The 144,179-nt window shown below is 45.3% G+C and overlaps 3 protein-coding genes and 1 long non-coding RNA gene across 4 annotated transcripts; 3 read left to right on the top strand and 1 right to left on the bottom strand.

Annotated features, from left to right (window-relative positions):
- Window positions 1–16,848: 16,848 nt before the first annotated feature.
- rbm7 (RNA binding motif protein 7) lies at window positions 16,849–19,305 on the top strand. The gene is made up of 5 exons (XM_047035728.1): window positions 16,849–17,040; window positions 17,341–17,503; window positions 17,674–17,749; window positions 18,016–18,118; window positions 18,236–19,305. Exons 1-5 carry the CDS (start codon window positions 16,948–16,950, stop codon window positions 18,599–18,601), a joined length of 801 nt encoding a protein of 266 aa, XP_046891684.1. The 5' UTR covers window positions 16,849–16,947; the 3' UTR covers window positions 18,602–19,305.
- A 3,481-nt stretch (window positions 19,306–22,786) lies between these two features.
- barx2 (BARX homeobox 2) lies at window positions 22,787–34,439 on the top strand. The gene is made up of 4 exons (XM_047036230.1): window positions 22,787–23,361; window positions 29,013–29,328; window positions 32,183–32,267; window positions 32,589–34,439. The coding sequence occupies exons 1-4, from the start codon at window positions 23,175–23,177 to the stop codon at window positions 32,874–32,876; spliced, it is 876 nt and encodes a 291-aa protein (XP_046892186.1). The 5' UTR covers window positions 22,787–23,174; the 3' UTR covers window positions 32,877–34,439.
- A 53,040-nt stretch (window positions 34,440–87,479) lies between these two features.
- On the top strand, window positions 87,480–126,656 carry LOC124478335. Its single transcript, XR_006957224.1, has 3 exons — window positions 87,480–87,774; window positions 89,955–90,130; window positions 126,577–126,656. It is a non-coding gene; the product is annotated as an uncharacterized LOC124478335 (long non-coding RNA).
- On the bottom strand, window positions 94,250–143,059 carry kirrel3b (kirre like nephrin family adhesion molecule 3b). The gene is given in 16 exon segments (XM_047036588.1): window positions 94,250–94,765; window positions 97,300–97,386; window positions 98,167–98,276; window positions 98,986–99,093; window positions 100,330–100,528; window positions 101,688–101,788; window positions 106,344–106,470; window positions 107,115–107,242; window positions 107,380–107,528; window positions 113,469–113,574; window positions 120,817–120,967; window positions 126,667–126,824; window positions 137,481–137,630; window positions 142,919–142,994; window positions 142,996–143,031; window positions 143,033–143,059. Coding segments are annotated over 16 exon segments (2,184 nt in total). The 3' UTR covers window positions 94,250–94,294.
- Window positions 143,060–144,179: the final 1,120 nt, after the last annotated feature.

Here is a 144,179-nt window from a genome sequence, read left to right as displayed (position 1 = left end):
GCGTTGTGCATCCTGCACCGGGAGAGAGAAGAAAAAAAAGAAGATATCTGGTAACTGACAACCTGTCTTTCTCTGTTTGTCTGTCTCTGAATTATTAATGGGCACACAATTTCCCCGGAGCCGGCGTACTGACATGTTCTCCTGTTTTAATGGTCCATCTATTTCACCAAGGCCTATATTCATGGTGAAGAGGTGACGGAAAGAATCCTCCGGAATTTTACATTCTTGGGACAAAGCTATGGAATGAATTATCGATATCCACAGCTTTGCTCATCGTGGCTCCCCACTGTCAGCCAGTTGTGTGTGTGTGTGTGTGTGTCTCAGAGCCATTACAGGGAGACTTATAGGACGAACGATTGCTATTACCCCCTAAAAATGGGATCAGTGCTTTCGTTTATTTGTATTTTTTTGGCCACCTCTTCGCCAAGATGGCTGGCATGTCTCCGAGTGAAACACTCTCCACCAGAGCGTGGCCACAGCAGAACATATGACATCCTCTCCAAGAGAGAGAGAGAGCGAGAGAGAGAGAGAGAGAGAGAGAATTACAGAGAAAAAGAGAGAGATAAAAAAGAGAGGGAGAGGACAGAGGGGCAAGAATGACTGCCAGAATGAGCTCTGCTCCGCAGCATGTGACCCAATCCCTTTTGATAACATCGACGAGTCAACTACTCCAGTATGTGCTGCAGTTGAAGAAAAAAACATTTGGTGTAAGGCCTTCCATAGGAGCTTTGTATAATGTCATTATACAATGACAATAGATTTTATTTTTACAACAACAATGAGTAGAATTGACAAGCACCAGAGAGAGAACATGTACCAGATGAACATCCGGCCTAAAGTGGTTTTAATCACATGAAATGTACTCCCTTGATCTAGACAATGGAAGTAGTCTAGTCTTAAGAAGCAGCCACACAAACACACACGCAGCCACACACTCAGTATCAATGCACAGTACTCCTGCATCTCTCCACCTAAGCCTGACTCAAAGGGCAAATGCCATCTCATGGTAGCAAATTGCTCCCTGCTCTGTTTGTGGGGCTGTGAGTTAATGAGCTGGCTTGGGGGGTCTCTGCCTGTCCGTTTGTCTTCTGTCTTTGATAAAGAAGCCGGACATCCAGCTGTCTCCAGGGACTTTTGTTTACATATTGTCTCATGGGCCACGGTTCATTTCTGATACCCATCCAATGGTGTTACTCACAGAGGGCAAACTACCCCGCAGCCCTGGCCTTACGTAAGCTCCCGTTGTGGTTCACTGTGCGAGACGCAAGCAGGGGCGCGAGGTCTACCCTCTCTCACGATGCCCGGACACCAGCTCATTTCCCTTTTGCGCTTTTTGCCATTCGGCATTCTGACGATCAGCAAAACGGTGACACGCCCAAACGTTCCCTTCCGTTGCGGTTTTTCATTGGCGTGTGAAATCACCACCCATGCCTTTTATCTGTTGATCAAAACATGCAAATGGATTGATTTATCTCTCCGCCCGCACGGCGGGCTAAGCTCCCCGTAGCATCCCCGTTTTCCGCCGCTGCATCAATCATGCTTACTTCCCATAATGCAATCACAACCTTAATGGCGGACACGGCCCGCTGGCACAATGCTGATGTCGGCCATTTTTCTTGCTGCCATAAGTGTACATGTAAATAAATGCGTTCGGCTGAGAATGGAGCAGCGCAGTTCTCTGGGGGGTCCGACGCGTGCGCACGTCCGCTCCCTATCGATCGCTGCGTAGCGACAACCACACTGCTGCTGTGACAGGTGTCCTTGTCTGCCTAATTCTTTTGGCGCTGCTCTCCGTTTTTTTCCCCCTGTCGTTTTTTTCTTTCTTTTTTCGGCGCAGGCTTGAAAGGGGGACTCGAGGAAGTCGTTCCAGTGACTGGCGTCCCAGTCGATATTCAAGGTGCAGAGAACGGCGGAGACGAAAGACACCTGCTTCTGTGCCAACATAGCGATTTAGGGGATCTCTAGACACACACACTGAACATACAGATACACACACAAACAGGCTGTGGCATGCTATGACACACCACACACACACCAAACTCACAAATGTGACACTCACACAGTCCGAGGCGGGCTGTGATTCACACAAACACACAGTCACACACAGGCTGTGGGTCACTGTGAGACCTCCCCCCCCCTCCCCGCACACACACCTTCCTAGACCGCTCTGAGGTAAGCAGCAGGGCTGTCGTGAGCAAGGAGTAGTCCTGTAGGACTCTGCGGTTGGGTGGAAGAGAGGTAATTACCATGCACACCACACGACTCTTTATTACTGGGATACGCTGCAATGATGCAACTCACTCTAGCATGAAATTGAAGAACTGACATACTATGTTTTCATCTGCTTTTTTTATTTGTCAGCTTTGCTGAGTTCAATAACAAGTTTCAGTCTGTCGCTGAAAGTAAAGGAACAGAGTATGTTGACGTTTTTGGTTATTGTCACAGACAAGTCCCTGTCCGAATGGAAACCTTTGAAGACGAACACACTCCACTCTTCTATTTCTTCATTTTTTGTAGGTTTGGGGAGGTGGTCTGTTTTGTGTTTGGGGGCGATAAATGTGTGTCCAGGAAATGAAGTGCAAACTTGGGTTTTTGGGGCAGACTGTCAGTAAAAATAACTCTCAGCGGTAGTTGAGACTACGCAGCCCAACAGCTCTTCGTGTCCCAGCGGTTATTCCGGCCGACAACTCTCTCGGAACGCCTTTCAACACAACTCCATTGGAGGAACGACGCTTTCACATGAATCGCTAATGTTGTGTTTGAGGGCACAAACCAGATGCGAGGCCTCTGTGAAGAAAGATGGCCGTGTTGATCGCGTCTCGACATTTCATGCTCAATGTTTCATGTAGGAATCATAAAGGCGTGCTCGACTTCGCTGCCCCCATTTGCATAGAAGATAAGGCTCCGAGTGCAAGATTTTGGTCCATCCACTGAAGGCTGTGACAAACTCGACAGAGTCAGCCATATGGAAGGCTGGATGGCTCATATGACGAAGAAACAAAGTTGCTGATGGAAAAGAGGGGGCACTGGCAGTGTGCATCAGGGAAAAATCCCACAGGGCAATACTCACAACACTACTTTCCGCATTTGTGACATCCTCTTATACCCAGAAGGCACTGTGAAATTCACCGCAGTGTGGCTATTGTAAGTCTGAAATCTGATTCTCTCAAGCTGGTCATCCAAAGTTAGATTCCAACAGACATCTTAAAGTGAGGCTGAAAGTATTGGAACAAGAACAAACTGTTAAGTCTAAGCTTTCTCCCTGCCATCAGTAACCATGGGCATTTTGCCAATACTGCGTGTGCAACTGCATGTTCACACGGTCCTCTCATAAAACGGTGAAAACTCGTGTCCCTAGTCCTTCTTTTCCCACGCATGCCAATAAAAAAAAACAATTGAGTACGCTATTATCCTACAAACTACCCTTTGTTCAGTGAAAGTTAAGGATTCCAGAGGTCTCTGATGGACCTGCAGCAACAGAAGCCTTTCAAGTTATCAATGCGGTGGCTTCGGTACAGATGCACATTCAGGTGTTATTGATTCCACTGCCGCCAGCCTAAGGGCTGCGCGTTTGATGTCTCTCTCCCCCCATTATTGTCCTGCGGTGTTGTCTCCTTCCTAATGGAAGAAAGTCTGATATGGCTTTGTTGTTGCTGCTGGCTCAGTGACACACTTTGAGGAGCTTTTAAGACTTTCCCCTGCCTCACTTTCTCTCGTTCTTGTCTTTCCTTTTCTCTTTGTCTCTCTTTTCTTCCACTTTGTCATTTCCCATTAGGCTTCTCGTCCCTGGCTTGCACTCCCAACAGCACGCCTGTCCTGCTCTTACAAAGCATTTTCCGTCCCTCAGTTGTTCCATTCAGCATGAAGTCCCTCCAGTTTGTTGGATGAGCCCGTTTTGATGTATTTCATGAACCTTTTTCCTTATTTTTCATTCTTTTTTATGACCTTCTTGTACAAATAATATGCACATTTAGCTTCTTTGCAGAGGAACCCAGCGATTGCTTTAGGATTCAGTATATAGGATATACATTTACATATAGATAAAACAAATCACTTCTGCAGGTTATGGTGTGTTTGTTTACCACATTCTGAAGTATGTCCTATGTTGAGGGCATTCAAACTTGTGGATGTTTAAATTGACAGATTGTCCTTTCACTGCCAAACATGAAGGCGGGTTAGAGATAAGTCTTTTTTTTTTTCATAGAAAAGACACAATGACTTGGGGTGGCATCAACCATCTTCAGAGAGAGGAGGTGAGGAAAGAGAGTGGAGGAGGGGGGATGGGGGGGGGGAGTGTGTGCATAACAATGCATGTCTGCGGTGCTAGGGTTGGGTGTATGAAATATGAAAGGCCCTCACGCTGTTATCGCTGACTGTCTGCGCGTGTGAGATGCGATGTGACAGTTGAGCAAGGGGCTGTGGGGGCAAAGATGAATTCGCAAATGGTAGCTCCAGGGACCCGCGGGTTTGGGGGGGAGGTGGGAAAAGTGGGAGGTTGGGAGCGAGGGAGGGAATGACGAAGAGAGGAAGAGGTTGAGCGGACTGGAGGAAGGCAACAGAGTCCACATTGACGGACTTGAGTGTTCTTATTTCTTTCTCTCTCGCTAACTCTCGTGTCTTTCTCTTGCTTCCTCACCACCAGGCAGAGAAAGTTGACCCATCTGGCCTTATAATAAGGGGACACTCAATGGGGCCCAATTCTCCTGTCTACATGTGATGGATATCTGAGGACTTTCTAAATATCCAAAGATGTCTGAGGATACCAAAGCTGTCCACAATGTGCTCAAAAGACGGGGGGGAGCAACCCATTTTTAGACAGTTACAAATATTTACTCTCATCAAGTACAGGGGCAAAGTCACCCGATGCTGTCATTGTCAAGTGATTTACGGGTAGTGGATGCCCGTCGTGCTCGCCGCATTCTCTCTCTGCCCCCATGATGCCAGCCCTCTTCCTCTCTCTCCACTCCCAGTCTGCGGGCCAGCTTTAATCACCACCCTGACACCAGATTGCAGATGACATTAGATATCAATCTATCAATCTGCTCCGACACCCCCTCCTCCTCCCCCCAATCCTATAGGAACCGCCAACCGTCTCTAGAAGCACAGGCAAAATGAATCACAGATGCCACAGGCGACAGAGAGACAGAGAGAGAGAGAGAGAGAGAGAGAGAGAGAGAGAGAGAGAGAGAGAGAGAGAGAGAGAGAGAGAGAGAGAAATAGGCAGAGAGAGAGAGCGAAGGCCTGGAAAAATAGAGAAAGGGGAAAAAGCCCCCAAAACCATTTAGCATTTTAAATAGCTGTACCGTCCGCTAGTCAGACCATGCCCCATTAATTAAAAGACATGGGCCGTTGCAGCCTGACTGAAATCTTACTCTTATTCTCCAGAGGACGGTGACAGGGAGAATGGTCTTTTTTCTCCCCTCCCACCACGGTGAAGCACGTAATCTGGGCTACAGACTTGATCATAATTGGATGGGGATGATTTATGCTGGGCAGCGAGAGAGGGATGATGGGAAGGGGGAACCCCACCAAGCCTCTCTCGCTCACTCACATAGGTCCCACCAATCCTCACACGCCACCCGTCCCTCAAACTGAATCACAATTTATTTTGATTGACATTTTCATTCCGGAGGGAGATTTATTGAAATATAAAATTTGGCATGTTGGCGTAAGGAGAGTTTAATTTGCGTGCTATTTATCTAGTGGGCGCTGAACTTGGAACCAGTTGTGAAGGAGAAGATGATGATTGTGTGTCATGACTGATTACCCTCGCAAATGGCATACTCCATCTAAAGTTCCAAAGTACATGATTTGCAAACTTATCCGTACAGTTACAGTGTCTTTATTTGATAAATGAACACATATTATACACTGTGTGGGTGCAAACTCCTGTTGCTTGCTAGTTTCTGCCTTGGGCAATCTATTTCCATTCCCCAGCTACCTTTCCTTCCTCCCCCTAATACTACTCCCCCAAGGCTTCTCCTGTATTGTTTGTACAAAACTTTCCATGGTGTCTTGACTGTTAGTTGTAATAGAACCTAGCATTTTGGCCTGGACGGACTATGGCGGAGATAACTCAGGGGGAGAAACGAGGTGAAAAGATGAGAAGCGGAGAGAAACGGAGAGGTTTTAAAAATACATAGTCAAAGGGCTTTTAACAGCTCTTGCAGCAGTAGTGGAGCAACCGCTCCCAATTCACAAGCTTTCTTACAAAAAGTGACAGCACCTGTATATTGTAAACGCTAGTGGTAATCTATTATTTACCGACGTTGTTTCATACTGTATGTAACCGTTTGTAGCACTCACAGGGCATGACAGAGGGAGGATCTTATACAGGAACACAAATATTGCACTTAAAGCCGACTTGTGAATATAAATCTACTTTTCCAAATCAATGAGTGGAAAATGTCAATGTCCTTAGACCTAGCCCCAATTTCCTATTGGGTGGGAGCCAGCAAAAAGGATAACTTTGCTATATTTTTCATCCGCCGCTTGTTAACCGTTATCGGAGAAAAATATAATGAAATATGTAATGAAATGCTGGAGAGGAGCCTTCCTGGTGATAACGTTCCCCACCATGTTTTGGGAGGATGCGTAGCTAATGAAATGGACCACACAGGGGACATGCTGCTGATACAGGAGTAATTACCAACTGCTGCTGCACTGCTGCCTCGGTCACGGGTGCCTTTCCCCTAGCCCCAGGCATGGCTTTGGCATAGCTGACAACACCCACATAGGCCTCCGTTATTAAACATCCCCTTCCTCTCTTCTCATTTCATATCAATACCTGATAGTGATGGGAAGTTCGGTTCTTTTTACTGATTCGGTTCTTTGAATCTCGTTCAGTAAAATGAACGAATCTTTTTTCGAGTCATTTGTTCATTTCAGGAGGGGGGGGGGGGGGGGGGGTTGGGGGCTATACGTCCACTGCAAAGGACGTATAGCCCCTATACGTCCACTGTAGGTTAGTGCATGACATGTGCACCAGCAAATACTATTTCAAAATAAATTTCTGCATTAAAATAATGTATCATGAGTTTGTATGATTTGGTCATGTATTATCACACTAGCATTTAATTATCACGTCAAACAATTACACTGCACTAAACTGTAAGTGTAAATGTAAAGTGAAAATAACAAAACCAGTCAGTATGATGACTTCAGCGAATATAATTCATTCACGTCTTACTAAAACAGCGGCCACGCGAAAGGGAATAAGGAAACTGTTTCCTCTACTAAAAAATACAATGCGGGTCACGTGAAAAAAGGATCCAAAGACTCGTAGAAAGACCGAGTCGGGGAAGGAACTAATCATTCGTTTCCTCTAGCTACAGAGCCTATGCAGGTCACGTGAAAAATGATCCAAAGACTTGTAGAAAGACCGAGTCGGGAAAGGAACTAATCATTCGTTTCCTCTAGCTACAGAGCCTATGCAGGTCACGTGAAAAATGATCCAAAGACTCGTAGAAAGACCGAGTCGGGAAAGGAACGAATCGTTCGTTTCCTCTTGCTACAGCCTATACAGGTCACGTGAAAAATGATCCAAAGACTCGTAGAAAGACCGAGTCGGGAAAGGAACGAATCGTTCGTTTCCTCTAGCTACAGAGCCTATGCAGGTCACGTGAAAAATGATCCAAAGACTCGTAGAAAGACCGAGTCGGGAAATGAACGAATCACTCGTTGAGAGGACTCGTTACTCCCGAGTCCTTATAAGGATTCGTTCAAAATGAACGAATCGTTCACGAACGACACATCACTAATACCTGACAGTGGAGTTGCGGTCTCGACTCCAGCGCAGCCTCCGAACTCAGCACTGCGACAGGTGGAAGTGGTGGATTTACGAGGCGGTGACGGCGGAGTTCCACCCTGAGGCGATTTAATCACGAGTGGGCGTAGCACCACACTGCGGAGAAAGAGGCCGTACATCCTGACGAACGTTCATAATCGTCACCCCACCCGTGGGGGCGAAGGCGAACGCAGCCTCCTCGTCCCGGTGCAATTAGCATACGCTAATAGGGCTGTATAGGTGGAAAGCTGTAGAGTAATTAAAGTGTCGTCTCACAGATGGGTTTGCAAGAATAGGATGAAGCTCATCGATTAAGGCAAGCCACTGACTTAAAATGGATCCAAGTACATACACATCTCCTTAGTACGGCTATAAACTCCCTTAGAACATAGAACGAGCTGTATTGTGTGTAGTAATAGGCTACTGTTAAAATATCATATGGAGTTCAAGTTCAAGTCTTTTATTGTCAGGTACACAGAACAACACAAGGTTAGACTGGGCACTGAAATTCTTAAGACAAGACAACGCAAGCACCTGGCATAACATAACATATAAGTACACGGAACACAATTTACATCAATGCTGAGCTTAAATAAGTGAAACTTCCTACATATACAGATAGCAATAAATATCGACTATACTAACCCTAATACTAAAACGTCCTAAATTACAGATAACAATAGATAGTACACTATACTATTGTTATCTGTACAGTCTTGAGTCAAGTTGAGATAACAAACACAAGCCAAATGAAAGTCAGTGGGTCAGTGTATATGGTTACCATATGGCACATTAGGTGAATATGATGAACAACATTTACATTAAGTTCCCCCATCTCCATGACTGGAATTTTAACCCCTGCCAAGCTCCTTAAAGCTAATTTGGGACAAATCCTTTGAGTGAGACACTAACTCAGTGTAAACGACACAAAGAACTCAATTAACATTTAACCAATGGGTAAAGTAGAATAACACAAACAAGTGCACCTCTGGGCACATTTGAAATAGGCACTCATTAGAAGGATGTTAATTATAAAAATGAGTTTATATGAAATCTCTCCCCAACGCAAGTCTGTGTGTAGAGGGACAAAAAACATGCACCATTTGCTTTTAGTTGTCAAAGCCCCCAAATTATATTATTTCCATCAAAAGGCTGAAAGCAGCGTATAGGCCTATTTTCTTGCTAGCATCATACCTTGTGGTATGGTCCAAAAATCAAGTCAACTGAAACCTCATTCTTCATCTGAAAAAAACTACTGACGTATCATACGGTGTATGACACCATAAATCAAATACATTTGGAAGGCAACGCACGTCTAAATTGTTGCTAGGCCTGAAAGTGACCGTATTCTGACTTCTTTAGATCTGCTTAAAATCGGTTGTTTGCCAAATCCCATTGCCAAAGCCTAATGCTCATGCTAACATTAATACTGTATGATATCAGGATTTATTCCATTATACCAAATGACTGCTTTCTACCTCTTATCCTTTCATTTCAATATCCCAGTGACTATGTAGATTATTACATTGATTCATGGTGATATTTGACCTAGACTTGTTGTAGTATACCTGCTCCAGGCATGGTCATGAAATAAAGCAGAAAGTAAGAACCTGAGAACTAGCAGAGAATTGATCTTTTTCACACATGATATTCTGATGAAATGCGCTGACATTCTTGGAGTGTGCAGACTGTTACAGTCTTGTAGCTGGGTTTAGAAACTCCAAAAAGCCATACTCGCATGGATCCCCCCCCCCCCCCACCGTCTTTGAGCTCTGTCACCAACCTTCAGAGATCCCCCCCCCCCCCCCCCCCCCCCCCGGTTCATGATTCCGTCGTCGTAAGCCTCTAATGATATTAGAGTAAGCCTAATCCTAGCCCCAAACACACGTTAAAAGCATAACCGTAATGTCATTGTTATTGTGGCACAACTTCGGAACATTTAAATCAACACATTTTCATCATAGGTATACAAATTGGTTCATTTAAGTTCACTAAATGGTGATTAGACAAAAATGCCTACCTGGACAGATCTCTGAACATTTTACATGATAATTGGCTGCTTATAGGCGACATCTTACAATATGTCTCTGTCCAGGCTGTTTTTTTTACACAGGGAAAAAGTAATAAATCAACAATTTGCGTGTCCTCCCAAGCAATAATGTGCTGACATCATCATTCATTTTACTATTTGCTGGGCCTTGAGTATAGTGCTACACTATGCAGAAAGCCCATGTGATGCCATTGGATCCACACACTAGGTTGTACAATCTAGGGATATGATTAATGAAACACTAGCATCATCCCTCCATTCCACTTTCTTACCCGCCGCTATAATTATACTCAACGGCATTTTTCTTGCACTTGCTGCGCAGATTGATGTGCATAATTTATTTACTTTCAGACAGTTTTGAAATAAGAAAGCACCAAAGCACCAAACCACGGCATAACCTTGGTGTGCCTCCCACGTACGGCTACATCGCTGTCACTTTGGGGAAATGCAAATCTTGTGTCTTTTATAAACATCGGCAAAGGCTACAGTGCACATCGGGCACTTCTTCTTCTGTTATTCTTTCTGAGTCCAGTGCATAGGAGACCGGGGACAGTATACTCTCTCTCTCTGAAATTGCTTTTACGGCTAATATTAAAGTTAATGGGACGTGTGTCGAGTAGTATTCAGTATTGGGGAAACTTCATCAGAAGATAGACATCAAATCAAAGGAGTGCCCTGAGGATCTCAACATCTGGCACAGGTAGTGAATTGGGCCCTTAATGTGACGTCCACAATCCTCTCAGTGGTTTGCGTGCAGGATTTAGGCAATAACAAGCAGTTTTCATCAATATGTGCCCTACTATTCTGTTCCCTGTCAACGTTAACTTCCATGGGTTAATGTGTGAGCCAGGGTTGCCAGAGGGAACTGTTTTGCCTCCCACATCTAGGAATACAAGCCAGAGAATATAAAATTAATATTTTATAGTGCTCCAACGCCCGTCAGACAAATTTGTGTGGACATCCCGTCAATAAATGGCTGAAAGATTGATGGAATATGATGTCCCCGGGCAGAGCATGAACCAGCTTGTGGGAGTGTTGATACACAAGCTATTTTTGGAGGATTCCTAGTTCTGTCTCTTCTGAGCTTGTGGGGGCCAACCGACGCATCGGTGCACGCGTCACTGTGGTGTGGGAAATGGAAAGCAACAGCCGTAATGTCACAATAACCTCTCATTTTTCTGTCGCTCCCAGTAAAATCAAGGGCTCCTCATAGTCATTTAATTGACATTGTGAATTCAGTGAGCGAACCGCATTCTCCTAGTTCAGTTGATAGTCATTATTTGTGTGGGAAAGAACCGACTCACATGCATTGAAGAAAAAAATAAATTTTCTTCAGGAAATTAGTTTAGCTTCCACTCTGGTTAATGGTTTTCACAATGAAGTAAATGTCATTGTGTACATTCATTTACCAGTTGGAAATATTTCAAAAGAAAGTCCATTAGTTTCTTTTCACTAGTTAAATGTGCACTTGGCTAAACGCGACAAAAGAAAAATGAACTTTCATTATAAAGGACTCAAAGACATTTGTGTTCTACAATTAGGCCTTAAATGCTTTGCGTCTATCATACAAATGAAGTAGATTGAAGGATAAGGGGGGAAATGTGTAATAATCGGGACTGCCTCAAGGCAGTAGTTACCCCATTGTACCTCTACATACACTCTCCACCACATTAAATGGACACATTAATGCAGTCAAAAGCTGATTAATATCTACGACCAGTTTTTCATATTTCATCACACACTTCATTTGGTATGTGTCCCTTATTTTATTATGTGTCCAGTTCTTTACGAGATCATAAAACAACTATCATTGGAGAACACGAGGCCGTACAGTGAACAATGACAGTGGAAGGAGCAGAAAACCTGGAAATAGCTCCAACCATCAAGCTATCGGCTGTGACAATGACAGATAGGAGCCGTGTCAGTAGGTTTGACATGGTCCCATCTTGTGAAGCCTGTCAAACTACTCCTAAATTTGTATTTCTATTATTTGAGTGGAAAGCACGTACAGCCCAGCAGTGCTCCTGCATTGGAGTTTGAAGCAATGTGCTTCATCCTGACAGAGAAGATTAAGGGGTTGGAGGTGAGGTTGGAAAAAAACATTGAGGTCTCCAGAGAGCTCACCGTTTTCTGAAGGTTGTTTTTGCAGTTTTATGCCGATATAAGGCTGGTAGTCTATTCAATTATTCCATAAAGCCTCCACCAGCAATTAATTTACGCACGGAGCGTTACCAACAAGATTGAAGATTCTTTGACCTTCTTATGCACTCCATAAATGCCCCAGCTATACAAATAGCTTCTCCATGAAATTACATGGCTAAATGCACTCCTATTTCACTCCTGCAATTGCATCACTGACATCAGAGGTGGCAATTTGGCCTCAAGGCTAAACCAGGGTAGTTAAGCATCCTGTAAATGTGTCTACCAGTCATATACAGCACCAGCCCAGTTCATGGTGGTTGACTTCAAAATGCATGCTTGCTCTCCACCCACTGAAAATCCTTACATAATCCCACTTGGGGGCATATACTTTGAACTGAACTTCCACATTTGGTTCATCATTTTCTTATATGTAATGTACACTTTTGAAAGGTTGTTTAACCATATATGTAAACACTTGTCTTTATGTGGATATAAGAGGTATTGATGGGTCCCTTTCTGTAGCATTTGTTTGAGGCAAATTTAAAATACTGTCAAATACTGGCTGGTCGACAGTATCTGATTACAGGAATAGTGGAAGTAAGAAGAGTAAGAAGAGGCTCTCTTGGGTCCACCTTCCATTGATTCCAATGTTGTACCAATACCCAGTGTCATCAATAGAGCCACATGCAGAGGCTCACATTAGTAATTGTGTCATGAAATAGAATTTAAATTAGCAATGTCTCAATTCAATTATAATTGATCAGCCTGTATACTATGAACAGTAAATAGTGTATTATGTTGTCACATACACTTTCATCATACATGACATCGTCGGCCTAACCGTAATCATCTGTGAACCAAATGGATGTCTTCATACAAAACATTTTAGTAGTCGATTTGACTGCTCCCTGCACTTTTTACGTACAAAGCAGATTGCCAAGGGCATGCTCGCTTCAGCAGCTGAAATGTGGAACACCACACTGTTTATTATGACAATAAAACTATCTCTTTTGACAGAGCTCATTATCTTCTCCAAAGTCATTTGAGGCTTTTCAAAAAGCAGCGGGAGACAGGTGGAAGAGGAGTAGAGAGAGCTACAGTCTCCAGAGTGGCTGGAGATGCAAGATGCGATTCACTAGAATCGTCTGGATAACCATCCGTTTCCCCAATTTTTCCTGCAATCCCATCAGGATCCCAACTACTCTCTTGCCTTGCCATGAAGTACCTTCCATATGGCACCTTTGGCAGAGGGCATTATTTAGTCTCAACAGGCGTCCAGGGGAAGAGAAGGGGGCAGGGATTTGCAGAGCGTGGAAAATGTGCTGACGACTCACTCCTTGAAAAAGCAGAGACAAGGGAGGAGGTGGTGCGTGTGTTTGTGTGTCAGGTGCGGGGGTAGGGGTGGGGGGCTGCAGTGGTGGTGTGGGTTAGGATTCAATGGAGGGGGGCGGGGGTGGGATCGGGGGAACTGTCACAAAAATCCAGCCGCCACCCCACCCCCCCATACCGATACACTTGACGACCAGTGCTCTTAATTAATAATGCTCATTTAAGGTAATTAAACACCTCCTGGGACCACAGAGGGGCCCCTCTCAGACGTAAGCTGTGTGAGGTGGGACATTCATTGCCGTGCCGCAGTCGGTGGTGAGGTGCTGGTGCCAAGCATTTTTCTCTCATAGCACTGCAGCACTACTATGGCAACAGGGTGGCACCCCTCCGTCTGCACCAGACTTCTGTGCAGACTTTGAAGCGAAGACCAGCGGAGTCTGTCAGCTCGTCGGCTACGAGCAGGAGGGATTTTCGAAATGACGGCCGAGTGGCTAAAGAAATGGACTGCAATGGATCGTGTCGTTCGGACAACTCGGCATCCGTTTGAAGCCTTTTCTTAGGTGTTGCAGAGTCGACCAGTGTCCTGATCAGCCAATCAGACGTTTGAATTGAGATGAGACGACTTTCACATCCTGTGCAGATAGGGTTAGACTCTGAAGCAGTCGCTGTACATACACTGCATACCTATCTGAAATTGACCAATCGCAAACACTCTAGAACCATGAATAATTACAGACATTTGCATAGATTGGACAGAAATTGCAGACCTTTGCTGCTCTAGTGAATTAAGTGTGACTGATACACACTCTCTTAAGTGGCACCGAGAGCCATTCGGAGACCGTCTCCTCAGATTTGGGTGGGCCAAGCGCAGTGCAGGAGGTGTAAAATAGGAGTGTGGGCAGAGGAGCTGGAGCGCCGGGATAAGCGCCTAGTTGCACTTATAAAGGTACAGGCCATTAAACCAGGGCTGGGCTCACTGAACAGGAAGCCCTTCAATGACATCACGCGTCAGAGAGGGATGGCTTAATTAAAGTTCCATTCGACAAATATTCATGCGCATTTAATGATCCCGAATCACTTCATTCCGCACGAGTTCTGAATCTGAATGAATGGGAGTGTGGGGGTTGGGGAGGGGCCAGAGGCTGATGAGGCCAGCCACCAGTGGATCGCCACACGGCCAAGTCGGTAGCCCTGGAGGGGGTTACGAGGGCTAATGTGGCCAGCTAGAGAGCACACGTGACAGACGGGCGGGTGGCCTACATGCAGCCTGGGCCACTGCCGACCGCACGTCTCTGTTCTTTGAACGCTCGTCCACTTCCTTCGTCTCGCCTGGAGCGCCACTCTACCCCCCCTTTTGTCACATCTTCTCTTCAATCAAAATGCCAACAAGTTTACAGGCCCCCCTATGGCAAGGCAAAAGCTCCCATGTTAATCATGCTAAGTGAAGCGGTAGATATTATGGTTCCATGACATCCATGCAATTCAGCCATTTCAATCTTGCATTTAATAAACTTAAGTGTCTCTCTTTGATGGTGAAGAGTGCAAAGGTTATTGGCATCATGCTACATCGCTTTGTTGAATGTTTATAGCATAAAGTTGAAGTAGCAGCATCTAAGGCCAACTTTCCAATCATCACGTCAAAGGAAGAGGTCCGACTTAGCTGTGGGTGTACATTTGTAAGGATGATTGCACATTGTCGGCAAAGTAAAACAATGTTACGGAATATCTAGATTTGATAGGACTTATTGCATTTAGTTACATACGGAGTGACGTCAATATGTGAATAATTGGATGCACATTTTAATCGAAAATCAATGTCACTGCATTTAAAATCACATTGGTGCAAAGTTCATCGCCTTCTGCTACTTATGTTTTCACAACACTTAGTGCTCAGTACATTGTAATCACACATGTTCCTGTATGCTGTGAGAGGACCTGCAGAAATACACAAAGCTGCAGTGAGAGAGAGAAACATCAAAAGCACATTTGCCACTGTTTTCTTCGCACATTGCTCTTCTCAGTTTGTTGTTTTACAAGAGCTCCATGTTGAGTCCTTATGTTTCCAAAGGAAAACAGAATGTTATTCACTGGTTTGTGCTGGTGCCTCTCTGCAATGAAGGATTCACTGGGTCAACACTGCCATCTACTGGAGATAAACCGACTCCTCCAAGTGGGGAGTGTACCACCAAAGCCATGGTATTCCACCAATGGTATACCACCGACATTTAGTATAGATATTCAATATTAAGAATTTGGAAAAACTGTATCTACAGATTTCATTTTAATCTCACATTCCATGTCCTGATGTGTATTTGAATTCTAAAAAGGACATTTGGGCACAATTCCGTTGTGCTGTGCTGTGAATGAATGTGTTTGCCTGTCAGTCTCACTCAGAGCAGGCTCAGCTGGTCTGCCTGGTCTGTTTGTTACTTTCTCCCATTTTCCGCATCCTTTCCCCTGTATTCGCTGTGAGTACTTTCGTTTTGTGAAACTGCTGTTTCTTAATGCGCTCCTGAATTCCATCCAATGGTTGTAAAAAAAAGGGAAGGGCATCGGGCATCTCTATGGACAAGAGGCAGTTCTAGGGGAAAAATAGAACCAAGTTCCTTAGTCATCAGGGACTATAAAACATGCTGTTTTAAGCTGTGTGTTTTTTTATTGCTGCCAAAGAATGAAACCTTGCAGCATTGTAAACCATAAACATTTACTGTGAACGTCTGTGCCGATCCATCAACTGTCAACTGCCATATATCATGTACAAGTCATAAACCATATAGCCAACATGTCAACAATTAATATTTATATTATTTTGCACAAAAAAACAACTAAAATAACTCAAGTTAAATGATAACTAACATATACCACAGAATAATCATTTACCATATAGCTTGCAACATTTTCACAAGGTGTATTTTCATTTCCATTCATCCATCACTTTGCACCATTGCAAAAGATTGATTTGAATAAGCAGGCCTGTGTCTTATCTGAGCTGAACGGTGGGCGTTCTTTTTGCTGCTCAGAAAGGATAACCTTCAAAGAGGGAGCCTATTGAGCCTCACTGTTATCTCAAGGGTTAGGGCCATGACACACGTAGATGTTCTACAAACACAAATGAAACACATTCTATTACATAGAATCAATTTCATTAATACAACAGGCAGGTTCTGAGTGCCATCTGATTAGGAAGAAAGTCGACATTTTCTGGCAGCACGTTTGACCCCAGCACAATCATAACTTGAGTCTACCAGGGCAAGTTCTTTTCCAGGAAATTATTATCTATGCATTAAGTTATGTAGCTGCAGTTGGCCTATGTATACACAAAAAAGCCAATAAAACAATTAAGCCATAAACAACAATACATTTGCAAACACCCAATTTACATCAATGTTACTTATAATGTAATGTCAATTATAAAAGTTATATCTGCAAATACCTAATTGTATGCAGAATGTGTTGGTTATGATTCCCTAGTGAAGTTTGCACCATTCTGTGTTGAAACAAACGTAACTTTCGAATTACGGCAACGAATCACTTTACGACAATCTTCCCCCTTATAAAACCGTAGCATTTGCCTGTTTACAATCAGGTTAGCTAGTTATCTAGGGGCAGTGCTTACACTTTTACAGTCCATTTAAATACAATGGGTATAGCAGATGAAACTGACAGGACTCTGTTTGTTGGAAATTTGGATCAAAAAGTGACGGAGGAACTCTTGTTCGAGTTGTTTTTACAGGTAACAATAGAAGAGCTTGCTAGTGCTACTGTAGCACTAGCTAGCGTTAGCTATCTATCTAGCTAAACGCTTGCTAGCTCCCTCGTCTAGGTTAGCTAATTCAGCTAGCTAACGTACACAGCCAATTTCTAGAGCTTGCAAGCTAACATTCGCTACAGAGCTAACCTTTGATGCTAGTGATATTCAAGCAACTAACGAGCTCACTAAAGTTACTACACTATCCTACCCAACCTTAGTGTATGTTAGTTAGGATAGCCTAATGTGATCTATGCAGGTCGACATAACGTTCTCTGTGAGCAGGCTGGACCGCTTATCAAAGTGAAGATACCAAAGGACAACGATGGAAAACAGAAGTCCTTCGGGTTTGCCGTCTTCAAGCACGAAGAATCTGCACCATATGGCATGAACCTACTCAACGGAACCTCGCTTTTCGGAAGAACTCTAAAAGTACAATTCAGAGCAGGTAATTGTATAGATTGTATAGCAAAACTGACATTGAAGTTGGTAGAAATACATCAAGCTAAGTGTGCACTGACAAGATCTTATCCATAGCCTGCTTGATTATCTGCCTTATGTAGCTAGATGGCTACTCAATTTAATATTTAATTTTAATTTTGTGGACATTATTCACAGGGAGCACACATATTAACAGTCCTGAGAACTCGCAAAATTCAAGCCCAGTCAACACTCTCAATCCGCATGGTGCCAGGTGAGATTTCTTTCCTGCTGTGGTGTATCAAATCATACTATCTTTACTTATGATTCACTCTTCATGCTAGGCAATAGAAAAATAGGGTGTAACTGTAGTATTTGTTCATTTGGTGACATTGAAACCACTTAGTACCAGCAGAGGAGGACCTACTGGTGTGCATTAATTTTGAACATACTGATGCAAGTAATTCATGTCAACATTCTGGATATGGTGGGTGAGAACATTGTTGGTGCAGAAACAAATTATTTGGTCTATGTTATCAGGTACAACAAGTCTCCTGACCAGATGGGATCTCCGCTGTTTTCACCCCCTCAACACCAGCAGAGATCATTCTCTTCTCCTGAAAGTCTGCAGAGACACGTCATGGTAAACTGTCCATTTGGACTACCATTTACACTTTAGCACAGTAACATTAGCTGGCAGGATTTGTGTGGTGTACGTGCAGGACGGCCTGTCAACCCAGGAGTCACATGTCCTCCACAGATGAACAACATGTGGCAGCTCCAGATGCAGCAGCTCCAGCAGCTGAATGGAGGCTTCCCCGGTCTTCTGCCCCAGCCTTCCCCGCAGCAGCATGGAAGTCGTGGTGGGAATGGAGGTGTCTCACGGCAGCAGGACGACCCAGCCCAGAGGGGCCACAGGCAGTCTTACCAGCAGAACAGTGGCAGCCACAGCAGCAGAGACCAGCACTATCCAGGATCTGAAGATTCTGGAGCGGGCTCCAACCGCCACCACCGCACCCAGCGCAACGACCATTACCAGCACGATGAGCGGGGTGGCAACCGCAGCAGAAACCACCAGGACAGGAGGAAGGAAGAGTCCAGGGACGGTCGTTGGAGACGATACTAAAGCATTGTGGGATTTATTTTTATTTTTTAAAGAATATTTTAAAATATTTTTTTAATACATTATTTGCCTCCATGGCACACACCTTTTTAGAAACACTGCTATGGATACTGGGGAAATGAAATTCAATGAAATTCTCAGGAGGAAGAAACATACACACAATCTTTTAATTGGTTGTACAATTTTGTATAATACTTTCATTGTAAAAGTGTACGTGGGATTGTGTTCAATTTATAAAAAAAACAAGACAGGTGGAATTTGATAATGGACGGTTCATATTGACTTGTTCTTCTTTGATATGAAAAAGGTTTTAGACTATTTGAGGGAAAGTAATTACTCTTATGCATTTATTGGGAATGTACTTTTTATTTCTAGTAGTTTTTGTAATTGCAAACAAAAAAAAGACTGTAGTCTGTAGTAGAATATTGTGTATAATTCATTTGCCATTGAATGGTGCTCCAATGTTCTTCCTCAGGAATTAGAAAGTAAGATATGTAATAACTAATTTACACCAGCAACCCTTCCTGTGGCAATAGGCTGAAGTAATTGAAACAATGAAATTATCAAATTCTCTCTTTTTTTTCTAAATGTTTCAAATCAAATGTTTTTAAAGTAATGCCATGTACTTTTTCATTTTTAGTATATTCTACAACTGCAAAATTCCTTCAGTCATTGAACATCTGGAATAAAATATTCCTTAATCCTAATTGTAACTTGATTGTGTTCAAAGTAAATAACTATATTACAGGTCACAATTGCTGTTTAATGCTGGACAAGCTCTAAAATCAGGACCAACTCCACAACTGTAGTATGTTTAAGCTACAAACATGCATGCCCAGTCTGTCTTTGCTAAAAATTGACCAGGTGAAACCAATATGCTTGAAGAGTGGGGTTATGCAGTAATCTGCAGGTGGCGCCACACACACCACTTTATTGAATCAATTAACATGACATATATAACCAGGCCACTCCATGATCAAGGGCCACTTAAATGTATTTACATTTCCTATGAATAATGAATGTGCAGTTGAGTTCTTCACAATGGTTCACATCACGCAAGCTGCAAGTTGTCCAGGTTGCAGGCGTGTTGAACATCTTGCCGAAGACTACAATTGCCCAGTAACCAAGTGTGTATTTGACATGAATGTTTCGGATGTGACTGAAACTTATTGTCCATGTGACAGATTTAGTTCAAACCTGGTCAGCTTTCCTATTGAGGCTTTGAATATCATGTTACAATTAGAGAGCTCTGCTGTGATGCCCCCGTAGCTCGTGGACGCAGGGTCGCGTACAACAGAGCAACTGACAAAACCCTTTAACGTCCAAGATGAGGTCATAATCTACCCTTCCGAAAGTGCTTAGGCTGCTAACAACGGTTCTCGGTGTGCATCAACATGTACAATCCCCAATGATGCTCCCGGGTCCAAAAGTAGAGATGTATTTGCACCCACTGCACTAAGCTCTTTGTCATACCTATAATTTGACGTGTGTCAGATTCCACCCTGGTGCTCAAGAGCTTCTAATGAAGAGTATCCTCGATGTGGTGTCCCTGAGCCGCTGTACTGGGAAGGCCATTACAGCCTGCGCTGGCTGTGGCATAACTGTTTTAATTGGTTGATCTGCTTGGCGTCTCCAGCTCCAAGAGCAGGCGGATTAGAAGGGCCACTCGGTGGTCCGCTCCCGTGTGGACTTATATAGAAGCGGCAGCCACAGAATGAGCCACCGAACACCCAAGCTAGCCCCCCCACTCCCCTCCCACCTCACTCCCACACCACCCCACACCCTTTTCCCACTCCCCAGTCCCTTTCCCTCTGCCGGTTTCCACCACCGCACTGTCCCTCCACCTCTCAAGCATGCTTCCATTGCCCTCCCCAGATCCTTGCACTCAGGTTGCAGGGTTCATCGGTGCCAGAGTGCCCACCCCCCCCCCCCAACCCTTTCACGTCGATGTCCCCCCCCCTCCCCTCCCCAGCCCTGTTAAGAGACAGAAGTGACAGCAGGCCCTCATGTGCAGTTGTTCTCATCTTCTCTTTGATCAAGCCATCAAACCCAAAAGAGCTTGAGCTTTCCCATGCAGAGCTCCATATTTCCTCCCCCATAATCCTTTGTACTTTGAACGTGGCGGCCGCAATCTCCCACCAAAGTTATATTTACCTCCACAGCTTCTGAGGATGATAATCATTTCTTCACAGGCCGCCATTTCAAAGTTTACATTTGACACTGTCCTCTTTGAGGTTACCAACTGTGGTCCAGACAGAAACAACCCTTCTGAAATGAACAGCAAGTGATTGTTTAGTTCATAAATGATTTGCTGTACTGTATTAAGTACAATATAATTGCATTTTCCTTTTGTTGTTTATTCTTATACTTTCAATTACTTTGAAGATTAAGATTATGTCAAACTGTAAAAAAAGTTTTGTAAAACATAAAAATCGTTTATGTTCCCGTATTTAAGATAAATAAAGTGCTTTAAGGCAGTAATTTAAATGTGATTCCCCTAAGAATTCATTTTAAAAAGTCTGAAAGGACGATGACATCCTTTGGTAAAGACAGTATTAGGCTACGAAATATGAAGTTGAACAATCGATGTTTGTGTATGCCTAGAACATGAAGTATTTTTGCATCACGAAATTTGACACAGCATGGCAAAATCTGTTTATTTATTTTTTACAAATTCCGTTCCCACAAATTATTCATTTTCAAATCGAATTCTTAATTTGTAGTCTGTCCAATAATCAAGGAGCGAGGTTTCTAACATGAAGGTGGACAAAAATATTTAATCACCTTTTATGCTCTGCCGCAAATTATTGTTTAAGACGTTTCAAGGTTCTCTTTGGTACACGGACAGCCGTCTGTTCGCCCCTAAACCCAAACCTACGCCTATGCCAATTCTGTTAAATTAAAGTCTAAAGGAAGTCCATTATAGGCTACCAAAATTAGAGCAATTGTTCCAATTTATAAAAGGAAGATAGTTTGTTATCCCTACATTTCACAAAGAAATAAAACGTAGGTCTATTATAAACTTGATAAGGCTTGAAGCATTCCATTAAACCCACACAGCCTTTCAGTTTCATTTCGAAATAGAGATTTATTGTAAATTCCGACAGTAACCTAGATTTTACGAAAGCATTTACCAGGTACCTAATTTTAAGAATTGTGAACAATTTGTATTGGTCTTATAGGCTTAATGAAAAGAGAAATGATATTGGTCTTAATGATAACAAACTTGTGAATTAGCCTCTACTCTGATGAAAAATAGTTTGTTTCTCAATTTGTCAAAAAGAAAGAAAGAAAAGAAAGAGAAAAGGTTTAATTCGTTGTATGACTTGATTTTCACCAGAAAGCCGGTTCAGGCTAAAATACACAAATTAATGTAATACATTATCGTGTAAATAACAACAATAACAATAGGCCTAATATAATTTCTAACAACAGGAACAACAACCTAATGCTTATAGCATATACTAATTAGGCTATTGTAAGATTGCCTATAGGCCTACTTCTTCTATTTCTAATAATCTCGTGTCAATACAATTTATAAAATACCGTATTATTTGGCTTCATGATCATAATTCTCAATCCGAATCAGTCATATTCACGCCAATTAGCCTATCCATGCATAGGCTAGGCTTCTTTTGCAGTTTTTGAATAGCCTAATTGGCGTTCTTTCTCTATGACCCAGTACGTTCTCGGTTCCAACAGACGAACTTAGCCTAAGTCAAATTACTTTTTGGAGAAATAGACCTATATTGGCACCACTGTTTATTGGTGAATATGTAGGCCAATACGAAATAATTGTTAACAAATTTTCTTATTCTCCTCAAACCTCAATAAAACCAGTAGTAGCCTGTCTTTCGAGTTTAATATATCGTCCCGTAATGGTTATGAATTAATATAATTCAAAATTAAATAACGTCTACCGTTTTCATTTTAAAGCCTTTTATTTACAGCCTATATTCTGAAACAAAGTTACACAGCAAGATCATAGTTCAATTGTTGTAATTCTGCATAAGAGTTGTAAACTTTTTGAACTCCTTGTGCAAGCTACTGTAAGCTTTTTCAGCTCCCTGTACACCCAATTAGGAAGGACACTGGAGAGAGACCGGTTCGGGTAGAAAAGGGGTGGGGTGGGAGGCGGGTGGATGAGAAGGTGTGTGTGTGTGTGTTTTTGAGTGAGTGAGTGAGAGAGAGACAGACAGAGACAGAGAGCGAGAGAAAGAGAGAGAGAGACTTTGATTGACATGTGGAGTGTTCTGGGATGGACCGAGTAAGATGTGTATGAGGAGATCGTTTATATAGCGGTGGGTGCGGGCACATTGTAGTCTTTTCATTAATAGCCTCTCTCCGAGCACTCCGTAGTAGCACGGCTACTTTGAAGGGCTACAGCTTTTTTTGAATAAATTCGTTCTGAAAAACGGAAGAGCAAGATTATTTACAAAAAGATGCAAATTTAAGACGATTGTGCTTCTGTGTCTTCTTCTGAAGTAGAACCCGGTTTCGTATTTTTCCATACCATTGGCCTATATTTGGCGGCTTTTTAACTTGGCGAGAGAAAAAAAAACACTCAGCAGATATCATGCACTGTCAAGCCGAGTTGAGACTGTCCTCCTCCGGCCAGCTGAAAGCAGCCAGACGGCGCTACAAGACGTTCATGATTGACGAAATACTTTCCAAGGAAACTTGTGATTATTTTGAGAAGCTTTCTCTGTACTCCGTATGCCCGTCTCTGATCGTGCGGCCAAAACCTCTACATTCGTGTTCGGGTAAGTGGATGATATAGATTAAGTGTTTCAAAGAAACTTTGGCAATAGCTGTAGACCTGCAGTGTGCTGTTCTTCAACGATAAAATAATAAGCCTATGACTTATCTAAGCTTGTGCATTTAATACTTTGCATTTCGAAGTTGTTGCAGGCTAAAACGTTTAGATTGAGAACAAACTGCTTAAAAAATCACTTCCTAAGAAACCTAACCTGTATGCTAATACCACTAACGTGCCCAATCGTTAAAGAAAATGTCGCCTATAAACTAGGTATGGTTGGTCAGCCTATACATACAAGGACAGGTGTTTTTATCAATGCAATTTCTCTTCAAATAGGTTTTCAATTCAGTAATGACATGGTAGATTGAATAGGCCTGTTGTAGGTAATGGACCACGTGCGTCCATTATGTCCTGCTGACAATATTTAGGCTCAACTGCAAAGTCGAAATTTCGAAGGTGTAACTTCTTTAGGAAATTAATTATGATCTTTTATAATATATTTGGAATTGTAAAATAGGCCTAAATTAATTTCCCAAAGCATTACAGTTATTGTTTGGATTATAATACATTTGGTTCATGTGAAGAATGAACTGCGTTTGCATAGTTTGTAGTCAGGTGTCAAGACTGCGGCATTCTTCATCAACAACAGACCGTTACATCCTTCCCAGATAGTCATCTTAAGCCAAACTCAAATATGCCTATACAATTTTGAAACACTTAAAAGATACAATTAGAAAATACTTCCAACAAGTTCACATTTCCATGTGCTTAAATGCGCATCAGCTTCACCTGCCTTCCCATTCAAATGAACTTTTGTGCTCAAATGCAAGACCCATAAATGACCTGTTCAAGGATACTGCACCAAAGCAGCCTTGTGTGCTAAGGAACATTTCCTCATCAACCACAAGCCATGTCAAATAACAGACTTCCATAGAAGACAAGACACTATCTCAGGAACACTTTTGCTTTACAGCACCAGTTGTGATCACTTCAAACAGTTGACCTTAAACATAATGTAGTTCAAAAATTCTTCCTAGCCGTAACCCGTAACCAGGAGTCCACTTGTTCTCATTCATAAGGATTAATGTGAACGTTGTGCTAAACCCATAGGCTTTCACTAATGAGTTTGGCCGCTACTGCCCTATATTAGCAGCAGCATGAGTAATGCACTCTGGTAGGTCACTCACTCTCACTTCTGGTTTGTAAGAAGGACAAGGTTCAGTGAAGGGCAAAGGTCGGCTAATGCCATCATTGATTAGCATATCCGTGGGTGGTTCATCCATTAAACCCGTGGGTGAAGAACAGCAATGTATTCTTTGGGAAAAACATAAAACACCAAATCAAACCGATTGTTTCAGTAGCATCACAGAATGTTCTAGGCTAACTCCATGGTAGATTTTTCTGTATAATTGATCAGTTTTTAGTCTTAAACAAATGGTTACGACTCACTGATTCATTTTTCTTATTTGCAGCCCATTGTTAGAGGCTATAAAGTCAACGACAAAATGACTTGCTGATGAGCTCTAATTACAGGAAAACAACAACGTAATTTCCCGATAAAACCAGTTGGCGTGACATGTTTCTCTCCCTCAAACGAAAGATTCTTAATGGATTCTTAATTGGATATCCAAACATTGAGACGGTGACACACTCAAGTAATCATTATGATAATTGCTCCGAACTGAAATAATAGTCGCCGCGATCTGATGATGACAGCGATAGAGGGATGAAAATAGAGGGACGGATCTTCTCATCTATCTGATGCTGGAGGGGGGATTTTGGCAGCCCCTTGTCGCATGGATAGAGTAACCGCCCCACATATCACGACCCCGCGCCCCCGACTTATTTGTAGCTGAGGGGGTGTGAGACATTGTATAGTCCAGAACTTCAATAGCTCGTAACACTCAATATAGAAGCTGGCAGACGTATAGGCCCAGGGCCAGGGAAAGGCCATTGGCCCCTGTGGTCCCCATCAGCAGTGAAAGTTGAGTCTGTTCTCTCACAGTGGAACTGCCATAGCTGAGCTTCACCAGTAGAGGTAGCTGTAAGACAATGGTGCCAGGCTGGATGTGGGCACTTGGAAATGCCAAGCGGTCTGTTTGTTTTCCGGTAAGGGGGACTTTAAACATCTGGAAGTAAAGTGTGGTGTCATTCATCCGGCGGCATCGCCGTCACGATCTTCTCTCCCACCAATCCTTCGGTGTTACTTTCCACCCCGTTTGGTTTTTCTGATGGACCATTTACCCGGGCAAAACCAAATACCCTGATGACAGACACATTGTATGCAGTAAAACCGGTAGATGAGCGAGGAGTTTATTCCCATATCTTTCTTCCTCCTCACCTTATTAGAAATATGATGGCGTTCAACAGGCGCAGTCAGACCTGACCTGGAGCACATCATTACCTTGCTGTTGGGAGCCAGTGAACAGTGTAATGGCAGGTTACAATATTTCATTTGGAGCCTCGTCTCTCAGCGGAACCCAGGGCAAGGCTTTTAGTGGCATTTCGGGAAGGAGGTGAGAGAGATAAAGATCAACTGTGGCGTAATCTCACATGACAGGCCGATGATAAACGGCCAAATAGGGGGGTGTGCGCCCCCAAGGGCCCTGAGGCACTACAGCCCACGGTTTGTGCCTCGGCTGAGGGCCTGGAGAGGAAAGATCCAGGAGAAGAAGGCTTTTTATCCCATCTGTAGGGTCCATTCACTGCCGACAATAAGACCTGCCTCCAAGTATGGGGCTAGGAGTGCCCTTGTGTCTGTGTCAGCATGCACGATACATGGGTAACACGCGCGCACACACGCATACACACGCATACACACGCACAGACACAGACAGTTGCACACATCCATCTGCAGGCACACACACACGTACACGTATGCACACACACACGTACACGTATGCACACAAATACACCAGCACACATCGACACGCACATAGAAACATACACATGCACACAGGCATGCACAAACACATGCACACCTTCTCAGTCTGTCCATGCTATCAACCATCATAGTCTTGTTCTTTGCAGTCTACAGATCAGACTTATAGTACATTTAGCCTTGGGCTGTTTCCGAAGAGCAATGGAACGTTCACAAGATCATGTTTCATGTTTAAATACTTAGAAAACGTTTACAGTACAGGTAATGTAATGCCTTCTGATAGACATACGGGTACAGGTTGCCAGTGAGCATGGGAAAATTGTACTACAACACAACAACAGAGCATTCCTGAAGACCCAGTAAAATGAATGTAATCCGAACTGAGAATACTCAGCGTTTAACTGCTTCAATCTTTCGAGAAATGGTGAATGACTCCAATTAAAGGAGGGAACGTTAAGGCCAACTATGAAGCATTATACTGTGTTGCCATTCCCACCCCTGAAGTGCAGCTATGCAGGTACTGTATGGCTTGATGATTGTTGAGTGAAAAAAACGTTACCTCACTAATTGAACACTTCTAAACCTGTCAACACAGGATATACCCAAAACACAATGTAGATGAATTCACTCATTGGCTGCCAAGTTTTGAATAATAATGCTTAGAATACAAGTGGACTTTCAGAAAATTCTAAAAGGTGTATTTGTAAAGAATTCCAGATGACAGTAAACAGCTCATGGCTGAATGTATTTACGAGTTGGTGAGTGTTTTAAAATACGAAAAAGTCCATTCCAAACTTTTGCGTGTCACTGATAATCACATGATCAATACCATTGGCTTCAAATGGAAATAATTAAATAAATAAATAATTGAATGGAACGTGGAACAAATGCTAACAGCCCATTCTTGATCTATTCTTAGCGAGAGCTCTTCTGTAATGACTACCGTAGGCACTCGCATCGGTCCGAGCATTCCGATAGGACGTGTCAACAGTATCAGTGTGCTTTAGCATGGGGTTGGGTATGCCCTCTGCGCTCTCTCAGCTACCCAAATGGTTTATTTGTAGACTATTGAGAGGGACATTGGCGCTTGGCAACAATGTGTCTGATCTTAACTCAGGAAGCCGTCTCAGTTGTCAGCGGAGTGGAAAGTCACCGGCGGTTCTGATGTCTCCCGTCTGACTAGCATCCAAAACCCCGGCTGTTTCTAGACCTCCAGAGAGCGTTTCTCAGCTCCGCCAATCACAGAAGGTTTTCCGGAGAATGTCAGGGAAACTGAGCTGTCTTTTCGCTTGATCGGTCTCTTGAGAAAATGAGACAAGAGGAATTGTTTACTTGCCGTCCTAATGTTGCTATATCCTGTATCCTATTTACTATATCCTTCCCACTAGCTATCGCTTGAAGGGAAAAATGTCAAACATTTCTACAAGAATCACAACATAAGCAGCACGACAGGGATAAACACACAGTCAAAAATGGATGAGGACTGAAAGAGAAAGCTGTCAATGATATCCCAAAATGAAAACCTATATATAAATGTACATGTTTTCAATTGATAAAGAGGGAACAGTGAAGAGAGGAAGAGAGCAGCGAGGAGGAAGAGGCTGTCATGTTCAGACTTGTCGTTGCAACAGCCAGAGGTGGAAGATTAGTGATGAGCTCAGCACCTTGAGATGATGTCATTCACTCTGAACGAGCAGCCCACGGCTGTCTTGCAGAGAAACGGGTGGCAAGGGTCTGAATCTGTCTCGTTTGCACCCTCCTCCCTTCCCCCACCACAGACCCCCACCCCACACACACACACTTTTTATGTTCCACTATCCCCCCTCCCCATTTAATCAACTGGCTGAACCTGAGCAAACTGACATGAGACTTCTCTCCTGAACACCACGGAAACCTGCCATCCGGATGTTTGCCTGGTCATCCTCTCCGTTTGTGTGTATGTGCTGTACAGTATGCGAGGGCTTTCAGTCCTTCACCCCTTTTCTGGCTCGACGGTTAAGAGACGTTCGACTGGTCGACCTGTCTGAGGAACACACACGGTGCTCTTCGCTTGCACTGTGACAGCCTCATGTTTCCTATCTCTCTCTGGATCTCTCAACCTCTTTTCTAGTCCTCTACAGCACCGACTTCACTCCCCTGATCCTTATCAGACAGAGCCTGGTTTCTGTGTCATTCCCAGTTCACTCGTAAATCATGGTATGGCATTGATTTTATATTTGAAGGCGTAAGGAGTTTTCAGGGCGATATAATGTTCACGTCGGAGGTTTCTGCTTGTCGTTGTCTCCAGTGTGTCCCTCCCTCCCATCCCCACCGCTCAGACAAGTGTTGCATTTTATTGATTCTGGCGTCTTGCTGCTTCTGTCTGCCTTGAGAAAGAGAGAATGAGAGAGAGAGATAGAGAGCGATAGAAAATGAGTGTGCGTGTGTGTGTGGTTTGTGTGCGAGTCAGAGACATCGTTTATCCACCCCAGAAAAAATAATTATTCAATTGTAAGGTTCAGGGGAGCCTTGTAAAACACACATTGCGTCATGTGGGTCATGACCAGCTACATGAGAGAGGTCAAAAGGAAAACACTTTTCATTCTAAAAACAGAGCAATTAAAAAAGCCCATGTCCAAGAACATTATAAGGAGATAGATAAATTCACCATAGTACAGCTTAGCTGAAAACATAGAGAAGAACATTAATCCATATCACAAGTTGTACAATTGTATTTGTTGCCGTTTGAACCTACTGACATTCTTTCTTTCTCCCTCTTTCTCTTTCGCTCTCAGGCTCCTCTTCCCTGCGTGCCTACCCCCTTCTGTCCGTCATCACACGGCAACCTGCCAACCTGCCGCCTCACCTCTCCCAGCCCACCTCCCCGGGCACCCGGGTGCCCCACTTGCCCCTGCACTCCCCCCAGCACCCCCGCACCTCCGAACCCTCGCCCAGCCAGACCCCCGTCAGCATCAGCAGCGAGTCGGAGACGGAGCACAACGCCCCCCGCCTGAAGAAGCCTCGCCGCAGTCGCACCATTTTCACCGAGCTGCAGCTCATGGGCCTGGAGAAAAAGTTTCAGAAGCAGAAGTACCTCTCCACTCCTGATAGGTCAGTACGTCTCAACTCCTGCTTGGTCAGTACCTCGCCACTCCTGATCGGTCAGCACTGGCGAGATCTCACTTTGGATTTGTTAAATCCTGAAAGCCTCTCAGACAGTGATTAGACTCGGTGGATACTCTGATACTTTATAACGTTTTCGGACTTCACAGTCAAGTTAGTGCATGTGCAACATTCTGTCAAATTAGCAGAAAATTAAAACACTGAGAAACATATGCACACTTTAACTTTGTATCATGCTTTTGATTTATGTTCTGGGGGAATGTCTAATGTGAAGCCGTCAAAGCCAAGGCATTACCTCAACATTCTAGTCGAGACAAGAATAACTTTTTAACCCTCAGTTCTCGAACAGCAAAACGCCTCAACAAAGAAACACAGCCCTATTCAAGAAACCAGGGAGGAATGCCAACACAAGCAAACAGCAATGTATTACATTGATTTACTGCCAATCATTTAATATATGTGCAGGTGTATATAAAATATATTTTGCTTTGTACAATGAGATGAGGTAATATCCATGTTAATACCCATGTCTTAGGTTCCAGTCCCTAGGTCATATTTGGGACCTGACACATGGCCATAACACATTTTCCATTTTATTCCACGTTTAGATTTGGCCGACCAGCCATATTTCCATTATAACCCAAATTAATATTGAGTTGTAAACCTTAAACTTTCCCTTCCTTTCAAGCTACATGGATCCCTGTATACCTTACCAACAAATACAGACCCAAAGTCATGTTGTTCTATTATAGGCACAAAATAATTTGTTACAGGAAAACTTTGTCATTTTCCTAAGGGATTTTGAATAACATAGTCAAAATAAGGTTTGTGTTTGATGTAGTCTTCAAACAGCTTGCACATCTTGTTGCATAGATTACTCTCTTTCTCCGTGTTGTTGTTGTTGTAGTTTGCAGCTGGTTTACTTTTATCCCGGAACATTCCACGTGTCTGCTAGCTTTCCTCAACCCTGAGTTGATTCCGGTGCAATAGAAGAAAAACGAGTTTGTTGTCAGCTTTGTCTCTGCACATCCCAGCCAGGGGAAAACCTCTGAGGCACAATGCAACAGTTCCTCACAACACTGTGGCTCAGGCTCTAGCCAATCACAAGCCTGGTCTGCTTTCTGTGTTCAGTGCCTACGGCACAATACAACAGAGGTGATAAGGACAACCTCCAACTCCCCCCACCCCCCCGACCCCCTCCCCCCCAGCCCTCTTCGGGCCTCGGCACCAAAAACTTAATCAGTCAAACGTCAGATTTCGGCACTCTGTACAGAACTAATTAAATCCCTAGCTGAAAATAAAAAACACAAACAAAGAAAATCCCCTTTCAGACCCCACATCAGACGTGCGGCATGCTGCGCTGTTTGGTTTGTTATGATCCAAAGATAACTCCTGATGGTTTTTTTTTCTTGCTTTCTTTCTTGTTGGCTCTGAGACTCTGTGGTCTACAGCTAAAGACAGGCTTTGTAGGTTAGAGCGACGGGACACAGAAAAGTCCCCGGAAAAACCGCACCTCAGACTACAGAGATGTAAATCATGTTAATCATTAAGAGGTAATGATTTGATGCACCCGTGATTATTGCAATCAGTGTCATGATAATCATGTCATTAGAAAACAAGATGCACCCCCTTTTTCTGGTGCACGTTCGAGAGCTGAACAGCAGGGCATAAGCAGTTGGAGAGTTCGTCTCTCCCCCACGGCTGACAGTGTAAGTGTGTGGTTTCCCTTCATAGAAGACTAATGACCATAAATAGCTGGGGTGCTTTCCTCAGCTGCAATTACTTTCCTCGACTCCAGTCCTTTGCGCTGGGCGGTTTTGACAAAGGTGATGGACAACTTGATTGCTTTGGCCAGTATTTTTGTTTAAATATATTTGATTTTTTTTTCACTTTTTTTCACACAGGTTCACAAACACACACACTTGATCTTTGCTGTAGCCATGCTGCTGTATAGTATTGACTCCCATCACTTTGTGGTGGAGAGAGAGGAGAGAATGCATGATGGGAAAAGTAAGAGATCAGAGATTAAGCTGGTGGCTCGGCGGTAATCTGGTCATTTCTATCAGATCTCTCTTTCGGTCTACATCAAATGGACAGCACAACCCCACTGGGTGGCTGCAGGGAGGGAGGTAGGAAATCCACCCTGTCTGACTGGAAAGATCTTTGAAGGGGAAGATGTGGTGGAAATCCTATTTCAAAAGCCTGATAAACCCACCTACCCCTCCTCTTCTCCCTCCCCTTTCCTTATACGGCCCCTATCCCTCTAAATCGAACGCCCCCACCCTTCCAACCCCCCAAACCCCACTCGCTTCTTCCTGCAATATCCCGTTACACACGCCAACCAATAGCCTGATTAGTCACGGAGGGGTGCACATGTGCTGGAAGTGTCCAGGATTCTGCTTAGCCCCTCAGAACCTACTGCACATCTACAGAGGATACGTGTGCATAACTGACCTCATTGCAGATGTCCACTGAGACCTGCCTTTAGAGGCAGTGGGCATTGTGGTCCTGAGCGTTCTGTCCATGTCACTGCTTTGAAGCACCACCCCAGTTACAGGTTATGGTTGCCTGTGACACATGCGCTTGAGAAGTATTATCACAGTATGTTCTTGGCAGGTAGTTCAGACACTGTATGTGGTTGAGCAATTATCAACCGGTAATGACTTGCGCAAGCGGATGTGCCTTGTCATTCTGGTTTGGTTTCATAGTGCTGCAAAACAACTTAACAATGGATTGTCAATGTTTGTGTAGTGTATACTCTATTGTACTGTTTGCTAAAAGGGATGAAAGTGACAACACTATAAATGCTAAACCGGTTTTTCTTGTCTTGGATTTCCTCTAGACTGGATCTGGCCCAGTCCCTTGGCCTCACACAGCTTCAGGTGAAGACCTGGTACCAAAACAGACGCATGAAGTGGAAGAAAATGGTGAGAGGAAGCCTGAGTTCCCTAAAGCTACGTAACCCCAGCAGGGTCACACTGGGGGGCGGGGCCGGTCAGGGTTTGACTGATGTCTAGGGAGAGGAGACACCCAACGCTGGTGTTAGTGGGGTCAGCAGCTTAGAGAACACAAAAAAAAAGATCTTTCAAATCGTTAACTCTGGAGATTCATGAGTGCACACGGAGCACCAAAGACACTTCTGTCTTCCCTTAATGACTGTAATAACCGGGCTTTCCTTTGACCGCTAACGGCATTCATCACTGCCGAGTCCACAGACTGACTGTCACTGTGTGGGTTTGTTCTCCCAGGTGCTGAAAGGAGGCCACGAGGCCCCAACCAAGCCTAAGGGAAGGCCCAAAAAGAACTCCATCCCCACGACGGAGGAGATCGAAGCCGAGGAGCGGCTAGCCAGGCTGGCGGAGGAGGACCGAATGAGGAGGGCGGCGGAGGAAGCGCCGACCCACAGGGAAGCCCCTCAGTCAGAGCCCCAGGACCTCAGCTCCATCGGCAGGCACACAGAGCTTGACAGCCGGAGCGAGGGAGGCCCACGGGACCAGCCCCAACCGATGCAGGCAGACTCCCACGCTGCCAGCTAGATGAGACAGGTGCTGGAACAGCCAAAGACTAATGTCACATGGAGAACAGAAGCGCTTAGTGCCTCAGGATCACTGAAAAAAAACTACAAAAAACCTGGCAGGGGTTATAAAGGTAGTCATGTTTGGACTTTGACTGGAATAGGTGACTTTATTCAAAAGCAGTAGCTCAAATGGTTAAGTCGTATAACATTTGACGTGTTGGAAACTGTCGGAGACACAGCGCAGGCATTTACTTTAGAAATACACACAGACAATACCTAGACTAGTGTTCTTCTGTTGAGAACTGTGTTCGCTGTGTGCTTTGTTTTGTGACTACACTTTTACACTGTGCTCTCACTTAGAATTCCCTCATGTTCAATGATATCCAGTCTGCCTTATGTATTAATCTGTCGCTGTATATGTAAGTAAATATTGTGCCTATGAATACACATACACATGTATCTGTATATTCAAACATGAAATGACCACACTGGTCATGGTGCCTTGTTGTTTCCATGGACAAAGACTAAAGCTAATTTAATATGCAAACACTTATCTAAAGTATTTGACACGTTTCTCACTGAAGAGCTTTGTTTTGGATTCGTAAGTGTGATATAGCTTGGTAAATAATTATGGAGAGCACTGAGATAAAGTATGTGTGGAGGTATAGCTGCTCTAGATATGTTTTTGGTGGTTAATACCAACATGTTTCAATATGTTTTCATTAGCAACATTTCCAAAAAGATATGTTTCCATTATTTGAGGTGGATTGCCATATGTATGTGTGTGTGTCAAACTAATGTACTGTAATATAATGTAGAAATATTCTGTATAGTGAAATGTTAGATATAGGTATATCATGTAGTGTTCTATTTTCATTTTGGAAAAGAAATTGATTATATCTACAGTAATCCTTTCTATCTGTCTGTTCATGGGGTGGGCTGCTTTTAAGGCTATGAGGGAAGCTTCTTAAGCTGTCAGAGTCTCTGGGAATGAATAAATCACAGCCTTTGCCAAATATATAGGGAAACTGCCAAACATTTAAAATCTTTTAGAGATGTTTTTAGCCCGCAGGCCTTTCATGAGTAACTCATGCCTAAAAGCTGACTTACTCACATAAAACTGTCTTCAACCTCATGTCAATTTATTTTCTCTACGCTGTGCAAGCCAGTGGTGTCCTTTAAAACTTTTTCTATTTGTGAGTTGTTTTTCTAAGAATATATGAATCTATTTTTTTGTCGTAAACAATATTGCAGTATTTTTCTGATGTACAGAATGCTTGTTTACATAAGCTACGGAATTTACTTTGGAGTGGAAAACACAAAGGTTGCTGGTTGCTGTTCAGTTTAAAGTTTCACATATACTGTAGATTTTCCCATATACTGTAAATGCGTGTGTTTTTGTGTATTTAAATACATTTAATGCAATGTCAATCATTTACTAATTAAAATATTTCACATATCCAGATTTATACATAGATCAATTTAATGTTATCAAAGGCTCATTTTAATCTTAGACATAGAAGTGACATTACAAGGAACATGATAAAAATGCTTTCTTAGTTAAATAGAAAAACCTCAGCATAACCTAGAATAAATGGCTTAAATGTTATATAATCGATCATTCAGTTTCTTAAAAGGCCACAGGCCTAGAACAAAGTCTTGAACAGATTATCATAAATCATGCTGAAACAACAAAGCATTTTACGAACACGCAACCAATCGTGACATTTATCATTGCTGTTTTGTCAGCAAAAACTTGTTCTGTAGTGTGCCTAAAGACCCCTCTGTGACCCCAAGCTAGCTAGTTAGCTACACTGTCGAGTGTATTTTTAGTGCCTGACAGTAGACATGGATGAATTCAAAATCTAACAGTATAGGTAAGCCCTGAGTGAGGAGCAATGCACTCTGTAACGCCTTGTGTCAACATTCTGAGGATGGTTTGCATGAGTAGAGTACACAGAAGTACAAGCCACAGGGATTTTCCTTGGACTCTCAGAAAAGCCTCGAGGACAGGAAACAGTTTAAGAGGGGGCGCGATTTAGAAATTGCACAGGTCTGAGCGAGGTCAAGAGGGAGCTGATTGCTTTTGGGCTGTCTAATTTGATTAGGCCTTGTGTTGGCACTGCATAGAATTAGCCTAGCATTAGCTTAGCATTAAGTCTAGCATAGCCTAGTCACTCATCAGTAACGTTAGCGCAAGAAAAGGCCTATGAAAGACAATTCAGTGCTAGTACTTGACAATATAAAGCTGTAGGGCTGGATTAGGGGGCAACTAATTCAATGGGCCACAGGATACCCAGACTGTATCCTCTTCCATATGCTGATATGGGATAGGGGAGAATTCCTTCTCCCCTGTTGGAGCAATTGAACTTGACAGTCCTCTTCACATTGTTTGACCCACACCCTAGAACACATTGAGCTAGTCAGATCAAAATGGCAATTAACCTTTTTATAAAAATAGTCTTTTGAACTAGGAAAGAAGTTAGGCCACTGAGTTACTCTGTTCCTTTTGCACACTTTGATTGTGGTTAAAATCCAAAGTGTTAGTATCAGTTGAACACCTGTTTGGTGAACACACTTGCATTGAGATCAGTTTCCATATCAAACACGGAAACTGTTCTCGCCCAAGACGTCACTGATTGTTTAGCGCTGTAGAAAACAGCACATTTCAAAGTTGGAGTCAGATATTATCAGCAAGTTCATTCCCTGGAAACCTATCAAACAGTCATCCTCTCGTCACAAACAACCCCAACTGTCTTTTGTGTCTGACAGCATATGAATACATTTCTAAATGTGTATCTTACATTATAGCAATTTTGCACAAAAAAATAAAAAATTGAAGGGCATAAGATGGACAACACGCTTAAGAAAGATTGTCACAACATCATCTCAATTCATATGCATTTGTTTTGGAAGGAACATAGTGACTAATTAAAGGAATGTTTAAGAGGCCGGCAATGTGTTCACAGTCCCTGTCTGCAACACCTTTTGTTACTTCTAGAAGGTCTGAGAAACAGAGTATTTATTCAAACATACTTTTGAATAACTTCTCATTATCTCATAGCACATGACCCAAAAGTTTTGATTGAGTTCATATGAAAAGTTTAATATATTGACTACATTGCATAACAGTAATTTGTTTTGGCATGTGTCTGTCTTTGATTGTTTAAAATTGGGCATGCCGGCTTGCCAGGTTTTTTTATTTTATTAAATGACTCAACCAACACACCTGGTTAAATTAAGGGAAGGAAAGAGAGAACCATTGTAGCGGGTAGGCTGAAGTGTAGCTGCTTTAATTTTAGGACTTAGGGCAAACATCTCTCTCTGAAAACAGAGGTTCTGGTTCAGCTGGCAGGCCTGTTGACTGTGTGAGGCAGGCCCCCACAGGCCCCAAGCTCCTCAGGGTAATTGTTGTGTGCGAGGTAAGGACGGCTTGGAGAAACAGCCGGCAGTGAAACACCAGCAGCCTAATTGGAAAGTCTGTAATTTTCTTTCAGGTCCAAGTTCAGATGCGGGTCACGAAAGAGGAGCCGTGTCAAATCACAAAACCGCCCCCCCCCTCCACTCACACACACACACACCCCACCCAGTAAGACAGACATCCATCGTGCACCCTCATCTGTCAGCTTAGCTCACGCTCCAGCAATTAGCCAGGGCCGATGTGAGTGTGTGTGTGTGTGTTTAAGGGGGGGGGGGAGGGGGGGATCTGCTTGTTGCATTTGACTCCTTATTCTCTGTTTTGACAAGGGAAGCAATTTCTCAATACCGAGTATAGGATGGCAACTGCATGCTCACTCAAGTCAATAATGAGAGATCCTCCCTGCAGCATGCACAATGACCTTGTTGTTTTCCACCACAGGGGAATGGCCATTTGTATGGATGACGCTGTTTAATGCTTCTTGGTCTGAAATGTCCGTCTGCAATTGAAATATTCATGAAACCCACCAGTGCTCATGATGCGGAAGTCAGATATTGACGAACTGTGTCACACTAAATGCAACGCAGTAAAACTGTATTTGTGGTGCAGAGAACTGAAATTTTAGCTTCCATCCTGCAGTTGTGTTCTGATAATGCTCGTTTGACTGGTTTCCAGGTGGAGATTTACGTTGGCTGATGGTCTTCCGTCATTATAAGCGTTTCTGAGTTAAGAAGATCCAATTAATTTCATTGGTTCCCTTTGACTTCATCCCTTCCTGTGATTAACCAATCAGCTCCTCTGATCCCTGGGAGACCAGCTACTTTGCGCCAACACCTTGGCAATGACCAATAATAATGATCTAATATCCAAGCATTCTGATAGCCAAAGTCTTTGAAGTTCTCTAGATTAGCTCATGTATTTAGCACGCTAATTGCAGTCCTGTCTGCCTCTCTGTCGCCGCACGCTAGCTAATGTTACTTAATGCTAGATAATGCTCCGGTCAACATGGCTCACTGTCTGACGAGACAACTCTGCCTCCCACTTCCAGGCTCTCGGGCTCGTAAATCAGCTTTCAAAGGACTTGTTAGGGAAGTCCACGATCACCGGTTCTGTAATAGACCTGTCGGCTTTGTTTTAGCCAGAAGCTACAGACTGTAGCTTCCCCCCTGTCTGTGGAAGACTGCACCGGCAGAAGCGTCTCTGCCCGTCCCTGTGTCTGCCCCCCCCCCCTCTCCCCCCGGGCCTTACTTAAACAGACGGTGACCTCCAACATGTAAATAAGCGGTCTAGGGCGAGTAGTTAATTTAAAACAACACTAAAAGGAGACAGAGGCATGGTGCTGTTGCGGTATTTTTTTTTTTATTGGACACCCTGGTCGTAACTCTTTCTCAGGCACAGCTGAGCAGGATGAAATATTGCATACAAAATCCAGCAGGGCTTGTGTTCTTGTGTGTTTTTTCCCCCTTAGCTACCATGGCCTGGTCTGGCCTTTTGAGGATTATGCCCTTACGGGCTGATTTAGACGTGGGACCTAATAATGTTATTCCTGACAGACTTTGCATACTTCCAACCAAAGCCCTGTCTAAAAGTGAAGCAGGGTTCGCATTCAGCTTTCATGGCAACGTTTAACTGCAGGTAGAGGGGCTGTGCATGTGAGACATTGCCAACATCCACTGACTGCAGGGGCATTCACTGTACTCACAATGACTACTGATTCCTCTTTTTCCCCTCTGCCAGTCACCTCACTCACCCCGCCAGCCCTTCACTCAGGGTTTCCCCTCATAATAAAACACAGCTCCTAATGCACTTCATTTAGGTTACATGAAAAAGTAGGCTCAATAGCCTTGTAATCCAGATTTAACACAGGGTCTTGGGTGTATAAAGGAAGCCCCATTCAAAGCCAAGGAAATGTCTCAGCGAGAGGGGAAAGAGTGCAATGTCGCCGTCTGTGTAATGCGGGATCAACTGAGTGGCAGGATTGCTGAGCAATTACGTATTTGTTGAGAGGCTGTTTCATTGGGTCCTGAGTCCAATAAGAATTAAATGTTTCGATGGTAAATGTGTGTGTGTGTGTCGCTGGTTTAATAATCGACCTTCAAACAGTTTGCTTTCGCTATCTCGAAAGACTACACCAAATAACCTGTTTCCTATTTGTCAAAGTGCCTTTGAACAAGGCTGTTCTTTTTATCTTGTGCTCGGACCATTTCCTGTGTTGACAGAATAGATTTGTCCCGATTCGCGGTGGGCACTTGTAAACTCTTCAACGGGAATGATGTGTGTATAGAAGGACTTAATGTCAGTTCACGTGTGTCGTGATTTGAATGAGCCTATTTGAGCGACGTCTTCGCTTGATAATTCCAGTGGAAAGAAGAGAAAAAGAGGGGTTTGGAAGTAACTGACAGGCCTGTGAGGACCTTTTGTTTTCTCAGTGCATTTGAGCCTCTCCTCTGTTGACTGCTCTGAGGCGAGGAGCATGTCAAAGCTGTCTTTCGCGAGCTCCTGCTCCACGCCACCTGAGCTGATGTCACAGGGCAGCCAGGGGTCAGCGATGAGCCACGGGGGCGGGGCTTGTCAGGTGATTGACAGCTCCCTAGCAGGCAGGCAGAGGGTGTTGAGTTGATGGGCTGGCAAAGGAAATGACAGCGCACCAACCGTCGATTCTGTGGAGTTGGAAGTGTGAGAAGTGAGACTGCATTACTTTTACAAAGGAGGGATGCACACAGCACTTCTTTATGTCACAAACAAAAGCCCTGCATGCAACACTTAGCACAGCAACAACAGAGGGTTAACCGCAAATTCCAAAGCTAACACAAGCTTCTGCAGGTGAGCCAAAGTGCACAAATTATTAATCGGCATATGGCGGAAAGAAATGTGGTTCTTATAGTTGCCATAAATGACTCACCAATGAGGATGGTAGATCTATGCTTTACACATTCAATGTTTTATATATATATACATATATATATATTAAAAACATTGAATGTTTTTAGGTTATATATTAAAAAAATATATATATACAGTATATATATATATTGTACTCCTGATCACCACAATTGTCCGCCTCATATACTTTTAGAAGGCCTCTTGGCTTATGAGGTGGATGCTGTGGCACCATCAATAAAAATACACGCTCATGTTTTTAACGAGTCCAGGGGCAGGAGTAATTCAAACTGCCATGTTCCAGTATGAGAAAAGTAGAGGCCAAAAAAAAAAAAAAAAAACATTAAAACACAATTTTGTTTTACAAGAATTTGTTAGATTTAAAAAACATGGCCAGCTTTGCTGCACCTGCAGCTGCTTTGAGTTAGTTTAAGGAAAATGAAAGCGAATATATTTCACAGGAAAAGAAAGGTTCGAAATTCTTTGGTTTATTTAAGACAACGACCTCAAGATTTGCAGAGCCGATCAACGTGTCAACAGTATCGAAACACAGGCGCTTGTTGTCAGAGATTGCAGTTCAGAAAAGAGTGATGTGCCGCACTCCATCTCAACACATATGGTGTTTGTTCTTCTCAGGCTTCCTCCCTGCAAATAAAACCACCCTTCCCTTGCGGTGCGAGGCTCACTCAGGTGAGTCAGATGTTCTCAAGTGTAGCTGTCACAACCATCAGAAACCTCCATCCTGTGAACCGAGAGGTGCTGGCAACCCGCCTCTCCATGCCCCCAGCCCTCTCTGCCCTGTTTGGGTCCTGGTTGCTATAAACATCTGAGCAATTTGGATTCAGTATGCGATACTGTAATGTTTCCTTCAAGATGTTATCTGCCTGGTTCTGGCACCAAGCCCTGTATTCAGGGCAAAAGCAGGTAAGAAGGGAGGGAGGGAGGGGAGGGAAGGCAGCAAAGGAGGTGGCTGGAATATCACGTGTCCTCGTTCCTGAGAAGGTGAGCACTCCTTGCCTGGAGGTAGAAGGCAGCACACTGGCAGCATTTCTGGCTGGTGATGTGGAAGGCAAAGGCTGTAAAGCCTTCGGTGAAGGTGGATGATTTCATAAGCACTTAAAAGTGATGAAACACACAAGCAGATGGCAGGGAGATAAACGTTTGTGTTTTCATCCAAGAGGGCGTGTGTGTGCGTGTCACGTGTTTAACTGATTAAACTGACTTACCCATAGGTGCGAAGACGATCCGATTCACAACGGAGAGAAACCCGCAGTCTCGGAAATACAAAGATTTCATTTGAGAAATCGCAAAGGGGAGGTCCAGACAATGTGTCAGTGGTTAAAATGTCTGATGCACTTGCGTGAACCCAAGATAAAAGCATTAACGTTAGCCCCCGCATGAGGACCACCGCTGTGGACGCAGTTGCAAAGTACATTACAGGCTGAGGATGCTTTTGTTTCCTGTGGTGTGGGTGGTAATGATTTGATTTCCCTGATACACAGGGAAGAGGTGCTTCCTGATTAGTCTGCAGGGAGAAAACAAATGGCGAGCACAGTGTCCGCCCTGGGACGTTTGGGAACGATCAAAGGGTGATTGAAGGAGGGAATCACTCCTGCTACATTGCGGCATCTCAACGACCACATGGAAAAGGAAAGAGTTTTCTTTCCACCACAGGGAGGAACAGTCCCTCCAGGGGATTTTCGTGAAGGGCTAGGGGGGAGGGGGTTGGGGGGGAGGGAAGGAGGGGGGGGGGGGGTTACTTGAACTGGATCTGCTGTTGACTGAAAAGAGAAGGCCCAACATCGCCACTCTTTATAACTCGATCTCAGTGACAGATGGGACACTCATCTGAGAGGACGCTTTCCTCTAATCCTCTGCCCTCTCAAGTACAATGGAATTCTGGGATATCTGGAATGAAATAAGGAGTACTGGGGAGTCCTCCCCCCAGCCACACCCCAACCCTCCATCCCCCCTTGCCCGTCTCAATCACCCCTACGTTGGTTCTAAGACACTTGGAGCACTGATGCCTGGACCCCCTGATGTCATGGTGCACAGAGAGGAGACAACCGGAGGTGAAAACTTGTGTTTGTTTAGTTTTAGTCCTCATCCAAGCGTTGAGCAGCGAGGTGTAGAGGGTCAGAGGTCACGGAGACAGAAGTGATCTCTCCAGCCCTGGTTTTGACCCCTCCATCACCTCAGACAGGGTCGAGTTACAGCCTGCAAAGCAACTGCATATGCGCTTTATTCAAAGTTGTATACGTGCTGAAGGAGCTGAAGATACATGCTCAACCTCTACATGTTTAGCACCAAAAGGTTTATGCCATTCCAATTCTCTACAACCATCATCTCACGTACATCAGGAGTTTGAAGTATTGAAACGTTGAGCATTTGAATGAATCTTCTTTGTTTCGATTGAGCTTTCACCCTTTCCCAACCAAATGAGCACTTTGGAACGTGGACCTCTTTTCTTACATACTGCATCTCAAGAAGACAGCTCCTGAGTCGGCCATATCTATTTAAATCTCAACATCTCTGCCTTTCCTGCTGTTAAATCACCCTCAAAACCAGGGTGAAGGAGGCCTGGGCGACTCCTAGCCGTCAGCGGCCTTGAGCGAGTCGGAGTTGAGGTGACGAGAGGAAGCGCTGTCATAAATCCCCGGGCCGCTGTGACACGAGGGAGGAGACATGAGGCGTTTTAGAATGACACCCGACGACTGGAGGCTCTCCAGCTTTCCGTTTGCGAGCGCACGGCCAGTTTACTTAAGGGCCCCGCTGTCAGGGGATCGGTATGGCGTTAGGACAGAGACGAGTCAGTCAGAGTTAATACTGGGAAGTATTGACTTGTCCTGTGCAACTGGAAGTTTGGGGCTTATGTGAGGCGCGTGTGAGGAAGAGATGACAGATTAAGGATAGGATGACTTGTTGATGGAAGAGTCTGTTTCTCCTTGTGTTGTCATGTCACCTGTGGTACGGCCCTGTAAACTTGTGCTCTAATGGACACAATGCATGCAGAGCAAACAGTACCATTTGTCTTGCAACTTAATGTACTTGAATGACTCTTATTGAGAGACTTGTTGCTCTTGTAGGTTAGTTATAACAAAGTTAACTCTTGTACTCGCAGTTAAATATTTTACTGTTAATTGTCCTTCTACAGGTACAGTTTTTGGGGTTCATGTTGTTTTAATTTGCAACTTGTATAACTGCATGCTCTTATGGGTCTTCCCTTTGGCACTTGTTTAGTTTTTTCACAATGTATGCTTCATGTTTTGGCTACTTGCAATGTTTGGGACTACCTCGTTGTTATGATCAGTGACCTATGCTCTTTTGTAAAGCTTTCTCTCGGAAGTCGCTTTGGATAAAAGCGTCTGCTAAACGCATAAATGTAAATGTAAATGAATAACCCATTTTTTTCTTTTTCAAATCCAAGAGGAATTCAGTAGTTTTTTTGGCACTGTATTGGTTTTACGGCGTTGTTTGCCATTCTAAGTTACTGGTGTTTCAGAAATGAAGGTGCACAAAAACGCATTGCTGACTGTGCATCATGCATCGCCGCTGGTTTGATCAACAAACACAATATCAAAGGTGAGCACTGTCACTGGTGGATGTCAAAAAAGACAGCCGAAAGGGTTTTTCAATGCCTGCTTATACTGTTGACAAGGAAATTATTCAATACCTCCTCGGAAGGTGAACAATAATAAACTGTAAGACACACCTGATGGAGGACGCTCTAGCCCACTGACAGCGTTCAGGCTTGTGCCGTCCTCAACATGCTTGTGGTTCCATGAGCAGGGTTGTACAAACAGAGAGTTTGTGTAACCCCAGGAGAAGCAATGAACAGTCCTTCATTTCTGTCTGTTATCCGTCCCTTGGAATCCTATCAGACTCTTCTGGAAGTGACATCTAAGTACTGTCAATTGTGATAACATAGGGGAGTCAGGTGGCTGAGCGGTTAGGGAATCGGGCTAGTAATCTGAAGGTCGCCAGTTCGATTCCCAGCTGTGCCAAAATGACGTTGTGTCCTTTGGCAAGGCACTTGCCTCGTAGGGAATGTCCCCGTACTTACTGTCAGTCGCTCTGGATAAGAGCGTCTGCTAAATGTAAATGTAAATAGACAACAAACGAAAACGTGATGTTGATGAAACTGCTGTTTTGTCCAACAGCGCTTTGACATTCCTACTTGATTTGGCTGATCTACTGTACGCGTCTACCAATAGTCAGACAAAAGTACCATAACGGGTTAAGTATTCTAAGATGTTCATAAGGCACAATGTTTAAAGCCATTACCCAAGCCATTCATAAAAAAAGCACTGGGACCGAGCTATTAAGATCAAAGGTCTTTTTGCATCTCTGGCACAGTGTGTGCATAAATTATAGTCTCAATTGGATTAAAACCTCAAAGTCGCCCCTCGACCGCCTACACCCACCCATGGAGAACACAGCCTCTTTATTGTAGATCCCCATCTCAGAAGGTTTTCAGTTTCTCAATCGTTATTAGACAAGATCCTTGTTACAAATTCTTTATTTTATTGGGGCAATAAATCTATCATCTCCACAACAGGGAATAAAACCTTTTTTCTTGCCTTGGCAAAGATGTTCCATATAAATAAACAACTAGTGTCTTCTTCATCATTCCCCACAATTAACTCTTTTTCCCTCTCTCCTATATTGCTCTTTGTCCCCAGGTGAAAGGAAACTGTTGGCACATGCACCTGGATTGCTCAAGTCAGTCACAATGTACTCGCCATTCTGACAGTAATCCTGGCCGAGCTGTCAGTGTGTGTGTGTGTGTGTGTGTGTGTGTGTAGAGAGAGAGAGAGAGGGAGAGAGAAAGAGATCGAGAGAGGGGTAGAGTAGGTCTGTGTGTGTTTGTGCCTCGCAAGCGGGGGAACGCGTGCGTGTGCTGACAGCAACCTGCTGGGTGAGCTCAGAGCGCATTGCACCGATGACATAGTGACACATGACAGCAGAGTGCATCCTGTTCAAACAGCAGTCCCTTTTAACTGTTTCCTGCTAGTAAGTGGCTTTAAACTGTTTCTAGTAAGATATTGTGCATGCAGTTTCCTTTTTTATTGAAATTTAAAGAGCAAACAAAGGAGAAAAAAAAGAGATTTGATTTGGAACCAGATTGTTTGCCCTGGAATCTATTTGATCAAACTAAATGTGTGTATTCTGTAGATGCATGGATCGCAAGATGTAGATACCAATATACAGAAGTTGTCCTTAATATATAGTCATGCATGAAACACCAAAATTCACAAAATATCATGCCAAGATATAATTTACGTTAAAACATCCATTGTTACTTTTATTATACGTACTGCAAATACTGAGCTGAGCGTGAAATCAGCAAGACTGTATGATTCACTTGATCCACTCACAGGAGGCAGCCCAGTCAAGTCAACAGTAGCAACTCTACAACACCAGTTGTTGTCCTTGCAGAAGCCATGGCTAGAGTTTTTTGGATGCAGAAAAAGGCAGAATGAAAGAGATACAAGACAGAAAAAGGCAGTGTCTGCTTTTCATGCAGGGCCAATTCAGTTCTGTTCAACTCCCACACACCCAGGGAGGTTTCCACGGGCGCATCTGAAGAACCCAATCCCCCCTGAATTACAGGGAGATTAAGATGGATTACGCTGCCTCTGAGAATCCCATCGAGAGACAGGCTATTATATCCATCACAGGAGACAGTGAGCAGCACCTGTTGCCACACAGTTGCCCAGAAAGGACTCTTTAGCCCTTGATTTAGGCGAGCTCAACTGACCAGAGAGTTTGAGCTTATTCAGTAGAATCAAAGGATGTACTATAATGTGTCGTTTTTTTCTGCTTTTTTCCCCTGTCTCCTTTTGCCCTTAAATGTGGCAAATGCGAAATGTGCATTGAACTGCACATTACTTCATCCCTGGCAGAAAAATTAAATAAACACTAAAACTTATATGTCTGCACATATATTTTGAGCAGTTTCAATGTACTGTGGGGCATCGCCCTGCATGGTTAAGTATTGTATGTAATTATCTTGAAAAGAGAGGGCAATAAAAGGGGGCAATTCAAGAAAACTGTCAAGAAAGGTTGTTAAAATGAGCAGAAATTCAGATGCCTGAGAGCCCTAATTACTCTTAATTCAGTCAACTATAACTGTACCACTGAGGACTGGAGTTAGGATCAGTCCAAGAGTAAAGGCACCTCATTAAAGACCTTCCACTTGCAGGTGCAAAACCACACACGCCGTCACAGTGTGTGTGCAGTCATTCAAAATAGCAGTGCTGTGAACCCAATCCTAAAATCCAATTCGGCCATTCCACATGGATCCAAATGATTGCCACTTGAGCTAAGAACCTGTTTTGACAAGAAAAACGATGAAGGGATTACAGATTACGACTGCACTCATTCCTATCACCTAATCTATTTTCTGGATCAAAACAATGCAAGATTAACAATCACACTCGTCTGGTCCATGACGTTAATTACTCAACTGTTCAATGGCCATACCAAAAACTCTGGCGAAACCTTTCAATCTGCAGATTAGTTCGCATATACAACATCAACACCTTAGTCATGCCAGGATTGAGCGAGAATGTAATGGTTTAGCATTAATGTGCTGTGGCAGTCAGACTGTAGAACGTGTCTGTCAATGCAAGCCCGATATGACTCTATTTTGATTTGCAGAAATGAAAAGACCACACGATTATGACTTCAATGTTTCAGCTTGAATAAAACACGTGTAACGACAACTCACAGAGCAACTTAAATACAACGAGTCGAGCCGAACCACTGTCCCAGTGCATTTCCATTTGTAATAAGAGCATTTAAACCCTCCACTTCGCATATGGTGTCTTTTCTAGAAGTGATGGTCTGAGGGGAGACAAAGGAATTGTTTCAGCTCAAATGAAGACTCGGGACATCTGCCCGTCTGCAAATGAAATCCTGTGTGGCAATAAATAGAAGCTAAAGGATTTAGTACGCTTGTCAGGAGGACAACGGGACAGGTAAGGTACATGAAAAGAACCTGTGGTTGCTAGGGAACAGGGGAAACAAACAGAAGTGGAGAAAGATGTGGTTTGTGTAAATCAGCCTGAAGGGACATGTGCCAGTCATTGGAGCATAGAGAGCCAGTTTCACAATATGGCTTGGCCAAGGCTCATCCACTGTGAAATACCGCCATCTAATCGTTTACACTTTTTTTTATTTTTTACTTCTCGATCAACCCTACTCCGCAGGGGTTACTATGTGACAGAGAATAAGTGAGGGAGTAAGGTTCTGGATTATCAATATGTTACACCCCAACATATGGATACACTATTCATCATTAACCCTTATTCTTAAATTCATTATTTAAAAAAAAGCATGTGTTACAGTTTTTCTGTGACACATGCTTATTTTAAGATAGACACCCAGTGTACTGATGGTTGTGGGAAAGTTCTGATGAGGTATCTGCAATTGAAACTGACACTGAACCATGGGGAGAAATGATACATGGTCTGCTCACCAATCGCCAGACATCTGACACATACAGCGTGTTTAAACTGTTGGGAAAGGTCAACTGCCTCATTCGACCTCTGGGGGAAATATACCTCCTTTTTAAGTTCCTGTACAAATTGAGTCGACCTCGCACATGCAGCCCAAAGCGTGTCGACGATACGAACCTTTTGAGCTGTTTCAACTTTGCTTGCAGCACGTCATTTTCTTTGCGCCGAAGTTGCTTCTGCAGATGACAGACATGCTAAAAGGAGGAAGAGGCTGAACTTGCATTGGCGGTATCTGTTATTAACGTACCTTGTCAGTATCACTGTTTGACTGAGCTGAAACTTACGCTCTGGTTTCGATGCAAATCCACTCAACCGGGTAGACCAGGGACATTCCTGAAATGTGCACGGACACAATAACAATCCCTCACACACACACTCACATACACACATGCAAACACATACATGCACGCACACGCCCATTAGACAAACTTAATTCATAGGTGCAGGGACGGTCGCATGGTTTAATGTGTTTGGACAGATGATGTGATAAGCTACGGAATTGAAAAGTTCACGGTGTACACAGGCTTCACCAGGGGCGTGTTTGTGTGTTTTAGCATCCAGAGACACTCCCGAGTTTGACAGGAACACAGGACCGACCTCACACACATCCACATGGGTTCCAGAGGAACCTCACAGAGAACATATCAGATCTGTCTGTACTACTACACTCTGTGCAAAAATGAAATGAAATTAATATTTCTTTGCATAGCCTAATGTCACAAAGGGCTTCACATCTGGCTGCAGAAATGCCCCTCAGCCAGCCCAAACCCTCAAGGAAGACAAGGATTAAGAAAAACGTAGATGATGTTTGTCTGTTTCTGCAAAGATAGCTGACACCAAAAGGATGCCAAACGTTTACCAGAAAGTATTTCTGACAATATATGTTGCAGACAGCTGTGAGAAGGAGAACATAATATTGACTCAACCTTTTCATTCCCACGTATCAGTAAATATAAGTGTTGTATTCATCCCCAGTGAGATACTGATTGCTCAAGGAAGTAAGGCTTAGATTACCAGCAGAGATCAAAATGGCATCAAGATACCTTCACAGGCACTGTCTATAAATAAAGGTCTATAAATAGATCAACCCAGGCTCTTGGAATTCACAGAAATTCTAACCCCTTGAGAGAAACACATGGCCTTGCTCTACCAGACATATTGTTCTCCTCAAGGGCTTGAGGAGATACTTTCAGAGGGGGAATATATGGTGCGTGTTTTGGCACACACTTTTGTTCCGTCTTGCCGGCTAGCGCCGACACAGCTGCTGGCGATGTCACTCGGCACTGCGGCGGCCGTGTCGCGGAGCCCCGTGAGCTAATGCTCACAGAATTACTTCATCACACGGCTAAGTGGTGCTTCATTAGGAAGCGGTTGAAATGACCACAAAGGCACCAATAAAGTCTTTCAGTGGAGAGGAGGTCCCCCGGGGTTCACAGCAGCTCGGCCCGTGAATACTGGAAACGGCTCACCAAAAAGGCCCAGGTGTACTGTATCCTTCCCCTGGGACTTTCATCCTCCGTCATTCCGGTAAACACCCTGGAACCTCTGGAGTTCCAGCCTCAGCCAGCTTTCGCAGGTGCATGCATATTTACTTCACACTCGTTCTAATGGCCAGTGGTTACTTCTCGACAAGGAACGGGCTGGAACATTTTGATTTGAGTTTACTGGGCTGTAAAGGCCTCTCCAGTAATAGCAAAGAAATAGGATTGAGCAGTGAAGAACAGTTGTGAAAAACAATATGCAATAAATGTTCTACCATGTTTGAATACTTGAGTGTGATTTACCACAACAACCTTAATCGGTGTGAAATCTGCATCACAGAGTTGTTCACCAATATGTGAGCTGTTAAACTGGTTTAATACCTTCTTGGATTAAACCAGGTATCATTTCCATAATTTTTGTATTTTCATTGAATTGCTAATATTTAGCACATCATAACCTAATAGCCATGGTACACCTCACAACATTGTACAACATTAAAGACAATTCACTCAATATTGTCATTATTTTTGATTACTTTCTTACATACAGTTTTCTGTCCTAACCTCAAACCACACAAGATGCACAAAGTTCTGTGCATCTGTGCGAATTCAACGCTGGATTTCACTTGCATGAATTGAATCGTGTTCCAGCCCACAAGATGTGAAGAAGGTGATCTCCTGATCCCCTCCAGGTTTACCTCAGGAGGCTATGTTTGTATGGGGACCTGAGATCAACAGAGTAAGACCCATAAACCATCCAGAGATAGCAAAATTAGTGTAAGGATTCATGGGGATAGAGGCACCTGTCTGCGAGTAATGTGATCTTTATTTTTCTAGGAGAGAGAGAGAGAGCATCAATCATACTCTAATGGGATGATACATTGTGCGTGTGTAATGTCATCTGGATCACGCATAAAATCCCTCGTCATACCTCCATCCTCAAGCCCCTCGCAGCCTGTTTTTGCAACCTGAGTTTCCCCTCCAAGGCATTGCACGTCTATAAATTAAAAACAATTACAGCGTTGGATGAAAAACAACAAACAGTGCATCAGCGCGAGGCTTGATGTTTGGACGTGCCTGTCAACACGTAATGGATGGCCAAGGCAGGGTGCGAACAGCGGTTTGTAAATCATTCCTCTCTTGCAGCAGCGCAGGGAGAGTGAGAAATGCCATGCTTGAGCAGCAAGTCACGGCTGAGCCTCTGAAGGAATACTCTAACCCCCTCACCTCAAAGTAGGCCTAGAGAAAAAGCTGTGAAATCATGAACCTCAAACTAATGGCCCTATGCTATAAGTAGTGCTGCTCATCGCACATTTCCTCACTCATTCAAAGTGTTTGTTGTTATTCTGTAGTTTTGTTACTACGAGCTCAGGTTTTAAATGTATCTGTTGTGACGACTACTTACTGTTACTGGAAGGCGTTTCCTATGCTGCAGGTGTAAGGAGGATTATCAAGTAATATTTGAAAGGGTAAGGATACTTTTGGCAATCTTTCAAGAAGTGTAAATTGTTTTTAAAGATCACTCCAAAACAAGTGAGATCACTAATCTGGATTGGGATGGACCTTCAGGGCGTGACATGTTTAACTTCTTTCCGTCGGTTGAATTAGAGGTGAGCTAAACTTTAGGCCCATGATATTTTTCCAACCAGGAATGTATTTTTCCTCTGTCTGTCAATGTGAAGCAATTTTTTCCTAATGAATGCACAAGACTTGATACTTTGCTATCAATCCACATCACTCATCTTCTCCTCAGAAGTGTGAGAAAATCGGCCCACTAAAAAGGACAGGAGAGGATTAAGAGCTGTTGCTAAGGAACAAGCACAAACAATCATAATAATGAACAAAACAGTCCGTGGCAGATAATTGCAATAGATTATCACCTAAGGTGATAGTCAACTAACTGCTACTTCTCAACTGAAGAAATGTTCTAGCAACACTTTACATTAAGTTGAACTACAATGGAACTACATAGCACATTTGTTGTGATAACATTGTAGTGACTGCTATATGGTAAAACTTCATTATAATTTAGCCATGTAGTCAAGCTGCCAAAATGTTGACCATGCAATGTTAATTACTGTAAACAGTTTGACAGAATTGTGTTCTATGCAGTTTGAAGAGTTAAATTTGCTTGGTTGCTACTTGTGCAACAAGTATGGCTGCCGCCATGTTGGTTGTTGGCCAATTTTCAACTTTTGATCTCAATGACCTAGAGGGTCGTGTAATACCTCTTTTTGGGTGGTTTCAAGGGCACGGAATCCATTTCTGAAGTAATTTTTTTGTTACGGGGTAAAGTCAAGGTCAAAATAAGGTCAAAGGTCAAATGTTACCTTTGACCTTTGTCCTTATTGAAGGTATAAGTTCAAGTTCAAGTCTTTTATTTGGCAGGTACACAGAACAACACAAGGTCAGACCGGGCACTGAAATTCTTAGGACAAGATAAGATAAGATAAACCTTTATTCATCCCACAATGGGGAGATTTGGGCATTACAGCAGCAAAGTGGACAGAAGTATACATACAATTTAGAAAGTAAGTATGAGATATTATAAAAAAGATATGAAACAGATAACACCAGTTGCATATGGAGTACAAATATAAATAAGGAAACATAAATATTGTCATCGTCAAATATTGCACAGTAGTTTACACAAGTGTGTCCAAGAGTGGTTGAGTCCTGTGTGTGTTTGTGTTTGTACAGCAGTGCTGGTTGTATAGTCTCACAACAGCAGACAACAACAACAAGACAACGCAAAGCAACCTGGCATAGTATAACATGTAAGTACACAGAACATAGATTACATCTATGATAAGTTAAATTATAGTAAACCTCCTGATGTACAAATAATATACAAGGAAGTTTACGAGAATGTGAAAACACAACTTGTGACATCCACTTACTACAAAACAACAACATTACCATACCTTTCAACCCTCCCCCGCACTGGGCCTTCCTACATTCACGTTATAACCAATACCGTTAACACTTAACACATTTAAATTATGTAGAAATTCCAATGTATCTACAATGTTTTGATACATGTTTTGCTATGTAGTTACATGGTAATTAATTTAACAACTATGTAAGTGCTGCCAGTGGTCCTGACATTTTGGCACAAAGTGTAATTTTAAGCGAGTAAAGTGATTGCATTAGGTATGATTTAAGCCACATAAAATGTTTAATGTATTTTTATGTAATATTACATGTGAACCTTATAATCAGAACAAACATTTCGGAGATGATGTAGGAGAAAAAAAAACATTACAAAAACCCACACGTAAACTCTTATCCCTTATATAAACAATTAACCATGGCCAGAAACAAATGAGCAAGGGGATTGTGTAGAAACCCAGCAGAGTACAGTACAAATCCCTCAAGGATAATGCTTAGAGTAAGTTTTAAAAACCAACTGTAGACAGATTGATGCAAGGGTATTGCTCTGAACAAACACGGAGTGAAATGAAAAGAGTTGACCTCACTCAGCAGAAGCCTAACTCCTGCTGTTCATTTATCTGGTAGGCGCAAAGTACTAACAAGTTGAGTCAACATCGATGCTTAGGCTCAAAAACTTTCCAACAACGACTTTCTTAATAGGCAATGTTTCACATCTAAGCATTTTCGAAGAGAAATCATAACTGCAGGATATGATTGGCGTAAAAAAAAAAAAAAATAGTTCTGACATTATAACCTTTACATATGTCCATTAATTATTGAAAGGATTGCTAAAGAAGGATCTAATGGTAATCTCAGAACCCAGTTTGTCCAATTTATCTGGAAGGAGTTTAGGATTCACTAGTCTCAGAGACAAACAGCTCCATTCATCTAAATGACCAACCATATAGGAGTTTTAGGATGAATCACAAGCCGCAGTTTAATGGAAAACTGTATGACTGTATGAAGACATCTGAGCTGAGGCAAGCATTATCAATCATTCAAGTCCTCCTGTCCTCACTCGATAAGAATGTGAGAATAATTCTTGGGTATTTGTGTTTTCACTGTTGTTCGGTTGACTCATATGAGTTTTAACCAAATTGACATGGTCATAAGCCTTCAAGACAACATGTAATGTAAGAATCGTACTTGTCATAGTTCAGTGTTTGACAGAATGAGACAATAGCAACAGGACTAAGTAAACATTGGAATGCTATGTAATTTAGCTAAATCCATTCATAGATGAAATGTGAAAGTCAAGAAACTTTGATTTACATGTTTATTTCTATCTTTGTTTAATAAAAATAAAATAAAAACATAAATATTTTCATTAGTTGGCGCATTTTCAAAAGGGAAACAAAGCAAGGTCAGCAATTTGCAGAACACTAAGTACTGTCATCACTTTATTGACTAAACAAAGTAGCATTTAATGAAAAAAAACTAAAAGGCTGCTCTAGTTTGGAAGTTGCAGAAAGTTAAATACTGCATCAGTCCTTCTCTGTTCTAAGATCTGTTAAGTGCAAAGCCAATCTATCTGCCCCGGGGCAAAACCAAACTGTGGAAGAGGAAGTAAAAAAAGCACCTATTCATAACTGTTAAAAAACTGACTCTTTCCTCCAGGACACATTGTTGATGGACTTATTCCCATTGAGGAATAAGGAGAAGGGTATCTTTCAGCGTGTATTCACCTGGAGGGCTTACTTAGTGAGACACACAATTCACCATTCAGGAGGGAATCTGGAGTTACACACATGCCTATCTGTCTCTCAAGTGGCGTACACAAGTTTAGATGTCAACACGAGATGAGTTGTGTTGGCATAAAAAAATAATACAAAAAACTGTCAGAGTATGTGAGGAAAATTGGCAAACTAGGATTTTGCAGTTCACTGAGATTTGACAAAAACGCAGGGACAGAAGAAAGGTCAAGGGACAAAAAAAAAAGATAATAGACACGCTTGGAACAGCGCATCAATTTTGCACACACAGAGCTGAAAGGCGTGAGCAAAAGAAGCAGAGCGAAAAGTTGGTCGACGGCCAAGCCTTGTCTGGCAGCCGTCCACCGAGATGATGTAATAGAAGTGTAAGTAGTTCTGCTGCTTTGGCAGTTGGAGAAAAGCCTGTCTTTTTGGGGTGCCCATGCAGCAGGTGAAACATAACAATTGCTGGATTCATTTCACCCTCTGACCCCCCTTTTGTGGGGGGTGGGCCTTGGAGTCATCACTGATGAGGGGCCTCAGGATTTCATACACACTTTAGAGAGAGAGAGAGAGAGAGAGAGAGAGAGAGAGAGAGAGAGAGAGAGAGAGAGAGAGAGAGCGAGAGCGAGAGAAAGAGAAAGAGAGAGAGAGAGATTGTTGGTGTCACCTTCTCTTAAGATACCTCTTGTAAACTTTCACCTTTCATCTACATCCTCCATCTCTTTGTATATGTGTTTGTTTACACAGTGGAGAATGTGCAGAGATGCACACTTTACTTATCATTGACCAAATCATTGTTGTTCCTGAACTGTAAGGTAGGTTAGTGATTCCTGTTGCTAGTCCCAGGTTTCCCCATAGGTTTATTAATGTCATATGAATTAGTTTTGATCATCACCAAATAATGCATTCTGTACACAAATAGCCATACAATGTCATCGCTAAAAGGTATTGTTAAGGAAGCTTATTGATTTGGGCCAAAATATCGTATTAGATTATTAAATGTTGTCAAACTGCAGGTGACATTGTTGACATAATAGTTTTCTTTTACTTGTGCTAATGCCTCTGTTCGTGGATACACTTTACTCTAAATATATGGCAGAGGTACCAACGTTTAGGCATCATGACATGCTAAGCATAGCAAACAACCTGGACAAAACCAACATTTTCAAGCTAGACAAAGGTTTAATATGTGTAAAAAAAAAAAAACCTAGCGACATACTGTGACTTGCTATAGCTAATAATGCCAGGTAAATTTTCCCAAGGGAGTGCTCAAAAATCTTTCACAAGGTTCAGCACCATTCAGGACATGCATTCTTCAAATGTGGTGAACGGTAAATATTTCATCACAGATCTGGCCACCATGCCAGAATTGATGTTTCATGACTGGGTTATTTCTCTCATTTCCACGATATTAATGTGATCCTTTATGTCCTGTGTTTAACTTGAGCGGTCCTGAAATTGGCAGCAAACATTTAATTAGCTGACTTTCTGTTCACATCCAACCGTAGTTAAATATCACCACCAGTTGTTGTGGGGCTTCAGCATCGCATACTGTCCCTTGTGCAATACATTTCTCGGTCAAAGGGCCAAATGCCTGTTTCTGATAACCCTATCTGATAACCTGTTTCTGATAACCTTATTTTTTAACCTGTTTCTGAGAAAACCAGAAAAGGGATTTGTCTTAAATCTGTCAAAAAATGTTTCAGCTTGGTGCCAATGTCTTAACATTTGATCCTCCTGATAAGCTTGTCCTACCAGCATTTAATGTGTCTGAGCACATCAAGGTGAAGGTTAGGGTGGAGTATGGGAGGAAGACTTTTATGCTATGTTACAGAAGATTCTATAAATATACTCATATTGTTTCACATCTAGGTAGTGTATAATCATCTTGTGCTGTTAATGTATCATGTTGAAGAAAGTAAAAAGGTGTGTCTCAAAACTCAAATGACAGATTTAACGTGAGAATGGTTATAACCATAGGAAAACACTACTTAGCTGCCTTGTCATTTGAACGGTGATTCACCAGGTGGTTTAATTACATGCAGTCTTCTCTGTCATGAAAAAAAAAACTGGGCAGTGTTGGTTTACATGGGGTATATTTACACAGAACCAGCAATACAGTATACACCAGATGAGTCATGCTGCTAAAATGGAACAGTTTATACAGCAGCCGTGAGTCTATTGTCCAACCACGGCTTGCAATCACACCCATTCAGAAATTGGTCATTGACATATAAAGGAGCCATTGTACCCAAACCCAGTGCAAACATTGATTCTGTTATGAATGTCTGGTTGGTGAAACAGAAGTTTGTAAAGCAAATCATTTTCTATGTTACATATATGGTTTAAACACTCCTTGACGCCTAAAAAAACATTAACACAAATCTATTCAATCAATCACACAGTAATCTCCATTACTGTGTGACATTGAGATCTTGTCATTGTCGAGACTAGAGTCTTTTAAACAATTTCGATAAAACTTTAACAAAAAAGTAACAAAATAATAATCTACCTATAATCTAGATGACCTATAGTATACATTTGAAGTTCACACAGCAAACTGTCACTGGGCATGAAAAGCAATCATTCAACGCATGATCTAACAGTGACTGTTTGTATCCTTTAGCAACAGGCTGCAAGGCAGTTTCCTTGAAAGCCAGTTTAATAAAGTCCCTCATTTTTTGGCACCCTGACATTCACTCTGAATGCACCTCGCTGTGTTACCAAACAGTCAAGGTTACCTGGGAAACATTCAAAATTACGACATGTAAAATTGAATAAAAATTGGGATTTTTAATGTCAACAGAATGGAGTGGCACGTTTCCCTGATATTACTTGGTTGGTTTGAGTCTCTGCAGCATTTAAAGGCATTGATATTAATGGTGGTACAGGGAAACATTAGACTTGTGACCACTTGTGATTGAACTAAGCACAGGGAATGCAGACCTGCCAATGCATATGAAGCTAACCCAGTCTAATATCCAAATGACATTACAGCACACTCCATCTGACCAAACTGGCTATTATTGGTCACAAGAGAGGACATCGGCACATTTGCAGAGAATGGTTTCTTTTATGAAGCAAGTCATAAAAAGAGAGTATTTAACGTCTACAAAGTTGACATGTCATAGGAGTAATTACATTAGGCCGCTGCTTTAATCCATGCAGAATAATGTTTACCTTTTAATTATGTTTAGGTAATAGCCATGTTAGATCACAGAAACATTTACAATCTATTTTTCTTGGATTATGTGAGCCAAAGCCATTATGTAAATGTAGAATTACCTGGGACATGGAGCTACTTGTAACACAAATAGTCCACATTAACATTAAAATGTATTTAATGGCCCTAATGGCTGTCCATCGTAATAATGCTGAACCAGTTGCTGTTTGAAATGTTTTTCCATTCTGTGTAGAAGAGGGGTGCATTCTCTGTTTTCGTGGTGGTGGAAGGGGCTTTCAGCCCCGACTGAAATCTGAGAATAGTACAATAGTTCACCTATTCACACAGACCTCAGACAAACCTATCACTCATCCAAAAGAAACGCAGAAACGTTCAAAATTCACTTCATTTACTCACCAGTGTGGTGGGGACATACTTATTGCATTTGGCATGTTTCACTGTGGTCCGTTGACTATAAAATGTTTTTCCAAGAAAGGTATTCATGATCTCAGACACCTCACAGACACTGTTACTAAAGTTTCAATATGTCAATTTTAAGTTTTGTCCCCAAATCCTTTACTGTACAAAGATTAAAGATTAAAAAGATTAATATCACATTGAATAATGGTTTTACTTTAGATATAAGATACAGACATACCATTTTGTATTTATACATATAAGATTTTTGTTATTGCAAATTATTTCGTTTTGAATATTGAGTGTTCGCCAGTGTCAAAACAACAAACATATAATTATAGATAATTATGAATAACATTTATATTTTAAAATGTTTGTATAGATCTATTTCCCTTTTTTAATTATACATCCATCATGGTTGGCTAGAAATATTTACACAGTATTGGCAATTTAACACAATTAGTGAATACTGTCATCACTATGTACTCTGCCTAATTTCCAATTTTCCACAAGCTCACTGGAGAAAAGCACACACACAAGCTGAATGGCCAATGTGTCAGTAGAGTACTGTGTATTAAACGCTTCAGCCTTCCTTTTCCCTTTTCTCCTTGTCAAGTGAAAGGAGGATTTAAGTCGCATTAAGACGTTTTGATTCTCGGCCGTTTAGTAATGTGTGTCGGCTCGGGAAAAGAGAAAGGAAATCCTGGTGGTGGAGATGAAAGGGGGCAGAGAGGCAGGAGGCTCTGGGGCAGAGAGTTGAGCTGAAACCCAGGACCTTCTGCTGGAGTGTAAATTACTCTGTGGTGGTCTAATTCTCTCCCTTCTCTTATGAGCGGATAGTCACCGATTGGCCACCTTTGAGAATGGCACTGTCTTGGTGTGATCTAATGGCTATAAAATGACAAATAAAACTTCTGGACAGCGATTGCCAGAGCCGAAGTCCACGTAGCACAATGGATCATTGTTATGGAATGGATGAGGTCATGCCGTATGCTCTCTAGCGGTCGCGCTCCTCTGCCCATTCTTAATTCAGCAGAAAATTATTAATTGGTATCTATATGTGCGATATGGTGATGTCATGTCTGTTTTTGTAGCCTGAGATATAAAGACATGTCTGTAACTGGAGACAATATGCAGTATATATTGCAGATATTGCTGTGGATGTTCTTAGATAATATTCATCAACAGTTGTAACACAGAGAACCAATGTCAGCCTGTTGTCTTATTACTGTTACAAAATGAGCTCTTAAGAGGAATTCTGCGAGTCATTTAGTTGATATAGTCAAATTTGTTCCTTACAGTATGTCTTTTGATGCGGATAGATTTTGTGGCGTTTTACACATTTCACAGTACACAAATTGAATAGTAGCGCCATGAACACACACTAAAGTAATCCAGCTAAAACAATCACATAATTTGAGTGTTACACTGTCCATCTTGTTACCTTTTTTTCTTTTTCAGAGAGACATTTGAGTCCACAATTACTCTACATACCTGCTTACCTGCATCATTCTTGCAACAAATCATGATTGTCGTCCTGTCATAGGCCTCTTTTACAAGCTAGGTCATAATTTGAGATGTTGTCCTCATCGGGGACATAAACTATGCTTTCGTTCCAGGCAGTATCAATGGGCAGGTAATAATTAAGTAGAAAAGGCATAAATCTGTCACATCCTTGATGAACATTATGTTACTGTGTAGCACGGTCTTGCATCAGGTATGGTTGGATTGATTTATTTTGGCTCTGGGATTGCATTGTGATGTTGACAGGATGTTTTGTGAAAGACAGTTTATGTTTTTTCCTCCTACTGCCTGAGGATTTATTTTTCCATTGCAGGACTCAAGTCGTGCCATCACATCTGCACATTGCATCTTGCAGAGATGTGGAACCTTCCCCAGAAAAGTTTCAAAAATAACATATTTCTGATCTAAGACCACCCCCTACAGACAAAATAAATTAGTTTCCTCGAAATATTTAGAGCCTGATTTTTGAAATGATGTTGGACAGCCTTTTGTGGACACAGGCCTTTATTTTCACAGTCAATGAGTACAATATAGGAGATACATCATGTGCTGAAAGTCTGTCTGTTGCAAAATTGAACTTGAGCCTGTCAAGTGTGCTTGATAGAGAGAGAGACAAAGAGAGAGAGTGATGGAGAGAGAGGTGGCAAACACGCTCTCGGTAAGCACGTTTGCCACAGTAGCAGAATACTGTGGCCTTCCTCGGCCCTGGGCTGTTCTTCCTCCTCACTTAGCCCGCTCCTGCCTCCCCTCCACCCCTGTCTCCCCTCTCCCTTGCCTCCCCTCTACCCCTGTCTCCCCTCTCCCCAGCTTCCACGCTCCCCAAGCTCTCCTTTCCCCTGCCTCCCCACTTTCCCTCTCCCCTGCCTCCCCTCTCCCCTGCCTCCCCTCTCCCCTGCCTCCCCAGCAGTCCCCTACAGGCAGGAGTCTACGGGCTGCAGGCCACCGCGCGGCCACCATCCCCAGCACCACCAGGGCCGTCCATCCACCCCTCAGCCATCCTCCGTCACTCTGGCGTCGCGTGACATTCTTTCCCACAGGCAGCCACATAGTTCCAGGGTCTGCTCATGCGAGGGGGCCTGAGACCCTGCAACAGGCGGGGGACACTTCAAAGGCCGGCCGGGCCACAGCTGCACCCTGTCGCTCCAGCAGCCAGCTCCAGTTTGTAATCATTATTAAAGGCTTGACCCCGGAGGCATCTCTGCCGCTGTTCGCACCCCACCCCCCCCCCCACCCCCCTGCCCTCTATCCCCCCCCCACCCACAGCCCGAACTCCCTCCCCCAGCGGTACCGGGCAGGGCTCCCCTCATGGTGCTTCAAGTTACCCATCCGTCGTCCCCGAGGCTGGGATGGAGAGGGGCTGAGGGAGGTGTGGCTGAGGGCGGTGGGGCCCAGGGGTGCTGCGTGGCTTTTGGACGAGGGAAGCATCTTCGTGCCAGAACCTGCCGGCAAAACAAACATCCCTATGATGCATCAGAGAAAAAAGCACCGGCACTCATCCTTGCCATAACGATGGTGGAAGGGAAAGGTGGACGTGTAGTTTGTGGGTCAGGTGACCTAAACGGCTCCTATGTCCATGATTTTTGCTCCCATCAACAGGGACGAAACCGGGGGGGGGGGGGGGGGGGGGGGGGGTGACATCCTGGCTGACCAGAACATCAGGATGGCCCTGCCCCTCACTGCTCCCCGGCCGCAAGCACCAGACGTGTCCGGGGGCGTCAAGCTGCTTCCGTTATTAGCTCGTTAGGCCTGGTGTGATGGAAGAGGAATTTATAGATGCAATTTGCAGCCTATATCAGTCCGGGGGAAACCTGAGCCCTGCCTTGTTACAGGAGAACAATATGCAGCGGTGGCTTCTGCTTCTGCCTTCACACTCTCCTCATGAGGCCCTCGCCAAAGCCTGCGAATTAGGGGTCGGCTTGGAAGCCTGTGAAACCTGCCACACTACTACACCTATGCTGCGGCGAATACAAGCCCCACTACTTGTGTATGTGTATGACTCACACATCCCCCTATTTAGCCACGTTTACGACAACAAGATCCTGATAACAATCATTAGGGGCCGGTGTTCGATGCCCTCACGCTATAGGTGGAGGAGCGACAGACAGCTGTCAAACTTAACTGCTAGGATGCAACTGTGTCTATCCTTTTCCTTTTCTAATTAACTCCCCACGCCCCAACATTGATGTAATATCCTTGAGTCATTCAAAACAACAGCAGCAGGCATCCTGTAATGGTAGCCCTGCCGAAGGGGTGGGATCACGCAGTCCAGGTGTGCTGTTGCTGGTAAAAGGCTGCATGCACTTTGATAACCGTTCATTAAAGATTCCATGCTCTGCACGACATGGGTCTGAAACACGAACGATACAACCCCGAACAATAAGTCTTTAAGGGCTTTTTACTGCCCCAATGTTTTCCTATTGGTAATTAGCCTTGTGTCAACTGAAATTATCCAAAGCATCTTCAATTTTATTGCCCTCTAGTTGATCTGTTAGAGTTTGGGCGTAAATCACTCAAAGTAGATGATGGCTACTGCTTCTGTGTCAAGCAACGTTTTTTACATGACAGTCACTTTAATCCAGTCACTTTGTTTGGGAACAAAACGCAGTTTAAAGAAAGTAAAAATGTGCTTCACTGTTCTCATTTACTAAACGTGCCCCTGCTAAAGACCCCTGCTTGTTAAATTAGAATTGTCACTTTTAGCTCTCTAATTGCTTATTTCTTTTTTTTAGAAAGACCACATTTACATAGCCAATGGGTCCTATTGTCTTGCCTTGCAATGCCATTGGATAAAGGTGGTCTTTCCATACATACACATTTTTTGCTAATGTGTTTTAAACCTGGTTTTACAGGGTTAATCAGAGATGTCATATTTAAACTTTGGACCAAACATTTCAGCTACTTGCACAGTTTAAAACCTTGGCAATTTTGGAATATCGAATTTCCAGCCATTCAAGGTGATTAAAGAAGAAAATAGTTATTGTTGACTGTGAACGTCTTGGTTTAGCTGAAAAAAGAGCCACTTCATCATCCCCAGAAGTCAGCTTAATCCCAACATCAGCCTCTGACCTCACCACTGAACCGGAAAATACAGATCTGCTCTCCTTGACTTTGCTGTAAGAGTATTTTAATTAATGGCACACGTTTCCATGAGTGACTAGATTTACATTATAAACACAGGCCGTCTGGCGTTGCTCTAAGTTTCAAACTAAATGTAGTCAATAAAGTACAAAAATTGAACTACAAAAGATTCATTTACGTTGTTGGTATGGGTATTGCAAAATGAATTTGATTTGATAAACACAGTAACAAAAGAAAAACATAACATGAAGGAACATAATCAATCATCTGAGTGCGGCACCAAGCAATGCTTTTCATTAAGTCTGTTCACAGACAATAGAGCTTTATGTAGAGTTTATTGTGTTGATGGTTATCTGGTTATGTGTTTATATTGCAAACGAACTTCAGAGATGTGTTCCCCAAAATTTCTCAATAGGAACTTTCCCTAATACCTACAGAATGCTCCTCAAAACACGTCATTTTACTTCAGCATTACAAACTTATTTAATTTGACAACCTTACAATCCAATTAGGATGGTGTACTGGGAGGTATGGTTAGGACCAGTACAGAAAATGCATTGAACTTGGTTTCTACTTGTGTTAAACAATTTAGGGTTAGTACTATAAAACAAAAAGCACTAGAATTGGCTGATTTAGAACTTTCACGCATTACATACATTGTGTCTTCTTCTCCATCCCAAAGTCTTACGCACAGAAAGCAATGAACCTTTTAGAAACGTCTGAGTTAAATTAATGTATTTTTAAATTGGCAAAGCTTTCACAGGTGTACTGAATTCATGTGAATGAGTCGTATCTGCGGTCAGGTGTTGGGCACGATGAGCCACAGGCGCTCATGTTGATTTATGTGACATTGCACCATATCTACACAAACAGACCACACAAAGGGTTATTGAAGCCCGGTAACGACAACAGACACTGAAACAAACACACAGATGCATATGCGTCACCCAAACCACCTCGATGCCTTCCACTCTCACTCTCACCTCCCTCTGGCTGTCGTCTATACTTGGCCTATCTATGCTCATCGTCTTTCGACTTCGGTCTCCTTTAAAGCCTGTTTGGAATAGTTTCGGGTCCCATTTGTCAAGCGTGTCCCAACCCCCTTAATCCGGAACCACCGGTGTCACTAGTGAGAGTCAACCACGCGTTGCCATCCAGTTTGACGAGCGACAGTGTGGCTCTTGGCGGACGTCTGGCTTAAGTGGTGGTGTGGATCCACTCCAGAGACAAAAGGCCTGACATGACCAGACAGATGGAGACATCCTTGCTCTCGTTCACCTCCCCCCCCCCCCCCCCCCCCCTTTTGTGTTGTTGATTTGTTTATTTTCGGTCTCTAAACGCCCAGGCCCCGTGAGCTCAGAGCAAGGGGGACTTGCTAGACATAATATGGTGCCCGGCGACGGATGAGAGGGGGAGTGCGGTGCGGGACCCCCCAGGCGTGCCGTTGAGGGGTAGGCCAGAGTCGCATGCCTGGCATGGCTTCGGGGTCCCAGCGGCACGAGTCAACGACACTTAACAAGTGCCTTGCAGTTGTCCCTCGCCTTGACCCCTGTCTCGTCTTAAGACCCTTATGGAGCTTAGACACCAGGGAGCCTTTCGGGGTCTGATCAATTACACTCTGTCATACTAGAAGAATATCTCATTTGAGCTATATTTACACTCTATCATAATGAACTTTCTAGAAGAGGGGTCGGGGCATTTGTTTTAAGTCACCAAAAGTGGTTGGACTTTGTTGCGTTGGGAAGATACAAAGATACGTTTTGTAATCCTATCTGCAGTCTGTTAGGGAGAGGAACTTCTAAAGAGGGTAAAAACCCTACTGGCGTACGTTTCAATATCAGTTGATGTCTTTCGCAATTGCACAGTTGCCAAAACTCAGAATCCCAGACAAAGCTGAGTTAACCAGGATAGTTCCACATCTCTCCAAGGGTGGTCTGCCTCGCGCCGGACCAGACAGCCAGTGCCTACTCCAAACGCCAGTCTCTGGGACATGGGTGCTACTTGTAACAGGTTTTTAACCCCAACCTCAGCTGCCCAAATATTTTCAAACGGACCCTTTTTCCCGCAGCCCTCTTCCCTGGAGAAAGTTTGACAGGCAAGAGATGTTTCAGCCTCAGCCTCCCGTTACAAGCCCATAACAGGCTGCGTCTCAGAGTAACAAGGACACATTCCCTGGCTCCTCTGATGTCCTCAGGGATTCAACGGACCATGTAATGGAATCCATAAGGTGGACTGCCAGGGTTGAAAGTTTGAATTCAAAAGCAGTTTTTGTACTTGTGGAGGACAGAAGAGAATGCATTAAAACTTATTTTCTGGTATGAGACAAAACTTGTATTAGGTACAAATGTGCCTACTAGCTAGAAAATCTGTATTGAGCTACATTGAAACAAAGATTGCTGTTCACTCTCTGGTTTGGAGTGTGCCAGTGCTTGACAGTGTAATTTTGATGCCTCCAAATTGTTTGCAGAGCAGGAATGACGAACACTAATATTTGAGTTTTAAAGAGTTTTAGAGGTAATAAAATGTCAAGCCGAATCAAGCCGCGACCTGACAAGCTAGCAGTTTTATGTCTATTTCCACATTAAAGGGAAAAGAGGAAGAGCGATACTGCGCTTATGTTTTATTCCCTTGGTTGGAGCGGACAGCCAAAAACATCACAAGATGTTATTTTTCAAACTATGAAGCATACCACCAACCACCAGACAATAATGGAATATTTTTTCTTGGGTGGGGATTGGAGGGGGGAGCTGGATGGAAAACAATGGACAAGATTCAAAGGCCAAGTCTGACAAGAATAACAGAGTTTTATGTATGTAAGAAAATTATGTTGAGGCAACACTTATGGAACAAAAACGCCATAAATGAACTGTAGCGTCCCTGAAGCGGAACCCTTCCCGAAAGGCCGCAAAGTGAGAGTAAAGATGATATGTTCACAGACAGCATGAATGTCTTCATATCTATAAATGTCCATGATCCTTTCTAAAGCTGACACATTAAAATTCAGCACTCCACATGCTGGGCAGTTAATGTGGTGGACAATAGCCAAGTGTGGATTCCATGGAAAGTGAGCTGCCCCCGGCACCTACTGGCAAGGGAATACCCAGAATGCCCCACATGCGCTGCGTGACCCTCAATTGTGCTTTGGAAAATGTGGCTTTCAATGTTTCCCTAATTGGAGACATTAATCAATTGGAGTCCATCAGCATGGGCTAACGGGGGGGCATTTTCCTTCCAGCCTCCAACCCACAATTCGTCTCCCTGACCCGCGACCAGCTGGCAAACAACCCACGCTCAGCACCAAGAAATCACTTTTGACTCCATCCATCAGAGCAACATTAATATTCCAAATTCGCCCACCACTTGGACTCTGCTCAGTGTCTTAATTAACTTGGCCCTTGGCAGCGGAAAGCGGCCACATGGACCAAACGCACTGTGTCAGCTCTCTGCTCTGTCACTTACCAAACACTTATACCCCATCAGGGACAGGCCACTCTTTCAGGCTCGCCCCACATGGTCCTGGGTAGCAGAGGCACAAGGGGGCTAGGGTATCTGAAATCCGGGACAATGGCAACAACTGCACATCTAATTTAGCCTCTTGTTTATCACACGTTGGTAATAGGAGCTGTCGTACAATGCCTGAGAGCACAATGGCATGGTGATCGGGGAGCTATTGTTTTTCAAGCTAATTAGCCTCGGGCCTGTATCCCTGAATCCTCCCTGGTAAGCTCCTGGGGTCGAAACACAGCTAAAAGTGGCTTACAAAGCCCTGTAGGGTTCAAAAAAAGGGCCTTACAAGTCCATGGTATTCGGTGGAGGTGTTACGTGATGGCCCAGTTATCTGGCCGTTCTGTGGTCCCGCTGACGACTGGCAGGGCGTCGACGCAGCACTTAGGGAGCCGAGTGTCCACACCACAGTTGCTTTTGCTTTGATAGCGGTTTAATGCAGGCCACTCGCTCTTTTTTTCGTATGCTACCCATCCACATTGTCCTGTTCAGCCACTGCCACCTGAGGATTTGTAACTTCTCTGTATCCTTTTATGCTCAATTCCTTTTCTTAGCCTGCTCGTGAATCTATCAAACGTGGTCTCGGTACGCTACGCAATTGCACTATTTGTGGTTTAACATTTGCGCCTTCTGTTTCACCCAAAGCTAAAAGCATGGATCCTCACACATTCTATCCAACACGTTTGTTCCCATCGATATTGATCCATCATTTAGTACTCCCATTCCACTCATCGGACCTGACTGTTGATTCAAACTCTCAGCACTCTGGCTGGGAAGGGTTACAGAGAGAGAAAGTTTTAACCCAGCCTTGTGGAAATAACCCCTGACCTAAAGGCATTAACCCTTGACCCGTAACAGGTGGAGAGAGTGTCATTCAAGCCAATAGGACTAAGTGTGAGGGGCTGCTAGCCTCTCCTCTAGACTCTTTGGAAAAATATTATCATTTTGCTGAGGACTAGCGAGACAAGCTTGGCGTAGGCAACATGTGAGGTCCGCCAGCACATGTTATTATGGGGTGTAAATGCTGTGACTTTGCCTAAGAGGTGAGCCACTGTGCAAATCAACCCAGGCACCTGTCAGTATTCAACTAAGACATCCACTGTGCAATCAACATGTCTGACGAATGACACTTGAAGGACAAACATCTCTACTAGTCCTGCGACCTCAGCTTCCTGTAGCGCTGAATGCAATTGCCTGCTTGAGAATTTCAAAGTCCCTTTTGAGGAGGCTGATAAACATTGTCAATCGCAAAAGCATTTCCTTTTCTACTGAAATGAATAACACAAACAGCCAAACCTATATTTGCTTTCGTCCCACCATCAAACACATATTTTTTGAGGCGCTGTGTGTCGTGTTAAAGAGGCCCTGGTTGTTTTTACTGGGGCGAGGAGAGAGGGCGGTTGGCATCGGACCAAATGGACAATCTTTGATGTGCTGCTATGTGGTTCTGGGGCGAGGCAAGCTGTTGGGCAGCTAAGACAAAAGGTCAGGGAGAAGCTGGCTTGGCCTCGTCCAATAGGTGTTAGAGATCCCCCCTTGGTCTGTCCTCATCGCAGGGGGAAGGCACGCAAGTGGTCCTCGGAGACCCAGCCCCTGACGTGTCTCCGATGGCAAACGAGTTTTTGTGGGGAGGTCAGCGAGAGTTCCCGGGCGAGCAGGACAGAGCGAGGGGCCAGGTGGCACATCACAGTGTCCCCACACGCAGATATCTCCAGAATGCGACACGGTGGCGTCGGCAAGTTTGACTCGGAACCGGGAGAGTCTGTCGAGAGAGAGGGGGTCGCCAAATGCTGCATGCAGACCAGGGGAGAAAAGTACAATTGTTCTCTCTATTCTATTATCTCTAGTCAGGCTAAGCATATAATTGAATTTGTGCTCTGACTATTTGCTTGATGATGCTTAATGATGATATATTCATTCACTGCTTAATGATAATTATGTCGTATGATTGTGTAGACTACTATACTTTCTCCTACTTCTACAGTGAACTCGTTTTCTAATATATTCATTGCTATTTCATAACATGCTTGCATGTTGTTATTTTGGTATTTATTATTTCTATATGTAGTTGAGCCACACGTTATAAAACATGAATTAATGATGTCAACGTGTATACAAAGATGTCACTGCATCACGGGACAGCTGTTTGAGAGTGCCCTCAGTTGTTACAGGCAGCTGAGCAACGCCATCTCCTGGTTCGACTTTACCACTTCCCCCAGCTTCCCTTCCAGTTCTTACAAGAGAACACACAAACAATTAGAAACTCAACAGTGCGGGGAAACTGATCCGAGTGTTTTCTGTCTCCTTGATTAATGTACCCACCCACAGACCCACCTATCAACAGGACAGGCCTCTCGTTACATGGGGATCATTTTGGTTGTCTCTTTTACTCGCATATTGTCACTTTCTAAGAGTCTGGAGTCCATTTTGGGGTAGTGGACAAGGACTAATTGGCCCACAAAGTGACTCTGTCATCTACAGGCCATTGAGGAGGGAAGGAACAGTCCCTTGCCACTCCCAGCTGCTCAGAGACATTAGAAAAAAAAACCTTCATGGCCAGCTGTCTCATTATTTTCATGGCACAATCCCCCCAAAACCGCAAGCTTAGAATATGGCGGCCCGTCTCCCTGTCTAGTCACACATCAGGTGCCCTCACTGTGCCAAAGCCCCTATCGGGTGGCTGGGGAACACTGTGTGAAACTTTAGGATCCCTTTGTTTGAGGGGGTCCATTTTAGGTGCATGTTTTAGTAGCCCTCAAATGCAAACGCCAAGTATAATCTAACATTGGGTGATAGGGTAAGTATAAAAAAGGTGTTTCAGTTGAGTTACATTTATTATTATTATTTGAATTATCATTATTATTATTATTATTGGTTATATGTGATAGTTAATAGTGTATAGTTAATATTATACTTAAATGTTTAAATGTACTGTATTTATAGTGTGTAATACCTCCCAAAACTTTGGGCTTCTACTTTTCTTCTGAAAACTTTGAAGGGAACAGAGAGTGTACAACACAGATGACTGGTAAATGATTCATTCAGATTTGTCAGTAAATCCCAAACTGTTTACAGCAGAATGGTTATTGGTGAACAGGACAACACCGGCTATAATAACATCTGTGCTCTGTTGAGTGAACATTCGTAATTTGTGTAAACAGATGTGCAGTGTATTTACACCTGAGCAGTTTAATTAGCAATGTACACCCTCCGTATCCAGCTAATGCTCTTATTTATTTATTTGCATCCGGTGGAATATTCATCTACACCATTGTGTGCACAGCAGAATGCAATCATCTTATTGTGGGTTTTTAATCCTCTGAATACTAGACTCCCACCATAACAAATTACAGCGATGCGGCATTATAGTTTTTATTCAGTCATCCAAAGCAAAGTCTTATTTGAAGAAAGCCATATTTCCAGTCCAGTATGCGACAACAGTTCCACTTTATCACATGGTGCATTTGGTAATACTAAATAATGTGCTGTGTTGCATTTTCAACACATGTTTTAATTAGTGTGGCTTTGTGTGAAGGGTTTTAGGAGAAAGATTAAATGTGTGGCCGTTGTGTCAGTGCCAAGGAAAAGACCATTTTTTACAAAAACCGTTTCATAAAAGGATACCATAAATGATTGGCACACTGCAATTGGAGTCACAAAATAAAATATGAAAATAATGTTCAAATAGGATCTTGATTCTCTCAATGAAATCTGCCCGTTTTCTTTCCTTTTTCGCTCGGTTCATGACACTCTCCACAAAGCCTTAAACACAGTCCTGCTCCTTCAGAGCACTAAGGACGCGTTGCCAGTATAGTCAATTAATGACAACACTCAACCAACCTTGATCAGGCTTCCTGAAGAGATTCATCCTTGAGTGGACACGAGCAGCACTTCCAGCTCCTGCACTCGTGTCTCCTCTTCCAGCTAATAATACGCTCTTGGATTAAGATGTGAAAAGGTGCTCAAACACTTATCTCAGTCTTACATGTAGCAGCAACGAAGCTTCTCGTACACCAAACACACGGACAGCTATCAGTGGTTGAGCTCTCTGAGAGTGTGACCAAGGGACGTTATTGTAGGTTGTGTTCAGGTCCCTTACAGGCCCTTCAGAGTGTACCATTTATTTTTATGCATGAGAACATCATTCAATTTCTTTCTTTTTTTATGAGCTACTGGTTAGCCTTAGGTGAGCTTCATTTGAGCCGAGATTCAAAAGAAGTCGATCTGTCATCACACAGCAAACTGTGCACTGTACAAAGAGAGAGAGAGAGCGAAAGGCTTCCAGTCATATATTGAGTGAAGTCTCCCTCTCATGTCTTCTTCAGCAACAGACAAAGACACGCCCCCCCTGGTCCCCTGTCTTGGCCTGGTGTGTCTCCTCTGCCTCTTTGGCCTAACACACGGAGCATCTGTTTGCTTTACAGGCTTTGCCCCTCAACACCATACAGACATCACAAGACGATAGGATGGAAATGATCCAATGTTCCCCTCAGGCACCTGTAGATGGCACTGTAGCTACACTAAAGGGAGGTGTGAACCTTGCTACCAGGCAGATATTCCCCAGATGGTGAGGGTATGCGTTTGAACAAGGCTTTTTTTGTAGCACCATTGAGGGGGCGAGAATTGGCTGAGTTAGAAGAAAGGGGAAAGAGGGGGGGGGCTTGTTAGAGGGGAGAAGAGATGTTGTGAAAAAACTAGGGGGAGGTGGATGGGGGGGGGGAGTTGGGGATATAAGATATGTTGTGAAACATGGTGAAGGGGTGGTGAGGAGGATTAGGTCCACATAACCCCCCCCACACACTCACACACACCCACACCCACCCACACACACACACACACACACACACACACACACACACACACACACACACACACACACACACACTACTAACAAGATCTGCTAAACATCTGCTCTGTTCTGCAGATAGTCCATTATTTATGTAACCATGCATTCACTTCAATGCCAGCCACTCACAAAAGCCTGAGTGTATTTTTGCCATGTAATACCTCACCATCCCTTTAATCTACAATGCCATCCTCTTAACTGTGTGCATCTTTGCAAAGCACTGCTACAACCCAAGCGCCTTAGTGTGAAAGGAAACACAATATGTAAACTGTTTGTTTCACATTCCTTTCTACCCAGGACACAAATGTATATTTTCAATTCAATAAAAATCACTGAGGTTTGAAATTGATCTCATGGAGCTGATGCACATCCTTTTTTTCACAAACACACACACACACACACACACACAGACACACACTGTATTTACAAGATCTCACAAATCACTTTTGATACATTGAGCGCTACAGTGCAGAGGTGATTAAGGATTAGTACGCACAACAACATGCTCACGAGGATAGGCTGTGACTTATTCAATAATGATTATCAATGAAGCATACAATATCACATTTAATGGAGCAAATTTAGATAGAGCAAGGCTTACCTTGCTGCAAATAATACAGTGCTTTAAAAGCATTTTATCTTCTGAAAGAGGATCTCATCATTTGCATGTAAAGCTTCCACTGAAGTAAGTTTTGTAAAGCAGTCAGATGTGAGCATAAAGACTAGGGCAGGCTTTGATAATTTCCATGCTTATTAGCCCAGTTTTATGTTACAAACAACGACTTGCTTTGTTTTTCAATAGGTGTGTTTTGATGTTGGAAGTGTTTCATGGTGAGGACATTAAGGTGTGGCCTTCACATGCTGATTGAAAAAGTGATTTTTGTCTCTGTTTTTAGTTACCTCAAAGCCATCTTCAGTGTTGCATGCCAACCCAAGGATGGCAGGAAAAGGGAGAGAGGAGATGAGGATACAAGCCAAGTGAAAATGAGTGATGGAATGTTAAATATTTTCATTATATCCTGAAGATAGTCAATGTGCTTTGCCAGTACATCAGATATGGATTTGTATTACTGTAAGCCTGGAAAGCTTCTATCATACATGGAATGATGTTTTTAAAGACAAAATAATTACACAGTCATTCGTCTGTAAATACAAAGTGATATGTTTTACTTTAAATTGGAAATTCAACACTTTCTAGATAAACAGTTCTTGTCCGTGTGGATTTACGTTTTAGTCGTTTGTTTAAAAGATGATCAAAAATAAGTCCCCCAAATCTCGGGGGACAGTTGTGTCTGTCTGCTGCAGTCATAGCCCTGATGATAAAAGTGCAGCCCGGTTTCTGAACTGAGTTCTCGAAGCAAATACACCTTTTCTGTTTCCCAATCCCTAGTCTACAGTAAACTGAGTGCAATACAGGGCAATCCGCAACACCGTTGGAGACCGAACTGTTCTCCATTTGCATGGATGTGCAGGATGAGAGACGCCTCCTCAGACCATGTGCTGGTACATTAAGTGGACTTGATGTTGATATTCACAACAGCCATTTTGGCTGGTCCACATCAGATAGCCTGTTTTGCTGCTTTTAAAATGAACCCACCATCTCAACAAATGTGTCATTTACACAACCTACCCTTGCTCAGAGAATACTAAACAAGCAAATTAAACACTGCACTTAAACTACAGCCAATGTTTTAGACGATTCTTCTAGATTAATGTTCAAATTAACTTTAGTCCATTAGTTCCTACAGTATGTGTGAGGCCAGACTTCCATTGAATGAGAAAAGGAAATGGTGTGAAAAATGGGAAATTATTTCAATTATCTTATCCCAGCAGTTCAACTCTCAGTCTTAATCTAGTTACTGCCTCAGCTTGCTGTAAAATTAAAAAAAACATCCACATAACATGATGCTGTTTTAAGATGGAATACGTAGCATCCTACCCCAACCCTTCTGATTATGCATTCATCTGCTATAGCAGAGTCCCACTCTCTTTCCTCCAGGCTTGCAGAAATTGCTACATAGTACTTTATTTGCAGGAAAAGAGAAAGGGAATCGGTTACCAATCATGCTTTGAAGCACTTCACAAGCTGGTTTTTTTCCTCTCTTTCTTTCACTGCCCTCGCCCTGCTGTCCTCTGTCAAATCGAATTGTTCTCTCCTCTTAATAACCTGCTGAAGAGCCCTCTCTCTCTTCCTCTCTTTCATCCCTGAAGAGGATTTTCTCTTTATTTGGCAACCCAGGGGTGCTCACACTGTGACCCAGAACCACGAAATTAAAAGACAGGGTTGCGGAGAGGAGCGTGGATCATGCAACTTATAAACTACCCCGGCAGTAAAGGCTGCCAAGAAGACATCTCACGTCTCTCAGGAAGTGCTCTCACGTCTTTCAAAGGCTTTTTTCCCACTCTCTTTCTATGCCACCGACATGCTTTTTAGACCTACCCGCCCCCCCCCCCCCCCCCCCCCCCCCCATCACACATACCCTTTTTTTCCTCTTCCTCACCCTTTTACCCGGTGTAGCTTTCTTACCACAACAATCAATAATTCAGAGAGTCTTGTCAAGTGATAAGTGAGACCAGAATATGGCTTTCGAGGGGCCCAGATACATCTTTGACAGTTTGACAGTCTGGTCACTGTTAAATAATTGGTGATACATATTCATTCATACTGGCAGCTATTCCTTCCCACTACATCTGAGTCAAATGCTTATATAGACCTAGTCCCACTCACAGGAAAGAAGTTGCTGGAATGGCGGAGAGTGTGAAGAGGTTCAAGGTGCACGTGCTCTGTCATCACGTACAATAACACAATGATACAAAAGTCAACAGGACCAAAATATCCTCGCAGTTTAACTATTTCGAGTTTATTCCGTATGCAGTCCCTATTTATTCAATTTTACTCTCACACTGTTTATTTTGGCAAACATGACAACAAGTACATCTCAACAACATTACATACCCTGCCTTTAAAAGTTGGTTACCGTTGGCCATAAAGGTCGACAGTTACGACACTGCATTTACGCATGACACTATTTAAGTGCTGTAGCAAAGATGTGACTTTAATCCTGTTCATGGGCAGTAAATATACAGGCTTGACTGTAAAAGTTCAGTATAATTGACAGAAGAGGTCACCAAGGTAGGCTTTCAGGATGAGCTCTGACAGCTGGGATGATATTTAATGGACTGGAGTCACTTATTAAGCAAAGTCGTGAGACGGGGGCTGGATATCTCCTTATCTTCACCCATTGACCATGACCTGGGCCAATAACAGGCCGCTGAAGAGAAAAGGAGCCCACCCACCTGCCATCTCTGAGTCATGGCTTGGTGGAGCAGACAGCGCGACAATGAATGGTTTAACTTGTCCTCTCTATCTCTTCTTCTCTCTACACTCTGTTTTTAAATAGCTTTGGCTTAATGAGCCATAGAAGGTCATTAGCAGCAACAGCAGCCTCCACCAACATCCTGTCTCTCTCTGTTCCCACTCCCTTCCTCTCCTCTGTCGCTGAGGTCCTACCCGCCTTGCGTCAAGAGAGGGCAGTCAGGGCATTCTCTGCACACGTGAAGAAGGGGCTTCCACAGTAAACAAAGCTGACAGCGGGAGAGATGGATAGACAGACAGAAAGACAGGCGAGATGACAGACCGGTTGCCTTGTTTTTCTAGCTGATTAACTGCGGGAGAGATCGCTTGCCGGTTCCCATGGGAGACTCCACTGAAGTTGAAGGATAGGAAATGATGAAACTAAGAGCAATCTAACCCAGGTGCAGTACCTGTGGGGGACGTTAGGACTTGTTAATATCTCCGTAGTTTAGCGGAGAACTGAAGTTAGTTAAAAGGTTGTTCGCAGCAGTGAATACTGATTGACAGCGATGTCAATTGATACCTTGAGGAACTGCTTTATTCCAATGCTTGCCTCCACATATCTAACTAATCAAAACCACAACCCACTCTCCGCGCATATAGGACTATTTCTCCTCAAATCTCGACAGATGTGACATTTTGTATAGAACATCTTAAACATTCCTCGTCTTTTTAAGGATGTTTTCTCTACCGTTAGTCATATGGTGACCGCTATCATAAACAGCTCTTTAACCCAAGGTGTCATTCCAGCTAGTTTTAAACATACAATTGTGCAAGCTATATTGACGAAACCCTCAACTTGATCCAGAAATGTGAAGTAATTATCGACCGATCTCTAACCTAACTTTTATCTCTAAGCTTTTAGAGAAAGTCGTTTTTTCACAGCTCCAGTTGTATTTGAATTCACTTGAATTTGAATAGCACTGAGTCAGCTCTGTTGAGGGTTATGAATGATATCTTGCTTGCCTTAGATTCAGGTTCTTGTGTTGTGCTGGTTTTGTTAGACCCGAGCGCTGCATTTGATACCATTGACCACAACATTCTTCTTGAACGGCTAGAATACAAGGTGGGTTTCAGGGGCACTGTATTACAATGGTTTGCTTCCTACCTGGAAAAGAGGACTTCCTCGTCATCTGCGCCTGCTCTGTTTGGTGTGCCTCAGGGATCTATTTTGGGACCTTTATTGTTTTCTCTTTATGTGCTCCCCTTGGCCCTCGATTTTCAAAAGCATAACATTTCATATCACTGCAATGCAGATGATTCTCAGCTTTACCTTCCAGTAAGGCTTGACAACACTGCTTCATTTGATGTGTTATTGGAATGTGTAGATGATATAAAGAGGTGGATGACAAATAACTTTCTGCAGTTAAATGAGGATAAAACAGAGGTTTAAATCCTGGGTTGTTTGGCCTCTCTCAACCAAAGTATGCAAACAAATCAAAAACCTTAGAGCAATCTTTGACCTGTTCAACATTTTTTGATAAACAAATTAGTGATGTTATTAGAGGAAGCTTTTTCCATTTAAGATCTATTGCAAAGTTGAAAAATCTTCTTTCAAGCAAAGATTTAGAAGGTGCATTTAATGTTTTTTTAGCTTCACGATTAGACTATTGCAACTCTCTTTATTGTGGTCTTCCTCATTCTACACTATCTCGATTACAAGTTGTTCAAAATGCAGCTGAAAGACTTTTGACTGGGTCTAGAAAGAGGGGTCATATTTCTCCTGTTTTGGCATCCCTTCACTGGCTTCCCATTAAGTTTAAAGCTGATTTAAGGATCCTTAAGTTTGTTTATAAGGCATTGTCTGGCTGTGCACCCACATATATTAGTGATCTCATTGTGCCATACTGTCCTGCTAAGGCACTCAGATCTTCAAATGACTTGCTTTTAAATGTGTCACGATGTCGCTACAAATTAAAGGGTGATTGGGCTTTTTCTGTGGCTGGGCCAAAGCTTTTGAATGCTCTCCCTTAACATATGAGGTCTGCTCCTTCATTGGATATTTTTAAATCTACTCTAAAAACACATTTTTATTCTTTAGCTTTTGGAAACTTTTAATTGTTGTTTTAGAGCGTAGTTTTGCTATGCACTATGTACAGCGCTTTGGATCAATTTGTATTGTGTTCAATGTGCTTTATAAATAAAGGTTGATTCATGGATTGATTGATTCCATAATGGACCACTCCAGCAATTGAAAGGGCAGATTGAAACATCCATAGCACACGTCGAGCGAACTCCCTTTTTACATCACCAGAAGGCGGGAGGCCGAGCGGCCAGCTGCAGGGGTGGACGTACGCAGGCTGACGTTCCAGGATGGCAGGGGCTGCGAGGAAAGCAGGCTTACCGGGCCTGATCCGGCGTAAGCCGCCGTGCTGGCCCTCACGGACGATCCCGTTTCCGTCTTACAATCCCGCTATTGATTCCACGGATCTTAATGAGTTCTCTGGGGCCGTGGGGATTCCATCTGGCAGCTTCTCGCTCGCCGCCCCGCTGGTTGGTTCTTCTTGATGCTCAGGTTTGTGTGTCCTTGTTTGTTATCTCTTCCACACAAATGCAGTTCCGTAAGGGGAGGCCGCCAATTGATATGTAGTATGACGGTTAGCTGCCTCAAGGACATACCTTCATCCAGGTTCTCGCTATGATCGTCAAAAATGATTTCTAGAAATGAACATTCATCGAAGTCTATTCAGTTTTTTATGTGTACAGCGCTACTATTTCATTATAGCTTTGTGCAGGTGCCAAGGGTGAGAGGTACAGTGTCTAAATCTATAGGATCAAACTGCGGGGGGGCTGTTGTGACGGGGACCCATGAACATGTGTAGCGCTGCAGGACCTTTGAAATCTTCCCTTTGTGTTTGGCACTGCGATTGATAATCCAACCGCTGGCTTGACTTGTGAATCACAGCTAAAATTCACTTGGAGGCCAAACAGAGCAGATGTGCTTCGGGGCAGTATTATATGGCTGTGACAACCATACAATGTAATCATATGCAGGCTGCATGTTGTTTCGTTTGGTGAGGGGGGGGGGGGGGGTGGTACTGTAGAATTCCGATCCGGAATGTTCCTGTGATGGTAGCACAGTGTGGGTGAGTGGGTGGGTGAGTGAATGTGTGGCTGTTTTTGAGTCTAATGGGAGAGGTGACACAGGATGTCTCACACAGGCTGGAGGTTGAGTGGGCATGCTAACCCGTTTGCGAGATGTGCTAATGTTTGCCATTCAGGAAGTGTCTGTGCACTTAGTCATGTGGATCATCAATTCTGGGAAGAAAAAAAAGGTTTTGGCGGCTTCTTTTGGCACTGGAGGTGTTTTGTGATTTGTGATGCTTGTGGGAAAGAGAAATGAGAGAGAGAGATGCTGAGAAAGAGAAAAGCTTCACAGAGCTATGTGGGCTAAGGTGGTGGGCCTTCAGACAGTGCATAGAGCTCATAATGAGGAAAAACAATGACCAGAGTATCATGAAGGGTACAAAACACAAATCAGTGTTCAAGATATTATGAATTAGACACAAGGAGCTAAACTATTCAGCAAGCCTTCCCAGGTAGTAATTAGAAGGCAATTTGCACATTATATTATGTATATTCAGTTAGTATATTACATTCAATGCAATTACAGTACAATATGCCAGTGTACAGTAACACCAATGCTGTTATGCTGCCTGCCTAAGAAACCGAGAACAGGTGCATTACAGGACCAATATGATCTGTGAAATGTATGTCAAAAACCTTCTTGCTTCTCTGAGCCAGTCCCTCAACCCCTTCAAATTGTCTTGTTTCGCTGTTGAATACAAACTTACCTTTCCTCACCTGTCCTCAACTTTCTTCCACTGCTTAACCTTGAGGCTTTCTCGTTCCATAAAGACAGAAAGTCAAAGGCCAGGGAGATGACCTTCTCCAAGGTCAAGGCCTGATCCCAGGAGAAGGAATTTCAGTCCTGAATTTATCAAACGACCTCCAGGTGGCTGTGTTTGATGCGTTCCTTTCGCTTCCCTTGGAGTAACCTTCTCGGATTACCTGGCCTCTCTCTCTGTCTACCGCCGCAAAGCTCCCCTTGGCGGTTGCCAGGGGAGACGAGGGTCAAGTCCCCCGCCCCCCCCCCCCCCCCCCCCCCCCCCCCAGCGCTCCAGTCAGTACAGATCACAGCAAATCCCCTCCGGAGTCCCACCGGGAACATTCTGATGTTCGGGCTGACATCCCTCCCTCCTTCCGCCTCTCTTCTCTCCTCGGCTCTCCTTCGCCCCGGTAACAACCGGTTGTATCACACCGTCACCGCGGTGAGGACGTGCACGCCTGGGGTGCCTGTGACTCTTGCCGGCCCCGAATCATCCCCACATCGCACACGCACGCCGCACGGTATCCAGCGTGACCCCGGTGTGTGTCAGGGAGGGCACGCGGCCGTGGACAAGCCCTCTGCGTTGAACCGTATGCCGGAAGCCTTCCCTTGGGGCCTTCTAGGCAGCGGGCAGGGCCACTATTGGCAGCAACAAGGGAGAGACACCACCGGTTGGTGACACGGTGACCTACCTGCTTGTTTTGACAGCTTGGAGGAGTCAATCCCCCCTTGTTCTCTCAGTGTCATAGCACGCCATGCCCTGATGTAGGGACATGGGAAGCTCCGAGCTGCCGCTAATCCACTCAGATGGACCTGCATGGGAGTCTCAACGTGTTTTCACCTACCAAGGTCTTTGCTGCCATGTTTCTTCGGTTACAGATAGCTACACTGTCCATTCCCATTCATCCGCATCCTTACATTCTCTCCGAAGTGTCTGATATAGCTCTGACTCGGATCTTTTGTTTCCCAGCCTCACCACAACAGCTCAAAGGAATGCTGAGTGTGTTTTGTTTTCTTCCATTCACACAGCTAAATGGTGGACGGGTTATTTTTACGTGACACCGCCTACTTCTTTTTGCTTTTGATTGAAGTTGTTTTGGTGAAAGAAAACAAGGACGGCAATGTACTGCAGGCTGCCTTGAAAGCTTAAGGACATGTTCCACCTCGAAGCCTAGAAGGAGAATCAGGATAATTGGAAAGTTGGACTGTGCAGAAACTGGTTTCTACTCAGTCTACCGAAGCGCCTAAGTGATGACAGCAAACTGAGCCGCACCACTAGAGCATTCTTCAGAAGTCAACTTAACCAGCGAACACCTACTATAGCTTCCACTCGCTAATGGTGCGCGGACAGTACACTGTGTTCTTCAATGTTGAATGTGTTCGCGTCTGTGAGAGAGACATTGGGGAATGTTGCACCATCGGGGCTTTCTCCTAATAAAAGTTCCATCTCACCCGGTGATCTTTCTTCCGATGCTGTATAAACAAACGCTGCACACTGTGGTTATTTATTAAAAGATGCTTGTGGGGCACACACACACGCCCACGCACACACACACTGACACGCACGCACACACTGACACACGCACACACACACACTCACACACTGACACACACAAACGGATGTCACAAGGGCCACGGGCGCCTCATAAGATTGAACGTGATTGTAAGGGTAGAAGCATTAATTAACTTCCTTCCTGTCTTGGAATCATGATATTATGAGAGCACAGCCAATAAAGGCTGGAGCAAAAACCATTAGATCACATCCCATTAAACTGTCTCTGTTCAGAACGTTCACTGTATTGGCAACAATGTTATTTTTAGAGCCTAAAGTGGTATCGACCATGTTGTGATAAATGTCTTTCATTCAAATTACTGATGGGCATTGACTAATCAGCAGCTGTGCTCAACACATAATCATAATCACAAAGCTACCACTGAATTCCAAACCCTTTCCTACAGATATTTGAAGTAGCTTTGTCTTTACAATGTCCCACTCGTTTGACCTGTTTGGTAGAAAGCAACACAGGAGCAACACCGTCTTAAAACACCGGAGAACGTTGAACTAAACGCCGTGCTGACCCTATCGTGGACCCCCACCACATCCTTCTCGTATTCAGAATATCCAGTAGGATCCCCAGTCCACAAGAACACGTACACTGACAGACTCGGGGGGGAAGAGCATGTGGAAGCCTCGTGTTTTCCCCAGCCAAGAGGGCTTGGCTGTGGGGCCATGGGACGTCCGTTCGGGTGCTGTCTGGATGTGGCTAACGAGTCTCCCTAGCCCTGATTAGGCCTGCCGTTACCCAGCCTCCGAAGCTATGCTATGATGCCCTGCCTGGCTGTCCTCAGACATGGGATGACAAGTGTTTGGAGGAGCAAGCCCCCTAATGAAAGCACGGAGGGGGGGGGGGGGGGGGGGGGAGTTGTCAAGAGAGAGAGAAAAAGAGAGGGAGAGACGAGAGATATTTGGAGTAGGGAGAGGCGGGGGGGGGGGGGCATCCTTCAGAGACGAGGTTGAGTTCCTACATGGGTTCATGAATATGTTGTAGGTTGCTTGCCGTTGTGGAACCAGGGAGGGGGTGGCGATGCCGGTCGGACCGGATGGTTCCATGACAGGCCCCTCTGAACGCCGCTGACAAACCAGTGGGGGAGATCTCAGAGAGGACCAGGGGAAGCGAGTGAACAGGCAGGATACAAGCCGCAGCCCTGGAAAACACAACGCGTGTGTCTTCTGCATGGGGAGATGTTTTCTCGACCTACATTTCACAACCACGTCCCAAACTATCCGGGGAATGTAGACACAGTCCGCGATAAAATGCATACATGCAAGCAGCGAATCTGGGTGTCTCCGACGTGCTGCCTGAGGAGTCGGCCGCACCATCTGTACTACACCCTTGCTAAGAATTGCATCATTCTGTTAGGTTGCATTGCCAGGTGAGTGAGATATCTCCCTCACGCGGTCCCTCTGTCGAGCGTGCAGAGTGGGGGAGGGAGGACGACAGACTGGAAGAGGCAGAACTAATGGGATCCGAAGCAGGAAGTGTTGATTTGATCAATCATTTCTTGGCGGCGCGGCGACGAGCGTCCCTGCTCTAAGCGTTGCTGACCCCCCGGCGCGACGGCATGTGATAATAAAATGCGCTGCAAGACGCCGCACGCATCCTGATCTGGTGTCAGCCTGAATGGGGCTGGTGTTTCAAGGGGGGATAGCTGTGTGTGTGTGTGTGAACACGCACGCGTGTTTGGGGTGTGAGTAACGGCACACGTGTGGCTGAGTGCACATGTGCGCGGTGAGGGGGTGAGTGTATGTGTGCGTGCGTGTTGCATCTGGGCATCCATGCAAGAGGTGCTGACAGGCTCCGCGTCTAATCTACATATCAATTTCCTTCATTGGAATACAGCCCTCATTTGCCAATGGCGGTAATCATTAGCCGTTATCAGGGGAGAGAGGCCCTGGCTGTGCCCTAGTCTATCACTCTGGGTCACTGGTTCTGACGGTGAAAACGAAGACCCACCATTGGTTTCCGGATCGTGACACCTTGGTGATCATATCGCAAACTGCTGCTATGAAAAGAGGGTATGTGGAATCAGTTTTTACATTTGGGTTGCAGTGAACGAACACGCGGCGCCTTCGATATGTCAGCTGCACTTTCTAACAGCTGCTGCGGCGTGGTGTTTATTTTTCCGACGGAGATTCGACGGATATGACAAGTCAGGCAAGATGACGTGTTGTGTCATTTGTGTTGTAGCCCAGTCCTGCTGCTGGAACAGCTTGATCCAAGATGTTCTTGGAAAAGGATGAGCCAAAGGGGTAGAGGTCAAATGGGTGTCGTCCGTCAAAAATGTCACAATGACAATTTACCATAACTCTGTCGCATTCGGCGTCGAGCCATGAGAGGATGCTCTCCGCTGTCACTGTGATAGCTGGTGTCAAAACGACTTGTCTGAAAACCAAGTAAACAAGCAAAAAATGTATGAGTATGAGTTCATTTAGAAGGGCCACACTGGGTTCCAATGATGCCAGGACACGTTAATGCGCCAATAAACCCAGGCTCTCCCGAGCCTCATTTTCGAACTATGGTTACAGTTGCCGTGGGGATGTTCTTTCATATAGCTGTAACACAGGATATGAAATGAACATGGCACAGTGACTCCACAACTGCGAATCTAATTTCCTACTGTCAGATCGACAGCACCCTTTGAGAGGAACCATTGATGGTCACCGATACTGAACACACTCCCGCCATCATTCGCACCTCATATTCGCACCCCCCCCCCCACCACAAAAAAGAAATGGTCACACGATGAAAGAAATTCACTTGACAAGAAGTTCTGAAACCCTTTTCACACAAATCCATTCCAATCATGATCACCCAGGTGAGCTTGCCACTTCAATTAGACTCAAACAACCCAGGCCAAATCGGAGCAGCACCTCAGCTGGAGATATCCAAGTGTGGATGACGGAGCACACGCGTGAAGCCCCTCTGCATCGAAGCGGTTGACGCCCTCAAGATCCGGTGGAAAACACGTGAGACCAACGTCTACGACAAAGAGCCACTCCTTCACCCTCCATATCTCCGTATCTATCCATCCGGTTTGACTCTGTACAACTTTGCACTCCTGAAGATGAGTCGAGTCGGCGATCGGCTGCTCCTGGCTGGATCGCGCCAAACCTCCTTACGGAAACGTCTCAGCACATCGAGCTCATGTTTGTTCGCTCCCCTGCCTGCCGCTGCTATGTTCGCCGCCACGGCGATCCCTCTTCCGCGCAGCCCGGGATCTCTCACCGCCAAGGGGCCACAAATGGGATCGAACAGGTGTCACTTTAATTATGGTCCCTCTCATCCAAGTGTGGCGGAGCAGGCTTGGGGGACCGTGACTCTCTTAATTAACCCCACCGCTCAGGCTATTGAATCGCATCGACAGGCCAGCGCTGGGCCCGGGCGCGGATTGGTCGACAATATGTTCGCTTGTATATGACTCCCTGGCTTTTAATTACAAAAGCCCAGGGAGTGCGCCTGCTTGTCTTGTCCCCCCTCCCCCCCCCCCCCCGCCTTTCCCTCCCACTGGTTGGCACATCGGTTTCACATCTCTTTCGATGGCCCTCAGTCTGCTCTCTGGTCCCTCCGGGCTCCTGCAGCTTCAGAGCCCTCTTGACAGCCACAATCATCTGTTCCATCTCTAGGAAACGGGAAAATGGCAGAGCTAAAGGTTACAATGTTAGCTGGGGCCTCCTACTGCCAAGTAAACAGGAATGTTAAAGAGACAAGTTTGCAGACTCGGTATACTCGGTAGAAAGTTAGGATGATGAACTATTAATCAAGATCAACTGTGTTCCATTCTTGAAATTCCTTTTGATCACATACTGGTTTTTAATCATACTGTACTAGGTTTTTAATCATACTATTGTGAACTGCACAACTTCCATCTTGAATGTTGCTTTGTGCTCGTCAAGATGTCTGCTCAGCATTTCATCATTCTAGTCCATCGACAGTAAAACACAGATTCCTCTCAAGAACAACTACATCGACCAGTACAGGTACAGGTCAAATCTGAACATACTGCGGTTTTAGCATCCCTGACGAGTTTTTTCTCTCTTTTCAATTCTTCATCTCAGATGGAATCGTAAAATGTGCGACTGCGGTCAATGTGGATTGGCTAACCCCACCCACTCCTCTGTATAAGTACAAACCACTAGCTTTTTCGTTGACATAGCTGGTAGTGGTCGCGTTTCCAGAGTGGGTGGGCATGAGTTCCAGAGTCCAGTGATGGGCGGTGTGTGTGTGTGTGCCTGCCAACGAACCTAGCGTGGTCACATCTGTTACACGACACGCAATGCATAGGTCTGGTTAGGTCTGTCACACCATCTGTTCGCTTACAGATTATGAACCTCCTTTGTGCTTGATAGACGTCCGGTAGCAATCTGAGATCAAAAAAGACAAAAATACGAATTCTGACCGAATTTGTGTTAAATGTTCCGCTTGTTTTGAGTTGACGGAGAGACAGATCAATTTGAAAAGTTACTTTGATGTCAAAGCTTCTAACCTTAGACAAAATGGTCTGTCTGGCTTCAATCAAGCAACGTACACATACAGCTCCTGGTATTGATTGCTTTTCAGCCAGACTGCAATACAATTCAAGCTTGGTGAAACTGGTTGTTTTTTGTCTTCATTTGGCTACTGAGGGTGGTGTGTGTGTGTGTGTGTGTATGTGTGTGTGTGTGTGTATTTGTGTGTGCGGGTATGTGTGTGTGTGTATGTGTGTGTGTATGTGTGTGTTTGGGGGGGGGTGCTTTCACTAACACAAAGCAAGGTCAAAGCTAATGCACAAGAAACAATAGGGCATTCCACAAAACACATAGTAGTCTGGAACTGTTTAGCATAAAGCCCAAAAAGTGTTCTCAGTCACGCATAAGCATTCCCTCTCCTTGTGGATTATTAATTTGTACATCTTAACGACTTTTGTGTTTAACGTGCACATTTCTCGCCCTTTTCCCTCTCCCTCTCATTGTTATTCTAAGACCACAAGTAGGTTATATTGAGTTTTGGGGGAGCATTTGACTCGACAGGCATCACTACCACTTTTCAATAAAACCACATGCTTCTGGGCTGAAATTTGCTACTGAGCAGGTGTCTGACAGTGTCACTTCAAATATATTGGATTGGGTGAGTTTTGTGTGTGTCTGTGTGTGTGCTTGTGTGTGAGAGAGAGAGAGAGAGAGAGAGAGAGAGAGAGAGAGAGAGAGAGAGAGAGAGAGAGAGAGAGAGAGAGAGAGAGAGAGAGAGGGAGAGGGAGAGGGAGAGGGAGAGGGAGAGGGAGACGGACAGACGGACAGACGGACAGACGGACAGACGGACAGACGGACAGACGGACAGACGGACAGACGGACAGACGGACAGACAGAAAGACACTGACACATTTCAGTTCTTTCGGTGATGTGTTTCTACTGTAGGTTTGCCTTGTATCTATGTTGGTTGTTTTGCACGTTCCAGCCTTGTCTTCTGTACACATGGACAAGAGATGTATTCTGCCTCCAGCACCACATCTTCACACACACTGTTTCACATATTCATCCACTGTATTTATGTTTGGCGTCCCACAGGCTGTACAGTCACCATGCTGCCTTGTTTACGGGGCTGGAATTCAATCAATGGCACCGTTTTTTGATCAGCATCCAATTTGTGAGCTCTTCACGACTCACCAGTGGATATTACAATCTATTGAGTTCAACAGGACCTTTCATCATCTGGACTTTTACTTGTGTGAGGGTGTGTGTGCGTGTGATGTGTGGTGCTGGGGGGGAATGAAGGAATGTAGCCTTGCTCTTATCGACACATCTCCTTCCCTCCCCCGCCCCCCTTTCTCTTCTCTTTGAGCTACCTGACTATACAGAGAAGATTGTCGACTGGCAGTGCGCGGAAAACTCATTTCTGAAAGGTCAACGGGGTAAGCAATGTTCAGAAAGAAGGCAACGCAGGAGGAATTTTCCTCTTAATGCTCCATCAAGGCCACAAGGCTGAAGCCCACTTTGAACACCGTCACCATCGGGCCCTGGAAGACAGTTGATTGGTCTATTCGTCAGTGGGAAGTGTAACTGCGTTATGAAGGATTTATGGTATGGCAACCTCTAGACAACAAAGAACATTATTGTTTCAATGGAAAGGTGTTTGCCATGTTTGAATACAACTTACGCTGAAGGCCAAACTGGCAATCATGTGGTATGGAAGATCTTAACGTGAGATGAGGCACAAGAACTCTTTGCGATACATTGCTGTTATTAACCCTGGGACAAAATGGAATTGATCGCACAGGTTGAATGTGTTTGCTATTTGTGGTTCTGTTTCACTGGAGGAGAGCAGTGGAGCTCTTTATCAGTAGTCTGGAAGGAACAGCATGCTCTTGTTAAAGCACAGGGGAACAGTGGGCCCTTTGGTTCTGCAACAACCGTGATTGCTGTGACTCTTTTCAGTCATCGACAGCCTCTGAACAGGTGCACCCACTCTTATTTGAATATGCTAATAGCACCTCTCTCATTTTGGCTCGGGAATGAGGTGCTTAAGAGCGGAACGAACGGCATCTTGAAACGTTAAAGAGGACTTAATGACAATAACGTCTTCGGCATTATGCTGACGCAATCCGCCTCTTTTGCCAGTCCGGTGATGATCATTTGCACGTGGTCTTCTATCAAAACATCGTTCGAGGTGCAAATACAAGATGTAGACATTGCTGAAGACCCCAACCCCCCGAAAAAAAGAAAGAAGCAAAAAACGAAACTACAACAACAAAACTATGCACTACACATGTCTGACATGCGTGTGTGATTAATTCCATGCACATCAGAAAAAAGGTTAAGGCAATTAATTATCAAAGGCAGTGGTAAAAAAAATGAACTAAGAATTTCAAAAAGGAAACGGTAAATAATGTGCAGAAAAACCCAAAGTGATTATCTTGACCTCCTGTAACTCCTCAAGAGCATCTTCTTGCTATTACAGTCTTCTAATTAGACTTAATTAGAGGTGTTTCTTAAATAATCTAATTTGCCAAGGTGATCAGGCATGACATTTCACAAACTATAATACATTTAACAGTACCTAACCGCACACCCATAACGCTTGTAAAATTTTACATTTAGTCATTTAGCAGACGCTCTTATCCAGAGCAACTTACGGTAAGTACAGGGACATTCCCCCAAGGCAAGTAGGGTGAAGTGCCTTACCCAAGGACACAACGTCATTTAGCACTGCCGGGAATCGAACCAGCGACCTTCTGATTACCAGCCCGATTCCCTAACCCACAGCCACCTGACTCCCGTTGCCTGCCTCGCATTCACACATGCGCTGAGAGAGCTGCCATGCAATAGCCTGCCCATCAGGAGCAACTTGGGGTTCAGTGTCTTGCTCAAGGACACTTCGACAGGAGGAGTCGGGGATAGGACCGCCAATCTGTGATTAGTGTGTGACCCTCTCCACCCCTTGGGCCACGCCTGCCTCAAGTAATACACGAGTCACATTTGGAATAGAAAAAAACACAAGACATGTTTGCAGGCTGGCAGCAGGTGTATGATGATTCACAATGGATTTACTGATTAAGCTTAAGAACCTCACATACTGCATGGATTCAGAATCATATGATTTGATACTATTGTAGCCAACACAAGCTATTATGCAGAAACCTGTGATTGGCTATGTTCCTCGTCTCCATTGTATAAACAATGAAAGCAATCATTTTAAGGATTGACCACAGGGGGGCAGTAGTTAATCACAATGTTCTGAGGGACATCAACATACCCTTAACATGTTAATGACTAGCATTTAGTCATACTTATCCAAGGTTCTTCAATGTCTCTCACTCATCTTTGATGTCTGATGTTTGTCATAGTTTCAGATTCACCCCTAAGCTTACATTTTCAAGATCCCAGACCTCCTGTGTATTTAGCCTTGGTAACAGTGGCTGAGCCCGCCTAAAGGTCTGATCCTAGAATTGCCCCTGCTTGGTAACACCAGACAATTCCACATGATTATAGCTTACCTTGTCTCTGATGAGCCAGGCCACAGCCCCTTCCTGTATTGTTAACAATGTGACCGTTTCCTCTTCCCCCCTGAATTGAGGCCAGTCTGTCATAGTTAGCATTGTGTCACCAAATGTAACAGCTTTCTAACACGATTGGTTCACATCATACTAGCCGTGAAAAGGTTGTAAAGGGCTGTTCCGCCTTTTAAGGGAGATGAGTCATTGCAGCTGGAGCCGAAGCTGTCTTGACCAAGGCCTCTGCCACGCTTACCCCTGACCCCCCTATTGTCAGTAACTCACAAACTCCCATATGTGGCACAATTAGAACATGATTACACCCTCTGTTGGGCCTTGTTGCTCAAGGCTTGACGGCTGACAGAGAGAGAGAGAGAGCCCATAGCCTCAAATCTGTCTTGCTTCCTCGAACAGGGCCCTTACACATCTCCCTCTTTGAAAGCGTGGCTCCTTTGACCCATTTAGTGGCCGACACACACAAACACACACACACAGTGCCCCCATCCTCCTCACCAAGCGGGCAGAGCCACGCCGCCGTGAGTCACGTCAGTGCCAACAGCTGTGCAGCAGGCGCCATGTGGGCACTCATCTGCCCCAGCGCAGCGACGGGGGGGGAAGAAGTGGCTTGATGTGGCACGTCAGTCCCAACCCAGCCACCCCGATATTCTCCTCCTTGCGCTGCCCTCCTCATTCTCCTTATCGCGGGGCTCTCTCTCTGAGTGGAAGCATCTGGCCCTGTCCCTGGCTGTCACCTCCAGTCTGGGATGTGTTGAGCAGTGATAGGTTTGCATCGCACTCTTCAGTCCCTGTGTAGCACCGTTCTCCCAGCCTCCGTCTGCCTCTCTCCCTCCGACCGGACATGTTTCAGCGCTCTTACAGCACTCCCTCCTCAACAGATAAGGTTGCGGTGATCTAGCAGTCAGTTAGCACGTTTATAAGATGCTTTGAGTTCTGAGGACTTATGGGTGACTTTCTGCGGTCTACTGATTCGCATTTATGCCGTGCAACACCTGACTGAAATATATTGGTATTAAGTTGGTTTTGAACCGTTTTGTAGGCATACAGCCTGCCATGGTTTCTGTTGACATTAATTTTTTCTCGTTTTGCTATTGAGAGAAGTGCCGAATTATTTTCTATTGACATATGTACACAGGGACTCCGCCAAAAATGTTGGGCCCCATTGAAAAAAAAAGGTTAGAATTTCTATTAGTCTTTCTGTTTTTTTGGGGGGCCCCTGTCCCCCCTATATAGCGCCCCTGTATGTACAGATTAGTTCCCAACAAGATCCGGTTCTCAGATTTATGAATCCGACTTTTGCATGTGTCAGTGATATACACGTTTATGCATTTAGTGACACTCTCCAAAATGCCTTGACGAAATTTGAGAGCAGCCTACGTAAGTCCGATTAAAGGACCAGCGCAAGGATAGGAACACACTCCAAATGTCACGTCCGTTGGCTGTTCCATTTGTTTTGAATGCACTCGAAATGAAAAGCAATTTGAGGAAGTCAACCTTTAGAGAGGGCTTTCGCTGTTGAAGTGCAAACGAAAACTTAATTAGGAAAAGGATAATTGTCGACTGCGCAGTTTCCTTTTTACGATTGGCTAAGTCACATTGCGAGCACTTCCTCATGCAAAGTGCGCGACGTCGCACGTCGACATTTACAAAATGTCAATACATCCGCGGACAGTAAATGTATAAGTAAACTATGTCAAGAAGCTGCATCTGGCACATCAGTCCCTGCAGGTGATTAACCGGTAGACACTTTTTTTCTAGCATGCTTGGCGAGTTTGTGTTGACTAATGTATGTCCAAATTGAACAATAGGAAGGTCTGAACCACCCCACTCCAGTCCCAGAGCCTTGTCGAATTCAGGTTGCATGATGGAAAATGTAATTAATTGAATATCTGCCACACTTCAGAAATTGCAATTGCCGTTTTTGAACTTTGCTCCAAAAATGGTGTATCGATTTAATTTGTTTTTCTAATTTCATATGCCGAGGACAATGCATTATTATGTTGAAAATGGCCCCTGAAATCAATTTAGCAGGGAATCACGCCATGAAGAATGAAGCCGGTTCAATACTGCTTTTCACTCAAACTTTGAGAAACAATTATAATGATGAAGGCCTAATAATGTAGGTTATTTTCTCTTGCTGCCACAGACACAGCAGACTAAAGATCATTCCTTCTGAAGGACGCATCCTCACAACATCACATCCTCTGGCCCAAACAGTAGGCTGGTAATTAACACTCCAATAAGCTGAGCTAATGTTTGATCAATCAATACTGTCCATAGTGTGAGTTAAGTCAACGAAGCTGGAACAAACAGGCTGGAAAACCCTTAAACTAGAGAAAGGTCATCGGATCAATAATCCATTTAAAATCTTCCCAGAAATTCACTCTCCAGTCGTCTTGTAATCACGAGTGGAGATTTATTTATCTATTCCTAACATCCAATCCACAGTCCCTGGGTAAAAAATGTGTGCAGACGTACTGCCACAGTCAATTTTCTGTGCCCTCGCAAGGTAAAAAAAAGAGAATCTACTACAACTGGTTTATAGTCAAACTGTGTAAAAACACATTGCGATGTATGTACTTGGAACAAATATGGCAGCTGTTCATAACCATTTCAATATGTTTCTCCCAGTCCTGTCATTGTGTGTCAACCAAATTATATTGATGGCTTTCCTACATTGAGGAGGTTGGTTTGATCTAGTCTGGCTACAAAAGTGGCACTTATTTTCCTCCATCTATACCGAGACACCTGTAACCCCAATATCAATCTGCATCAAGTCATTTGTTGCCTGAAATAGTATGGAACAACTTTTAAGCAAGATATTTGATGTATGACTTTGAACAGGGCCTTGACAGATGTTTTGAAAAATGAGTCTGATACTGAAACAGCTGTCCTAACACAGCTGTTTTCAAAGGCTTTTCCAAAGACACTTGCGTCGGGTCTCAAACACATCCAAACGCACAGGCGTGGACACACACACATAAATAACTCCACAGGCTTCTCTGTTCATGCCGTCACTGACACGCTCGTGTTTTTCGGAGGAAGCAGCCTCTTTTGTCTCTTCAATAAACAATTCAATTAACATGGGGGGGGGGGGGTAAATGCATGCTTCGACTTCATCACACCCACCTTCTTCTCTCCTCTCTCTTGGCCTCTTCTCCCATGCCTTTTTCAATAGCTGTCTGTAAAAAAACACGGTAATGGAGTGCTCCAGCACATCGAGCACCGATTCTGCCATCCACTCCAATTTTGCGCCTTTTGTCAAATTGGATTTCAAATCCAATTATCAGCGAAGGTAATTCACCACCGAATCACCTGCTGCAGCCACTCATCTTGGTGTATACTCAGTCGTGTGTGGAGTGATCCTTCATCTCTGGGGTCGGGTGATAACCATTAGGAGCGTGGGCACAGCAAGTATCAGGGTGTAGAAGAGATCATGTATTGTCAGGATCCTGATTGATCCGGATTCTCTAATATTCAATATCAGATATAATAATGGAATTATTTCATAAAGATTCTAGGTTCATTCAAGAAAACATCATGTCTGTACACCGGCTTATGTAGACAACTGGAGACTCCTTGACGTTTATTGTAGATTCTCCATGTGAAGACAAAGGGTTTATACTGTGCTGTTGTAGTGCCCGTGGTTTAGTAGGAATCTTCCCCATATGTGCAAAAACAACAAGTGTTTCTTCTATTGTCTGGCTCTCTGATGTTGTGAATCGTCCTTGCTGTGTAAGTCTGAGCAGCGCCGCACTAACCAACACAAAGAAGCCTGTCTGACAGGACTTCAAGACAGCAGTTTGTGGTACGAGGGGGAGTATTCTTTGGTATGAACACGTGCCATCTCCCAGGTCTCATCCTCCCTGTCTGCTCTCTCTTAACTCATTATGTTTCTTTCATTCCAGATGGGGGGGAGAAACATCTGGAAGGACATTGAGAAAATGACTGTGCTTTGGAGCCCAGGGAGACCTCTTCTATTGCCCCAAATCACCAGACATCCTCCAACGGTTCACTTGACACATCAACTCATTTCCACTCATGCCAACAAAGCGAAGCAATGTGAAGTTGGAAAAAAGACAAGGTCAGACATCGCTTTTTTTGTATCTTTTTTTTTTCTTCCCCAAATATACAGAGCAAAAGCATCATAGTTTCACAGACCAGTACAGGTAAAATACAACTTTTTTTTCTTAGATAGAGGGCCACTGCGTGAAAATAGTGGTTTACCTGGTACAGTTGACATTTTCTTTACATAGCAGTATATATACGTTGTTGACTCACTATCTATAATGACTGTTTGAAACGTCCATGTATCTCTTTTGTTGCCATATTGTGTTGCTGGAGTACTAACAACATATTGATCAGTATAAAATAAAAAGATAATGTGGTTAAATAATTTACACTGTGAATGATCAGATTCCTTAACTCAACGTGCACCTTTACAGTGCATTCTGACTTCAATGGTAAATCCTCTCATTTAATGAAAGAAACTGCATCTCCCTTTTCAGCCACAGCAACATGTTTTGAATGACTGACATGATATAATTCCATCATTTTTACAAGAGAATTACCAACCAATCAGAGACTAGTCACATCCAATGTTTGCCTCCTTCGAGAAACAGCCCATATGGAAAACTGTCAGTCAATCAATCTTCAATTTTTCCTGTTAAAAAAATGAGTTCTGCATTCCTCTACTCCAGTGAACCAGATCCCTGTAAATGGATCCCGTGTTTCACAAGGGAGAGAACTGCGACCCCTTGCTGTCATATTGTCTGTGTTTATACATCTGTTTGGCCAAGGTGTAGTTTTACAAACCTGGCAACCAGGAGCAGATGCTGCCTCACACAGAGCTGCCGTCCTCAGGTGAGCCAGGCTGACTGGTGCCCACACGGGCTTTGATGCCTCCGCTCATCCCTTTGGGACTGGCATGGCACTGTGGTTACGCAGCTGTCCGTGGTAACAGGAGGCGGATGGGGGGGGGGGGGGGGGGGGGGGTTGGGGTTGCCAGGTTGGCATATCAATTATTCATCCATGCAGTGTTGGGTGTTCTGCTCTGGGAATAGCATTCTGTTCGGATGAATGGACGTGTAGCATCAAGAAGAACACAGACAGAGGACCTGCACGATCTTTAGAGAAACAGCCTGATCTTATCCCCCTGAAGGGTTTGGAGAACAGGGCTGTCAATCTCATCTCTCAATAGACCAGCTTTCTATAAGCGATACTTTGGGGGACAACATTATTGTGATAGATGTTACCAACTTTCCATAACTCTTGTTTCTGCACTACTGGTGCAGAACACCCAAAGTAGGCTTCCAAAACCAAAATGATAGAAACAGGTTTTTTTCTGGAAGAGAGGAACCAGCTACGGTTCCAAATGTTGTTTTTTTCAACTGATACGCAAATACACTCTTCACCTCTTGACCACTTCCTTTGCCCCATCCCTTCAGCCACTTAGCTTGTAGCCTTTGACTCTCCAATGAAGCATTTCCCCCCCACAAAGAGAAACCTGTAAACCAACCGCTATTTTTCAAAGACGAGCTAGGTCGAGGATGCCAATGAAAGTTTGAGCAGAAAAAAAGAAGCACTGTAAGAAAAACAAAAAACAAAGAAGAAAAGAAAGACAAATAAATGATTGTCTGTCTGTACAATATTGATGGCGAGGGGATTTGTTGTCCTCCAATACACTGAAACTGACTGAGAAAAAGAAATAACAGCAAAATTATATACAGAGAGCGTTAGAGATTTATATACAGAGTGCTAAGCGCCAAGCAGGATTATCAGCATTGAAACAGACCTGTTTGTATTTAAGCCGTACAATGGGCGCCAATCCATTTGTAAAATTACAGTCAAAAGCACCACCACTCAAGTAGAAAACCCCATTGAAATGCCTCAAATATAATCATATGTAAAGTGCTAACAGCAACAACTTGCTTGCTTTTCTTAAAGATGTATTTCCCTTGTGTTTCGGACACAACAACAAGCATTGTTTCAGCGAGTTTCTGCCGGACGAACACATCACCCAAGTTATCCACGGCAGTACTGTATTGTACATGGATCTGTAGGCCAAGCAGTCGAAAGGCTATACTATAGCATAAAATACTAGAAGGGTGTTCCGTTTTAGATTCAATTTTCCACAAATGACATCATCATTGCTACTCTGAATCTGCTATTAAGTACATAATAGTGTATTACTGTTAAAGAAAACCCCTAGAAATTGCCTTTTTCCTGGCACTATAGCCTTTAGCCTTCTAATGCTTGATCAAATACAGGTCAATTTGATGCTGTAAAGCCAGGTCTGACCAGACACTGAAGCCCACAAGCAAATGGCTTTTATAGGCTGCTAATGGCTCAATGTGATGATGTAACACATGATGTAATTGCCGGGGTGACCTGCAGACAAATGATCGGAATAATAGAGAGGCAAAAGAAAAGCCCTTGAGATGTGAAGCTTATCTAGCCTGCTACACACATCCATAGAGGAGACCTGCACAGGAACTTTACTTAAGCTTAGAAAACGCGGAACCTGTTCATCGTTTCCCAATTTTGTGTTGTGACGTAGGGCGGCCTTTCAGTCATTGGATGGATCAAGAGATTTAACTGTCCCCTCTCTCGTTTCACCTCGGTTACTCGGCTGAGCCACAATTGTGATTGACATGCATGTGAGTCATTTTACTAAGTGGCCCAACGACTGTGCAGGGTTCTTAACAGTGGTGAGGTACTGTGACTCTACCGTACAAGTGCTTGTCTGATTACTGGGGGTTGGATGTTTTCTATGCGCTGTAATCTCTCCAACTAAAAATGACAACAAGCATGGCAAGAAGGTAGATACGCCCACTTAAAACAGCCAGCGTGTTTATAGCAGTTCAATGGCAACCACATGGACATTAAAAGGTTAAAGCAGGAAAAAAAAAAAACTTTTTTTACATCTTTCATCACAGAAAAAAAGGTTACAGTTTTATTGAAGCATCCCTTGTGTCACATGTTCTCAACAACGCATGGGAAAGCCGCATAATGAGCAAAAGTGGCGTGTTACATTTCGCTTTCCACAGGTAAACCTGTCCACGTGAATGGGCTGTTGATGACTATGCGTTGATGTGAGAGGCTTCACATTACACAGGGTGCAGAGTCAACGCCCGTTCCTCAGAGGCGGAGCCTAATATTCTGCAGTAACGTCAGGACAACGGAGTCACATCCCCGACGAGAACTCGTCCCGTACAGTTTCCGGAATCCAAAGTTTGTGTCTTTTTAAAATGTTTCGGTGTTTCGAAAAAAGTTGAACTCAAGGCAAGGAAAACGTGAGCAAAGTACTTTCCTGATAGTCCTCAAAACAGGCAAAATCAACCAGCAAAGGGAAAATAATGCAACGGAAAGGAAGATGCATAATGTACACTGATATTCTTCTATCTCAGAGTGGCAAACTGTGAAACAATGACTGAGTCTTTTCGGTTGAGATATCTGGCCCTCCTTATCTGCAAAGTACTGAGAGTTTTGTTCAGGGGAGGAGAAAAGACAGGCGTTGTTTAATTGTTTGGCAAGTGTGAAGGCAAATTCTTCCTCCACCCACTCAGGGGATCCAGTTAGATCAGTCAAGCTTAAATTCAGTGTTTGTGTGTGTGTGTGTATGTGTGTGTGTGTGTGTGTGTAGACGTTAGAGGGAAACAGGAAACACTTTGACAACTAACATACAGTACACAGCACATTCACTGGTGTGCTTGGATACTAAAAGAGAGCACCTTTTCCGGCAATCATTTCCTGTATTTGAGGGGCCTGTGCTGCTTCTTAACCAAATGGACTGAAAGTAAAAATGGCTGACTGAAGTAGGACAAACGTACTAAAGACACCAGTCGAAACTGCTTGATTGTCATGTAATATTCAACATTCCTTTCAAGGGCATCTAAGTCTTCGGCCAAATGATACTTTTTCTATCCAATTCAGCACATTAACCTTGTAGTTGATGGCAACTCTCGTCAGTGGCACTACTCTGGTTAGGTGCCAGGAACTTTTGAAAAGATCATCTATTTAGCAGTGGGGGAGAAAATGGACATAATGAGGGACATAAAGGCTTCTTGATCCAAAAGGTTGGACCATTAAGAAGTCTGAAGAGGCTGAAAGCTGAAGATAGCCATTTCCGGTTCTCCCACAAACACAGAACCTCTGGGGCGGGGGGGGGGGGGGGGTGTGTGTGTGAGGAAAGGCTTGTTACCCCATCTCGCACACACCCACACCCACACTTCCTCCAGGGGTCGGGTCAGACGTGTGTCTGCATGCGCTTCTGCAGCGGCCTGGTCAGGTCCGAGTTCTGGGACGAGGACTGGGAGTAGTGGGAGGAGGAGGAGGCGGCGGAGGCCTTGCTGTCCTTGTCGAACTGGACGTAGCCGTCCTGCTTGCTGTAGCTGCTCACGCTGCTGTCGCACTGCGTATCGAGGAAGGAGCTGGAGTCGCTCAGCGAGCCCCTCTGGAACTCGCGCTCGCACAGCTCGATGGAGCTGCTGCCCATGCCCAGCACAAAGCGCTGGCTGTAGTCGTACAGGCGGTTCGGGCCCGCGCCCAGCGTGGAGTAGATGTTGGTGAAGGACATACCCGTGGGGACCCGCTGCTTGCCCACCGTGCCCGTGGCGGCGGGGTTGCGCAGCTCCGCCGTCTGGTTTCCCGCCAGCGTGATGGTGGGTGTGTGGTGCTCCTTGAAGGTGTTGACGCTGTAGTAGCCGTTGGTGGGGTCCTGTTGGGTGGAGGAGCAACAGAAGACACAGTGGTTGGAAGTAGGCTCGATGACGGAGCAAGATAAAAACGACTGAAACTAAGTCCAGTTGCTTTTCGGTGTGGCAGCAGAGGATGTGGAATGCAGTGTATCCCCAGTGGGAAACAGACAAAGGAAAAGTTGAATTATCCCTTCATTTATATGTATTTATTCCATTCAAAGCTTAAGCGGTGTCAAGGTCAAACTGGCATTAATTACTATTCAAATGAGCAAATAAATAAGGAAGCAGCCTGTTGTGACTCACTAGCTAGATAGCTTGGAATTGCTAAAAGCTGTCTCCGAGCTTTGTTTTTTGATTTAGACAGAGTCAAGCCAAACCTTAAAATCATGTTATTCCCTAATTAAGCAAGCCTTGATGATTCACAATTTGGCACTCAACACGTCGCAAAAGTTCAGTCTCATTTTAATTGGACCCAAAACGGTTGTACATAACAAAAAAACACCCAAAGAAAAGGTGGCTACATTCGGTGGTTAAATGACTTCTGTAGCCATGGTTGCCAGCCTTGTTGTCTACAAATTCAGGCAAGGGCCTGTCCTGTTGCTATGCGTCCCACGTTGCCATAACGATTGGAGAATAGTGTTAAATGTCAAGCTCGGCGAGCAACAATGCCGAATCCCACAGGAGGAATGCTAATCAGCGCGGAAAAAAAGGACTCTCTACCATGACAACCTGAGACAATTCTCGTCATGTGCGTCATTATCAGACGACGGGGACTGTGTGGCCCTTATCTCGTCCCCGGTCCCCTCTGCTCTCTTCCCATACACTCTCATCAGCGTGGATCAAAAGAGCCGCGTCTGTAGGGAGCAGGTATGCTGGCAGCACAAGCAGGAATACTCCCTGGCTTTGGGGAGGAGGGGGGGGGGGGGGGGGTGTTAACATTCATTCTAACAATGGCATAAACAAATGGGACAAGATTTGCCATTCTCTCGCTGAAAGGCTTTTTTTGGTGAAACGCCGGAGTGAATCTCTGTGGACAACGTCCAGAATTGAGCTGTGTGTCTGGGTCGGGCAGTGCCGCGTTGCTGGGAGTCAGCTTTTGCACGGTCGGGGCCGGTGTTTGTGTGTTTGTCTCTTTCCTTTAGAGGTACAGTTCCATGGCAGACACTTCTCTAGATGTCATCGGTGTGTGCAAATGTGTGAGGTGTGGTTGTGGCAAGTCATTGTGCCATGAACTGCACGTGCGGTGACTTGTTTTAATTAAGAGATTTGCCACGGAGCTGAACCAGGAGGGGGGCACTAGTTAGGGACCACACACACACTGACACGTTTGCCTTCAGTTCAGCTACAGCTTATACCCCCCCCCCCCCCCCCCCCCCCCCATGAGGAACTGCTTCTCATGAAGCAAGATGGAGCCCATCAGGCTGCATAAGAAGGATGGCAAACGGGGTGGAATAACATTTTCATCCAGCTGTGCACGTAGGAGTGCTGTGCTGTGGTCACGACTACATCATGCAGTATATCTCTTGTTCATCAAGTCAGCCCATTCTCAGGGAGGTCTGATTGTCTTCATGCAGACAGGGTGAAACTCCTTGTAGCACCGCTTGTTTGCTTGTCTCCCAAACCATGGTGGATCCTCGGCACAAACAGATGAGAATTCTCTCGGTTAAGCATTGCTGATTGAGCACAGGCAATTGTAATGCTTGCGCGCCAACCTCTCACTTAATGTTAGTCCTATTAAAGTGCTATTCCATCGCTGTGCAGGGAATGTAAAGGCAATTACAGCAGAGAATGAGAAATGATTGGTTTTGGCTTAACACGTTTGGCCCCTTCTTAAATTTGTTTCCACTTCCTAAGCGGGTTTGATTGCAGAAATGGTGAACTCTCATTACAGACGTGCAACAATAAACTGCCGTTTGTCGAAGTGTGTCTGATGAATATTATGATTACACGATGACTCTCTGTCTGGCGGGGGGATTGCATTAACAGTGTTCGTCTGTCTAAATTAGGATTCTTGTGCCACGGCTATCCATCGACGTTCCTACCCAGATCCCTTTGAAGACACTCAAACTACATTGGGCTCGTGTTCTTTGCGTACTCTGGTGCATACCAACCCAGCTCATAACGCCTAAGTGAAGAGCTGCTTTCGAAGAAGTGTGTCGACGGAGTCTGCGTTCTTTTAGCATTCAACAGAACACTTTGGAGCTACGGGGCCCAAACGCTCCTTATTCCTTCCACCACCTTTGATGCTGATCAAACAAATCGAAATACCGCCTTAATTGGATTCATTTTGCCACAGGCCAAAGTCCCGATGACTGTACATGACCCCCATACCTCGTACCCGTCGTGAGTCCACCATTTTAAGATTTGAACCGAAGCTTTAGAAGTAACATACTTGTTTTGTTTTTCTTTCCGACTGACGTGATCCCAGCTTTCACCCACCCTGAAGGACCCTGCTTCATCCTCCCTGGAGCCCCTTTGCACCTGGTCTCCTCGCGCCTCACACCCCCCCGCCCCCATGCCCCCCCCCCACCTCTCGTCGTTTCTGAAGGCCGACCTTGATATGCTGGTACTCCTTCTCCTCCTCCTGCAGCACCTCCAGCTGCTTCAGCACCGACTCCTGCTGGAACTCTCCCCGCTCCACCTGCCAGCCAACCAGGAGAGAGAAAGAAAAAAAAAAGAACAAATCAGAACACGAGAGGATGCAGAATCTCAGCTTCTGTTAGTCGTCGGCAACACAGAGGTCAATATACAGCACTCAGAGCCAAGAGCTGGGGAATATTTTCTCCAAACCTTGTCAGGATATTCAGAAACGGTGGACTTTCACTGCAGGAAGGTGAATGTATAAATAATATATCTGTGAATCCAATTTGTGAAATGCAGATTAATACGGTATCTTGGCTTATTCTCCAACAACTACAGTATATTAACTCGGGCAAAGTGATATCCGGGAATGGGTTATGTAGGACCCTCCTGCTGAAAAACACTGCCTTGCCCTCAAGCCCATGACAGCACAGCATTTCTGCACTGCCAGAAATAGTCGGTTGGAATTTTGAATAGGAGTAACGACGAGGTGTAATTAAAACTCCCTCGGCCCCTCAAACACAAGATACGTTTCGGGTGCTACCGCTTCTCCAAAGAAAGAGGGTTCGCCCCGTTGCTAAATATAGGCCGTGATCACAGGGTATCGTTAAACACCTCTCCCCTAGTCCATTATTCATATTGTCGGAACTGCTTTTATGAATACCATCAGCGGAGATAATTAGCATTCATAAACTGTGACTATGAAGCGACCCATGGAAGTGGGAATGTTCGGTTGTGTCGTGTGTCGTCCCCCGGTCCCCCCCCCCTCTCACAGGAAGTCACATACTTTTAAATAGAAATACAGGAAACGGAAAAAGTAGGCGGGGACACTCACACTCACCATGAGCTGCTTCATGGCGGCGTGCTCCTCGTTCTCCCGGGCTGCGTTGTGGTCCTTGTGGACGATCTCCACGCGGATGTCGTTCTTGGCCGACACCACCCCTTTCAAATCTGGGGGACAAAAACCAGGACGTTATCGATGAATGGAAACTTGCGGAGAAAAGCCAATATTTACCAAGACCAACCCACGTCCACCCACTCGTCTCATACACAATAGACTTCAAAATCCCCCATGGTGTGCTTGTTGAAAGTCCCCGTATCTCAAACAATACACAGCAAGAGATGCATTAATCCACTTAGTTTTCTTTTTCTTATCTGCATACATAAGCGCATCTCACACAGTCCTTGACAGTACGGCGGCTCATTTGGGACAAATTCGGATGATACTGGCGTATAACAAAGTCTTACTTTCTGTTTTAATTTTGCTTGCAAGTTCTCTCTGGTGAGCACAGATGGAGACGGGCAGTGAGGGCATAACCAGGTGCGCATCCTCTGTGGTATACAACGACAACATGCTGAACACTGGTAAGGGGACTCGCACTTGAACGCAGCACAGTGTTGAGAGGAAAGCGCTAACGGGCTGACTAGCTCTGACCTGAGTCACTGTAATGAGTGGCGTCTGGAGCATGGAGCAGGATGAGGGGAAGGATTACAGAACAGTAGAATGACAGGGTGGCGCGAGAGCACTTGAACGTAACTCGGAACTGGAATGACAATGCATGAGGCAATACATCCTGGCTGTCTCTGTCTAGGAACCAATGCTTTGTTTTTGCAGTTGCGTTGCCATGCGAGCGTAGAAGCAGCTGGAAGGGTTACTCACTTCTCTGAGAGCGCGTACAGCAGAAGGCTCCGATGGTGCCCATGAGGACAATGAACGCCACAAAGGCGCCCACGGCCACGCCGATGATGACCGCCACCGGGAGAGACTCTGCGGGAGACAAAAGGACACGTCCTTCTACAATGACACATCGGAAAGACCACCCGTGCAACCACATACCAGCAAACACACCAAAAACAACAGTGCACAGACACAAACAGGGAAATACAAAAAACAGACATTGAGGAAAATACACAGACTGTGGACAAGTCTTGGAAAGGGATTGCGGCCGTCAAAACCTGTATCTGCACATCGGCAAAACTGACCGTCTTACTCAGACAGGCAGTTTGAATCCGACATAAGACTTGTAATAATTCTCCTTTCGGAAGACTCAAGTCATTCTCTTTCACGGAAGGGTTGACAATTATTTTCAGTGAGTGCTTAAGTGGCGATAGATGGGTAGTCTTTCAGTACGTTCGTTTCCGATGCTGCCTCTCTAATGAAGGCAGGAGCATCTTGTCTTTATTAATTACCACCTCTCTACCTTCAGCACAAAGCTACACCACAGTTCTGTTTTCTCATCAGTAATGCCTAGTTAATTTCGTCACTAATCACTGTCCCTTTTTTAAATAAAAAGCTATGCACCACCCGGAGTGAGGCTCAACTTTTTTCCCCTTTTTTAACTTTTGTTGAAAAGTTAAAAACAGTGCATCGAGAACTGAAGAAAAAAAAACAACCACCACAAGCATGTCTATGTTTATTAACCGACAATTGACCCAGCTGAGAGGTCTTCAATTCCGTATCTACTTGAGCGGTGGTTTCTCTTCGCGAGGAAAATTAATTTGCTTGGAATTTATTGTGCAATTATCATTTATAAATAAATACATCAAAAAAATACATGCCCAATGACCTTTGTAATTACCAAGGCTCTGGCTGTGTGCTGGCTGTTTCCAAGATTAGACACGCATTGTTCTAAATAGGTTCTTGGATGACAGGCACAGTGGTATCAGATGCATAGAAATGCATGTCGTAGCTGACGTGTTTCTCCGTGGCGCCTTATGCTTATATCCATATCTGCCATAGGTCGATAGTAACCCACTGGAACTCCTTCGACCTTACCAGCCTCCATACGCATCAGAGCTAACAGTAATACGCAAACACGCGTTCCGCTGCACACTTGCGCACGGCACACATCCAAGCACGGCCACGCACACACAAGTGCGCACGCACGCGCCACGCTCGTCTCGGCACCGCAGGGGGCCACAGGGGTCCGCTACACTACTCTAGGCTGGGCGGGCACACGTCAAAGAAGAGAAGGTGGAAACCTGGTCGAACCTTGGCTCCCACCTTGTTCCTTGAGCCGGATGATCTCGGTGTCGGAGCCGAAGCTGTTCCACGCCGTGCAGTTATAGATGGTCTGGAAGTCGGCCGGGACGATGTTGCTCATGGTGAGGGTGGAGATGACGCCCTCCTCGGTGGACACCGTCTCCACCGTGTAGCGGCCAGACGTCCCAGACTCCAGCACCGTCTCCTTCCACGACCAGGCCTGGAGCCAGGGAGTTACACCACATGGTGAGTGTTCCTTAATGATTCCCTCATAATTACCAGTTATAGAACAATCATGATTACCAGTTAGATACCAGTCATGATTAGCAGTTACGTAAATATCAGTCCCGATTTCCAGTTATAGAACAGTCATGATTACCAGTTATATAACAGTCATGATTACCAGTTATATAACAGTCATGATTAACTTTTAAATACGGCAAGTTTTGTAAAAAAAAAAACGATTGCACTTCTCATTCAAAGAAGTGTAAGTCCAAATGAGGAGCTTTACCAAGTACACTGAACTTAACCTAAAAGTCATACCCTGAATTGTAATACTGTGGCCTAGGGGACTGAGGTCTCTGAACCCTTTGTGTATATAGACCTATTGACGAGTGATGAACAGGAAATCCTGCTCAGATCCCTCTAAGCCCTGCAGAGCTTCTGCTGTCAGTTCAGAACCTCCCATCAAATCAACAGAATATTAATTATGCAGCTAGTTGGGGCTGGGCACCAAAACACAAAACGCACATTAGCACACGCAGCATGGAAATCACACACACACACACACACACGCACACACACACGCAAAACAAACAGACACGCGTACAAACACACGCATTCCCACAGCTTATACTGAAACTTGAGAGGGCTCCACGCTAGCTCGGCTGTTTATCTAAGGGCCATAAATCTTAATGGGATCTGTGCTAACAGAAGCATGCATTCAATGAGAAATGAAGGGGTCTAAGCCCGCTATGCTCCATACCCTTCATGCAAAAACAAATGACTTGGAATGGCATTCTATCCATTCAAATGATATCTATTGCATGTGTTTATTAGACGGTTCACTACGGAGACATCAGGGGTCTTGTCAGGGCACACTGAAGACAATTAACAGACCAATCCGCACAGACATTCAACATGATTTGGTTTCGACTGTATTTAGCCATGGAGCGAAATAATTCCACGACACACAATCTACTGGGATCTGTTGATGATGATGGACTATTCTTACAAGCAATATACTCCCCCTGTAAAGCGTTCCTTCCCTAGGAAATGAATGTTTTCGATGTCGAGAAAGGGTACAAAACGTGATTATCGTCTGTCACCCTCCCAGAAAGAAAGAGAGAGAAAAATAACTTGATTTGTCATTTACTCACGATGCGGTCTGGAGGCGGAGTGCTCCGGATGAAGCACTTGATCTGGCCCTTCTCCCCGTGTAGAGCCTGCTGAGTCTGGGTGCTGGAGATGGTCGGGGGGCCTGGGAACCACACACAGCACACAGTCTCAACCATGATACAGCAGACGGCTAGACTAGAGGCCACATTCTATTCCATTGCAGACGTCAGTCAAGAGTTTGAGGGCTGTCTGTCTTCTGTTGCCAGTGGGAGAACAGCTGAACCGAGCGACGTTCTCTCCCGTTCGAGCCCCCCGCGCGGCGGGGCCCCGGACGAAGGGTGCCGAGCGGGAGTCGATTGTCATCGAGCCAACGGTCGATTTATGACCCGCGTGATTTGTTGATGTCGCTCTCCCTCCACTGAGATAAGTGTCACAAAGGCTAAGAGGCGCCGGCTCAGTTCCACGTGCCGTCATTAACACCCTGAAAACAGGGTGGGGGGGGGTTGGAGGTGGTGGATCCCCCCCCCCCCCCCCCGAGAAGTCTCCACACATCCTGAGGAGGAGCCCTGACCTTTGACCTAGACCGGTTGTATCATGGGATAGGGCCCTCCTTACTCCCAATGACCAAAAGGCGGAGCCCAGAAGCCCAGTACAAAACGCGGGCCCAAGAGAACTGGTTAGAGGGAGGTTAAAGGTGGGGGGGTATAACTTGATTAGCTAGACGGCAACCTTCCACCAACAGGCCTCGCGCAGCACCCCGGCATCTCTCTGCTGATACATAATTGCAGTTTATTACCTGTCTCTTATTAAAATACATTTGCATTTTAATGAGAATCTGGCAGATGGCGTCTTGGTATGCTACTGGAGATTGGGAGGAGAAGGCTGCCGTGGAATGATTGCAGCCAAAAATATATATACTGTATATACGGCACGGCATTGGCTACTTTGAGTTAGCGAGTGGCTGAGATACGGTACTGTTTCGCTGCCTCCCTAAAGCTGGCTGACAGAATAAAAGTTAATGGGAGCTCCAAAGAAAAACTAGCAGGTATGTATAAATATGTGTGTGTGCGTGTTTCTGCGTGTTCTTGAGAGGCGATGATGTGTACAGGCATGTTTTTCTCTGAATGAATACCAATGTGGATAAGCATTGTGTGTGTGTTTTCTCTTTGTTTCTTTTTTTTCCCCATGTGATCGTGTGTGGAGGGTGTTTGTAGGCGTGTGGAGAGGAGTATGTGCCTAGGTGTGTGTGCGTGCGTGCGTGCTTCTAGAATGAGCTCCCGTGTGCAAACACACACTCAGATCAATTCCTCCTGGGCTGCCCAAGGCTGGTGCTGGTGTCTGGGGAGAATCTGCTCTGTGGATCAGTCCTGCAAATGAGGAATATAATTAGATGGCTTTATCTCTCTGGCTCAGACTGCTGGGATAGGATGGCTCCTGTACTGAAACAGGAGTTTGTGTGTGTGTGTGTGTGTGTTTGTGTATGCTTTCACACATGTTGGTGCTTGTGTGTGTGTGTGCTGTTTACACGGCGGGAGCACAAAACAAAAGAATCGGCGAGTGGTGCTGTGTGACACAGCCACGTGGGTAAACCGGTCAGCCGACCCCGGTTGCAACTGTTGCAGACGTATTTCTTCGGCGAGTCGCGCGTGTGTGTGTGCGTGCGTACACTTGCGAGCGCGCCAGGGCCACGGACGTGCGACACGAGCTTGTGCGTGCGTGCGTGGCACAGGGGGCACTGACGTGCTCTTTCACAGTCTGATTCCACATCAGCACGCGTCAGAGGACGTCTCCGCAGCCGACTGGAAGTGCGCGCCGTTCGCTCGGAGAGAAGGTGCGATGTTCCCGCCGCCTCGCCTCCGCCGCCGCTCATTTCAAAAGCACCTCCGAGCTGTTGTCCTCCATTACCGTCTTAGTCGGTCGTATCCATTTTAATGGCGCTTTCTCGGGACCGAATAATTAATTTGCACCGGCTTCCTTTGGCAGGGTGTCGGTGTAGGTTTGAGTGGGGGATGGCATTCACATTTCCAGAGCGCGTAAAGGTACCAGAAGAGGAAGATAAAGGGAGAAGAAAGAAGCGGAGGAGGAAGGAGAATAATGATAAAACAACAAGGTGGCCTGCGAGGGGAGGACCCCCCCCAAGCCCGCTTTCCCCATTAATGTGTTAATGTGCTTCCTCTCCTTTGGCTGTCTCAAGAAGTATGCATATAATCACACACACACACACACACGCTCTCCTACACACACACATTCCCCCACACCGGCTGTATCCACATGTTCACACCTCAGCCCATACACACATTCATTGTACTGAACATTCATGTATCCAAGTGACCCAAACAACCATTTGTAGACTAGCACCTTCCAATAATGCATAATGCATGTGTTCATTGCATACATGACTTTAATGCCGAAATATGTTTTTGACTAGTACACTCAAACACACACACACACCCACACAAACACACACATACACACACACACAAGCAACACATTGACATACCACACAGCACTGTACACGCCATACAAAACATACTCAGGTCGACCCACATTCTAACGAATGTCAAAGCATAGTCACATCCTGTGCACTGAGATGTTTAGCGACAGTGAGCAATATGTAGCCATTAGTGACTTGAACACAAATGGTCTCCCCTGCTAGCTGTTTGATTCTAATTAAATGACACTCGTCCCCGGGGAAAGGGAGGACTCTTCTGCCTGTGTGTCGGCAAAGTGGGAGTTAGCGACACGCAACAACAGAAGACAAACATATTGACAAACTCCGAGCCCGTGCATTTTATTTGTTCGCTTCAAAACGATGCGTGCAATCCCCCCTGCCCCCCCCCCCCCCCCCCCCCCTACGAACAGTGTAAACATCACCTTCCTTTTGCTTCTCTCTCTCTGTCTGTTTCGCCTGTCAGAATCAATTGAGCTCCATTGACTGTCGCAGACGTTCCATTAGCGTTGTTGAGAGGTTGAGCGTGCAGCTTCCTTCACCGCCGCAACGACGACTTAAAACAGCCTACTGACTACAGCACAAGACCGTCCACGCGCTGCCACATTAAAGGACCCGCTTGTCCAATCGGATTTGCCAGGAGGATGCAGGGTATGACATAAAGAAAATTCATAATAAAACATAACAACAAAGCAAACAAAAAAATGTCAAGAACCCTCGTGATTCAAAAGAGAAATACTTCAATTATTCAGGGGGTGAGAAAGAATAAATAAAGTGGCTTTTGACTGCCTGCGACAGAACCAGGCCAAGAGGCAGGAGAGAGGCAGGAGAACCGAAGTGAAACACAAGCAAATAAAGGAGCAACAAAAGCCACCTGAACGTGCCAGACGAGGCTTGACTGAGGTCTGCGGAGACCCAGAAAACCTTGCGTCTACTCCTTTGATTGATGTCGTCTCCCAATGAATGTCGTACAAGCTCTGCTAAGATATGTATTTCCCCCCCAAAAAGTACATCATCTCTTTTATGGGCCGTTGTTTTCGCTAACGTACTCCCAACGGATCTTTGTACATAAAAGCGAGGCCACATCAAACTAAACTTGGGAGCAGCATTTTGATGTGTTTTGTTTACAAATCCAGACAGTAAAAAGGATTCCACGATGAAATGATACAGTGGGGATGTAGGGGTATTAAATTAGTAATGATTTCTCTTTAAAGTTCAGATCTTCCCCAGAATAACAAAGGGAGGGAATGGTCCAGAAGCACACACAAAGAAGGTGCTTACAGTACACTGTGGGATATATCTCCAGCAATGCCAGAGCCACCCTTGTTGGATATCCCGGAGCTGTCTGTGTGCTTTTACAGCCTCACCGTAAAGTCTGTCAATTGTCTGACTAGGAAATCATATTTAAAAAAAATTTGAATAACATCTTGTGTCCTAGGGATTTATATCTCACACATCAAGCACTTTAGGAAAATAACTGGTGACTAATGTCACAGAACGAGTGCATTATACATTGTGCTCTCTAGCGACACTTCTAGGGACAGGAAAAAAACGCGTAGATACTGCTCTGACCTCACCGAGACGCAACATCCATTTTCTCCGCTGCCAGGTGACTGGAAACGGGGCGGGAGTTTTTTCAGAGACGCGCATGTTCTGCAACGGAGAGCCGGTGGCACTGCTGTGCCACCGCTGCTCCGCTAATGCACACTCCCTGAATATCAAGCAGCGGTAATGAAGTCATTTGTTTGAGAGTTGCCAGGTCTCCCACCATCTCTGGTATTCATTAGTCAGTCACTGCCTCTCTAAGCCGGGCCCCCGCGACTTCCTTTGGAATCTAATCAGCGTTAAAGCGTATTTCCTGTGTGGAGGGCACATATAAGTCTAGAACCTGGAAACCAGACGAGGCGTTTCTATTTTTGCCTTGTGTGTTTATCTAAAAGGCGTCAGCATCGATGACACTTGATTAAACACTGCTTTCGTGCCGTTTTATCGCGATTCCTTTTGTCCGACAAATGATTTTCCAGTTCCCTCGCATGGAGAGGAAGCTTTCACTACGGTACCCCACGAGAGGATCTGCAATGACCGTGGTGACAAATTGCTTTCTTTTAAGCAGCGTTGACCCTTCAAACGGTCAGGGTGGCCCCGGTGCTTTACTCACTGTTCACGGTGAGAGAGACCTCCGTCTCCCCGGTGCTGTACTCACCGTTCACGGTGAGAGAGACCTCCTTCTCCCCGGTGCTGTACTCACCGTTCACGGTGAGAGAGACCTCCTTCTCCCCGGCACCCACTCGCGGCACCACGGCACGGCACACGTACTTCCCAGCATCCTCCTGCCTCACCGACTTGAGCGTCAGGATGTTGTCGTTGCTCAGGACCTGCCGGAGGGGATTTTGTGGGTCATTGAGCGACCGGCGCAAGGTCACCTTCACATTCAAGACAGCCGCGGAGCATTAAAAGCCTTAAAGGGCAGCGCCCCTCAATTATTAAAATCCAATTTTTGGGGCCCCTGCCCAGAGGACACCGAGAGCTCTTTTGCTCTCGGAGGTTGATGAAGGGAGAGGGAGCCTGTGTTCCGGCCTCTGTTGGATCAATGGCGCGCCCCCTTTCACCTCGACACATCTCCAGCCAGGTGTCAAAGAGCAGGGCGCTAACGAGGCCGCACAGCGAGCGGCTACGGCATTTGAGGATTAATGGCTCTTTCCAAACACCTGGTTTTAGCTGTGAGGGCATTGCTTGGTCACCCGAATCATGGATGACCTCTGGCGTTCGATTTTTTTTTCTATTTTCTCAGGCTCTGCGAGAATAATTGACAAAACTACCTCCAAAAGCACTATGTCGTGCGTCTAGCAAACCGAGCGTGGCCAAAGTGGGAGGAAAGACCTAGAATGTCATGGCAAAGACATATTGCAACACGGTGTCACGGTATTCAAACTGCACGTTCCCCCCAAAAAACTCCCGACCGGTGATATTTAAAAGAAAAAGGGTCAAAGATGCCTGCCAGTGCGGCCAGAATACTCACCACTCCGGATCCCCTCTTCATCCAGACTATCGTGAGGGAGGGGTTCCCCGTCCAGGCGCAGTTGAACACAGCGTCCGACCCCAGGTCCACCTGCAGAGACTGGGGCTCCGCCGCCATCCGGGGCCCAACTGCAAAGGGGCCCGAACACACCCCGGTCAATCGACACAGAATCCATAAGACATTCACCTTGACATCAATCGCTCCACAACCGCTACGAGGTTTGCTGTCTGCCTGACACAGGAGGAAGGAAGCCAGCTGGACTCACAGTAAACGTCCACGTTGCGGCTGATGTTGGTGCTACCCAGGGGGTTGGTCACCTCACAGGAGACCGGCTCGGTGAAGAAGGAGTGGTCCACGATGACCTCGTAGGTGTCCCCTGAGATCTCCTTGATCACGTGACCCCCTTTGGCCCACCTGAAAGGACAGAGCAGCGACAGGATTAGATCGGCCAACATGGCCACCCGGGAGCTATACGTCAACGACGTGTAATAGCTGAGCGACTTCTGCCGGTCATCCCCATCCGGCCTGCATGATGGATGACACTTTGCACCTGTTGGAGACATGGCAGGCTGGAGGGACGGGGGAGGGAGGGAGGGTGGGTAAGCAATGTGAGAAGAGAGGTGGTGTTGTCACACTAAGACACTGTCTCCCCCCCCCGTCCTCCCCCTCTCTGTGACAGTACAACTTTGCTCGGCGAATAAATCATTTCTGTAGGCTTCAGCGTGTCGTCTTTGCGGCGGCGGCAGTCACCCATGCTGAGTCAGGCGCCCCGGCGGCTGAGAGGCAGACAGCACGTCCCTCGTTAAGACGAGCGCGAGCGAAGGAAAACAAATCCCCCCGAAATGACAAAGAGGACGGGCCCCCTTCCGCCTCGCGCCCCGCAGAGACAATGGCGCCTGACACAGACTATGGCGTGCGCAAAGGCACCCGACATGAACACGCCGACGTCGTGTCGCGTGTGGGAGAGGCGCGTGGGTTGGAGTGATGCCTGACGCGGCGCCCTACTCTCCTTTTATCCCCCTTTAGGGAAGCGACGAACAACACTAGCGTTAGGGTGGCTCCCAGTTGCCGTGGGAGACAGCGGCCATTTATTCAAACCCGAGCAGGGGGGCATGAGGATGTCTTGGGTGTTTTTCTAGGATGTTCGAAACCTTCTGGACCTCAGACCAGCTACGGCTTTCAAGAATGCGACATCTACTGCTGTGTGATACGACTGGTAGAAACTCTTGACAGTGGTCTATTTTCAAGGGACAAGGGACACAATGTGTTTTCCCCGAGCAAATGTGGCCCCGTTCTTGACTAAAATGCCAACATCTAAATGAGAACGGCTTACGTCATTCATTCAGTGAGCAAAGTGAAGAAGGATTCGAATTGGGCTCAAGTCGATTTTCGGTGCTCTGCATTTTTTGTTCTTCCTTCTCTTGTGGGAGAGAGTGGAGCTTCCGGGAGAGTCTGCACTGTGCCATCGAAGCGGCTGAGAGTTCTGTCAGCCTAATGTGCTCGGGGACACCTGCGTTTCCCCAAATATTTCAATGAGGGCAGATGAGTGTGCTTGGCTTGTATTATGTCACCTTCATCATCGATCCTGGAGTGGCGCTCGTGTGTACCGCATGTGAAAGTGGGTGGGTGTGTGCGTTTGTTGTTTGTGTGTGTCCGCGCCTGAAAGAGCATGCACGTAAATGCAACCTAAGGAAGGCAATTACAGCTGCTGCTTACATACAACAACGGTTGCTGTGCGTGAAAACGGCATAAAACACCGGAGTCAGGTGGCTGAGCGGTTAGGGAATTGGGTCTTGTAATCCGAAGGTTGCTAGTTCGATTCCCGGCTGTGCCAAATTACGTTGTGTCCTTGGGCAAGGCACTTCACCTTACTTGCCTCGGGGAGAATGTCCCTGTACTTACTGTAAGTCGCTCTGGATAAGAGCGTCTGCTAAATGACTAAAAGTAAATGTAATGCTATATATGCTACAGAATGGACCACATGTTTTGGTTGTTGAGGTCTCACGACCGGCAGAGAGGCAGCTACCCTGGGTGTAATCACAATTGGTCCATGTGACATGGTCTAGAGGACAATACTGGAGTGGATCCTGTGTGGAAGCTGGAATGAGTTGAGCACTGAGCATCCAGTCTTTCCCAAATTGAGGTTTCGAGTTTGTGGCTCAAAGTGGAAAGAGATAGAGGGAGCGAGAAGGAGAGGGAGGGAAGGAGGGAGAGAGACAGGACGAGGAAGAGAAATGGGGGGGGATGGAGAGAGTGTGAGGGAGGGAGGGAGGGAGAGAGTGGGAGGGCGGGGAGGGTGACAGAATGCTGTAGCCTATAAGGAGTGTGAGAACTCTGCTGGTGTTCTGGTCCCCTTCCAAGAGGGTCTAAACATAGCCAGCTCCCTGTCTCCCTCAGACACCTGCATCTCCACGGGGAGGTGAGAGGGGCCACAGCTAACTTACTCAAAAGCTCACTTGAAGCCTTACCCTATTCAGGGACTTAGGTAGGACAGCAAGGTGATAGTCAGGAGTGCGTATGTGAGTGAGTGTGTCTGTGTGTGTGTGTGTGTGTGTGTGTGTGTGTGTGTGTGTGTGTGTGTGTGTGTGTGTGTGTGTGAGAGATAAGGAGGGTGTGTGTGTGTTTGTTGGAGCACTGTTCCTTTAAAGATAAAGTGGCCCACCGTCGTCTGAAAGCGTTGGGAGCTGGAGGGAGAGAACAGCGAGAGCACAAACAGTTTGTCTCTGCTGAGTGTGATTAAGGGGGATATAGCAGAAGTAAACTAGATTCAATTAAATGAAAGCGCTATCTTTGTCATTAGCATGGCAAATCAGTCCCCAGGATTATTATCAGCATGGTTAGGAACACTATATCAGAGTACATTTTCTCTACTTCATTAGCATAGGATGTTAAAAACAGTGTTCAATTGGTAACATTTAACAGAAGGACCATTGTCTTTATGTTGAAATAAGCACTCTCGCCTTTCTGAATAAGAAGCTGAAAAAAATGAGATATGAAATTGGGTCCATCATGAAAAGTGACCCGAAAGAGAAAAAAACAACAACAAAATTGCACGTCTATTTGTGAATGACATTCTAATATACTGCCAAAGAACTGGGGATGTGTGCAAAGAAGATATGGCTGTCAGTTTGGGGCCTCTCAATTCAAAAATAAGAGTAAGATTTTTTCCCAGAATGGCAATCATCACCAGCGTACCAGCCAAAGCAGCAAGAACACAGACGAGTCGTTAGTGTCAGAACACAGCAAAAAATACTGCGGCTTTGTTGCTACCAGTGTCTGTCGACTCCCACACCCACCTTTTATCTCCCTCTCCCTCTCCCTTTCTCTCTCTCTCTCTCTCTCTCTCTCTCTCTCTCTCTCTCTCTCTCTCTCTCTCTCTCTCTCTCTTTCTCTCTCTCTCTCTCTCTTTCTGTTTCTCTCTCTCTGTCTCTCTGTCTCTCTCTGCCACACAATTTGCGTCCGCAAACTCACGGCTGGATGCGCTGGGTGGCACAAAGCGAGTGGCGGGGGATCGTCGGTCGCCCGCACAAACAAACAGAAACGGTGGGCCAATGTCGGCGTGGCGGCGGCAAACCTCTTCATTACCCGCCTCTGAGGCACAGTGGAGGCAGAAGTGCGGAAAAACAGACAAACTAGCAAACAACAACATCATAATTGTTAAACCGGGGGGAGAATTGGGGACGCTGTTTGCGTCTGCGTGCCCGAGAAGGGGCCTGGGTTTGTTTCTGGAATGAAACGTTCAGATGAGGGACTTGAATGTGTCAGTCTCTTGTTCAGTCTCTCTCTCTCTTTCTTTCTCTCTCCCTCACGGCCTCTCCCTCTCTGTCTGTCTTTCTCTTTGGTGTTATTTGATTCACGGGGAAGACGTGCATGCGTTACAGGGGTTCCAGGATGTCGTTGACGTAAACCCTTTCCTCCTCAGCCCGACGGGCATCTCAAAAGACGCCCCGCGGCTGGCCCTCCAACACCTCGATTCACACCAACGCACTCCGAATCAAAGAAACCCTGAATAACTTTTCATTGACTCGTCTTCTCCCCCCCCCCCCCCCCCCCCCCCCCACACACCTACCCCCGTTCCTCGTCCACAGTCTTCTCTTACTAGCCCTCCCCCCCACCCTCTCCCCCATAAGGTAACGCCATATTTTCTCTCTCTCTCTTCCTTCCCCCCGAGACGGATCTCGTTTTCCCGTCCTCGTCTCAAGCGAAACTTCGTCCATCGCCGCGCATCGTGGGCAGCAGGAATCTCCGCGCCTCCGACCGGGTGCCCCTGCCTCTCGGCTCTGTGTTTCAAGTGCCCGCTGAGCTGGAGGATGGCCGGGGAGTGGGGCGCCGCCGGGGACGGACGGTGCACGGAGGGGAAGTGGGCGAGAGGGGCCCATCGCTCTAAGGACTGCCCCGTCCTCGTGGTCGTATCTGATCGCGGGAGACGGAGTGTATTAGCGCTGACAAACAGCCGGGACGCTCCCCTGCCCTGGGTCTGGCTGAGACACGCCCGCTGTAATTCTATCTGGGAGAAGACGGATGGAGGAAGAGGTGTGTGTGTGTGTTTGTGTGGGGGGGGGTGTCTCTCAAGTCGGGAAAAGAGGGAAAAGAAGGCTCCGGAAGGCTAGTGAAGTCTCGTCTCTCGGCAGGGTGCAGGCTGTGGGTGAAGACGTGTAGGGACGGCGAGTAAGATCATGTGGCAAAGTGTGAACATGAATCTGGAGCCGTCGGAATAGAAGACAGGCAGAATATAACACCACCCGCAGTCTAGCGGCGTATTACATGCCTTGGAACGGGAAAATAACAGGCTTTCGTTGGGTGGATACTGACATTGATGGGATCCTGCCAGTGTGGGCCTTTCTTAACCGCTCCAAATCCACCCCTTCCACCTCCCAGCTCATTACATTCATTGTTTCCCAGCCCTCAAAGGAAAAGTCATCTCAACTGCCATTCCTTCCCGGCCCTCAGGTACATTGAAGAGATGTCACTTCTGTGCACCGAAATACCGCAGCATGGCGACGACAGAAGTGTTTGTCACTGTTTTCCAAGAGGACACAATCGACGCAAACCTACTTGTCCACAATGTACGTGTGTGTGTGTGTGTGTGGGAAGGGGCGGTTCCAATCTGAAGGGACAAATCCTTCCAAGCGATGTCTTTGTTTCGCCACCTGTAAGTGCACTATACATCCATTTCATTTCCTGATACTGTTTTAACATTCAGCGTGGGCCCATTCCCTTCGCTATTGATTTTGTTCCACTTCTTCTTCAATTGATTTAACCCCCCCCCACCACCACCCCACCCCATGTATACACACGGAAAAGAGTGCTTTGACAAATCACGCCGGCTTCGCCCCTCGACCAGGCTAAAAGGAAGATTCATGAGAACGAGGAACGTCTATTTCTTCTGCTGCGCCAATCTGGTTGGGGCCGCCAAGCCCAAATAGCTCAGGCCCAACGTCAGTTTTCTGCGTGAGTGGTTCAAGTTATCAAGTGGGAGCTGCTATGAAATCTTCAGGAGACTGTTCACACTTCCATATGCCAGCTTAGCCCTGAGCAAACGTACCTTCATCCTACCTTCTCCCCCCCCCCCCCCCCCCCCCCCCTCTCTCGAAGTCTGTCAGCCCTGGAGGACTCTGACTTCTCTGTTAGTCCTGCCAGACGAGCTCTGATCTAATACAATTCCTTCCATCCTCCCACTCCACTGCCTGCTACATGTGTGCTGGGGATAATACAACACCTTTGAACAGAAAACGATATACAAGTCAGCATATTCATTTGCCCAGAAGTGCCCAAGGCGCGGACCCGGGACGACCTTTGCCAGAACTGTCTCTTTTTCTTAAACTCCTTGTACATCTCTACAAAACTACAAAAAAAAATCTGTGTCTCTGGAGCAAAATTATGGTGGGGCACCACGAGAGCTCACTGACAATGATTAATGTCATCAATTGTGAAGTTCCGCATTTGACTTAGTGCAATGAGTTATTAAGTACGAGCCACATAAATCAGCGTGGACGTTTGTGTATCATTTGACGTTCATTTCACTCTTTTTCTTTCTCATTACAGGTCACTGCATAATGCATTGTGTATGAACCTGCGCGGCCTGAGTACTGTACAAACGGCATTGCCACAATGCTTCTCTCATTGAGCAACTACTAATGGGGTTTTCAAAAGACAGACAGCGAAAAGAAATTGGGTTTTTGGGAGTTGGGGGAGAGGATGGGGGGAGGGGGGTGGGTGGCAGAGAGAGAGAGAGAGAGAGAGAGAAAAAGAGAGAGAGGGATGGGGGAGGGAGCGCTAAGACAGCAACAAAGAGACAGAGAGACAATGTAGCCAGAAGAAGCCAACATATAGCTAATAGCTGTGTTCTCTCACCTGTACTGCGTCACTGGGGGGTTTGCCTTGGCTGAGCAGTAGAACCTGACCAGATTGCCTTCCAGGATAGGCTGGGGTTCCACTGACAGATTGACAAGCGGCAAGTCTGTATGGGAAGCGCATCAGAGACAGAGACGACCAATTAGAGCAGAACACAACTTCATCAAACAGACCGGGAGCTATGTCGGAGACAGACACCAGGTTGACATTTCATTTTCCCCCATAGTTCCCTGGCTGCCTCTGGCATGGACTGTGTGTGATCATTTCCACAGGTGTTGGAAGATGCTGCCTATTCCATTTTTCCCCAGAACATGTTAATTAGCAACATGAAAGAAGAAGAAAACCCAGAATCAAAGCAAGCGTTTAAAAAGTCTTGATAATGAGTTTTTCAGTAATTGGTGATTTGCAAATAGGAATGAATTGAAATGATGTGATTTGCCCACTAAGCACTCCACCACAATTACATTAATGAACAACCACTGAGATAACCACAAATAAAACAGTTCACTAAAATAACAAATACAAAGATAATACTAATTCAATAAACAGCTATTTAATTCATCCTAAATGACAAAGGTGTGCAGTGTTCTTTGAAGATATACGTTCTAATCCCCAGAGCTCCGGCTCTGAAACGTCATTACCCTAAGTGAATTGTTCAGACAGTTTATATATTAACACTGTTGAAGTAACAGACGCTGCCGCGCAACCGTCGGAGGCGGTTACACTAGCCCAGGTGCGGCCACTAGCAGCTATGCTAACAAAGAGCTAGCACGCGCGGCCTGTATACATACCTGGGGAACGAGTTGTAACCGATCTTCCCCGGCTACATATGCAGAGAATTATTATTCCTACATTTATTTGTATTGCAAACTGCCCGCGCTGAAAAGGAGGTGGTTTCACAGAGGTTTTTGCAGGGCCGTGAGGTTTAAATGGTGGTTCAAAACTGTCGCTAGTGGAACTCAGAACTGCTGAGGTGACCTTTTCCTCCAGGAACCAGCAGCATCCCCCTGGTAGGGTTCACGGCGCGTTTCTTCGTCTCCCAACTCCTTTTCGATGTGTCTCCATTCTTTCCAAAGGGACACATCTCCCTTATTAAGATCCAATGCATTGTGGGATTTCATAGTGGCAACACGCGAGTTCTTTCTGAGCGAGCTGTATATCTCTATCGACTCCTGCTGGGCGTCTGCACATTTCTGAATGTGTCGAAAAAGAAATTGTAAAAAAAATCGATCCAAAAGTAATGAGCGAATGAATCATCCAGTGCATGTCCTTGTGGAGAGGAGCCAGTATGAACGTTGAGGTTGTGATGGAACATAGATGAATCTGCTGGTCAGTCTGGTCTAACCCAGACACAGATGTTTATTCTGAAGTTTCCCTTCTCAACGGAATCATTTATAGCTCCGGATCACAAATGCCTCCACTGTCTTCCAAGCAGATCCAAACTTCGGCTCTACGCTTGTGTTTGGACTTTATTTTTGTTTTGGGGGGTCTTTTTCCCCGTCCCCCCCCCGTAGCGTGTGCCATTTGGAGAGCAGTCGGCCCATTACCTCTGCAGAACGAGGTGAGGTGGAGAGACGAGTGGGATCTCTGGAGGGCGGATGGGATGCAGGTGGGGGCATCCCAACATCCATTTGGAGGCGGCCCTTTCTCCATGTGCTCTGCGCCCAATTACGCTAATGTGACATCCAGAGGCCTGCCTGCATGCGCAGGGAGAAGTGTGCGCGGCGCTAGGGGGGGGTGGGGGGGGAGGGCCACAGAGCACTCAACACACTGCTGGAGTGAGTAGATGTGTGTGTCCGTGTGTGTCTGTGTGTGCCTGTATACAAGTGTTTGCATATGTGTGCGATCACAAAGACTGTGCGCGCGCGCGCGCATGTGAGTGAGTGAGGAGGAGGAGGAGGGCTGCTGTTTGCCCTGTGGGTGTGCAGCTGCTCTGCCTAAGCTCAGCTGCCACCGAGCCCCAGAGGGAGGCTGGTCCAGGTGCCACGCTCCCCCCCACCCCCCGTCTGCCTTCCTGAAAGCCTGCCCCGCAGCTCTGCTTTTCTGGGGACACTGCCCACTCACCCTCCCTACTCTCAAAACACACGAGCTCCACCTGGGGACGCCGGGGTCCCTCCGGGCCGAGGAAACGAGCGAAGGCACGGGCGGCAAACCTGGAAGACACCAGGCTGAGCTCGGAGCAGCGGTTCTATCAGCAGGTTAGGTGTGTTTGCACCGGTGGTGGCTAATTGGGCTGACAAAGAGGTGGGCAGGAGGGAGCTGCGGAGAGGGAGACTGCAGACTGTGAAGGCAGCGCTGATAGCAGGAGACCGCAGCTCTGTGGAGTGCACACAGACCCGCTAACGGCCAACGGGATGCTTCCAGTCAGCACGGACGCGCCACTTTGGAACGCGTCTCGGGCCCGGCCTGTGAGATGTGAGGACGTCCAGAGGGGCGTGTAGACTGCGGTCGGATCGATGACAGGCCAGACCTGGGAGTTCAAGTCACTCAGCCTCGGATGACAGAAGTTCTCGGGGTATCACTTAGGGAAACTTGTGGCGTTCTGCCATGCCGCTTCTGTTGTGTGAATGAAGCGAGTGACTTGGCACTCTAACAACCCCCCCCCCATTCCCCCTCATCCTTCTCCTGGGGCCCTTGGCGAGTGACGGCTGCCCCCCCCCCCCCCCAAAAAAAAAGATAAAAAATAAGCCCAACGGGAGGTACCCCGAGGGCGGATCTTCGAGTGTCACGTAGACGAACCCTGACCCCTCTCGTTCTGGAAGACAGCCACTTAATAAAGGAGTCTGTTTCGTGACTTTGATGCATTCATGCATGAGAGGCACAGCGTGCTCGTTTGAGGATTCACGCGACGGGCCATCAATATGCAAGGCCGCTAATGCCTCGGTTTCATCAGTAAACCGATCGGGGAGGGCCGGTGAGGTGAGCTCTGAGGAGCCAGGATGATGATAACCAAGCGACGTGTCGCCACAACCACGGAGTAGATGGAAGGGGGGCAAGAGAGAGAGAGAGAGGGAGAGAGGGAGGGAGGGAAGGAAGGAGGGAAGGAGGGAAAAAAAGGTGGAAAGAGAGTGGTCGGCTGACAGCTTTTGATCATAAGTTCAAAGTAAGGAGCAGATGGCGTTTTTGGAACAATCAGCCAACTTCTCTCTGTTTCCTGGAGATGGTGCCAGCGTAAATTGCTTTCCTCCCTTTCTTAAAGCTCAATTTCCAGTCTCTCTGGGTCACTGTGGACAGCTGTTCTCCTCCAGAACCAGCCTTCCAGAGCCCTGTCACTTCTGAGGGATGGGGAGACTGCTTGCTTCAATGGTGGAGTTGCGGCGTTACCCTGGCAATATGCGCCAATGCAGTTTTTTCGAGAATGCTCCGAGTAGAACTCCAGGCTGGCTCATAAGGAGCCAGCCCACGGCCAAATCATGGCTTTGTGCCTTGATTAAGATACAAAGCCTCAGTGATGATTTGTTTACTGAGAGAAAGCAGGCAGATGTTTTAATCATCAAGACTGTCGGTTCCCATTTTGGGAGGTGTGGGGTTTGGGGGTGATAAGAATCAGTTGCAGGTTCAGGACGTGGGACACTCTCAGAGGTATACCATGTTGTACAAGACATGTGACGTGCCCTCGTGGGTGTACATTCGTTTACTTTCGCGTAGAACCGGCAGGTAAACAATGTCATATTTGCACACAGGAAGACACAACGGGTAAATGATGATTCTTTATCATAACATAATTACACCTCAGTCCCCGGCACACTTGAACTTAGGGGCCGCAGCTAATTCCAAGCCCATGTTTTTCTTCCTTCTTTCTATCCACCCCCCCCCCCCCCCCCCGATTATCTTGCCATTATCCGCTTGATTAGGCAAAAGGAGAATGAAGCCATGGAGGGGGAAGAAGACGAAAAAAACGGACAACACCAAAACAAGTCCTCCTCCTGCCCACATCTGCATCCTCGGTGCTAATGAGTCTCAACAAACGGCGTTGGTTGGTCCGGGCGGCCGTCATCGGCTGCTCGTTTGCGGTGGAGACGCGCCTTTCCTCCCTCTCACCTGTGTGTGGGGGGGAGGAGCCGGGACGTCTGGACGTCGTCGCCACAGCGTTCTGGAGACAGACCGCTGGGCTGAGGGGGTTTATCTAGCGCACAGACAGGGTCTGTCCTCAGTCTCTGCTCGCAACCTATTGAAACTAAAGCCGAAACGGATGATTTCCTTGCGTGGGAAAAGTGCTCTGCGCGAGTCCTGCCGGAAGTCACGGCATTAAAGGGTAGCTCTATCACATGATTACACCGAAACTAATAGACTCGTTTGGACAACTGAAGTCAGCAATCTTTCTTCTGGGCCTCCGCCCCTTCCCCCTGCTTGCTTTAAACCTCATCTCATTTGGCAACACTGAGAAGTGCTGTATTTAGATGCTAATTTACTTATCCCTCGTGTCCGATAACTCCCTATGAACTTGTGTGGGGCAAAAAAAATGCTGAGTGGTATGTAATTGGTGAGCATTAAAGTGATGATAAAGGGAAATCTGTTGGTGAAATGTATTGGATTTGACACTGGTCTAAGCTGTGAAGTAATGTGTTTTGGTAATGTTTAGATTTCTCTCATTTATGGTGCTTCAAGGCAGAAAGAAGAAAAGGTTACAGAGCTGAAAGGTGACTGGAATAAAAATGATCCAAGTCGGCATTAGGGCTAAGAGACTTTTAATTACTTTAGTTGCAGCTGACATTATCCCATTGAACCAAACCTTCCATTAGTCAACTTTGAATAAAAAGAGGCTGCTATAAAAAAAAAAAAGTTGAAATATCCACATGGAGAACATTTGAATTGCTTTCTGGGAAAGCCAGCTCGGTAGGTGCAACAGCGCGCACCCCACCCTCAAACACTGACCACTTCCACTGTTCTAGGCAGTGTAAATCAGACTAACAGCCTCCATTCACCTGGGACTACAATCGATCTCTCTTTTGTTACAGTGTCTTGAAGAAGCCAGTACACCGCATAGCACATGAGGCAGAGCATATCCAAGGCTGAGGGAATTGATTTTGTCTTAGTACTCTACATGGCTAACACAAATGGCTGTAATGTCGGTTGTTCAAGGCTTTTCTATCCTAGGTCTATAGGGGTTAGCTCTGGCCCACTGCACTATTATGATGCCCATTCATGCCTGAACGTTGTGTAGGGCCCAACTGAGTATTGGGCTTGGGTTTAAGATGCCTCAGAAGGGTTGAATGGAAACATGGTCATGCAGAGTATCCTCTTAAACGCTTAGCCATGCACTGGCTAGCACACTAGGATAACAGGGGAGTGGATGCTAAGAGCCAAAAAAAGAGAAGAAAAAAAACACAGGGTGAAAATCAAAACATGTTGAGCATCTATTTCCTCAGGCAAAATATTGAGCCGGTAGCATGGTTAATTCATGGCAAAGTGTGTGCATGTGCATGAGGGCATCCACATATCTGTGTGCAATGGCGTTTCACTGGTGTGTGTGTTTGTGTGTCTACATGACTGTGTTTGTGTTTCCCTTTGAGCAGCGAGGCCACCTCTGGTTTACTCTCCACTATTCCCCTTCTGTGAGCTTGCCTTCCTGCTCTGCGGTCCGACAGCTGTCTCTCATCAATATGTACTGCCCCCTGTCCAGCACAGTGCCCCTTGTGCCTTGTATGTGTGGGGGTGGGGGGGGGGGGGGGGGTAGGGGGATGGGCACTCGACGACCACGCCGACCTATCCTGCTCCATCATTTATTCATCCAACACCTGCTTTGCTTGTAACAACGGGAAACAAGACCAACCTGGTTTTGCGGTACACTTCCTCCACAGCAAACCTCTTCCGTCTTCTGGAGTGTACGTGTTCACCGGGCTGTGGGGCTCCAAATGACGTACCCACGCCGTGAAATTAGATTGGACTCGCTCTACCGAGCACTTGAATCCACATTATCCACCTGCTAAGTTTAAAGCACTGTGCGTACACCCTATTTTGGTCCCTCGGACGGATGTTCACGTCAACGGCGCATAAGAGGGTGTTTCATATCCTTTTGCCGAGGCAGGAAACTCATAATCAAATCAGTCAGCATCGGGAGTCATCAAATTGATACCCAGTGCAAATGAATCAAAGTTCAATGACAGTACAGTACGTGTAGGTTTCATTTGGGCTCCAGTTTAATGAGAGTGTGGATGTCAGTGGGGGATGAGGGCTGGGAGGGAAAAAGCCACGCTCCCCGTCTGTCGGGCAGGGACGGCCATTGGCAGGAGGCGGGAAGGAGTGGACGGGTTCTGTCAAGATGTCGCGTGGGACGTAAACGTTGAAGGTTTTGCTACTGGCGGGGTTTCTTTGGTTCGACACACGTTTCCGTTCGCTGCGTCCCTAAAGTTGTACCTGGAAATTTGGATGATTTTGTATATGAAGGATGACTCCCCCCGCCCCCTACCCCACCCCCCCGGCCGCGTTTTGGCTTACGTCACACCCCCGGAAGTCAGAACAGGAGTGTGGAGAGGAAAAAGGCCCAGTCTCTGCCACGGTCACAAAGCTCTTCGTTATGCTCAGTGACACAAAATCACTTTGCACCCATCGGCATGACGTTGGCGCTCTTCCCCGTTGCTTTGCATGACAAAAAGAACGGTGCTAAACCGCAACGATGGCAAACACCAACAACTGCTCGTCGTTTTTTAATTTCTTTTTTTCCGCAACACGCCGGCTGTCAGCGCGCTCTCACGGTACTGGAGGACACCACTCGTGGCGTGCATGATAAAAGAATTGTGCCGTCACTCCCTATGGATCTCTAAATAGCATTTTCTGCTTTATTAGTCATACTTAATGGAAGTGAATGGGCTGTAAGTGATGCGAAATCTCTTGGTTCTCAAGCCCGCTGTTAGTGTGAACCGTTCTCGATCGAAAAAGATTCCCTGACAATTGAGGCTAGATGTGTTTTACACGCTGGGCTTACTTTCCCTATTTGAGGTGGGGAATTGTGCATGCGCTCATCAAAAAGATTGATGGCAGAAGAGAAGAAATAAAAGAGCTGGGGTGGGAGATGTGCACAATACCGCAGAACGAGGTAGGCGGACCAAAAAGAAAATCCCATTCCTTTGAGATCGACGGGGCAAGGTGATGTTTCATTACCAGAGCCTAAACGTGATGTCTCACACAATGTTTTTTTTAACCAAAATGGAAACCAATTATAAATATCTGCCAGACCTTAAAATGAATCGAGTCACAACTTCGGAGACAACATGCTCCACATGTTAACCAGCATAACTTTAACGCACAAAATCATCTTATCATCAGATCATCAGATAACACTGGTGATACAACACTGTTGTAAAAGCCACAAGAGCCACAACATGGACAGTGTCCGAGGCTCACTTACGTTGGATGTCAATGGTGACGCTTGTCTCCTTGCCGTTAGGGACCGCCTTGTTGGAGGCCTTGCAGACGATCTGCTGTCCGGTCTCGATGTTGGAGGCAGACAGGTAGAGGGTGCTCACTGTGCTCTCCCGCCTCCCGTCTCGAAGCAAAGTCTGGAACCACACACACACACACAGGGTATGAACTACTGGGGTGTCACAAAGGCCACCCACATGTCAGCGAATATCACGACACTCTGAAATGAACCGACGACATGAACTTCAGGAGCAGACGTTCAGGTGGATGGGAGACACTGCAGACATATGAAAACCTGAGACACTCCAGCCGCCCGTATGTCTGGCTGCATGGCCGATTGACCTGACACCCCCCAAAAATCCTTGTTTGTGTGACTAGAGTGTCATACGCCACAAAGGAAATCAATCTTCTTTTCAGCACTCGTCCTCGGCGCTGCACAAACGTCTTCAGACGTTGTGGGTGTGCCCTCTGGGAGCGCGCCGTGGCGCCCGTTCCGCCCGTTCCGCTGCTTCTGAGGGGGATTCTGGGAATCCCTGCTAACCAGCGTGCCATGCTAGCGCCGTCACCCTCCACCATTACACATGTTCAGAGCAAGGAGCACTGTGTGACCAACCACAAAGTCAAGCATCGCGTCTGCCGACAGAATATCAAGCTACTCTCCGTGAATATTGTTTCTTTTTTTACCTCAGAGTTCTACCTGTTTCCGAAAATACATTGATTTACTGTACTAACATTTACAGTGCACTTGTCTGCGATTTTGTTATGCTGATTTAAAATGTTCCTTTGCATGAGGATGGGAGGATATAGGATGTTGAATCTAGCACACAATAATCGGTAATACCTGCCTTTCAGCCAGAGCCTTTTCCTTTTGAATAATGCAATTGGAAATAAAGAACTCTTAAGCACTACATAATGAAGTGTAGATATTTAAGAAACAAATGTTGGAAAGAGAGCTTTTGAATCTTCTCCAGGATATTTTGTCCACTTTTCCACTCAGGGTTATGACTTTTGTGGGTTGAGACATCAGAAATGCCCTCTGACACCAGCTCTCCACATAACCCCGTATTATAATCAACCCAGCAAGTTCACGGAAGGTGACAATGATATACACTTGAGCTCAAATTATCGCTACATATTCATAATTAGCCATGCCACAATCCCAGCTATTGATGGTGTACTCAATAATAGCTGTAATTACCTCCTCATTTCTCTCTTTTCATGGAAGTTCTTCAATTGTAATGAAATCTCCGTCTCGCCTAAATGTACCCAATGCTGAATGCAAAACATTATCAATGTGTCAGGAAACTTGCCTTTATGTTCTCCAGAGAGCACAGAAGTTCCAACCAAAAGGAACATGCATTTTCTTTTAATTGTACATCTCTACTTCCAATATTCGATAGCCAGTCGGAAAAAAACTACGTATATCTCACTTCATCTGATAGTAATTTTAATAACAGTTCTGCACTGTGTGAATTAGCATGTATAGTGCTACACTGTCTGCATATATGGATGATACTAAAGCAACCATTACACTACTGAATCAAAGGGATTATGAAAGATAACATTGACCCAAAATTCATTTATTTGCATTTGCATGAACTGTGAGACCTGTGTGGTGGTGTGATTGAGACTAGCATGGAAGCCTGGCCCATCACTAAAGCACAAAGTATTAGCTGTCAGTAGAAGGATATGTCAGTTTAATATCCTTTCTGACACAATCAGGATTGTTTCTCTCATAGCACCGACCTGTCTGAAGTCATTAATCTTGAAAAGGCTGCAGCATGGATCTCAACAGCCAGCCGTGAAGCCCGTCTTCAAATTGCCTGAATTGCAAATTGATAATTTCTGATATAACTGCCTGGAGCATGCTAGGAGAATACCTTACCTATGGTGTGAGAGAAATTGGAAAAAGAAAGTGAGAGTCCAGCTATTCAAGAAGGGATGGCCAGATATACGTTTTTTATACAGTAGTTACACAATGGAAATTAAGGCTTTATGTAAAAGACGCATTGTGATCTTGAGTGGGCAACAAAGAATAACAATGATGCTTACAATTCCTTTGTATTTTGCAAAACTGCAGTTTATTTTCAGATACAGTGACAACAGTGACGGAGAAGGTGATTGGCTGCAATCTGCCTTCCCTCGAGGACCTGCCACCTCGAGGACCCTGAGGCAAGCGAAGAAGATTGTGGCCGACTCCTCCCACCCTGGACACTCCCTGTTTCAGCTACTCCCCTCCGGCAGAAGGCTGCGGTCCATCAGGACCAAAACCTCACGCCAGTTTCTTCCCTTCCGCTGTAGGCCTCCTCAACAAGGCCAAGAGTTCACACCGACTTTAATGACTTCATGTCTTAAAACAATTGCATTTGCACTACTTCACAATTTGTGTAATATTTGTATTTTATATTGTATTTTATACTGTAAATTGGCAACTTATATTTTATTTTATAGCAACTTATATTTAATTTTATTGTGTGATTTATATTAATTGTATTCCACTTAGTATTGCTAGTTTATGTATCCTTAGTATAGTTAGACCATATATCTAAATTTAAGATTCCTATATGTTTATTGTATCCACCTTCCTGCCAAAGCAAACTCCTTGTCTGTGCAAACTTTCATGGCGAATAAATCCCTTTCTGATTCTGATTTGAGCCAGAGCCATTTGCCAATCATCTGTTCTGATCGGGTTCAAAATGAACACTTAAACAGACAGCCCCAGTTGCTAATATATGTGTGTGATCCAGATGCCTTGAATAGGTCAACATGGCAGTGAGAGGTCATGTCAGGCATGTCCTCAACTCCTCCACTAATAATCTCAGTGACATGAATATGCTGCCGTTATTTCAACCTGCCTGTGATATAACCAAATGTGAAATTGCCTTTTGAAAATGCAGACTTCACCAGACCACAGTTTCAAACTCTAATAATTAAGTTAAATTAACTTGAGATACATTGGTTAATTGGCGCAGCTTTGTACAACATGATAGTGCAAAAGCAAATAATAATAATAAGGATTATTTTTATGATTATAGAGTAAAAGTTCATCTTTGATTATCCTATCTCTGCCCAGCACCTCAAATTAAGATAATTCCTTCATTTCAGGAATGTAATTAGTTTACACTTTCTGACAGTCACCTTAGGTCTGCAGTTAATTTCTTCCTCACAAAACCAGCTACACTCATTTGCTTGAAAGAGTAAAAACACCTAGAGAGGGTACAATATCTCAGGAAATTGTGAGATGTGCTTGTGTCGGTTGCAGCTGGGACAGTTTTTCTTTCTTTTTCACTACATCAGTTCCAAATCCATTGTTTAAACTAAAATCAAACATCCAAACAATAATCTATAAAGTAAAAGCTGATGGATACAATAGAAGTGATGAGAACATTTGTATTAGAAATGGATTTGATGGGAATTTCTACCTGTCACCAGGACGGGGGAAATATCACGTGTATGATATACTCGCAGAAGTTAATTAGTTTCTTCTTCTTGGTGGGAATTTTCCCTCCTTTTGCTTGCTGAGCATAACTATTCTAAGACACATTTCTTTAATTATGAAAGAAAAGTTTTCCAAGATGAGAAGAGGTTTGAAAAGAAAATAATGAAACATAGACACAGATAAACCAACTGCTTTGAAGGTTTGTGGGGGAGGAAAAGAAAAACTTATCTGTTGAGGGAGGAACGATAAGCAAAAGTTCTTTTTGTGTCGTGCATATAAATACATCAGTGGAGTGAAGCCATCATCCCCCTGTTCTTGCTCTTCCTCATCCTGACACTGAACACCCTTTCTACTGTAATTCTCATCAGCACAGCCTCGTCTGTGATGCCTGATCTACGAGAAGCTGAGCAATGTGATTGGGGGCGCAGACATGTTTTGAAAACGCTGAAGTGTCTATCAAGCTCTCCCGGTTCCCATATCGAAATGAGGATTCACATATTCAGAATGCAGCACTGTCCCAACTAAGCCCTTTCTCTGTCTTATTATATTACGACTTGTCAGGCCTTTTTCACCGCCACGCTCAGTTCATCATCCGCTGTGACAGATCATCCCGGTCGTTTTTCATAGAGTAAGACCACATCAGGCCCAGATCTCTTCAGAATGATTTCCTAGCCACATCTGCCTCGATGACAAGTTAACGGCAGATAACGGATCAATGATGACGTCCTGGGGTGCAGGACTGAGGAAGGTCAGAGTCCTACTTGGGAGTGTGTCGGAGGAGAAGAAGAAGCCATGAGTCCCTCCTTCCTAGCCTCCTCCAGCCCATCTGCTCTCACATTTGTCCCTTTCATCCGCGGGGTTACGTCAGTCGGTCGGGCCTGGCGATTATCCTCCCGGAAACCTCCATCGTTCCGAACCGAAGCCAACCGCTTTTAATTGAACCCATAGCTTTTTAATAGCCGTTGATGGAGATATTAATTTGTGTGGGCGGGGGGGGGATCGACGTGGCTCATCGTAGCTGCGTCCCATCCGTCACCCGGGGGAGGCGCGGGCTGTCCCCCTCCGCGGCTCCTCTCAGAGGAAGCCGAGGCAGGAAGCGTGCTCTCCGCCTTCCATTAGCGGGCGCGGCACCTCCGGCAATCGCTTTATTCAAATGGGCCTCGTGCCGTATCCCTGCCCAATCAATGGCATTTATCCGCTCTTTGAAAGGAAAAAAGGAAAGGAAGAAAGAAAAAAAAAGCCGATAATGGAATGAGACAGTGGAGAGGGGCCTCAGAGTGACTATGCCGCTTCGCTCCTCTCGTTTGTATGGAAATAGCACGTGGCAGTGTTGATTACATGATTAGCAGGGTGGCGGTGTTAGGGGTTGGGGGGGGGGGGGGGGGGGGGAGTGGGGGGGGGGGGGGGGGTAGCAGTCCCACTGAAGTGCCCCTCTGGGTCAGATGGCAGTGTGCCCAGCTGATGAGGACCCGGGCTGGCCTATGAGTGGCTGCATAAACGGCTGGGCGGACGGGCTTGGCCGAGGTTAGCATACGACGCTAGCTCAATTAACCGCGGTGAGGTGCGGCGACAGCTCCCTCAAGCAAAACTGCCGGGCGGTTCCCTCGGCGGCGTCTGAAAGCCGGGTAGACAGAGGCATGGCGTCAGAAGAGGAGACAGGGAGGTAAGGGCGTCGGAGATGTTCTGGGACGCCCACCAGACATTCTCATCCCAGCACCATCTGCTTGTTTGAGTTGATGTGTTTGCCGGGTGATGAGGACAAACATCTTTCCTGAAGTCTCGGAGAAGATGATCCTCATGGCAATCAAAGCCAAGCGTGAATGCTAAACCAAATGCTGACAGATGGTCGAGGCGTCTCTCTTCGCAGATGGATCATACGTACACATAGTTAACATGGCTGTTCACCGCAAAACTTCGAGAGTAGGATTTAGGAAACAAACAATGTGACACTGACCCTGTAAACATGTCTTGGGAAATTAGCTGGTGTAGTTGTATGCCTGCTGCTTCAATTTTGGAGGGAGGAAATCGGAGGCTGTATAAGTCAACATGGCAATGACCTATGTATTATCAATTAACAATGGTTCATAAACAAACTTGTAACTGATCAATACATGATCATTGAGATTTGGAATAATGTGGGGATCAAAGGATGACTCTTACATCGGAGCCTGGATTACGACTATATTTTTCTCTAAATTACGGCTCCAAAACTATTTGTACTTTTTTTGTGCAACTTTATGAGCCATATTTCGTTTCATATAAACTTGTTCAAAACGTCGCTTAAACTTTCTTTCTGGCTTTTTACAGTGCCCCTCATTCTTGGTGTGAACTGCGCTGGACTGACTGGAACCAATGCCTTCCTTCGCCCACCAGTGTGACACCCGCCTCACTGCTTACCTTGGAGTACATGGCTCCATTCAGGACCTCTCCGTTACGGATCCAGATGATGGAGGCGGCAGGCTTGGCGTTGTCGGCGTGGCAGGTGAGGTTCAGCGGGTCTCCAGCCCTCAGGCTCACCACGGGACCACCGCTGATGACTGGGTCCTCAGGTGGAACTGCAGAGAGAAAGGGATTATGGGTGATGATGTCTGCGTTCGCCGTGTTGGAGTGGGGAAAGAGGTTTCAGGGTAGTTTGTTTCGTGTATGTGCTGGGCATTTGAGATAAGTACTTTATTCATGTAGTTGAAAGGAAAAGGAAATAGGAATATTGAATGTGACCAGGTCTGTTTATTTATTTGGAAGGGTGTTGTGCTGCTGTGGGTTGGTAGAGTTTGAGACCGCACCCTTGAGGTGAATTGGCTAAACCGTTTTTTCTTCAAACGGTTTATGATGTGTCTCCCAAAACATACAACAAAACAACAAAACGTTCTTGGAGGACTCCAAGCACCTTCCTCTCTCTGTGTGAATTTGAACCATCTTAACAGATTCAAAATACCGATGACGTCTCTGGCAGCATCTGATCTCGTATACTAGACCATGTCAGTATATTGTGTGGACTGAAAATGAAGGACAGAATCATGCTGTAACGTGCACTCTGTTACAGTCATTGACACTAGGTGTGAATTTGACTGTTAAGGGCACATCAACGAACGCAACTGACGTCACTGAATCTGTGAACTGAGATTTGCCTTCGTCAGAAAGGCAATTGTCTCCCAATTGACAGATAGAGAGTGGGAGAACAGAGGGATGAGAGCATGAGATCGATAAAAAGGCAACATCTGAAGATGGTGGCACGCAGGGCCTGAATGGTACTGATTACACTCTCTCTTTTCTCTCTTTTACCCTTCCACTGATCACCCTGTTTTTATTCAAACTCCAGTGAATTATTGATTGGCCTCCACACTCCGTATAGTGCAGAACTGGGGCAAGATTAAATCAAAGGCTGTCGACAGCTGGCATATTTGCCTGTGAGTGTGTGCGTGCGTGTATTTATGTGAGTGTTTGTGTGTGTATGTGGGGGGGGGGGGGGGGTTATGCCTAGACTTGGGTGTACGAATAACGCAGGTGACCCTGGAATACTGTATTATTCATGGTTGTTAGGAGAAAGGTCTAGATAGATGAAAATGTGTACCTCGTAGTAGTTGCAGCAGAGATTGAATTAGGCTGAACAGGGACAGTTTAACTATGGGAAATTGGATAGGGACGATTTTCTTCTTTCAACCCAATGACCCACTGGTTGGCTTTCAATACAAAATGAAGTCGGTTGTGATGAAGTAATGTACTTGATTGGGTTTCAATAAATAATCAATTACTGACAAAGGTCCAGTATTTGTAAGTTTTGGCCTTTCCTCAGAAAATATCCCTGACCAAGGAAATGTAGGTTTGCAACTGTATATTTGCACAAACCAAGTGCCCGAGTCATTCTCTGAAACATCGATGGAGTCTTTGCATCAAAACATCTCAGATAGAAAAGTGTTGATTTCCCACACAGGAAGTGGAAATGGTCTTTCATCTTTTACTGCATTTTTCCCATTGCATTACAAGAGGGAAAACTGCGGTCTAAATATAACCGAGCCGTCCCCAGTCTGCGCTGATGCCACGACCTCTCTACCAGGGACGGCCAATTAAAAACCGGGGGCTCCGATACGGGTGTCACAGTGTGACAAAGTGTGATATGGTACAGCAGGGGAGCTTTGGAAAGTGTTGACAAAAAAAAGAAACCAAAAAGCCAACACTTGGCTAATTCACTCTGAGAAAAGAACCAGGCCCAGTTGAGCCCGAGCTGAACGCTTTACGTTCCAACGGGAGGCTCGTCGACACATCCCGCAACCCAACAAACACTTTGCACCCTCATCTCTTGTGGGATCTCTCAGAATAGCCTTGTAGAGTGAAATACGGTTCTGTTGATCTAAATCACCCTTTTTTTTTTTTTACCGCGGCTTCATTAAAATGCAAAAGGAGGAGCAGAACAAGTGCCTCTGGGTCAGCATTCCAAGGTGAAATGCTGAGCCTTTTTTGCTGATGTCGGCAAGTGAATGCAAGAGATAGGGTACAAAATCATATCTCTTGATCATATCACCTTGTGGTGACCATGTATGCAAGTACAAAGTGTAAGATTATGTTCACAAGTATTCTGGGAAGCACAGACGCATGGCCTAACATGCAAGTTGGCCCATCAACACCCTCTTGCTTTAATAACGAATGCAAAAATGAACAGAATGTCAGGAGGAGTGATGGAGCGATGACAGTTGATTCTCGAGACCCAAACGTTATTGGCTTGCTGTCAGTGCTCACTCAGTGCGGCTGAAACATTAATTAATTGTCAGGAATGTGAGTTGTGTGAAGCTCCTATAGTCTGATGGGGCAAATTGAATGGAAAAACTATCCAGTTAGGCTGTCTCTCAAAGAGTCTGTGACAGACGACAGCAGAGACATGCATATTCAATATAGGGCAGGAGGCGTTTTAGCCAGCCTGGAATTGTATGCCACCACACGTTTCAACAAGAGAAACCTTTGAAACCTTTGTTATTCAGGAAAGCAGCGTAGCATGACTGCTTGAAAATACAACTAGGCTCCCAGATGTGGGCTGAAAGGACTGTGATGTCACAAACGAATTGTCCCCATGATTCACGACTGGAGCTTTTGAGTCTTGCTTTTAAAAAACAACTGGCTCTCGACCCTCGAATCACCCACAAGTTTCTTTGTCTGAGACGGGGCCTGCGTTTGTGCCACCGTTCAAACATCCGTGCTCTGAGCTTTCTCAGCAGCGCTTCGCCAAATGTTGTTTTGCTTTCAGGTGGTGTACTGAGGAAGACGGCTGCTCGTGCATCAAGTGTAGATGGCGAGGAGACAAACAAGAGAGGGAGAGGAACGCTCGGCTGCCTCTGAACGCAGCCCTGCTCTTCATTTCCTTCCACGTGTGTGACGGCTGTCACAGGGATGACGCGGGGGTAGCACGGATGTCATCTCCCTGCTAAGTGAATGGCAGAGGTAGCCTGCTCATAATCTGACCTCCTCGGGATTGCATTCGGAGTCCCAGGGACGCGGGGTCAATCTCGACTAGTCAACCCTCATCCGAAAACAAACGAGAAAACTAGCATTGGGTTTGCTGAAACCAATGCTTGTTTCCTCAAGGATCACAATGACTCTTGCTTAGACTGTTGCTCTTGTTGGTTAGTGGTAGCTGATTTAAACTGTTGTATTCTATTTTAGTTAATCCTATTTGTATTGCTTTCCTACAGGTACACTTGCACTTAGAGATTAATGTTGTTTAATTGTAACTTGCTGAACTACATGCTCTTATGGTTTCTTCCCTTTAGCACTTATTTTTTTGGTTGTTCACAATGTATGCTTCTTGTTTTTGGCTACCCGCAATGCTTTGGGGCTATCTTGTTGTTATTATCAATGACCTATGCACTTGTAAAGCTCTCTCTTGGAAGTCACTTTGGATAAAAGCGTCTGCTAAATGAATAAATGTAAATGCAAATGTAAAAAGAACCACGCTCCTCATACGTAAGCGCGTGAGCGACTCCTCAAAAGGGTGACTCCATTCAGATCAATTCGCTCAGTAGTCCTATCAGCAATGCTGTGGAACGATAGTTGTGTTCGTCCACTTGGTAATGTGCCTGAATAGTGGCAGAAAGAACAGTATAATCGGGAGAGAGTCATTTTAGCGCCCTCCCCTCCCTCTTCTCCCCAGCCCTGGCCTTGTGAAACCATCTCCATACGAAACTCTGTCCTTGTGGCAGGGCCGTCTGACAACGACACAAAGGACAGGCCTCCAAACTCCGCCAGCCGTCATCATTACAGGCCTGTTTGCAAACTCGGCAGGCCCTAATGGTTCCAAATTAGCGCTTTACTGCGGCCACGCTATGGATTTCTCCCGAGTTGTCCGGTGAATGTCTCCGATTGATCGCTCCTCTTTAATTACAGAGCTGGCAGTTCCTCCTCCTCCTACTCCACTTAAGGGGATAAAGTGATCCTTTTTTTGGGGTTCCCGCACGCACACGTACTCATTCGAACACTGACAAACAGATTCACACGGAGTGCCACAGTCTCACAGTGTGGCACTCACACTGAAGCAGACACACACATACACACATACACACACACACACACACACACAAAATCCTCACATCTAAACCCACAGAACCATCAAACCACCAGCAGACGAAACTGCTCCCCGGAGAGGTATTCCATCCAGGCCTCCAAGTTTTCTTCTTGACTTTTCCTCACCTAGATGTAGTGGCTGAGGTCACGCCGTTCTATTGCCCCCCCCCCCCCCCCCCCCCCCCCCCCCCCTTCTCATTCGAGCCATCTCGGGAATGTCAGTTCATTTCACATATCGAAGCCACGAGCGCCACTTTGGGTGAGTGTCGAAGAGGGGAGGAACCCCTCTGTCCCTCTGTCACAACTTACATGAGCTCTCCCTTCCACCTCCACGAAGAGATGCCACAGTTCATGATGAGGAACCGTGTGGTTCAATGGAATTACCAACACCTGCATCCCTACAGCAGATAGACCTGCATGTTTCGCCCGTCTACTCCCAGACATAGTTTACCCCCCCAAAAAACAGGACAAGCTCTAGGGACAGAGAAAGGGCCAGGTCAGTGGGATTGGTTTTCAGTGAGATCATTTACTTTTAGTGCATAATCAAAGTTATCTATAAATGACACTGAGCCATATGGATTTGTAATTAACCCAGAGGTACTGGGCGGTAAGTCTGTCAACCACAGGAGGTGCCTGAATAAACCTAGGGTGTGAATCTGTCCCACGAGACATTTCAATACCCCCAGCACCACTGAGTCGCCATTGCTCGATCCTGGCATCGTAATTAGGAGGGGAAGTCTCCGTCAATCTATCAGTAGTGAATTTGGCTCTGGACCTGTGAGTTATTAAGAGACTCACTTTGGCTGATGAGCATTCTCCAAACAGCCTCTAATTCTACATCACCAAAACAGCCTTTGTACAGAGAGTTTTGGTGTGTGTGTGTGCGTGGGCGGGTGAGGCGGGTGAAAGAGGTGTATCGATGGGTGATGGAGGAAAAGCAATTTGGAGGTAAGTGAACGAGAGACGTCCCTCAGAGGAGGAAGAGGAGGAGGAGGGGGGCAGCTGATATGTCTGGCACAGCGAAGAAGGCCCTGGAACGGCCGTCTGTTTCAGAGGAACGCTCGCGCCTGCCGCCCGGAATGCGATGTCTTGCAGGGCTGGTGATGGATCGATCCGGAAACACTCGGAAAAGAAATCCACATCGGCGAGAGAGAGAGATGTTTCCAGCGTACGTGCGAGACAACCGACACACGCGGGTCACTGGCCCAAAACCACAGGCCCCCTTCAAACACTGTCACCAGACACCTGTTTGGAGGCTGGAAGATTCCGGAGCTGACACACACATACACACACACAGCTCCTTGCATGCTAGCAACACACATGTGCACACAAACAAACACACAACTTCATTTGAACAGATTTGTGCCTGTCTGATATCTCGCCCCGTCTCCGAAAAAAAGATGGAACGAGGCGGTACAAGCACGAGGGAGAGACAACAGGGAGGAGAAAAGACGCAGGCGAGATTCGGTTGAGGAGTCCTATCAGGTTGACGGCAGTACGCTGCCCACCCTCAGAGGTGTGAGTGATAGGGAAGTGTGCGGAGATGGAGGGGGGGGGGGGGGGTGAGGAAGAGGAGTGGGGAGATGCCAGAGCTGTCAGAGCCATGCGAGGCTGCTGCCGTCATAGCGTAGCCATGTGCAGCGCCAGAAGATGCTCTCCACAGATTGGGAGGGCACTGACATTCCCTCTCACCACCCGGCAACTGGAGACTTTGTGTCTGCGCGTGTGTGTGCGTGTGTGCGTGCGTGTGTGAGTGTGTGTGTTTGTGCGTGTGTGTGTGTAAGGGTGGATGTTCCCATCCATTTGTGCGAAATCCAAAAAGAGGGCTTTTAAAATATAGGTTTATGTACTATACATATACAGTATAAATAGTAGGTACAGTATATATATATATATATATCTACACAATCCAAATGTGTTCCTCTTTTAACCATGAAAAAAGGCTGGTTCCTGTGCCAATCAGTCTTTTGTTCCAGATTAGTTTTTTTCTGTCAACCATTTTCTTGCAACAACTTGCCACCGAAGTAATTTGCACGCTAATGTCAACAAAAGACAAAAAAAGACAGATAGATCATAACAGTCTTTCAAAACACAGCTGTGAGTAAGTGATGGTCCCATCCCCTCCTGTTAAAACACTCAAACAAACAAAACACTAATCTAACCTGCAATCTGCCAGTTGTTAGCATACAGCTGTTCCTCGATCCACAGTCTTTATCACAAACGTTCTCATTCCGCCTCCTATATCAACAAAATAGACTAGTAATGAACTCCCTAGCAGTGTTGACAGAGGGTAATGGATGCGTGAGTGACATATTTCTAACTGCATTACATGAGATAAAAACAGCTCGTCTTTCGCTACTTCAGTCGAGATGGTTGGCTACACCCAAATTGACTTGAGTAAGAGACAAATTGGCTGCATACACGGAAGGCACAAAAGCGATTTTTGGTCTCTGAACTGCTAAATGAGGTGTTAACAAAAAATCCCATTTTTATATTTTTCCAGTTTGGGGCATGCACAGTGTAGGAGCCCTATTCAGATGGCGGGAAAAGTATGAGAGGAAGAGAGAAAAAGAGAAATGGTGGAGAATGATGTGTGAATGAAAAAGTACCCCTATTAATTAGTGGGAACAATGAAGTGAAAGTCAATGGAAGTCAATGACTAAATGAATGTGATGCAGCTAGCGTGACACACACACACACACTTCCATAGACAGACAGACTTCCATAGACTCCATAGAGATGGAGCGGAGAAGTGGTGCTGCAATCGTATTTACTTTTTTCTGTCAATTCAATTCCGTGGAAACTCCTTTCTCCACTGTACACATTGTCCTCAAACAGAACAAAGCCAAACAGTCACTGCACATCTCGATTGTTTCCATGCATCTGACTTCACTGTCAAAACAAAAAGAAAAAAAATACAACTGATTTGACAGTCTAATTGTGTGGGCTTCCCGCCAGAAGACCATGGTTTGTACTGAGAATCATATAAGCAATGTTCAATTTCACATCAAATAAAATACAACAATAGAGGTACTTTTCTTTCTACTCTTGACACAAAGAAAGGTAGATCCCTTTTTGTCTCCAGTGTGTGCTTAAAGTCCACTACTCCTTACCTCGACTGAATGACTACATTCTTTTTTTGGTGCCCAAAATCAATCATCCCCCATCCAGGAGACAAAGTGAGATTTAGGACCAAAAGTGAGCATCACACTATATAAAGAAGGGACTGCGAGACACAAACAAATCAGAGACTTGTAAGATATAAAACTTGGTTTCCTGCATCCTGTAGAATTCCGAAAGGAAGCTGTACAGTTGAGCCCTCACACTGAGCAAGACTAGACTGGAGAAGAAGAAGAACTTGCAAGGTTTCTTCAAACTTTTTTTAATTAAACGTATAAAAAAAAGAAGAAGAAAAGTGAGGAGTCCTTGCTTGTCTTTGGCTGCTCCAAGGACACCAGGATGTGTTTATCCAATAAGATAGGCTTGTTTTGTCTTGTCTGTCAGTGCAATCATAATTATAATCAAGTAATCTGAGAGCCTATGGACTACTGCTAAGCTGACAAACAAGATTTAGAGGACTGTCAGATATGCTGTGATGTGGGTTGAAGTCAGCCTTTTCATCCTATTACAAGGCTGTTTCAATAGCTGTGCAAAAGTAATTATTAATTAGCTCTCGAGCTAATGAAAAACATATAAAAAATTATACTGGGGACTGAATCCAGGGTTCAGAATCTTCCATAAAGTAAATATTTTCTAATGAGCATTTTTTTTTTTTTCAATTAGCAGGAAGTGCTTATGAATTTGTTAGGCCTTGTGGCATTACTTTGCATCTCTTTAATGACGTTTTCATCACACAGTGTATCAGATTTGTCCATTAGAGTGAGGGCTACGGCTTCACATTAACGAATGGGGGGTTACTAGGAGCTGGGAAGATCAACCAGAGAGAGGGAGATGAAAAGCTGCTGGTAAATGATAAGAAAGGAGAAGGCTGGGAGGGTTCATTTGAAGACATGTGGAGAGGGAATGTCAATTTTCACTTCAAATGTCAACAACAGAGTCAACATCAGGCATCGGCTCGAAATCCACACCTCTCCTCTACGCCTCTCTGAATATTTTTTTTTTTTAATGACAATTTCTTTATTTTTCCATTGAGATTGGTTTTTTCATCTCCTTTTTTTGGGGGGACGTGCAGTAAATGTTAACTGCTTCTAAAATATGATTATTTGGTCTTGCTTGCTTTTAAAAGGCCAGAGACCTTAATATAGTGGCTTTGTGTCCCTTCAGTCCTTTTGTCCCAAAGCAAGGCAAGCTCATGGACAGCTCATGGCTAGCCTGCCTAGCAGCGGATATATAATTAGCCTCAGGGGGACCCTGGACCATAACCCCTCACTTCACACCTTCATGCCTAATTCAGCAGTCCTTAGACCCCTTAGCCCCCAAAGGTTAGAATGGATCCCAAGACTGTACTCAGATAAGGTTCAAAGTTCAAGGATTCTTTTCAGTGGGGCCGTCTGCTCCAGAATTTGGTGTGTGTGTTGTGGCAAGTTGATCCTTGGTTGCTATAAATGTTGCTCCCTGGTGATTTTTCCTCCCTACTATATTACTGTACTGGCGTCAGCACCGAATTCAATCGAACATTGTGCAGTACTGTAGGACACTTCCAATTCATCTAAGAATTCCTAATAATCTGAAAGTAGAAACATAGCTATTGTAGACTTAATTTTATTGGCTAAAACACTTATATTAATGGCAGTTCCAATTTTTCCCTCAGGGCGGGGGGGGTATGTTAAACATTTCAAGGACAAACTTAAAGCAATGTTATGAATTTCAGCGCCCCTCTTCCCACCCTTACCTATGAAAACGACAGTATCGAAATCCGGAACATTTTGGGCCTCTGGATTAAAGTCGTAAGGAAACCGTTTCCCAGCCTAATGCGGCATGAAGACAGGAGAAAGGCGAGTGGCATTGATGAACCATTCTGTTGTTTGGGGAAAGCACCGAGGCATTCCCATAGATGCACACAGTATATTCATACTAGTGGCTGGTGGGAGGGTCGGATGTTTTTTTGGTTGATTGATTCGTCTGTCAGGTGAGAGAGAGGCAGAGGCAGCACCCTCGCGTGGATCCTCCTCATCTCACATGCCCATGGAGCCACTCAGTCACCAGTGGTGGGTAATTGACAGCTTTGAGTTTGCCGTGACATGGGGCCTTGCATATATTTATTCCATATATTTGTTCCATATATTTATTCCATTACCTTGCATGCGATTCTGCCTGGGGCTCTCCTTGCCCCAATGTGTTCAGAAGTCGGGGCGGCTAGGCAGGGGATTAAACAAACGTCCTTTGGTGGGAACTCATGAGGGAGGATGATAAGTTGGTTCACCCCTCAAACAGCCATTGAGGAATAGAAAACCAATGATCTTGGCTGCTTATTGATGATTACTCATTTCATCGGGCGTCTTGGAAAGACGGTACCTCTTCCTGCTAAGTAGCTAACTGTGCTTGACTAGGAATGAGACTGCGCTTGAAGAGGGAGGGGCAGGATAGAAAACTTTGAAACTGTTTCCCGGAGCATGCTAAACTAGGATAAGGAATCCGCCGCTAATTGTGCATCTCAGCCCCCTGAGCTAATCTACCATCGGGACCTCAATTCATCAGCTCCAATTCAGATAGACCTCTGAAATTGAAGTGGGTCGCGGAAATGCATTGTAAATTATTAGTGCCTCTTCCCACTCCTTGATGCCTTGATCACACGTTATGAAAGTATATCAACTTTGTCAACGGCCCGAGGTACGGCAAGGAAGTGAGCCGCGATGCAGCCGTTCCATAGAAGCCCTGTGACTCTCATTGAAGAACTTGTAATTATTCGTTCATATCATTTTGCGGAAGGAAGCACGGGGGGGGGGGGGGGGGGGGGGGGGGGGGGGGGGGGGTGTAATAGCTCAGGAAGTGACACTGGGCCGCCATTTGTCTCGTCCCCCCCCCCCTCCTCCCCCCCCCGCAGCCTCCAATTCCTCCGGCCGCTTCCCTCCCCCATGCGGATCTTTAGTTTCACTTTTCATTAGCGACAGATCGATAAGGCGGATCGGCCGCTCGTGGCGAGGATACGGCGAAAGGCGAACCGTGCGCCGTCCCCCCCCCCCCCCCCCCCCCCCCCCCCCCCCCCCCCCCCCCCCCCGCCCTGCCATCCCACCTCCTTCCCTCCCCCTCCTCATCCCCATCTCTCCCTTGTTCTCTGCCTCGGTCATGGACTCGGGCTCTCCGCCTCCCCCCCCCCTCCCGTGCCTGTCCACCAGTACCCGAGGGGCAGAGGAGGCAGAGGACACTCAGAACTGGAAGGAGAGGAGGGAGAGGGAAATGGGGATGGTGTGCTAATGTCGCCCAATGAGGCAGAACTGGCCAATCTGAATGATAACCCAATAAAGTTTAATTAAGAACCAGTAACCTCTCAAGCTTAATAATAACGATGGCGGCTGGATGTGGAGCAGGAAATTAAAGTGGGGACATTAGAGGACTGGCGGGGGGAAGAAAAGTTTTGCGATTCCTTACTGTGATAGGGATGTTGATGTTGTAGTGTCTAAGTGTAACAAAGCGTGTTTGTGTGAGTGTGTGCGTGGAATTGTGGACGTGCGTGCATGTGCGTCAGAAGGATCCAGACTCACCCAGCACGGTGAGGCGGGCAGGACGTGACCTCATGGCGGCCTGGATAGCCTGGCACTCGAAGACGGCATCGTCCATCAGCTCCACGCGTTGAATACGGAGATGGTGTTCCCCGGAGCTGTGGTCTCCTATCACTGTGTACCGAGGATAGCCTGCAACACAACCAGCATCCTGTCAGGATCTAGAGAATATGTAGAGGACCCTAAACACTGTCAATACAGCAAACCACAAATGGTGCTTTAAAACACCGGAAACCCCTCTGTTTCAATTCAAGGTCAAATATGACAGGCCCTTTATAGGCACAATTGTGTCTGTCCACTGGCAGTGTATGAAACTAGACTAGTTTACTTGACTCTTTAATAGCTTCTACACAACCTTTGGGCTGATGGATGAAGAGTGTCACCCAAGTCAAAACAAAGGAATCTATGAATTTTATATAGTAAATGTTGCCATGGTATGGATAAAAGGTGGTCCTATGTAGGACGTTAAAAGGCCTCAAATTTCAGACAGTACAGAGATGAGGAATTAAAGAGCTTTCTGTGGCGAGGAGAGCAGATAGCGTTTTTTTTTTTTTGTTGATGTAACTTTCTTTTTTTTAATGTTTTTTTTTACTGCAGCAAAGAACAGAATCAGCTGGAGAGTGAGATGTGCTTCGGTGGCACAGTGGCAGAGATTTATGGTTTAATAAAGCTGGAAAAAAAGAGGTATGTCCTAGAGACCGGACCGTTTTACGGCGCAGCTGACAGTCTTTTGCTTTGCAAATACTTCCCTTTAACGGTTATCGGATTATGCATCGAAAGTGTGCCGAGGAGTGCACACGTCCATTGGGGAAAGTAAACAGGGGAAAGGGACATCTACTGGATGATTGGGAAGTTTTATGGAACGTTTCCTCGGTTCTCAATGCGAGGCTCTGAACTCTCCGAAGACTCCACCGCTCTAATTATCTGAGAAATGTGAAATATCGGAGGCATGCAGATTGAAATGAGAAGCTCTCTGCGTGAAATACTGTAAAAACGCTCCAGTATTTCTCTGCGAGATTGCTTTCTCCTCCCAATGTTCAACTGTAATTGATCACTGATGAGAGATACTGTTAGACTGCAAATGGAGGGCTACAGAGCAGAACTGGAACTAGTGGGTTTAAACTACTCTATCCCATGATGTGCTTTGCCAGACCTAACTTCTCTGACGAGATACTCTTCCACTTCCTCTCTCACCACCCAAATGTCGGGCAACGAGAAAATACGGAACACGGCTGGAACTCGGCCAACAAACGTCCGGTGAAGGTATCGATTTGGCCTCATTTACCGATGAGTCATGTTCACATCAAAGATTGACGCAAATATTTTACTTTGACGGATTTAAATGGGAGACTGTTTTCTCACCTCAAAAGAATGGTAATTGAGTCTCTAACTCTAAAAGCATTTGAAGTCCTTGACTCTGTCTAAAGTAGACCGGTGTGCTCCCAGAGTTCAACTCTGAACTCCGGGTGGCTCCATTGGATCCCATTCTTTTTAAATAGACCTAAAAGAGGCCCCCATTTCCTCCAAGTAGGATAAAATGCTGCCGATTAACCCACTCCAGAAAATCAACCCCACAGCATACCTTTCATCTTGTTAATGGTAATACAGTATATCATGAACATGGTCTGAGGCCAAACAAGATACACAGAGAGGGAAGAAAACTCAAGAAGAAAACAAATAATGGCTGTACACTGTAGCGAATATAGAGTACAGCACATGAAGACAGTTTTGTGTTTGTATCAATGTGTTTTTTGCAGACCTGTGACTGTGAGAACTCTCCGCTTGGTTAATGGCTCGGCCACGAAGGTTAGTTGTTTTGTTATTAGAGGCTTGATCAACCTAACAGCTCTTCTTAATAACATTAATGACCATTCACTGAGTAGGTGCTTACTGCTGTTCACTCCTCAGCCAAGCAGTCAGTGCCCTTGATTACCCTTTATTTGCAAGCCAGTAAGGAAAATCTTGGTATTCTATTAACAATGCTTTATTATGAGGCTTCATGCGTGAACCAATGTCTATGATTATGACCTTCATTTTGGGCTTGCATACCTGGGGCAGTGTTGATGGCCTTTGATCAGGACCAGAGTGCAAAGCAATTGTGACACCCGCAGGAAAGGATGAGTGACCATTCAGCATGTTGACTGATAGACCCTTGAGTGGACCCCTTTGTGTCCTAATCAGAGAACATTTAGATAGATATTTTCAATTAAATAGTTGTGGTGGTGGATGAAGTAAAGATATGAAGCTCCATATAAAGAGATCTTTTTTTTTTATGCCTAAAATATATATCAGATACTAAACTGGAAACATATTTTTGTATCAAAGAACACAAACTAACACCCACACACACAAACATACACACACACACACAAAAGTGTATATATATATATATATATATATATATATATATACAGTACCAGTCAAAAGTTTAGACACAATTTTCCCATTCAATTGAATGGGAAAGAATGCTGCCACCTTTAAATATGCCATAAGTGTTAGATATATGTACACCCACATTGATCTCAACGACTCTCAAAGACAGTTTGTGTTTTCAAAGCCGTCCATGTAAAACAGCCCCATTAGGGGTAATGCATCCATCAGGACAGGAATGGATTTGTCTTTCTGGTTGGATCAATGGCTTGGGATGGGGGCCTGTGTATGGAGGCAGTAGATAGTGATTTATGGAATTCAGGAGGAGCATGTGTCTCAAAGTGACACCTCCAGGGATGGAAATGGGTTATCTTCTGTTAGCAATGGATGCCCGATGTTTAATTTGCTGTCTGAAGACAAGCCGGGTGTGGGGGGGGGGGGGCTCCATTTTGTCAGGTTTCTTCGAACGACACAGTGATTCACTCTGCATGCAAAGACGAACACGACACCTTTTCCAGCTTCGCTTTCCAATCATCCCATTTGTGTATGCGCTTTACTTCAAGAAAAAGAGACTACACCAGTGGGCACTGCCTGTCTCAGTGGTCGGAGAATTATTCACAGACTTCATGCATATTCATTCCACTCTCCATCGTGTTTGGAGTTGCTTTGGGCCTCCGCATCTCTCTTTAATTAGAACAGAAGAAGAAAAAAAATGCTTCACAAAGAGGACTTGCAGGAATTCATGGACCGATAGGAATCGTTCTCTTTTGTGCTCTGATTTATCCCGGTGAATGGCGAAAGATTTCTCTCGTTTTAATCACTGTTCCTCTGAATTGAAACAGGCCAAGGCTTCAGCAGCCATTGCCTCCACAGCCTCTCGCTATGAATAGCCGAGTAGACCTGTATTGAAATGTTCTCGCCGCAATATTAGGTGGCTCGCACTTTTATGTTTACAGCTGCTTTCCTTGTGTGCGTGCAGCCTGCGTGCAGACGCGCCATCATTCTTTATAGCCGACTATTCCTCCCCGGCGTAGGCAGCGGCAATAAAAGGAGCAGCTGTGGAACACTGTTTTGAGCAAGGGAAGGGAGGGTGGGGAGGGAGGGAGGATATATAAAAAAATAGAAAGTGTCATTCATCTCGATATGATGCACTCGGGTCCTGTCGTTTCCATTGGTTTTCAAGAGATCTGTTTTCGTCCAGACAATGGGCTATCGTCTCGATTCCACCTCGTAGAGGGGACGGAGGGCGGGTGTTACTCACTGGGGAGTGGCAGCCGTTCGAACCCGCTTTACAATATGTAAAGGGAGTCAGGTGGCTGAGCGGTGAGGGAATCAGGCTAGTAATCAGAAGGTTGCCCGTTCGATTCCTGGCTGTGCCATATGACGTTGTGTCCTTGGGCAAGGCACTTCACCCTACTTGCCTCGGGGGGAATGTCCCTGTACTTACTGTAAGTCGCTCTTCATAAGCACGTCTGCTAAATGAGTAAATGTAAATGAGGCGTGGGGCCTGCAGGCGATCAGTGTGAGGGGTTAGGTGTGGCTGACCGGTCACGGAGACAGGCACAGCGGCTCCTCAGTCGTGACCGTTAAAGGATGCTGATGTACCGTTAAGGGGGGGAGAGCTCTCTCCCCTCTCCTTCTCTCTTTCTCTATTTCTCTCTCTCACTCCCAGTTATATCATTCCATCCTCTCCCTGTTCTCCACTCCTTGTTATCGCAAGTCTCTACCCCCCCCCGCCCGCCTCCCCCCTTCTACCTCTAAACCTCTTCCTTTTTTTTTTCTCGAGACCACTCTAAGACCATTGGACTATTGTTTACTGCCATAGCCTAGCTCCCGGGGGCCTGATAAGGCCCGAGCCCTGGAATGGAATGGATTTATAGGTACGGGGTTGGCCACTGAGGTTTAATAAAGTACCACTATCGGTGACAAGGCAGGCACACTGGAGCAGACACCGAAGGTCAGAGGGTAGGGGAACCACCACACACCCCCTCCCTCCTTCCCCCCAATCTCTGGAGGAATACATTTTTAATCGACCCTGCCTGAAGAGTCTCAGGTTTTAAAGAGGTCCTGGTTGGGTTTTTCGGTCATGCCTTGAATGACAAGTACTGGAGGAGTCTACATCAGTGATGGTGGAGAAGAGGCAGAACAGGAGCCAGGGTAACGCTACTATACAGAGTGCTCTCTGCTCAACCCTTCCATCAGCCTTTATAAACGCAATGGCGTCCCCTTCTCGTATAGATAATCCAGAGTAAATTACATTTCAATAAATGATGCCCAGATAGTCGAAGATATATGGATTTACTTGCGTGAGAGGTCAGCACTTGGAAGGTTGTAAATATTTATTTGATAGAAGTGTTAGGTTCCCTGGATTAGCATAGTGCCTCATGAATAACCATGAAGTGCCAAATTCAAGTAGGGGAAACTGCAGGCTACTAAAATGACAGAGCAACACTAAGTGTTAATCCAAATAAAACAATTAGGGGTAATTACACAACCAGTACTATCTAATTAGCAAGGGGAGTTACACTTCAAAAGGCTATTTAGTAGCTAAAAGTACTTGAAACGTGACCGTTGGCAGTATTGATTTCACATTTACTTCACATTTTGCTGATTCTTTAGGCCAGCAGGAAGTGTTATTTAATTAGCTTTCGCTTTCCTCTTAGACATAGAGATGCCATGGCCACATCTCTTTGTGAATAGGATTATCTGTTCATCATTCTGTAGAGTACTTTGACCTGAACCTGATACAGGCAGACACAGTGGACAGATTGTGCGCTCCACAAGACGGCACTGAGCTCAGTATCGCCATGGTATGATTTGCCATGTTTCACTTTTTGGCTGATTGACATATCTGGGAAGTAAAGAGGGTGGTAGACGATTTGGGCTTTTAAGAGACGGAAAGCAGTGGCAATAGATATTTGTGAGTGACACATATACGACAGCGTGTGAGTAATATAACTGCCTGCTAACAGATGGGAGACGGAAGAAGAAACAGACGCACTGGCATGGTAGAGAGAGGAGTGACACTGAATAAATGTGATTCCCCTCACCTGATAGGTCTCTGCCGACACCCAGCGCCAGTCCATCTTTGATCCACAGGACAACGCCGTGGTAACCAGGGATGGAGCCAGGGCAAGGTGACAGGCTGGCCGGCCACCACCACCTAAGTCCTGGGGCTGCTGGGAAAACATGGTGTCGACTCCTGGAGGAGAGGAAGGAGGGGGGGGAAAAAAAAGGGTTAGATAAAACTGCATTTTCCCATTTACCACTTGAAAGGATACCGTGTTCGAGTCAGTCCGCAATCCTCCTCGTCATCGCCACCACGACAGAACGAGACTCATGCATGAGGAAGGGTTCGGCTGAAAGCTCGCAGCAGCAACACACAGGGCAATCGACGAATTCTTGCGTCGTAAATTGGTTACCTAGATGAACCAATGGCATGGCCGTGTCTGCCAACTCCCCGTCTCCAACACACATTAAGTCAAGTTCACACGGCATGTCCTCCAAACCGGGGGGAACTCAGGTGGAACGCGTGGTGGTGTGACGGACTCCATTAAGAGTGAGGAGGGGAGTGGAGGTGGGGGCGAGGGTGGAGGGAGTGGAGGGGGGGGGGGGGGGGGGTGGTGGGGAGGTGGAGGGGAGTGGAGGGGGTTTTGGGCGGGGGCAGAGGGGGATGTGGAGGGTAGAATGCCACTTAGGGAGATGTGATGCTGACATGCAGGATGTTGGCCCTTGGGGGGCCTTTGTAGGCATGTCTCAGCGCCAGCCTGCAGACTCTCACACACACACCACACACACACGCAAACCCTCCTACCACACTCCAGCTAGAAATGTGTCCTGTGGTAGTGGGGGGGGGGGGGGGACTGTCATGTGGGCCTGGGCTGGCGTCTGCAGGGCCCTGGTTGCTGCCACGCTCTGAGGCAGACGTTCTCTGAGATGTCAGCTCTTCCAGCTCTCTGTGTTTACCAGGAGCTAAGACTCCCTTAGAAGCTCGCCTTCATGTGAAAAACAGCCCATTCATCAGAAGAGGATAGCAGGGGGGATGGGTGGGGTGTGGTGAGCGCAGGAGAGAAAGTGCCTGGTGTGTTTGTGTAGGGTTGCGGGTGAAGGAATTTCGATTGAGGTTAACAAGTGACATGTCTGGCCTCCCCAGTTCAGGGCTTGGCTCTGCTTTGATTTTGCTGTTGATATAAAGTTTTTCATTTTTCAAAACCTTCATGCTCACTGGGTTGGTATACTAAAGACGACCTGGAAACACTGTTTCAAAAACTGTCGCTTCATTCAAAATGTAAAAGTGAGGGTATAACTATA

This window comes from Hypomesus transpacificus, chromosome 15 (genome assembly GCF_021917145.1).
Source record: "Hypomesus transpacificus isolate Combined female chromosome 15, fHypTra1, whole genome shotgun sequence".
NCBI lineage: Eukaryota > Metazoa > Chordata > Actinopteri > Osmeriformes > Osmeridae > Hypomesus > Hypomesus transpacificus.
This window is presented reverse-complemented; position numbering and strand designations above follow the sequence as displayed.

Excerpts from the sequence above, each read along its gene's own strand:
- rbm7 (XM_047035728.1), top strand. The coding sequence starts at position 16,948 with ATGGGTATAGCAGATGAAACTGACAGGACTCTGTTTGTTGGAAATTTG. Across the intron at positions 17,504-17,673 it reads AAAAGTACAATTCAGAGCAG|GGAGCACACATATTAACAGT; the intron begins GTAATTGTATAG and ends CATTATTCACAG. Across the intron at positions 17,750-18,015 it reads CTCAATCCGCATGGTGCCAG|GTACAACAAGTCTCCTGACC; the intron begins GTGAGATTTCTT and ends CTATGTTATCAG.
- barx2 (XM_047036230.1), top strand. The coding sequence starts at position 23,175 with ATGCACTGTCAAGCCGAGTTGAGACTGTCCTCCTCCGGCCAGCTGAAA. Across the intron at positions 29,329-32,182 it reads TACCTCTCCACTCCTGATAG|ACTGGATCTGGCCCAGTCCC; the intron begins GTCAGTACGTCT and ends GATTTCCTCTAG. Across the intron at positions 32,268-32,588 it reads GCATGAAGTGGAAGAAAATG|GTGCTGAAAGGAGGCCACGA; the intron begins GTGAGAGGAAGC and ends TTGTTCTCCCAG.